Source organism: Camelus bactrianus, chromosome 13 (genome assembly GCF_048773025.1).
Source record: "Camelus bactrianus isolate YW-2024 breed Bactrian camel chromosome 13, ASM4877302v1, whole genome shotgun sequence".
NCBI classification, from domain to species: Eukaryota; Metazoa; Chordata; class Mammalia; order Artiodactyla; family Camelidae; genus Camelus; species Camelus bactrianus.
The window spans coordinates 78,450,397-78,568,128 of record NC_133551.1 but is presented as its reverse complement, the minus strand read 5'-3'; the positions used below and the strand labels follow the sequence as shown (position 1 = coordinate 78,568,128).

The 117,732-nt window shown below is 64.8% G+C and overlaps 3 protein-coding genes and 1 long non-coding RNA gene across 5 annotated transcripts; 1 reads left to right on the top strand and 3 right to left on the bottom strand.

Annotated features, from left to right (window-relative positions):
- The first annotated feature begins 9,369 nt into the window (after positions 1–9,369).
- PLCH2 (phospholipase C eta 2) lies at positions 9,370–80,125 on the top strand. Of its 2 annotated transcripts, XM_074377643.1 has the most exons (23): positions 9,370–9,987; positions 11,478–11,576; positions 55,341–55,487; positions 57,640–57,883; positions 58,051–58,180; positions 61,136–61,306; positions 63,284–63,377; positions 63,548–63,751; positions 64,000–64,120; positions 65,500–65,671; positions 66,025–66,132; positions 67,165–67,323; positions 70,929–71,015; positions 71,413–71,495; positions 71,863–71,960; positions 72,049–72,231; positions 72,433–72,540; positions 73,117–73,241; positions 73,321–73,405; positions 73,765–73,911; positions 74,322–74,401; positions 76,556–77,321; positions 78,388–80,125. In XM_074377643.1, the coding sequence occupies exons 1-23, from the start codon at positions 9,855–9,857 to the stop codon at positions 79,659–79,661; spliced, it is 4,818 nt and encodes a 1,605-aa protein (XP_074233744.1). In that variant the 5' UTR covers positions 9,370–9,854; the 3' UTR covers positions 79,662–80,125. The 2 variants fall into 2 exon arrangements, with proteins under 2 accessions (XP_074233744.1, XP_074233745.1); XM_074377644.1 differs by lacking the exons at positions 9,370–9,987; positions 11,478–11,576 and adding an exon at positions 53,305–53,443 and having other exon boundaries at positions 57,640–57,893; positions 58,052–58,180; positions 67,165–67,314; positions 76,556–76,853.
- On the bottom strand, positions 71,821–77,687 carry LOC141579659 (uncharacterized). Its single transcript, XR_012511499.1, has 3 exons — positions 77,541–77,687; positions 74,901–75,094; positions 71,821–72,101 (listed from the first exon to the last, which is right to left on the bottom strand). It is a non-coding gene; the product is annotated as an uncharacterized LOC141579659 (long non-coding RNA).
- A 2,617-nt stretch (positions 80,126–82,742) lies between the features above and the next one.
- On the bottom strand, positions 82,743–98,285 carry PANK4 (pantothenate kinase 4 (inactive)). Its single transcript, XM_074377645.1, has 19 exons — positions 98,129–98,285; positions 94,773–94,855; positions 94,185–94,399; positions 93,406–93,589; positions 93,013–93,105; positions 92,488–92,641; positions 92,214–92,395; positions 91,628–91,709; positions 90,852–90,952; positions 88,311–88,466; positions 87,500–87,612; positions 87,116–87,203; positions 85,992–86,143; positions 85,390–85,445; positions 85,159–85,208; positions 84,616–84,720; positions 84,163–84,263; positions 83,991–84,059; positions 82,743–83,313 (listed from the first exon to the last, which is right to left on the bottom strand). The coding sequence occupies exons 1-19, from the start codon at positions 98,250–98,252 to the stop codon at positions 83,100–83,102; spliced, it is 2,322 nt and encodes a 773-aa protein (XP_074233746.1). The 5' UTR covers positions 98,253–98,285; the 3' UTR covers positions 82,743–83,099.
- A 1,940-nt stretch (positions 98,286–100,225) lies between these two features.
- Positions 100,226–102,335, bottom strand: HES5 (hes family bHLH transcription factor 5). The gene is made up of 3 exons (XM_074377831.1): positions 101,572–102,335; positions 101,312–101,477; positions 100,226–101,216 (listed from the first exon to the last, which is right to left on the bottom strand). Exons 1-3 carry the CDS (start codon positions 101,623–101,625, stop codon positions 100,945–100,947), a joined length of 492 nt encoding a protein of 163 aa, XP_074233932.1. The 5' UTR covers positions 101,626–102,335; the 3' UTR covers positions 100,226–100,944.
- Between the last annotated feature and the right edge of the window lie 15,397 nt (positions 102,336–117,732).

Sequence of the window (117,732 nt, the reverse complement as noted above, 5' to 3'; positions counted from 1 at the left end):
CCAGGGGCACTAAGGGAGCCATGAGACTAGGCAAGAGAGAAAGAAGCCAGGTGAGCTGGGGGGGGGGGGTGGGCAGCCTCTGAGGCCCCACTGACCCTGGTGGGAGGGCCTGGTTGAGACAGGCTGCAGCTCTTGGCCTCACTTCTGCTCTCACAGCTCTGTGACACGGAGCCAGGCCCTGGGGACAGGCTCCGAGTTCCTCGGGGCTCCACCAGCTGTGGGCAGGCCCCTCTTGGAGGGACAGGGCAGGACCTGGGTGGTCCCCCAGCCCCTCCTGCTGCTGAAGCCCCTGTGCCCCTTTGGAGTGCACCCCTGACTGTGTACCCCGTTTTCTGGATGCAGAGGCCACCCACTGCTTTGGTTTTCGGCCTGGGGTGGACCCTTGGGTGAGGGCAGGTGGAGACAGGCCTTCACCAGCTTCTGGCCAGCTCTCATGTAACAGGCTGAAACGCAGACGCCTTCCTGGCCCGGGAGGTGCCCTGGCCTGTGCCCACCGGCACCAGGTCGGATCTGGAGGCGGTTTGGCCCCTTCCTTGGGGTCGCCGGCTGGCACCTTCAAGAAGCCACTGTCCCCCACTAGCAGGTCCCAGCTCCTTGTCCAGGATTTCATTTTCCGGCCTTTCTTCTCACCAGCACAGCTTCGCAGCGCAGGGCAAGGCCAGAAACAGTGTTAACAAGTTGTTTTGGGGATATGGGGCCTGGGGTCCAGCCGGGTTCAGATCCACCCAGTCTCCTGCCCTCTGCGGTGGGGCTGGTTGTTAGCGGTGGTCACTAGTGCCCCAGATCGTGTGCTAAGATGACTCGAGTTTGGGAGGGGGGGGTCACATTCCAGAACAGCCAGCAGGTGGCCCCATCGGCCCATCCGCTCCACCAGGTTAGCCGTAGAATTTTAGGGGATCAGTGAGTGAGTTTCACCCCAAAGAGAGAATCTGGATCAGAACCAAAGACCGGAGCGCCGGCTCGCTGGGCCTCCGCGTGGAGACGGTGACTCGGCCGAGGTGGGGACAGGGCTGGCTTCCAGAGGGAAGTCCTCGCCTGATGACGAAAGGCAGCTCTCCGTACCCCTGGGCAACCAGGCAGCCCGGAGCCCTGTGAGAGGCTGCGTTCTTGGGCCTGGGACTCTGGGGTGGGCCAGAGGGCCGGGGGCTCTTGCTGGAGGCCTCACTGCATGGCTTCTGACCGCAGTGGCCCCTGAGGCAGGACGGTGGGCGAAGGGCCAGGTGGTCTTCAGGGAAGGCGGCCCCAGTGGGGCAGAGGTATCTGACCAGAGTCCAGCCCCAGGTGAGGCCCTGACATCCAACACTGTGCCTGCAGTGAGGGCTTGCTCTGTTTTTATTTTAATTTTTTAAACAGGGTATTGAATCCAGGACCTTGTGCGTGTTAAGCATGTGCTCTACCTCTTGCCTGCTGCCCCCTCCCTCCAGTAGCAGCTGAGCCCGAGCCCGCTGTGACCGCAGCTGTAAATCCTCTACCTGGTGGAGCTCTCACTCTGTCCGGCAGAACCCCCGGCCTCAGTTCTCTGGTCTGCGCAATGGGGTTGCCAACGTAACGAGCTGGCATTTATTAAGAACCAGTGCACGAATCCACAGAAGCAGGCTTGGAGGGGGGGGATCTGGGTCCGGACGCCGCCTGGCTGGTGCAGATGCCGCCCTGTCAGTGGGAGTGCGGTTCTCAGTCCTGTCCCCACTGAATTCAGTCCTCCAGTTGTCAGATTGTCCCTCCTCCAGGTCACTTGCTCTGGCCCCTCACTGAACCTGGCTAGGTGGAGGGGTGGCTCTGCTGCCCACCTCACTCTCCTGGATTCGCCACTCGTCTCCCACCCTCCCCAGCTCCACCCGGCACCTGGTGGGCAAGCCAGGGGCCAGCTGGTCTGTGTCCCTCGGCCGCGAGGCCTGCTTCACCCGACACAGCCTTCCTGCCTGGGCGGCTGCGGTGCTGTCAAGCCTGGCCCACGTAGGCACTCGGGAACTCCTATCAGGAGAAGGAAGGAAGGAGGAACCGGCCCCGGAGTCTAGCTGAGGTGGTCTCACTCACCCCCCAAATCTCCAGGGCTTGGGGTCCCCCCAGGCTGTCTGGACACTGGGCTGGATGCACCCCTGCCCTGAGACTGGGGGTGGGGTGCTCCCAGGCAGAGCCTTCCCTGGACCCCCTGGATTCCTGGGCCCATCCTAGAAGGAGCGAGTGCTTCTCATTGGCTGAGGGGACAGTGAGGCTGAGATGCCAACCTGGGGGTGGGGGGCGGGGCTGGGGGTGGGGGTGGCTAGAGAGAGCTGCGTGTACACCTTGGTGCCTGGCCAGGATCCCTGACTGGACAGGCGCCTTAGGGGCGTGCAGCAGAGGTGGGCACTGCTGCCCTTTGTGGGGGGAACCACCTTGTCCGAGGTGGGGTGGGGTGTGAACTGAGCAGCCATAGTTCTGGCCCCAGGCGTGGGGCTGGCATGGCCCGTTTCTCCCCTTCCCTGTGGTGGGAGCCTGGGCAGGTGGAAGGACTGGGGAAGAGCCTGCGCCCTGACCACTGACCACTGACTGTTGGGGCGCAGCCCTCACTGGGACAAACCCAGAGAACCTGGTGGCGGTGGCTGGGAAGCCCGGGAGCACCCCTCACCCCACCAGGCAGCGGATCTGGGCCCTGGAGGTGTGTGGGGTCGGGGTGCAGTGGGCACAGGGTGGGCTGGGTGAGGGCTGCCAGGGGTGGGAGGTGAGTCACGGCTGTAGGTGGAAGGCACCCCAGAACCGAGCTGGGACTCCCACCGGCCCCTGGGGCAGAGGCCTCCCAGCCGAGGGGTGGGGGACCTCATGCTGCAGGACTCACAGCAGTGCCCTGCCAGGGGCTTGCCAGGTGAGGTTGGGACGGGGCTGCCTGGGGCTTGGGCTGGTCTGGGAAGTGATGTCAGGATTCCAGGGCTCAGGTGGCTGGCCAGGGACTCTGCCTGTGGCCAGGGCCAGTGTGTCCCTGTGTTGGCCTGGGACAGGAAGGCACGATTCCTCGCCATACAGCGTGTCTGGCAGGAGCAGAGCTGGTCTGGGGCTCCGGGGCTCTGGTCCACTGCCAGGGCTTCCAGGGAGCCAGACAGGAACCTGGAGCCTGGGGGGCTGAGGAGGGAAGAGGGTACCATCCAAGTGGTGGAGCTAGGAATCAAAACTCAGAGAGGCTATGTCTGGTCCAAAGCATGTGCAGGCACAGGGTGAGTCTCACGTCTGTTGGGTCCCACATCTGTATCCTAATGCCTTTGCCTGCTGCTGGAGGTAGGGGAGGGGCCCCACGTGAGTGCAGCCATCATCCAAGTCTGAGCTGGTTGGTGACTAAGGCCTGGACACTATTGGCCCAAGGAAGAGGCAGTCTGGGAGGGCTTCCTGGAGGAGGAAGTTTTGTACTGACAGGAGAGGCAGGGCTCCATCCAGACAAGAGGCCATCCCCCAGCCTCCCTTAGGGCTGGAGGTGGAGGGGTACAAGCCAGGGCCTTGCAGGGTGGGGCATCCAGAAAACTGAGGACCCTTGAGCACCAAGGGGGGCCAGAGATGGAGGTCTGAGCAAGGACACTGGCTGGGCAGGGGTGTTGACAGTGACTGGCACAGGTCAGCCACATGCTCCCGTCACTGCAGCTCAAGGAGTGGCATCCATTCCAGCACCAGTGTGTGGATGGGCACAGGGAGGTCAGGCCCTGACCTGGGGGCTCATTGTGGAAGGAGCTGTGGGGATTGTGGCCAGCGTGGGAGGGGCGTGTGCTGGAGGCTCCTTGGAGAGACCCTCCCACAGTGCCACTGTCCCCATCACAGCATCCTCCTGATGGGGACAAGGAGAGGGACAGGGACTGCCGTCTCTGTGCTGCAGATGTGATCTTGAGTAGGTGCTTCCTTGCCCTGTGCCTCAGTTTCCTCCTGGGCCGTGGCAGCCCCGTGTGTGCAGTGCGCCAGCCTGAGGCTCGCTGTGGCTCCCCTTCAGGGTGGGTCCCTGGGGGCTGAGCGGCTCAGGGTTTGCTGGGAGGAGGGAGCAGCGGTGGTAAAGATCTCAGAGAGCAGTGCAGGGACTTGTAAGCGTTTGGCAGGAAAAGTGCTTTGTTTGTGCACTCAGGTGACGATGATGGGAGCTCCTGGGGGTCTGGGTGGAGCTGAGGGGGTGGCCCTGGCTGGGAGGCACCTCAGGTGAAGGTGGAACTTGGAGTAGGGAGGACTTTGGAAGTCGTCTCCTCTTACTGTCCCTGCTGATCTGGTGCTGCAGGGTGCCCTCCTGTGCCATCTTGGCCCTGGGGACAAAGGCTGGGGGCAATGCCTCCTGGTCAGCACAGCCGTGTCCCTGGGCTGGTCCGCAGGGGTGAGCCGCAGAGGCGAGCGTGTGTGCAGTCCCTCCCAGGACCATCAGACAGGTGGGGGAGCTTCTTCCCCAGCTCCACCGTTGGAAGAGGCACAGGGGGTCGGCAGGCCAGTGGGCTTGTCCTCCTTCACTGGGACCTTGGATTCTGGGAGGGGCCAGGGGTCAGGCATTTGCTGCCCAGGTCTGGAGACTGGGGGAGGGTGGGTGGGGTCCGAGCCTCCAGCCCTGTCCCCGATTGGTCTGGAAGCAGGGTGGGCAGTGCTGGCAGCCGCCGAAGGGTGGGCCGGTCATCCTCGGGGTGGGGAGGTGGATGACCATGGCTGCCCATGGCCTCAGGCGGGGCATGTCCTGCCTGGAGTTGGTGGCCCGCTGATATTTTGGTTTGTTACAACTGCTCCTGTGCACGCAGCCTCATCGGGGCCATCCCCTCCCCTGGCCGGGAGCGCCCTCCCCTCAGGCCGGGAGCGCCCTCCCCTCAGCCCCTAGTCACTCCCAGCTCTGCCTGCCCAGGGCCTGTGCCGGCTCCTTGGGGTCACTGGCTCCCAGCCCAGCCCCCACTCTCCCGCTTCACAGTCGGAGGAGGGCCCCCTCTGCTGGCCCCGGCGCCCCTCACCGTGGCAGTCCCCTCCCTGCCCAGGGCCGCCTGTGTGTGACCTCAATGCCCCCTGCCCTTCACTGGTGGCTCTGAAGACCACGCCCCCCTCCTAGCCCCCCCGCCCGCTGTGCCGCCGCAGACCCACGCCTCTCAAAGGGGCCGCTCCCCCCAGGTGCCCTCCTCCAGCCTCTCCAACCCGCAGGAAGGACTCTCGTTGGGGTCCCAGCTGCCCCTCAGCCTGTGGTCCTCCGGGAAGGGGTCTGCAACGGCCACCCCAGGGTGGGGCTGGTCCTGGGTGTCTGTCCCCTTTGTCTGCTGTTGAGTTTCCCGCTGAGGTTGAAGACAGAGCAAACGTCCAGGAGAAAACAGAGGGCTGCATGGGCACTGGACTCTCTGCATGCGAGTGACCGACGCGGCTGGAGGCTGGCCGGCCCTGGGGCGCAGCTGTTGGCAGACAGAGGGGGGCCTCTGATTGTTGGTGGCTGATGCCCACCCAGCAGTGAGGTGTGGGTGCCACGGTGGTCCCCCACAGGGGGCATGGGGACAGTGAGGGAGAAACAGAGGAACAGAGGAACAGGGTCAGGTGCCAGCCATGGAGGCGACAGAGCTGAGAAGTGCCTTGTCTCAGCTCCCCTGGGGAACCCTTAGAGGTGGGCTGCGAGTTTTGTCTAAGGATGCTGGACTGGGACCTGGGACTCTAAGCCAGCCCTGGGCCCCAGGGACCAGACAGTTCCTTCCAGCCACAGGGCCTTTACACATGCTGCCCCTTCTGCCTGAAGTGCCCCCTCCCACAGACGGCCCCTGCTCACAGCAGCAGCCTGAGCTCAGCTGGGCCCTCTTACCCACCAAAGACTCAGGGTTCCTTTCGGGGCTGCAGGGGGCTGGTGTCCGACAGAGGTGTTCCAGGCAGGGCCTGTGCTGTCCTTCCTCCGGCCCCTTCCTCTGACCCGTCTAACCCCCTGCACTGTGACGTGGAGGCTGAGCTCACCAGATGTTTCTAGTCCCCACCTCCTGTGGGGAGGCAGAGCATGGAGCTGCCAGCTGGACCCCGGTGACGCTCTGGGGTGGAGTGAGTGGGGCTCAGATCTGCCCGGAGAACGTGGGGTGGAACCCTGTGATTGCGGGCCGGCCCCTGTGAGATGTGCTCCTGGTTCGAGGGTGGACAAAGAGCCCCCACGGGCAGGGGTCCCGGGGCATGAAGACACGGAGGGGCCCCCCGCCAGGCCGGGCTCCTCCCGCCCTGGGCGGGCCCTGCGCCTGCGGTCTCTTGCGGGGAGGGCATTCTCTGCCCCTGCTCTTCAGATCAGGACACCGAGGCTCAGAGAGAGAGTTTCTGGGCTACACAGAGGCAGGCTTCCAAGCCAGCTCTGACCCGAGACGCCACTTCCACAGCAGTCCCTTCTGCAGGCCTTAGGCACACTCCCCGCCGCTCCTGACTGGCCGGAGCGCGGCTGACTGACTACGCTCACCCCCTCGGGCCCCCCGGGCCGTCATCTGACATTTACCACAGGAGAGCTTAGAGCTGGTCACTTAAGGGACAGGGGTGCATCTCACCAAAAATAACAAGCGACTCATTACATGTTAATATAAGTAACATTTTATGGAAAACACTATTTTTTCCCAGAATGGAAAATTCGGCAAGAAGTGTTCTACATTGTTGCGAGTCTCTGAAACGACTGGGTGGAGAAGGCAGCTGGGCGCGCCTGCCTGCTGGTGCACCCCGTCTGCGTGGTGGCGGGGAGGATGACGAGCAAGCCTGCCCTTCGGGCAACCGTGGATATGCTTTGATGCTTCATCAAAACTGGACCAATGAGAGCTTCTTTTTTGGGCGGGGGGTAGTTAAGCTTTTATTTATCTTTGGTGGAGGTACTGGGGATTGAACCCCGTACCCTGCGCATTTTAAGTGCACACTCCAACACTGAGCTATGCCCTCCCCCACCGGTAAGAGCTTCTTAAAGGGCATTGAAAAGTAGAACCAAAGCCACATCGATGGCCGTCAGGGACTCTGCTGCGGCAGCACCTTGGGTCTGGTTTTCACTTGGAAAGGTCTTCACCAGTGCGCAATTTTGGACCCACGTGTTTCGGTCATCCGGAGAACGGTGGTTTGCTGAGCTCAGTGGATTTCTCCAAATGTTGGCACATTTCATTATGTCACATTAACATCACCACTGCTCTCATGAGAAAAAGCCTTTCAGTCTTTGGAAGCTGTTGGTACCAAGCCAAACTCAGGTCCGCTGGCCCGCGCGCAGTCAAGCCAGACTCCTGACCCCGGTGCTGGTAAAGTAAAGGGCAGCGTTTACAGTAGGCGCCAAGCAAGGGGTCCCAGCAGCTGCTGCTTAAAAGACCCGAACTCCCCCAAGCCATTCAAGGAAAGGTTTTTAAAGACAGGGCGGGGGGGGGGGGGCGTGGTCAGCCGTGGACGTTCTTCTGATTGGCTGGTGGTGAGGTCATCGGAAGTCAACACCATCAGCCTTCTGGTTCCAACCAGTCTGGGGTCTGCGTGGGCAGCACACAGTTAACTTCTTCCCCCTGGTAGGTGTTTCAGTGTCTGCAAAACAGCTCAAAGGACCTGGCTCAGAATATTATCTGCAGCCCTAGAGGAGGAACTTGGGGTCCGGGACTTCGTTTAATGGCTAAACTGTTATGTTGTCTTGCTAGACTGTGTTCCTTTCTTTCTGCATTTTCTCACTTCTCCAATAAAACGTACTCTTTGGAACTTGGGGAAGTCCCAGGAGATTAAAGTTCTTCTACAGGCAAGAGGCTGGCGGGGGACGTGGGGTGAGGAAGTCTGTTCCAGGAAGGCCCCGGTGGGTCCTGCTCAGTTACACTGACAAACTCTCATGGTGGATACAAGTTCTCCCAGGTGCTAACGCTCATTAAACTACGACTTTTATCGCTGGCGACAGATCCTGTCACTGCATCATTAAGTGGCGGCCTTGCCTCGTCTGTTTCCGAGAGCACAGCCGGCATGCAAACGCACAGCTGTATGGCAGAGCCACGCTTTGTCTACCAGCTGTTCTTTTGGATGAAAAACAGAGTCCGGGGGCTGCACCTAGGGCCAGGGCAGGGCAGCAGCTTTGCCCCCGGAGCAGAGGGGCTGGGTCCCAGGTTGCACACCTGCCCAAGCCAAGTCATCCCCACTCTCGCCCCAGACCTGCCCCTCAACAGAAGCTCTTCTCTCCTGCCCTGGGGCGGGGGCTCTGCTCCCTGAGATGACCCCCTGGCCCGGACGTGTGGCCGAATCACCCGGTCACTCCCGCTCAGCCGCCGGGTCAGGGCTGCTGGGTTCACTGCTGCCGCACGCGGCCTGGCCGGCAGCCTCTGTGACTAGGCTCTGCCAGCAGGACCCGCTCCAGGGTGGGGAGCAGGTATGGCTCGGGGCGTAGGGAGCTCCTGGTGGAGCATCCGGCTCCAGACTCCCTGGCACGGGGTTGCCCTGACCTGCTTCTCCATCCTCGGATTCCTCCACCTTGGACCCCACTCCCAGCCTGCAGACTGTGCTCGGGGGTGGCAAGGGCACAGGGATGGGCCGGCTCTGGGTGAGGATGGTGTCAGCGGAGGCTTTGGGCAGTGAGGGGCCAACCCTCTGAGGACATGCCTCAGCAGCCTAGGGGGAGCAAGGGGGCGGTCGGGCAAGGCTGGGGTGGGGACCCGGCTGCCGGGCCATCCTCAGGGGCTCCTGCTAGCTGGGGTGACACCGGGGGGACTGGGCAGTGGGTCTGGAAAAGAGTGGGTATCAGGGGAGAGCTGGCCGGGTTGGTGGGGGCGTCTTGCCCTCTCTGGGCCAGCTTCTCCCTTCTGAGAGTGGGGTGTCTGTGGTGTAGGTGGCCCGCGGGGGGCTGCCCCACCCCGACACCCACGCCTCTGGAGGCTGGCACCTCCACCTCTGCCCGCTCCCCCAGGGGGTCTTCCCACACCAGGGGTGCCAGCAGAGGGTGTGGCGGCGCCATGTCCTGGGCGCTGACGCAGAAGGTAGGAGGCAGGAGGGGGAGGGCAGGGGGCAAGGGTGGGCGAGGTCCGCAGGGGTCCCTCTGGACCTCATGCTGCAAGCCAGCCACTCTGTCGGGCATGGCGAGGGGGCGCCTCAGGTATCCGGATGGACATAGTAGCCGGTCGTCTGGGCTGGGAAGCCGGCCCCCGCGGGACACCTGGACGCTCCCTGCAGGCCCCACCAGCGGGGGCGGTGGGGCACTACGGAATCCCAACGGCCAGCTGAATGCAGCCACTTCATCCCTGGGGTCTTTGGGGCCTGGGGGAGCTGGCGTTTGGTGGAGGCCGACCTCCTGGTCTGGGTGTGAGCATGGCACCCTGGGCACTCGAGCCTGGGCCGGGCCACCCCTGGCCTGTCTGGCTTTGTGTCAAATGTCCCAATTAAATGGGGCTGGCTTCTGAAGGGCAGAGGTCCAGTGGCTCTTGGCCCTGGCCTGGTCTGGCCTGGCTCTGAACGATGTCATCGGGGGTGCTCGCCAGTGGGCAGCGGCCAGTTCCCAGAGTGTGACACTGGCACCTGGGCTGGGCTCTGAGCAGGGGCTGGAGGCCTGAGGCAGGAGGCACCTCCTTGGCCTGGGGGCCTGGGCTCCTGGGGTCGACCAGTGAGGAGGAGCAGGCCTTTCTGGGGATGGCCCCACAGCTCCCCTGACCCTCAGCCCCCTCCCCAGAGGAGCTGTTGTCCCTGGAAGCTTAGCTTGGTTAGACGTGGGGGCACCATCAGGGCCCAGGCATGGCTTGTGGGGCAGGGCTGGGCGTCGAGGGGCTCACGGGCACCTTTGCCCCCCAGGGACTGAACTCACGGGGACGCCGCGGCCAGGCCCACGCTAACAGCTGACCTCACGGTCCTCTGCAGCCTCGCCTCGGCTTGCAGTGGGAGCTGTTGCCTAATTAGGTTCGGCTGTGCCAGCCCAGCCCAAGCCCCACGCCTGGCCTGCGCTCCGGCAGACGTGTCCGGGCATGGCTCCGGGACTCCCGCTGCAGCAGGAAACCGTGGTGCCTGCTCGGGAACCCAGCTGGAGCCACAGCGGCCTCCCGGGCTGTGTGGCCAGTGGCCTGGGGTGGTCTAGCTGCCTTGAGGAGCCACCCACAGGTAAGCCTGGGGACTGGGCAGCTGGTGGGGCACCCTGGAGGGGGGCGGGCCTGTGAAGGGCCGAGCAGGCCCGCCAGGCTTGGGTGGGTGAGGCCTCTGGGCTGAAGGGAGAGCCCCGGGCCCTGGGCGCCCCAGGGCCTCTGGGCTGCCTGGCGCCCCTCCCCGAGGATCTGGGGGCAGGCAGACCAAGTGGAGGGCGGGGGGCACACCAGGGTGGAGGAGGGCAAGCTGCCGAGGGCCCTCCTTCCTGGGGGTCCTGGGGAGCCTGGGAGGCTGGGCTGGAGAAGAGCACGAGGTAGGGCTGCTCAGGGGGGTCCCTGGGAGGGGGTGCTGCCCTCCCACCCCCAGCTCTTCTCCCTTCCTGGGCAGAGCGCGGCTCTGGGGACATGGACGGCCTGCGTGTCCTGGCATCAGTCCGAGGACTAGGCCCCGGAAGCTCTGTCCTGGGCACGTCAGAGGTTGCTCCAGAACCCAGCGGCCAAGGCCTCCTATCCCCGCCTCTGTGGTCTCCCTGCAGCCCCCAGGGAGGAGGCTCACAGGAGGGAGGAGGCACAGAGGAAGTCTCTGGAAAGAGCTGGCCTGGGTGGGGGTGGTTGGATGGATGGAGAGGAGGTGGAACGGAAGTCTCCAAGCAGGAGAGGGGCCTAAGCAGAGGCTGGGGTGGGACTGAGACTCTGGGAGGCCATCAGGAGGCCAGGCAGGGCCTGGGCCCACTTGTGGGGCAATGGAAGTTAGGGGCCCAGAGCCCAGCCAGACAGCCAAGGGGCAGATGGCAGCCTGGGAGGCCAGCGTGGCCGTGACCCACTGCACAGACCAAGTGGTGGCTGGAAAGGCCTGAGACCCCGGACCTGGGAGTGACAGTGGGAACTGCAGGCTGGAGAAAGGGCTGAGGAGTGCCCTGTGCCTTGGGCTCCCCGTGGGGTCTGTGGGGCCCCCGCGAGGTCCAGGGCTGGCCAGAGTCTCCAGCACCATCGTAACAGAAGGTGCTGGCCGGTTCCTGTAAAAGGATTCTTGTTTTGCCTTTGAACTTTATCAAGCTGAGGAACGAGTCCCAGCACAGAGGAACAACCAGCACTTTGGTGATGGAGCCGTGACGTGGGCACAGCCCTCTGGCTTCACCTGCTCCTCCCCCGAAGCCTCTACGTCCAGGGTGGGATGGTGTTGGTGGCCCTCTACCGCCCTTCGGTCCTTCCTGCCTCCCTGCCCAGCTCCCCCTCCCCCAACAGATGGCTGTTTGTTTCCACGGGGTAGTGAGCTGGGCTGCCATCTCGCACTAACCTGGATGGCTGGGCAGGCCTGACCCACCAGCCCCGCTGCCCCTGCCCTCTCTGGGTGTGACGAGTGGCGGGTCCAGACTCCATCCCAGCAGAGGACCTGGGGGGCCCTGGGGCGGGGGGACCTCAGAGCAGCCTCTTCGTTCTCCTGCAGGTGGCCGGCCCCGCTGGTGAGCCAGGCCCGTCCCACCTCTCACCTGCTGCTCCCCCTGCCAGGAGCCCCCGCCCCCTCCACGATGGCTCCCTCGCCCGAGGACCCATGGCCGGGTCTGGAGAGCGGACGGCCTTTCCTGAGCACCAACAGCCTGCCAGTGGGTGAGTGAGGCCCCCGGGCAGGCGGCGATGCAGTTCTGTGTTCAGTCCCCAGCGAGCGTGACACCCTGGTCCCACCTGGGGAAAGGGGACCCAGCGTGCTCCTCCAGAGCAGGGGGCACCAACATTGGGGGCATGCACCCCTCCTGGTGCTGGGGGAGCACACACGTCCTAGGAAGACAGCTGGGGGCTGCCAGCTCCCCCTCCAGCTCTGCCCAGCTCCATCAGACCCCTGCGGGCCCTGTGCTGGCCCCGGGTCCTTAGCTGGTCTCTCGGCTGCTGGGTGGTGCTTGGTGCCGCTGGCTCTGGCCCTCCACGTGCCACTTCTCCACCTCCTGTGGCCTGTTGGCAGTGACACTGGTGGCCTCTGGAAGCAAGTCGTGCTGGCTTAGGCGCGCGCGCTCTCTCTCTCTCTCGGCTTTAAACAAGACGGGGCTACAGTCTCCAGACTGTGAAGTGCACAGGCCAAGTGCGCAGCTGGGTGAGGCCCTGCAGCGTGACCGCACCTCGCCCCGTACTCCAGATCAAGAAGTGGGCCCCCCCCGCCCGGCTGTACCCTCCCCACCCCAGGGCTCACCGCTCCCTGTAGATGTGTTCCCTGCATGTTGATTTTCAATGTTTGGAATCACAGGGTATGCAGGGGAGCCTGGCCAGGTGTCCGAGCCCCGGCCCGAGGGGAGGGCGGTGCCTGGCAGGGCCCTGCTCCTCCCGTAGGTGCCAACGCCAGCCTCCCCTGACGGGTGGTTTGCTCCAGGTCCAGCCAGACGGACGTGCCCCTGTGGAAGACTGACACGCTGAGCTGGACCTGGGCTGTCCGGGACGGGACGGGGTGGGGGTTCTTCCTTCCCACCCGGAGAGCTGGCGCCTTTCTCTCCAGGAGTCCGGCCTGTTGGGCTGAGCTGAGGCAGGTGTGCTGTGCCATCCTGACCTGGAGCCAGTGCTCCGGGATGAGGGGAGCTCAGCCCACCGGGGAGCGGGGGTGGGGGAGCGCCTGAGGGGCAGCTCCCAGGCGCCCAGTGCTCTGTGGGGGCTCAGGGCCAGCGAGGCTGGGGGGGCTGGAGGGGCTCGGGGAGCCGGGGGTCTGGGGGGCTGGAGGGGCAGATGCGTCCCTTCATCTTGGAGATGTTTTCTTCTCATAAGCGTTGCTGAGCCTGGTGCCAGGGTGCAAACAGAAGGGCTTGGGGGTCTCCCGCTGTGTGGGCTTCTGAGGTCCCAACCATCTAAGGGGGGCGACCCCAGGGAGTGCAGATTTCTGGTTTGTGGGCCCCCTGCTGAATGGCAGGGCTGCCTCTGGCGTCGTGGCTGAGGGGACCGGCTTCCTTGTGGCTCCTCTGCAGCTCATGGGACCCTGACTCAGCTCTCCTGGAAAGTGGGGGAGGAGGGCAAAGAGGGAGGGTCCTGGGGTGAGGGTCTGCTCAGCACCCAGCCAGCACGGGGCCTGTGGGCGTGATGACAGGTCGGCATCTCCGTGAGGTGTGCGTGTGCGTGTGTGTGCACGCGAGTTCGTGCAGCTGAGTACCTACTCTTGCTGGGGTCCCCATGCCCCCAGGAGAGAGCTGTGGTGGAGAGCCTGTCTGCATGTGTGTGCACGAGTGGCAGTGCGAATCTGAGTGCCTGCCCGTGAGGGTCTGCGCACGTGCACGCGTGTGTGCGTGTGTGTAGGCGTTCGTGCCAAGGCCCCCCTGCACCCCCAGAGCCGGCGCTGGCCCTAACTTGCTCCTCCCACCTTTCCCAGATGTGCCCAGGCAGGTCTCTCCTGCCCGAGGGGGATGTCTGCTCAGAGGCGTGCCGTCCCCTGCCTGAGCTCTCAGCCCCCTTTTCAGCGCAGTCTGGAGTGGACACCCAGAGGGAGGGGCGGCTGGGACAGGGGAGGGGAGGGGCCTGCAGCTCTGGGGGTGGGGAGGTGACTAGACCTGGGAACGCTAATGTCTAGGGAAGGGGGCTCCACCCTCAGCCTGCTGACCCCTCCTGGGGCTCCCCACTGCTCCCTGTCCCCCTCCGTCCCCCTCCACGCCTGGTTGGCTGAAGCTGACGGCAGGCTAGGCCCTGTGTGGGGCACCGAGCCGAGGGCAGAGGCGAGGGGTCCTTCCGGCCCTGGAGGCCCTTCCAGAAGGCTCTGGAGGCGACTCCAGTGAGCAATGAGGTTTCTCAGCCATGAGGGCAGGCGACAGGCTCAGAGCCTGTGAAGTAGGTCAGTGTGTCCTGGAGACTATCTGGTCTCCTTGCAGTCAGAAGGCTCCTTCTTGGTCTGGCCTGAAGCATGTCTGGGCTCCTGTGAACGCAGGGCCTGTCCTGGCTGGTGCCAGCTCTGTCCCCAGGCCGCAGGCCCAGTGGGTGTGGGCAGCAGTGAGGGCAGAGCGGTGCCTGGGAGGGCTGGGCCTGGGGTCTGCTCGGGAGCCCTGACACTCAGGCTGTGGAGCCAGGCTCAGGCTGCTCACGTGGGGCCTGGTGACTTACCCAGCGCCCACTCTGTGCCACACGCACTGGGACTTGTGGCCACCATGTCCGTGATGGGGCACAAGCCCTGCTCTCCAGCCCAGGCAGTGAGTGTGACTCTCATCTCGGCCTTGGCCCCTCGGCCCCAAGCAGACCACCCGCACTCCAGAGAGAGAAGCCAGCTGAGCCTGGGTAGGTGGACAGGGTGAGGGCCAGGCCAGAGGCCAGGGCCGTGAGACAGCTGTGGAGGACGGCCGTGCCCCCACAGTGTGGTCTTTGGTATCCCTGGTAATGGGTTTCATTTAGAGCTACTGAGGGGGAGGGAGAATGCAAATGAGCTGCCATAAGGTTGTGGGGTGACCGGGAGGGTGCGATCTGGCCCCCACCACCCTGGGGCTTGCGGCACTGGGGTCTGGCACAGGCCCCACGCCCAGGGCCTGAGGCACAGTGGGGGCACTGCTGGGGATGATGAGGGCCCCAGCTGCCCCAGGCTGGGCCCCTCCCTGGTCCTGGCAGCACCCTCGCCAGGCTCTGTGAGCTGCTGGCCTGAGGTGCTGCCAGGGTCACCATGCCAGCTAGGCCAGGCCTGGGGGATCAGCAAAGGGGCCAGTCATAGTGCTGGACCCGACAGGCCGAGGGACCAGAGACAGGGAGGTCTCAGCAGGGTGGACGGAGCAGGAGTGGCTGCCTGCCTGGGTCTCCTGGCCGCTGAGGGCCGGCAAGTCCTCCCTGGCGCCCCACTGGGTGGACGAGGTGGCCAGCCAGAATGCCACTTGGCCCGAGGTTGCTGAGCCACAGCTGGCTTCGGAGCCGCGGCCCAGGCTGGCTCAGCGTCCCAGCCAGCTGCCTCCTGTCCCCACAAGTGCCCGGAGCAGGAGGCTCTGGTCCTCGTGCTGCTGGCGGAGGGGACGCGCATCCCAGCCCAGGGGACTCTGGGCGCGAGGCGGGGGAGGGGCCTGGGGTGTAGCGTGAGGCCCAGGGGCTTCGAGTCTTCCCCGGGGCCTCCACACCGGCTGTGTTGGCCTCACTCACGTTTCTCTTCTCCGGACCGTGACAGCAACACTTATCCGAGGAGACGCTTCGGGAAGCACAGAAAAAATCGCCTTCCATGAGCCTTTGTGTGCTGGGTTCTGATTCTGCTCCATTACTGCCTGCCCCGGCCCCTCCCGCCACGCTGCCCTGCGCCTACCAGGACGAGCCCAGCCCTGGGGGCTCAGACCCCCTGCTTCCCTTCTGACCTTTGCCCGTCCTTCTGGAGCTTGACTTTTAGCGGCCGCCTGGCTCTGGTGGACGAGGCCCTGCAGCTGTCAGCGCGCCTAGGAAATATCTGAGGGCTGGCTATTACAAACTAGGCTGCGGGAAGACTCCCGTGCACGTGTCTGTCTGTGCCTCCGGCCGGCTCCTGGGAGCTGCAGCAGCCGTGTCTGATGTGCGCGGAGCTCTCGGAAGCTCCCGCCGTCAGCCTCCCGGTGGCCTGAGGCGCCTTTCCAGAATCAGCCCCCGCCTGCTGCAGGGTCAGAGGCTTTTCCAGAGGAGGCAAGGTGTGTGGACTCACCTTCAGGGCGTTCCCGCCGGGGGAAAGCAGGCAAGGCTCCCTGGACAATAGCGCCTTCATTCTCTGGGCTCCCCTGGGGGGCCTCTGTGCCTCTGAGCAGGTGAAGCACCAGTGAACACTGTGAGCCCACCCGCTTCCCTCTGGTGCCCACTCATGGTTTGCTGGCTCTTAGCTTAGGCACGGTTCTAACAGGCGGCCCAGGGCCAGCCAGCCAACTCGACTCTCGTCTTCAACAGCGTGGTAAGGGTCTTTTCTCCAGAAAATGCCCCACCAGCGCCAGCAGAGAAGCATCCAGCTGCTGGGTTTCCTAGCCAGGGGGACAGGAGGATGGAGCCTTTCTGGATGTGGCCCCCTCTGGGATCCAGCGGGCCTGTGTCCCTGGTGCCAAGGGTCCTGAGGCTCCTTGTCATCACGAATCCCAGGCAGGCTGTGTGAGTGGAGCTGCGAGTTGTTTTTGTCCTCAGGCGTCCGCACTGTGTCCGGGGCCTCCAAGTACCGGGATGGGAGACGTCTCCCCTGGAGCTTGCTGCTCAGGGAGATTTATTCTGAGAAGTGTGAGGCTCCAGCTCCCTCCCAACCAGCCATGGGCTCTGAGCCTATCAGGCATTAGAACCGTGCTGGGCCCTGGGGCAGAGGCCTGGCTTTGAGGCTGCTGGAGAGGCAGACAGGCCCCAGGCCATCCTGCCCAGACTGCAGGGGAGAGGGCAGCCCACGGCTCAGCCCGGGGAGGAGAGCCCGACAGCTGGACTCCCGTCAGGGAGAAGGGAACGGGCTACTGTGGTTAGAAGCAAGGGGTGGAACTGCGAGCTGGTACCTCGGTTGTCGAGTGCCAGCAGTCAGGCTGAGGATGCAGCTGGGGCCTGCGGGCTGCTTCCTGCCAGGAGGAAATCTGGTCTTGGGCCTCCACTGAGTGAGGCCACGGGAGCACGGGGCCCGATGCACTGGGCCTGGGACTCCTCTGAGCCGACTGGTGCTGGAGGCTGGCTCCCCAGCACCCTACCCAGCCACCCAGGCCACAGGAAGCCAGCACCAAGCTTAGCAAAAGGGTGGGTGGATGTGTTTGTGAGGTGAGGGGTGGCAGGTGGGAGGGCGCTCTCTGCAGGGACCGGAAGGGGCCCTGAACCTTAACAGGGGTCCCCTGGTGAAGCTCCCTGCTCTGGGCAGCAGGACCTCCTGGTGTACAGAGCGGGGGGGGGGGGGGCGGCGGTGGTAACAGCCAGCCGTCAGTGGGGCTCAAGTACAAGGTGGCTCTGCTGTGATTTGATGGGGAGGCTGCGTTTCCGTGTCTTTTGCAGTCAGCCCTGTGGGCTGGTACGTGGCAGGCATTCTATGCGGGCTCAGGCTCCGTGCCCCAAGCAGGCAAGGGAAGGAGCAGGCAGCCTGGACCTGCCCTGGGACGAAGGGCTTTCTTTCCAGCATCCCGTGATGGATGGACTTGGGCAGCAGCCTGGCGTCACGGCGTCCAGCTCAGGCCCCTGCCTCTCTTAGCCCAGAGACTTGATGTCCACTCTCACCAGGGACCATCCAACTCGCAGTGCCCCGCCCCTACTCCTGGCCAGGTGCACTTTGGACAGCAGGACAAATCTGCCCGAATTTCAAACTCATGGGCACGAAAGTTCTACTTCAGACCCCACCCCAGTTTTCCAGTCTGAGTGGACAGCATCTTTCCTGTGGTCCTGGAGCCTGAATCCTTGTCCTCAGTGTCTCAGGTCTCCACACTTTTCTCCGCCTCTGTGGCCCTGCTTGTCTGAACCAGCTGGGGGTCCTTGTTGCAGAAAGACGTATTACAGCTCAGTGCGACAGCAACCTGGATCTGGGCAGGAGACCGAGCAGCAAGCACTCACGGAATTGGAGAACTCGGCTTTATTACAACAGCACGCCCAGTGAAGTTAAGACTCCAAGCTCTGGACCGTGTCTGCAGGGTTACACAAGCTTTTACAGGCTGCCAGTTTACACTTTGCAACATCATATGCAAATACGGTATAACAAAAGTTGACTAATTAGGAGCAAGCTTTGTAAAAATGGGCCAATCAGGAGGGAGAGAAATAACCAATCAGGAGTGAGGGAAATGGGCCAATCAGGAGTGAGAGAAATAACCAATCAGGAGTGAGCTCCATGCAAATGAAGCACTACAAATGGACCAATCAGGAGTTAGCTCAGGGAACCAATAGAATTTTAGGGCTAAGTTCCACTTTCCTAGAAGTAAGCTGTTTCAGAAGCAAAGAATGAGATAGAGCTGCTGGGCTAGGGAACCCGGATGGTGCTGGCAGGAGAGCAGTGGCCCTGCCTGGGGGTCCTGTGGGTCTTTTTTATGGGGCTTCCCACCTCATCCTGTGTCCTGCTGGGCAGGGGCCTGCAGCCAGACTTCCTGCCTCCCACAGCCCCCCACCTCCCTCACTCCTTTCCCCTCCCCCACAGTCATCTATCTCAATGTTCTTCTGGGCATGACTCAAGAAAACCTCCTTGCTTTTGTCTCTAAGACCCTCTGTGATCTGGCCCCTGTATCTCTTTCCTACCTCGTCCCCCCAACCCCATCCCTCTGCTCAGCTCCCCCTCCTGCTGTGTCCCCTCCAGGAACCCTCCTAGTCTCAGCTGTGACAGTTTTTGTCAATAGTGTGGCAAGTTGGTGTCTCATGCTGGTCAGTAGGCAGAGGCCACCTCCAGGGCAGGGGTCTTGGGATGGGGGCCCACTGAATTCCTAGCCACTCAACCAGGCACCCTGGGGACTTACAGAGAGTCTCAATGGTTACAGAAATGAAGGAGTGAACAAGTGAATGAATGAATGAACTAACGATGAGCACAGCAGACAGGTTGGCTACCGTGAGAGGGCCACAGCTGGTTTATAGCAGAGGTGGGTGTGGCAGGCTAGGGGCTTGGGTGGGGGTGAGAAGAGGGGGCAGGGCCCAGTGCCCCGTGGTCCAGAGACCCCCTGGTGCGGCCCTGGGCTGAGGGTCATGGGAAGGCCTTGCGGAAGGTCTCTCGCTAGGGATGACCCCTTCGTGCCACCCTCTCTCTCTCGCCCCCTCCCCACTTTCCAAGACACGCTCCCCTCCCCCACTTCTCTCCCCGCCTGTTACCCAGGGCCTTCCCTGCTCCCTGCAGGCCGGTGACCCCTAGCCAGGTGAGAAGGCAGTGCTGGGCACTAGGTGTGGGGTGGGAGGATGGGGAGGGGGCAGTGCCTCTTCACCCTGTCCTGCCCCAACCGGGGGCCCAGGGGAGGGCGCCTCCAGCCACCCCTGGCCTGGGGAGGTCAAGGGCCCTGCCCTCCCCTCCCGTGCCCCTCCCACCCCCACAGAACCCTGGGCCCCAGCACCATCGGTCCCTCCTCCCTGGCCCTCTGGCCTCCGCATCCACGTCCACGTCCACGTCGACTGTGAGATGCAGCTGCTCTATTTTCTCCCCGGCGGCCTCGGCTAACCCCCTCCCTGCCCACCAGGCTCCCACCCTTCCCCATCCATGGGCACCTCGCAGGCAGGTCCCAGGGCTCCAGAGCCCCCGGGGCAGGGGGCGCTCACGTGTTCGTGAGCATCGACCTTTGCTACCTCACTCATTGGACGTGGGCTGCGCTGCCCCACCCAGGGCTCCAGGCTGCCTGGGAGAGCTGAGGCTCTGGCCCTGCGGACAGCGGTGTTAGACGCCGCCTTGACCAGGCCCTCCTAGTCCTGAGCCAGCTAAGGAGACCTTCCCTGTCCTGCCAGACCCAGAAGGAACTCCCCATCCCTGCCAATGAAAAGAGGCCCTTTAGGGGCAGGATACCTGGTCTCAGGGGACTTGGAGCAGGTGCCTTCCTCTCTCTGCACCTCAGTTTCCCCCTCAAAGGATAAGTGGTGTCAGGAATCAATGGTTCCTAAGGGCCAGCAGTGCCTGTAAAGACCTCTGGCCCATCAGAGATGGCCTGCCTGGTGTGTCCCCATCCCATCTCTAGTTGGCACCAGCTTGGCACAGCAAAGTGCCCTGGGGTCTTGGGGCAGGTAGGTCAGCCCTGCCCTGGGCTGGGGGCCGGGTCACCCAGACCTCCTCCTGTGCCCACGGAGAAGCCTGGTTACCACCCAGGCGGGCGCTGGCTAGCCTGGCCACCGCTGCCCCGGGCTCCGGGCTCTGTGAGCAGGAGGCAGGAGACGGTGGGGGTGGGGGGTGGGGACTGGGATCTGATCCTGCACGTTGACTTGAGTTCTGATCAAGAACAAGACGTCTTAAGACCAGATGCTGGTGAAAACTGAAACGCATTTTCTATATTTAGCAGGTGAGAATTGCACATTCACCCAATTAAGCTTATTGATCTGGCAAATGTGCACCCGCTCTGCCCACGGTGCTCGCTGCGCCTCTTGCTGCCTCTGTGTGTGTGTGTCTCTGGCCCCCGTGTCCTCACTGGTGACCTCGGGCTGCAGAAGGGTCTCTGAGCTGAGCTCTCGCCGGGGCCACCGGTCATACCCGGAGCCAGACCATGCTGTCCGTAGGGGTGGTCTCAGGGTACACAGGGCAGCGGGTCTGTCTGATGAGCAGACATGCCTGAAGCCACCTGCAGCCCGGCTGGCTGGTGTGTTTGGGAGAGCAGTGTGCACAGGGTGCCCTGCCTGCAGAGACCTCACGATCTTGCTGGGCAGCATAGATCCGAGACGTGGCATAGCCCCTGTGACTTCTCAGGGGAAGTCCTGTCACAGACTTGGAATGGGTGAGTGCTACGGATGAGGCAACCAGGGAAGGCTTCCTGGAGGAGGGGCCTCCCTCCAGGCCTTGGGAACCAAGTGGGAGTGGAGGAAGCCAGTTGGTGGGGCCCCCTGAGTACCAGGCTGAGGGGTCTTATGTCAAGTGGCTGGGGTGGCTCTCAGTGGGGATGACGCTGAGCTGGAGTCCAGGCTGTCGGCCTTGGCTGCTGAAGCTGCCCCCGGAGGACCTGGTGGGTGTGACAGTCACGTCTGTCCACATACCGCATACTATGTGCAGCAGACTCTCCTCCACCCAAAGGCAGGCCTTGTCAGAAGGCCTGGAGCCCTGCCTGCCCAGAGCTCCTGTGGCCTCTTTCTGGTGATTCTTGGCGTCTCTGGCTCACAATGGAGATTTCTTTCAAGGTTTCCTATTTGCATTTTAATTTTGGCTTCATGCAGGAGCAAACCTGTCTCTCTGTCTCAGTCTCTGGGTGTGAGTGTCTCTGTGTCTCTCTGTCCCGGGTCTTGGACTCTCAGCCAGGTCCCCTGGGCACAGAGGGCGCATCCCCATGGGCTGCTGGAATCTCACTGTGCCCAGGCAGCCCCGCTCCCAGGACTGGCATCTCTGTCCCCATGAGAAGAGCCACCCTGCCTCCAAGCAGAGCCCCCTTGCTGCCTGGGAAAGGTGTGCAGGTGTGCAGGTGGGAGCCACTGCCCACTTGGGGCACCCAGGAAGTTTCCCTATCTGCCTGCACCCAGCCCAGTTCCTCTCCACCAGGCAGTGATGAGAGGGGTGCTCAGGGCTGTCACTCAGGAAAGCCTTGGAAGGCTGGGGGTGGGCACAAAATGCAGGAAGGAAGTCCCCAGTCCTGCCTGATGGGCTCCTGCTGTGATGTCTCTGGAGTACCCAGACATGTGACCACAGAACACTGTAGGACTCGGCTGGGTGGGAGTCCCGTCCTGGCCGGGCTTGGCTGCTGCCAGCTCCGGAGGACCTGGTGGGGCTCCTTCACTCTCACCCAGCCTTCCCTCTTGCCCCATTTAGCTGCCCTGCAAATTTCTGGCTGCCTCCATCCTCTGCCCTGTTGTTGCGTATCCACCTTCTCACCCATCTCAGGGTCCTGGGGCATTGCTGTCCAGGGCAGGGCTGGGGAGGAGGGAGAGGAGTGGGCGGCCCCGGCCTGGCCTGGGCACTAGGCCCTGATGTGGGATGTGGGGCAGAGAAGTATTCCTGGAGAGGGAGCCAGGGCAGGGTGCAGCCGAGGGAGCCAGGAGGCAGCCTTCCCTGAATGGGGGGCACCAAGCCCGCACCTGGAGCCCCTGTGGTGGTCCTGGGGGAGGGGGCGCTTCTCTAATCACTGCCTCTGCAGCTCTGACAGCCCCTCACAGAAATGTGGGCAGAGTCTGTGCCACCGGCTTGCAGACCATTTGGAATGCCTGATGCCACCCTGAGCGGAGGCTGCCAGAGCCTGCCTAGCCTCAGCTGGGGGACACAGCCTGCCCAAATGCACACCCGGGTGCAGTTTCCAGGGCAGGTGTGCAGGACTGAGCTGGGGTTGAAGCTCAGCCCTGGTCCAGTGACCTGGAAGGCAGAAGCCGTGGGAGGTTAGCTGGCCCCGGCAGGTGCGCTGCCTGGATGCTGTCTCTTGGATCAGCTTTTGCACCGAGCGGGATCTTGAGGCCCGCCTGGGAGTTTATGGCCCAGCCAAGGATTCTGCTGTGTGGTTTGAGGGAAGCCAGGGACCTCTCTGGGCTGCAGCAATCTGGAAAAAACCTTAGAAAACAGCGGGTCTTGTAACTGGGTCTATGGGGAGCTGGGACATGAGCCTGTATCTTGTCTCCTGTTGCCACTAGACCAGGGCCAACCAGTGGGCTCCTGGCCTCTCTGGACACAGGTGCCTGGCTGGACCTGTTCCCTTGACCTGCCTCTCCCTCTCCTCCTCCACTGCAGCAGAAGCCTGTAGGGTAGGGGTAGGGGTAGGGGTGGGGGTGGGGTGACTCCCAGGAAGCCTGATCTGGAGATCCCATTAAGAAGGGTCCCCAGGGTCCGGCACCTGTCTCTGTCACTGCTTTGGTGGCCCTTCAGCACGTGATGCAGTGAGACGGGACGTGTGCTGGGGCTAGTGGCTGCCTGGGGGCATGGGGCCAGTTTGGGGAGGGCAGGCAGTGGTCCAGCTCCCACTGTTTCTCTGGGTCTTCATGCTCTGTCCAGACACGCAGGTCATAGTTTCCAAGACAGCAGTGCTGAGCGCCCTTCCCCCAGCCCGGGCCGGCTGTGCCCTGCTGTGAGCTAGGGGGTGCCTGGCACACCGCAGAGGAGCCATTCTGGGGCTGGGCTGCACCCCTCCCCCACCAGCTCCAGGCACTTGTGCAGGTTTCTGCACGTGCCACGTTGCATCTTGGGGGAGGGGTGCTTCAACCACCAGGGCGGCGGTGGGAGGGAGTAGGACCGTGCTGTGCCTAAATCTTGTCGCTCTCGGAGCTGAGCCGCCTGGTTCGCAAGTTCCCAGCCTCGGGATGGGAAGCAGTCTCGGCCCTGCCCCCTTCCCGGTCCCGCCGCTGGGGCCAACCGGAGAGGGGGGAGGGGGAAGTGTCTCGAGGGGAGGCTGCGGGCGCATCTTTTGGGGGAAAGTACTTTGGCCCAGCCGGCGCGGGGCCGGGCCGGCTGGCCCCACTGTGCGCCCCGCGCCCCCGCACCGGGCTCTGTGCTCTGCGCCCGCGGCCCCCCGCCCCCTCCCCGCGCGAGGCGGGCAGGGGGTGTGGTGCGGGCTGCACGAGTGACAGCGCTCTCCGCGCGCGGCGCCTCCACGGGGCGCAGTGTCAGCGTGCCGAGTCCGCCGTGCGCACAGCCCGCAGCGGGCGTCCGAGCCGGCCGGGCGATGCCGCCCGAGCCCCAGCCCCAGCCGGAGCCCAGGGCCGGCCGCTGACGCCGACGCCCCTGCCCCGGCCGCCCCCGCCCGCGCCCCCGCCGCCGCCGCCGCCGCCGCGGAGACAATGGACGCGGGAGCCGCCCCGCCGAAGCACAGTAGGTGCCGCGCCGCTCCTGTTGCAGCGCCTGGGGCTCGGTGGACGCGCGGGGGCGCCGCTGCCCTGGGCGGCCCGTCCCAGCCGGCGCGGGGAGGGGGCGCGCGCTGCTCGCCTCGTGCCCGGCGGCCTGGGCCGCCTGATGGGCCGAGCTGCTTCCGAGGTCGGGGCCCCAGAGGGGAGGGGTGTGAGTCTAGGATGGCGCCGGACAGGTGAGGGGTCCTGGGCTCTCTCCGAGGCCGCAGTTGCGGGCTGAGGGACCTGGGGGCCGCCTTCCTGCTAACTTTCCTCCCCTGGTTGAGGACGGATGTCTCGTTGGGGACCCTGAGCTGAGACTGAGGCCAGGCCAGGGCACCCCACCCCCTCGCTGGCGGGCAGTGGTACCGCAGGGACTCACCGTTTAGGTCTGAGGGGAAGTTCTGAGTGGACGTTGCGCAGAAAGGGGAATGGCATATCTGCCTGGGCTGCGGGTGCTGCTTCTGGCTTTGGGCCAGCCTCTCCCAGCGCTGGCAGGCAGAGGTGCGATGGGCGCTGCTGGGGCCAGGAGAGACCTAGCCAGGCTCCGGGGCAGCTCTGCCCAGGCTATCTGCAGGTGCTGGTGGGGAGTGGGGGGAAGCTGTCCTTCCTGGGGCTCTGGGCCTGGGGCAGGCATCCTTTAGGGGATGTGGACACTTCTGGAGCTGGCAAAGATGCGGAGGAAGCAGGAGGTGTCCCCTTCCATCTTCTCCGCCCCAACCCTGCCCGGTGACCCTTGAGGTGGACAGAGTGACCACTGACTTCCTGCTGAGGCTGGCCTTTCTCCCATGGCCTTCTGCTCCCCTCACCCATGAAAATGTACCTGGTCTGTCCCTCTATGCCTGACCTCTGAGAGGTGACACTCAGCTCCCCTGGCGCCTGGTCCACAGGGCCCGAGTGCTGTCACGGGGAGCCCCATTGTGATGTTCCAGGGTCTTCTGAGCCCAAAGCTCATTAAGAGAGGGGAGTTCAGGCAGGTCAGAGGTCATTGTCACCTATCCCGGTTGGTGGGGATGGGAGCCAGCCTGCTTGCCCCCCCAGACCCTGCGATATCGGAAGAAATGGGCTCTAAAGACCCCCAGCAGCCCCCAGCCCTGTCATAGTCCCTCTGTGCTTAACCCATAGTCACATTCTCTGTGTGGCTATACCTGGGGGGGGGGTTCCAGAAAGGGTGGAGAGACAGGTGGAGCGTGTGCTGTTGGCCATGTCTGAAGGGTCCCCACAGCCCCCTTTTCTGGGGCCCAACTGCTTAGTGGCCCTGCCCCAGCCTGCACCCAGGATGTGAGGGGGCTGACCCTTTGTCAGGCCATATAGTGTGTGTGGTGCGCCTGGGGCTTCCCGGAGGGTGGGTCTAGTGGTCTTGATGTCTTGGACCCGGCCCATCCAGGATGTGCAGTGAAACCGAGGCTGGGGTGGGGTCTGCAGGGGTCATGCCTGTCACCCAGCCACTGGCTGAGCTGATGGGACTGCTACTGGGGAGCAGCTGGCGGCCCTGGGAGGATGTCGGGGAGGCTGGCTGAAGCCCCTCCTGGGGGTGACCAGGCAGGGACCCCTTCACCTGGGGCTTGGGCCACGTCTGTGGGGCCCACAGGTGCCAGGGGAGCTTGTGGGTGGGAGAGACCCCTGCAGACCTGCTAGGAGGTTCCCTGAGGCCCTCGCTAAGGGCCGCTGAGAGCTCGCGTTACGTAATCCCCCGCCCGGCACACACACAGACTGCCAAAGCGGCAGCAGCCGGGTTTGACAATACGAGTTGTAACTGGATTTTAATTTTTAATGTCTGCATAGATGAAGAGCTATGGGCCAGTTTGTATATATTCTGTTACTCTGCGCCTCATAGAACTACTTCATTAGCAGGTAACCATCCATCCCGCCCTGCCTCCTGCTCCCTGGAAGGGAGCGAGTCTGGTCTGGAGATGGGCGGCCACCTGCCACCTGCTCCAGTGAGGGGTGGGCTGCCGGCGGGCACTCCTGTCACTGCTGGGCCAGCCGTCCCCTCCCTCGTCTTGCATCCACGTCCACCGTAGCCCCCTGGCCTGGTATGCTGGTGGCTGCTGGGAGGGGATGGACTTCAGAGCTCAGACATCCCACTAGCTGAAATTGAGCTTCTCTGCAGCCACGTGCTCTCGGGCCCTTGCAGGCCCAGCCAGGAGTTTTGACCCCAAGGGCCACTGGGCACAAACGGCCTTAACCTTCTAGGGTTCTGACCGGTCAGGTCAGTCCCTGGGAGGCCTGGCTTCCCAAGGGCTGGGGGCGGGCGTGCCCCCAGACGGCCCCAGGCCCCAGGCAGAAGCAGCACCACGTGCAGCTGGCTCCATCCCCCACCTCAGCGTGCGGGGTCCCAGGAGGCAGGACGGCCGTCTCCCCTGCACTGCCCGCCCTCCGGATTATTCTTAGGTCTGTTGTGTAACAGGCCCGCATCCATGGCACGGGGAGGAAGGGCTCCTGGGAGCCGTCTCCCGCAGCAGCCGCCAGCCAGCCGGGAGCGGGGCTTTTGTCCCTTCACCGCCCAGCACAAAGGGACAAAGGAGGCCGCCTGGCCTCCCAGCCCAGCCCGGGGCAGGCAGGCACTGGCTCCCTGGGGCTGATCCAGGCTGGGGCTCCCTAGCCTCCAGCTCCAGCAGCGCCATGTGTGCGCCCGCGCGAGTGTCAGTCTCTCTGTCTTTCCCAGGGGGCGCAGTGGCCTGGGGACACGCCCACCCCACTCCCAATAGCCCCTCACGACTCTTCATTCTGCCTTCTCCCCCTCCCCCCCACCCCTGCTTCTGTGCTCCTGGCAGCCTCTGGGGTGTTGATTTCGGGGTCTCCACCCCCACGGATCAGAGCCAACTCCCCACAGCTGTTTTCGCAGCTCTTGCTCCGCACCGGACCAGGGTGGGCCAGGGGCTCCAGGAGGCTTGGGCTCGGTGGTGAACACAGTGGGCCTGGGGGGCCCCAGGGTTGGGCCGTCCACTCACAGCCCGGAATTTGTGGGGAAGGCCGGAAGGGTTACCTCACCCGCACCCCCGGGGTCAGGAGCCCCTTTACTGCCACCTCCCTGCCGGGCCGACGAGCCAGGTGTGGACCCTCGGGCTCGTGCCCACGCTCACTCACAGGCCTCCCGGGGACGAGGGTGAGCTGGCGTCGCTGGGGCTCCCACTTCCCATGTGCTCAGATGGGGGCCTTCCCATCAGCTAGGGGACCCAGCAGCGGGCTCAGTGTGGCAAGCGGGGGGACGTGGGCCGGACAGGAGAGGTGTGACGGAGGGGGCCGGGGGGCCGTGACTCAAGGCTTCCTGTCTGACCCACGTGTGACTGAGCTGCTGACCCCAGGAGACAGAGAGGCTGGGAGGTGGGGGGCAGGGAGGGGGACTGCCCCTGAAATGTCCCCTGGCCCTGTCCTGCATGGAGGGCCCAGTGAGGCCTCTGACCTGGGGAGACCCCCGGTCCCCCCACTTCCCCTCTGGGTCCCCTAAGCGGCTGTGGAACCCTGGGCCTGTCAACCAGCTGCCTGCCTTCCCCATCCTCCTCCAGCTGTGGGTTTGACCAAGTCCCCCAAGCAAAGAACAGAGCTCCCTGGCAGCATGGGGAGGCTCCTGGGCCTGAGGCCTCCTGGTCCTTCTCCATGGGGCCTCCTGGGCAGCCAGACCAGGGCAGGGGCGCCCGCCTTGGCAGGAAGGCCTCCTTTGTCCTGAACGCACGTGCCCTGCCTCCTAACTCGGAGACGGCTTGAGTGTCCTGGGGATTCTGGGACAAATGACCACAGACTAGGGGCTGAAGACTGCAGACAGTGTTCTCTCCTGTTCTGGAGGCTGGAAGTCTGAGCTCAGGGTCTCAGAAGGGCCACACTCCCTCTGAACCCTGCAGGGCTGGGGTCCTTCCTGCCTCGTCCAGCTCCTGGGGCCCCGGCTTCCTCAGCTTGCATCACTTCAGCCTCTGCCTCCTCTTCACAGGGCCTAGTCCCCTGTGTGTCCTGTCCCCCATTGTCACTGGATTCAGGGCCACCTGAATAATCCAGGGTGATCTCATCTCTGGATTCTTAAGTGATGACATCTGCAAAGACCTTCTTCCAGATAAGTTCTGGGATGTAGAGGCATCTTTTGGGGGCCGCGGCTCAGCTCCCGATGGGCTGTGTTGTCTGCCCGGCACACCCACTGGTGGAGGAGACCTGTGGGCCAGAGGCAGGGCCGGAGTCCCTGGGCAGCGTGAGCAGAGCCGCCCGGCGGTGGAGCCCCCGCCTTGCTGCCTCCCAGGTCCCCAGCCTCCCAGCCTCTTCCTGGGCCTCCCGGGGGATGTGGAGGCCCAGTGGGTCCTGGAGGCCCAGTGGGTCCTGGACAGGAGTCTCACCCTCCCTTAGTGAATGGCTGCTCCCAGATCCTGCCAGCCACTGGTCACAGTTGGGGGGAAGGCAGACCAGGCCTCCCCAAGGGCCCCTCGTCAAAGTCCTCCCCCTTGCTGGCAGGGGAGGGGTGGGCCACGCTGGGCTGAGCGGCTGGTGGCCTGCAGTCTGGGGGCTCCAGTGCATCTCTGGACCCGGAATGAACCTGGCAGCCCCAGTGCATTGGTCAGCTGCTCCGACCAGGCCCTCCTGGTCCCAGTATGGCCCTGAGCAGCCCTGGAACTGTAGCTGGTATTACCTGGAAGCATGAAAAATGCAGATTCAAGAGAAGTCAGGGCTATTTCTGTAGAAATACGCGTTTTAAACTGAATCTCAGGTGAGGGTGGGTGGAGGGTGGAGTGGCTTGCCAGGGGGCACCCTCTGCTCCAGGCTGGGCCCCCAGGCTGGCGGGGGTGGGAAGGCCGCACCCCAGAGTGGGCAGAAGAGGGTTGGCTCCGCGTTCTGCCACCAGCCTCTGTGTGGCCGGGGGCAGGGGTTCAGCCTCAACGTCTCCACTTGTGAAATGGGCTAATCGTAGTGTGCAGTGCAGTAAATGAGAGACTGTGGCCTGGCCACCAGTGGGGACACTGCTGCCCTTGCTCCTCCCCTTCTCTTGAGCTCCCCTGGCCCTGTCGCTCTCCTGGACTTGGCTGTTCCCTGGAGAACCGCCAGCCTTCAGCCTCTCTGACTCTGAGTGCCCAGTGCTGAGCGCTGGCTCCTGGATCGGGAGGTTGGGCCAGCGCCTGGACCCTGAGAGCCTTGGGATGTGGGTGGCGAGGGCACTTCTCCGCACCGAGAGCTCAGCCCTGACCAGGGACCCCCCCCCCAGGGAGCCGACAGCACTTGCCCAGCGGTGTCCAGCACCCCGAGGCTGGTCAGAGGTGGTCGTCCCCTTCCTGTGGCTGAGCTGCCCGGGAGCCCCTCCCACGAGGGGCCTGGCTGGTCATCTGCTGAGTGATGGTAGAAGACCCCCTCGTCCTGCAGTCTCTCAGGAGACGGTCTTCGCCGCTTCCTTCTTCCTTGGTGGCCTCTCAGCACAGGGTGCGTTCCGGGCCAATGGCCGTACGCCCCCCTTCTCCAAAGGCCTCCCTGAGCAGATGCCCCCTGCAGTCTTCAGGAAGCGGACAAGGAGCGAATTCACAGCCTGGCCCCAGCCAGTGCCTCCCGGCCCGCCCGTTGTGCCCCTGAGCCTTCTGTTTGCTCGGCTTTGCCCTCGGGGGTCCTCGGCCATAGGCCCTGGAGCCACTGCTTCGTCACTTCCTGGGCGTGGGTCCCTGAGCCTCAGCGTCCTCATCTGTCCGCAGGGCCGACGGTGATTGTGGAGCAAATGGGTTATCCTGTAGAGAAGGTGAGGAGCGTGCCGGAAGTGGGTGATCGTGCCCCCAAAGCCGGGGCTTCCTTGCTCGCCCTCAGGGGAAGGGGGTTCCCGGTACTACTCAGTCCCCTGGAAGCAGGACCCAGGGTGCAACTTAGAGCAGAGCCCAGGCAGGGGCAGTGGCTGGGCTGGTGGTCCAGGAGGGAGCCTAGGTCGGCCTCCACATCGCCGAGGGGCCCTGGGGCCTCTCCGGCGTGCACCTTCCTGCCCCACCCCCCACCCACCGTCTCTGAATTGAGGATGGGGCGCGGGGCCTGCCTGGCTCCTAACTATGGGGTCTGGAGCCCAGAGCTGTGTGTGTGCTCAGTGGTGCCTCCCCGTTCCCACCCAATTGTTTTGGGAGTGTCTCCAAGGGTTGCAACCTGCAGTGATGGGCCAGAAATTGTCACCGAGAATGTGGCTAATGAAGATGGATCTCGGGGCAGTGCTGGCCGCTAGGAAGCCCAGTTAACTCCTGGCCCCTCGAGTGGTACCTTCCACGGACTCTGCCTCCCAGGGAGGCCCCCTCCCTGCCGCCTTGTAGCCTTTCCTCCAGCCCTGGGAACTGACCCCATGGGCCACAGCTAACAGGCCACAGCTAACCACCCACAGAGCCGAGACCCCCACTTTCCTCGCTGAGGGGGTGGTGGGCACCCTGCAGATCTGAGGTGTGGGCGGCCAGGGACCCTCTCCTGGTGCCGGGACCCCCGAGAGCGTCTGCTGCTCTAGGGAGCAGTGTTTCCCTGGTAACTGTGGCTTGGACCCTGCCGGTTGGGGTGCTGAGCCAGCATCCCAGGGGCAGGGGTGGGCGGCCCCATGGGCCCTGGACCAAGTTGTGCTCTGGGCCCCCAGCCCTGCCCCCACCTGCACGGGGGCTGCCGGGAGGCAGTGATCCAGGCAGGAGCTGTGGGGGGGCTGCTGGCACCCGGCACATGGTGAGCAAGTGTCTGTTCACACAGAAAACACATTCAGAGCCCGGGATCTTTGTCATCCTTCAGAAATGCCAACCGGTGAAGTGGAGTTTGTGCTCCCCGTGGGCCTGGGGACGCCAGGCTGGGCGGGGCCTCTTGTCTGGGCAGCAGGCCCATCAGCCCCTCTGGCAGCGCAGGGGAGGGCAGCCTCCTGCCGGGAGGGGTGCCCCCAGGGACCCAGAGTGGGGCTGTCACTCTGTCCCATCCACAGGCACAGCGTCCACCCAGGTTTACAAAATGAAAGGTGAGGCCAAGGAAATGGCCAGGCCTGGGTGCTGGACTGTGGACCGGACCCTACAAGGAGCAAACCAGAGGTTCCCAAAGAAATGCCTGGGCCAGGCTCCCCTGGATGCTTGTTGGCACCCCCTTGCCCACAGGAGAGCAGCCTGTGGGAGTGTTTGCTCTCCGCCCAAGGGCAGCTGCTACTGACCTGATGTGAGCCCGGGAGAGGGCCAGCCAGAGGGGGACCAGGGTCTTCAAGGCTGCCGTGGCCCTCCCCTCCTGCCCCGGCCCCTTCTGCCCCAGCCCTCCCCTCCTGCCCTGGCCACAGCGTCACTGGCTTTGGGAGCTGCCACTGCCACCATGAGCAGTGGGAGGCTGGGGCTGGGGCAGGTCCACGCGCCCCTGCAGAGGCAGGGGAGCTTCCTCACAGGCCACTCACTGTCCCTGCCCGCCCGCAGGAGCAGCAGGTGGGCCAGGGGAGACGCCTAGCCTAAGTAACTCCTGGAAGGTGGGGAAGGGCTTGGCCGGGACTCCCCAAGGAGGACCGGCCTCCCTTCCTGGGGCGTTGCCCGTCAGCCTGGGTCTTGGGAGGTCCCCTCAGGCATGTTATTTCCAGTGCTAGTTTCCTGGGCCCTGCATGGCTCCACTGAGAAGATGAGGACATCACAGCCTGGTGGGGTGACTGCCAGGGTCCAGGGCTGGCAGGCAGAGGAACAAGCGAGACCCTTGGCTGTCTGTTAAATAGGACCGCCTGTGCACGCAGTGGGCACTTGCTGGATGCTGGTCCCTCTTTCCTTCATGGAAGGAGCCATGGAGCCCTGGGCAAGCTGATCGTGGTTTAGGGGCAGGGCCACTCCTGGCTGGGGCAGGACCCTCCACCTTTCTGTCCACGTCCCAAGCTGTCCTCCCATAGGAGAGCCGTGCCCAAGTGTCCAAGTCCTGCTGCCTCTCTGGGGTCCTCATGCCTGTGCACACAGCCTCCAGGGGTGCTGCCACCCCACTCCAGTAGATGCCGAAGTGGCCCTATCTGCGTGTGTCCCCCATGTCCCCCCAGCTGAGGTGGGCTGCGGGAGCTCCCAGCGTCCCCAGGACTGTGGCCAACAGTGAGGCAGGGGGTGCTAGGACGGCCCTGCCTGCATTTCTCAAATGGGCAGAGGGTGACGAGGGAAGACCCCAGCCCTGGGGTGGGGAGGCCCTGAGAGCCGAGGTTCTGCATCGTCCTCACCCAGCACCATGCCTGAGCCTTGCTGGGGCCGGGCAGACCTGCTCTCCTGGAGGTGGTGGGGAGAGGACTGTGGGCGAGACCCTCCCCGGGCCCGGTGGGCAGGCGCTTCCTGCGGAAGGGGCTCTGGGCTCAGCCCCGCCTGGGGCCGGGCGCCTCTGCTGTGCGGGGCTCCTTGCCGGGCTGCCTGCCGCAGAGGCAGGTCCCGTGACCACAGGAGCCAGTATCTGAGCAGCCGTTTTCCAGGCCAGGCAGCGGCCCACTTCTCTCAGCTGCCGCGAAATTCCAGAGCAGCAGGTGGCCGCCGGCCAGGCCAGCGGGGCGGGGCTCAGCGGGCCTGCGGCCCTGCGTTTGCCTTGGGCGGCTTCACGGTGAGGGGGTCAGGCGGGGGCTCTGCTCCCCAAGGGCAAGGCCAGCCCGTACCATCTTGGCAGAGCTGCATCCCGGGGGTCCAAGCAGAGCTTCCAAATGCAGGTCCTACAGCCCACCCTGGTCACCGTCACCGCGCAGCCCGGCGTGGCTGCCCCTGGGAGAGGGACTGTAGCGCGGGGGTCCAAGGCCCAGGCGTCTCATTCTTCAGGGGCTGGCCCAGCAGTGCCCTGTGTGGGCCTGGCCAGCTCCAGCCTTCCTGGGGATCCTGGGGTCGCGACCCTGGGGTGCAGAGCCCAGCAGGTCCCTTGGAGCTCCCCTCTCACATGAGGCCCCGAGTTTGGGGAGGAGGAGGATTTGGGCACCGGTGGGCTTCTCCAAGCCATTCACGGCCTGGCTTTTGCAGTACCTGGGGCCTGCTGGGCTCTCGGTGTGCAGGAGGCCGGCCTCTGAAGAGGAGCAGCTGTGGGGTTCAGGGAGCCGGCCTGTCCAGGACCGTCTGGCCTGGGAGCTGAGGTCAGTGGGCACTTGGAACTGGGAACCAGCTGCCCTGGGTCTGGAGACGCCAGAGGCCCGGCAGGGGCCTCATTGACCTGCCCTGGCCCAGACTTGTACCCTGGACGCGGAGAGGCCCCGGCTGGAGGACATGGCTACCGCCACCCTCTCAGTGGAGCCGGTGGACTGGCCGCCCGACAGGCCCACCAGTGCCTCCCTCAGGTGTGGCAGCTCCCCGGCTGCTCCCCAGGTTGGTGCGGGGAGCACAGGAGAGCAGCCTGGGGCTGAGGGCCTAGAAGGGCCCGGCTCGGGTCCGGGGGCAGCCCTGCTTTCCTGCAGAGGTGGGCTTGCCCAGGCCTGCCCGCTGGGGGAGCACCTGTTCTGGGAGGTCTTGGGGCCGGGCTGGGAGGGCTGGAGGGTCAGAGCCCCAGGCACTTGCCGCAGACGTGGGTGGGAGGGCACCCTTCTGCCCACACTGCCATCTGGGGCCTCCTGTCAGCCCTGAGGCGGAGGGCAGGGCCCCCTCCCACCGGTGCCCCCACCGTCACCCCCTACCTGCCGCGGGCGGGGCAGGCATCCTCGTGGGCGGTGTGTGTTTGTGTGTGCATGTTTAGAGTATTTTTAAAGCGACTCTGCAGCTGTGCAGCTACACGCTTCGGCGGGAGCTTGGCACGTGGCGCATCGTGGGCTATTCTGGGCTTGGTGTTATTGGGGGTTGGTGCCTGCGTCTGTAAGGAGGCCGCATCGGCTCCCGGGCTGATCAGCATCAGGCTGAGTCGGGGGCACTTGATGTGTCTTCGGAAGTGGGGCCTGGAGTGAGGCGGGTGCTTGGGGACTGTAAGAGTGGAGGGGTGGGCTTCTTTCTGGGGCTGCCCCCTTCTGCCCCACCCATGGGTTCTGATGGTCCTGTCCAGGGAATCCTCTTCTGGCCTCACTGGCCAGGGGATGCTCTGCAGAGACCTGCCGGCTTGAGCTGGACGGACGAGGAGCTGGGCAAGGGCAGGCACTGGGCAGTGCATGCCCCTGGGAGGCTGTTCCCAGGAGAGCAGGCAGACAGACAGATGGACAGGGACTGATGGAGGCCCTGGGAGAGTACACACTGGTGCGGGAACATCCATCAGCCCACACCCCTTGGGCCTGTAGCTGCAGGTGGGCTCAGCAAAGAGCCAGGACCAGGTTGCACGTCGGACCACATCGCCAACACCTACTGACCTTTGTCCTCCTCCAGCTGCTGCCTGCCCAGGACAGCGGTGGGGTGGGGGGTGCTGCTGGGCCCTCCCTCCTAGGAAGAGCCTGGAAGGGCCCAGCCCCTCTCTGGGACATGACCCCTTTCGTCCCCCGTTGCGCCGGGAGGCCCACCCTGGCCCCCCACGGGGCCAGGAGGCAGAGGCCCGTCACACCCCCGCTGGGTGCTCTGCTCCTGTCCCACTGAGTCCCCCCAGTGCAGCTGCAGCCCCCACCCCTGCAGAATCTGGGGGGTAGCACGTTGAGGGGCACGTGGCTCCGTGCTCCGCCCCGACCTCATATTCTCTGCCATGTGCTCTCCTGTCTCCTCAGAAAGACCTCAGTTGCCCTCTTGCACTCAGCTGTGCCTTAAAAAGCCCAGGGTGGTGACTCAGCTGTCACCACTGGGCCCTGTTCCTGGCGATGACAAGGTCACCGGTGCCGCCTGGCCTCTTTGAAACCCCCTAGGCCGGGCTGGGGACTCAGGCAGCCCCTGACTGGCAGCCTACCGTGGAGCCCAGACTGCTCCCTGCAGGGCGGGAGGGAAGACAGAGGTGGGGTGCTGCTCCACACTGGGGACCTGGGCTCGAAGCCCCCACCACCTGAAGCGCCCTGTCCTGCCCTGGCCTCGGTTCCCTCCTGAGACTGAGGAGCTGGGCCTTCCTCTGACCTTGGATTGTCTGGGTCTGGCCTCTCGGTTCCTTGGGCCCCCACATGTGGCTGCTGTGGCCTCTGGTCCTGCCCTGGTCATCACGCTGGCCAGCACTTGCCCAGGGTGGCCTGGGGTTTGGGGCACACGGGACTCTCTCAGGGTGGGCCAAACCTCGGGTACCACTCTTGGGAGCCAGCCTGGATTGACTGGCTGGTAGCTCCATCCTTGGGGGACAGGCATGCCGTCTGGCCCTGAGTGGCCACTCTGGGCCAGCCTCTCCCTACCTTCCTGGGACTCCCGCCTGCCCTGCCCCTCTGGGGTTGGGGACGTGTCCAGCCACAGGGTGGGGGCTGCAGAGCACCAGGGGTCTGGGTGAGCTGTACACCTCACTGAGCCTGTGGGCCGTGATGCAGGGCCGCTGTCCGTTCTGCCTTCATTTCCAGCCGCCAGCACCTTCTCTCTGGGTTGTCTAAACAGATGACACTCAGATGCTCCAGGGGAGCCGAGATGGGGCAGGCCCCCCCTCCCAGGGGTGTGGGGGGACTGAGCCTGTGGGACGGCCTCCGCCCCGAGGGCCACGGAGGAGCTGCAGGTACTCAGTGAGGACTCCCCGGAGGCAGCTTTCCCCAGAGCCTCCGACCAGAGTCTAACCAGCGTTCGCCCCAGGTCAAGGCAGCACCTGCAGGGGTGAATGGGGTGGGGGGCAGTGCCTGGCCCGCCCATGGGGTGCTGGGGGTGCTCCGCACCCTTTGCTTGAACACCCCCTGTGACTCACCAGCCGGATAGGCCAACCCTCTTGCTTCCTTTCTTTTTTTGCCCTTAAGGAAAAATAAACATTTGCACACGTGGCGCTTGACGGGTGCTGGGGCCCACGCGTCCACGGGTGGGGCTGGGGGCAGAGGGTGAGGGGAGGGCGGGCCCAGGGCATGGCGCCTAGGCTTCCCAGCGCCGTGTCGTCCAGGACCTGGCTCGCCTTGGGCTGTAGGTGAGAGTGTGTGTGAGGGGACACATGTGGTGCTCACCACCCCAATCTGTCCTTGGGAGCCCCGAGAGCCAAGGAGAGGTGACAGCTGGGGACCTCAGAGAGGCTAAGTGGGAGGCTCGTGGAAACCAGGTGCCCAGGCTTGTGGGCAATGCTCCCTGCCCCAGGCAGCTGCTCAGGGACCAGCCCACAGGGTCCACATCCCAGCAGGCCCTGAAGCCCCTCGGCTATCTTGAGGGTAGGCACCCTGGTCAGGTAGGGTCTCAAGGTCTCTCTCTGGTCTTGAAGGAAAATATATTTTCCAGGTGTCCTGGCCTTGAGCTGTGTGTTCACACCCCCCCCTCCCCGGAGCTGTGTTCACACCCCCCTCCCCGAGCTGTGTTCACCCCCCCTCCCCGAGCTGTGTTCACACCCCCCTCCCCGAGCTGTGTTCACACCCCCCCTCCCCGAGCTGTGTTCACCCCCCCTCCCCGAGCTGTGTTCACATCCCCCCCGAGCTGTGATCACACCCCCCCCTCCCCGAGCTGTGTTCACACCCCCCCCTCCCGAATCTGTGTTCACACGCCCCCCCTGAGCTGTGTTCACCCCCCCTGAGCTGTGTTCACACCCCCCCTGAGCTGTGTTCACACCCCCCCCGCGCTGTGTTCACCCCCCCCTCCCCGAGCTGTGTTCACCCCCCCTCCCCGAGCTGTGTTCACCCCCCCTCCCCAAGCTGTGTTCACACCCCCCCTCCCTGAGCTGTGTTCACCCCCCCTCCCCGAGCTGTGTTCACACCCCCTCCCCGAGCTGTGTTCACACCCCCCCTCCCCGAGCTGTGTTCACACCCCCTCCCCGAGCTGTGTTCACACCCTCCCCGAGCTGTGTTCACACCCCCCCTCCCCGAGCTGTGTTCACACCCCCCCTCCCCGAGCTGTGTTCACACCCCCTCCCCGAGCTGTGATCACACCCCCCTCCCCGAGCTGTGTTCACACCCCCTCCCCGAGCTGTGATCACACCCCCCCTCCCCGAGCTGTGTTCACACCCCCTCCCCGAGCTGTGTTCACCCCCCCCTCCCCGAGCTGTGATCACCCCCCCTCCCCGAGCTGTGATCACACCCCCTCCCTGCCAGACGCTGCCTCCCACTTGCTGGCTGCCCAGGGCACTGCCCAAGTCTCAGAAGGAGCCGTGTCAGGATTAGAACCCACTCTGACACCAGTGGCTGCGGGGGGAGGGACAGAGACTCTGAGTCGGACCCTGGCCGAGACGCCCTCGGCAGGCTTGAGCTCTCAGAAGGTGGTACAGGATTACCCCCCGGAGGCCTGTCTCCACGGGATGGTCTCGAGGCTGAGTCGAATCCCCTTCATCAGCCTCTTGGGTCCCAGAGTCTCGCTGGCTTTTATATCCTCTGTGCTGACGCAGCCCTTGTTCCTCTGGTGCCAAGGAAGTCAGATCTGGGGGTGCTGGGGTGTGCGGTAACGGGGGCCGGCCGGCTCCTTGCACTGGGGCCGCCCCTCCCGGTGACCCGGGCAGCACTTGGCCATTTGGCAGGGTCACGGACACCCAGGATGTTCTGGCCCGCTTGCTGACCATGGCCATGACAGGCCCCTCTTGGCAGAGCCAGCCCTGGAGCCCGCCCCGGTCCGCATCGGGGGTGGGGCTCAGGACGCGCTGCCGGGACGGTTTGCGGACCTTGCAGGTGCAGTGGGTTAGTGACGCTCTGTCCTTGCGCCAGGAGCCCACTGGGGCTAAACCATCAGCTGTACCCTCCGTGGCCTCATCCCAGGTGGCCATGCCTTCCCCCGAACGGGCCCTCATGACAAGGTCTACACTGGTGAGCCCTTTCTGACTTGTGTGTGCAGTTTGGTGTGGAGATGCATATGCTGTCACCCAAGATTTTTAAATGGTTTCCGTTCTACCAATGAGCGCTACGTAAGCAGTTATCTGAATGGAGTGATGGAGTAAATTTAGAAATAATTTGTACACAAAATTGCACCATCGGGAAGACCTGGGGCAGGCAACATTTGGAGGCTGGTTTCAGGCCGGCACCCTGTGACAGGGCCGTTTGTCCTTGGCCCAGGGAGCGGGCGGAGGCTGACGCCCAAGGTGGGGGTCCAGCAGACTGTCTCCCACTCCACTCACTCTCCTCTGGCTTCTGGGCCAAGAGCTCTTCTTGCCGCGGTGAGCATGGTCCCGCTGGCAGACTGCTGCTGCCCTGGCCCCTGCCCGCCCTCAGCCCCCTCACTTTCTGCTCTGGGCCCAACCCCATGATCCCAGAGATCCCCGCTTTCCAGTGGAGTGGCCTGTTCTCTCCAGGGCTTTGCAAGTGCTGTGAGGCTCCAGGGGTCCTCAACTTCTGCTCACCCCTGCCCAGGGCTCCCCCAGGGAGCTGGGACCATTGGCTGCTACTCTGACTTCCTTAGACTAGATGCTCCCTGACGGTGGGGACTGCTTCTGATCGGCTCATCACTCCCGCTCCAGCCCCAGGCGCAGTGCCTGCCACGCAGCCGGTGCTGAATAATGTTGGCTGTTGGGGTGGGGGGTGGGGAGTTGAAGGGGTGCGAGGTGGCAGTGGGACAGGTGGGAGGGAGAAGGGCAGGGAAAGGCGGCCGGGGCGCGCACGTGTGGCTGAGCCTGGCCCTGCTGTGGGCGTGCATGCTGCCCGCGCCCCCTCTGGCCCAGGAGTCTGTCCAGGGCCTGCAGGCTTGGTGGCAACAGGCAGGCGTCTGACCCACGTGCACGCGCTTCTCATTTCAAGGATGTTTGTATTTGTAGTCGGTCTAAGTGGCCTGCCATCCCCGGGCCCAGGCGGCACTCGGGGGCCAAGGTGGGCGTGTGGTGCGGTACGGACTGGCAAGACTAAAGGGGTCACCTGGCTCCTGGAGGGCTGGCCCGGCCTGAGGTGGAGCAGGGGGTGGACAGACCCTGCTGGGGGATCGCAGCCGGGGTGGTCCTGGGTGGGCTGGGCTGGTGGCTGTGTGGCTGCGTTTGGCTTGGATCCTGGCCCGCTGTCTTGGTGCCAGGCCGGCCGGGGCTCTGCCTGGCCGCTGCACGCGGGCACAGTATCTAGGTCAGGCTGGTGCCATGAGGCAGGGCTGGGCAGGAAGGGCAGCGCCTGCTCCCGCGGGCTCTGTCCACTGGGGCCTCGGTAGCCTGGGGCTGGGCCCTGACCCAGTGACCTCCGCCAGGCCTCTCTGGCCTGGTCAGGGCTCGGGGCTGTCCTGGGGCCGCGGGGGTGTGTCGTGGCTGCAAGTGCCACGGGCGGGGGTGAGTGTGGTCTGTGGTCTGTTCCAGTGGGGACCCAGCCCATGGGCACCTGGGGGCCTGGGCATGTGGGCCTGGCCTTGACCATTCAGGCAGAGCCTTCTGGAAGCTCCCTCTCACCCCCTGCTGTCTGTGGCCACCTCTCCCGGCCAGCTCGCCATCACCCCGAATCACCCGTTCTCCCAGCCTCCTCCTGCAGGTTCCTCTGCGGCCCCAGGGCTCTGGCCAGATTGTTGGGGCCTCAGCTCCTCTCCTGCCCCAGCAGTCCTTGGGGACACTGTGGGACAAGGGCCTCCCCAGCCAGTGGGATTCCACCTCCCCTGTTGCCCCTTGACTCCAGCCATTCCTTGCTGTTGTGTGGACTTTGTTTGTTCCGTTCTTCTGCCTGGGCATTTAGCGATGCTCTTTTGAAGCTGTCTGTTGGCTCCGCTGGGCTTGGGGGGGACCAGGAAGCAGGGTCCTGCCCTTTTTCGGGACTGGATGGGGACGCTGGGGCTGGCGGGAACATCAGGCCCGGAGCAGCACCCTTCCTACCCGGGGCCTCCGCGCTGGGGTCTCCTGGGCCACTCACCCAGCCCCGCGTTTCTGTCCAGTTCTGGGTTTGCTCACATCCGCTTTCTCCCTCTTCCCCCTGGGCTCCTCTGTAGCTGGGCCTGCACCGGCCGCTCCCTGACAGCTACCTTACACTCTACTTGGCCCCACTCTGTCTCTCCCGGGCATCTGTGGTCAGCCTGGCTTCCCTTGGTCTGTCCTCCTTTCCAGCTGGGCTGAGCACTGCTCCATGACCTTGATCTCAAGCCCGAGCACTGGGTTCAGCTCATCACAGTGGTGACTTCATGCAGGGACCAGAGCCTAGCAGGGCAGGGGACCTTTGCATGGGGGACATGTGCGACCCAGCCTGGAGGAGTGTCCCCTGGCTGGTCCTCCATGCCACTTGCCTCTCCCTCCCCGGCTACTTCCCAAGGCAGGACGTTGCTCAGCCCGTACTGGCATGTTGAATGTGCGTCTCAGGCCGTGGGATGGGTCCAGCCACCCACGAGGACCTCCCGAGCGGCTCGATCTCTTAACAGAAGCTGTAACATTTATAGAACTCTTAAACCAACTAAGAAAGCAATGCTAAATTGGCTTCAGTGTTGAATTATTAATAAAACTTCCCCGGTGCGGCTGCTGGGCGGTGTGTCTCTCCCAGGGGCGGGGCTGTCAGCAGCGTCTCCTCACCCAAGGGGCTGCCTTTCCATCTTTCAACCTGCGCTTGGCTCTTTGGAGAGGTGAGTAAGGCGGGCCGAGCTGGCGGGTTGGGCCGTGGTGCTCACAGCCGCGGCGGCCACAGGGGCCAGTGTGACTGCTGGGGTGACCCGTCTGGAGGGGGAGCTGCAGGGGCTGTGGCCTGGGGCCTGCTCTCGGCTCTGCCTCTGCCTGGCTGTGAATCCCTTGCAAGACCTCTTTGCTCAGTTTTCCTATCGGAAAAGCAGACCTGGTGACATCCGGGGTCCCTCCTAACTCAGGCACTGGGAGGCAGCCTCGGAGAGGCAGAATCGGGGACCCCCAGAGCCCTACGCTGTGCGGCAGGTCCTGCAGCGACGGCGGGCCCTTGGCAGAGCCCCGCCAGTAACTGGGCTGCAGCCGCGAATCAGTTTCTTGCAGCGGGTCATGGGGAAGCGTTTCCTTGGAGATTTATGTAGGACAGAATCCGGAAGCCAAAATCCAAGGTGCCCCGTGGAGGTTTCTGAGGGCGTAAGTCTGCTTCTGCTCCCCCGGTGGGATGGGGATTTCTCACAGCCTCCCGCTCCTGGAGGTGGTCAGACACCCCGGCTGTGGCCACTCAGGCACCGATCAGGGCTTGCGGCCCTGAGGACAGCAAGGCAGTGCGCTTGGGGCTTGGGCCCCGTCCTCTTTGCCTGGTGGCCACCAAGAGGGCATCGCACTTGAACCTTTGGTGCGAATGGCCTGGCCCCAGCTGGGACCCCCACCTAGTGCCCACTGCTCCTCACTGCCCTGCAGACCTACCTCCACGGCCTCAGCTGGAGGCTCCGGGCCAGCCAGGACCTCAGGACAGCTGGGCCTCCCTTGGTTACACGTAGGGACGCTGAGGCCAATGGGCGGTGAGTTCCCAAGGGTCACACGGAGGCAGGTGGTTTGTTCATCCTGACACAGGCTGTGCACAGTGGTGCTGCCACTGGGCACACACACGTGCATACATACAGGCCCTCGGGGGTCCCCCTGAGACAGGAGAGGCCCTGGCCTGGTTGTGGCCCAGGTCTTGGTACCCCACCCCAGGACAGGGGCTGCCTAAATGGGTTTTTTTTGGAGATCAGAGGTGTAAGCGTTCCCTGCAGGACTGTGGAAAAAGGGGCTGCATCATATCCTTTAAGTAAATCATGAAACTGAGTGAAAGCAGGTTTCAGGGTGTGGCAGGGCGTGGAGGTCGGGGACCCATGTTCTGCCCACTGGGACGCTGGGCAGCCCCGGCCCCTCTTGGGGTCCCTGTCCAGTCTGTAGAGCAGAGCAGGGAAGCCCCCCCAGCTGAGACAGAACTAGAAGGAGACGCTGTGGGGTCTGGGGTGACAGCAGGAGACTTGGGCTGCACCTAGCATGGTGCCAGCATGAGGCGACCCACAGAGCACATGCTGGGCATTGGGGTGGCTCTGGGTGGGGAAGCCCTGCCCCTCGAGGAGGGAAGAGCTTGGCAGGGTCCTGTTGTGGTCCGGTTGTCGGGAACGGGTGGTGAGTGGCTGCCCTCCTGTGCAGAGCCAGGTCCCGGGAACACGTGTGCAGTGACCCACTGTACAGGCAAGGAACTTACAGGCCTGGCCTGGAGCTCAGGGCTTGGGGCCCAAGGTCCAGGTCAGCCCCATGTCTTAGGGCGTAGTGTCCCCTGGCCTCCTCCTGCCAATGCTTGGAAATCGAAGGACAGACCCAGCTGGAGCTCACAGCCAGATCCAGCCTCAGACTGGCCCCTGCTGGACACAGTGGTTTAGACCTGGTCCCAGAGACAGGGGTACGTGGGGTGACAGCTCCGGGCTTAGTCCCCCTCAGCTGTTTTGACCTGCAGGAACACATCCACCACTCCTGCCCTGGGCATCCAAGTCCGGGCTCTGTCCCCCGGGGTGGGGAAGCCCCTCCCTGGTAACCCCAGGACTAAGCGGGGCCCTCTGCCACCCCCCACCCCCAGGTCAGCTCCGAGGCAGGTTAGTGTAGCTGGGCCTCATCCTGGTGCAGGGCCAGGCCTGCAGGAGGGAGGGAAGGAGGCAGCTCAGGCCACAGAAGGACAGTGTGCCCCGTGGGAGGAGCAGGGCCTGGGAGGCTGGAACTGAGGCTTGAGGGCACAGGGCACCCACCCCAGAGAGAGGGGCCCACTCCCCTGTCACCTGACAGTATCTGTTTATCCCAGGCCCTCTTCAAACAAGAAGGGAGTGAAGCTCCGGGGGGCTGGGTGGCCCCTCGTCCGCGTGCAGCCCCACCCACCGCTAGCCAGGCCAAATGCTTGCAAAGGCGCAATTTTGCTTAAATGCCCAGAAAGGAGATTTAGGAGATCAGAATCTTAAGCAAATTAACATGTGCAGCGGGCAGCTTTTAATCACCACCTTTAATCGCAGACGAACAGAAACCGTCTTGCTGGGCTGTGAGCGGTGGGTGGGGCTGGCGGCACCGTTGGATTATTCATTAGAACCTGAACTTGAGTTTCATCCGGGTTCTCCGCAGGGGAGGGCTGGGGGGCGCTTTCGTGGAACCCTGCGGTCTGAACGCCCTCGCCCCATCCTCACTCTCTGGGGCCTGTCTTGGGTTTTGCCTCTCACCTCCTCTTCTGGGACTTTGGGGCTGCTGGCCCTTTCCCAGAGGGGATTGGACTTACGAAGCCCGGGGTGGGCTGCCGGGCCGCCCCTGCTCGTCTGCTCCCTGGCCCTGGTCATCTCTTGCACGTTTGCACTTCGTGCGTCTGCTTGGACTGACCCCTGCGCCTGGCCTGGTAGACCCCACCTCAGCCTTCCCAGCTCAGCTGTAGGACCCCTCCTGCCTGCGGTCTCTGCCAGCCCCTCGGACAGGCCAGGACCCTGACTGCGCTGCACATAGTAGGGCCAGTGTGGACACACGAGGGCTGCAGTGTTGGCTCAAGAGGGCAGGTCTCCAGAGCCCAGCTGGTGGCCGCTCTGACCCGGGGCCAGGGCTCCGGGAGCTGCAGCCGAGGGAGGGTGGCTCTCCCTTTAAGGGAGCTGGGCAGCGGGCCCTGGGGCCTTCTCTGAATGGGATCCAGGTGGCAGTGGTGACAGCTGACACGGCTCTCTTTCCCGTCCACACCTGGGGGCCTTGCTGGCAAGAAGCAGTCACGTCTTGGGGAGACAGCAGCTCAGAGAGCTCTGAGGAGCCCTGGGTCCTCCTGTTCAGGCCTGTCGCCTGCCTGCCCATCACCAAACTGGGCTCCCTCATCCCCGTACACCTCCTTGGGCCACCCTCTGGGCTGTGGGTCAGCCCTGCCAGACGGGGCTTCCGGCAGAAGCGGCAGCTTTTAGAACAGCACCCCAGGGACCGAGATCTCTTGTTGATCTGGGAAATGTTGCTTCCCTCAGATTCTGGACACAGCAGGTCAAACCCAAACACAGCCAGAGAGAGGCAGGCTTTGCTGGGGGTCAGGACCAGGTGGGGGCTGCCAGGCACTCTGCCCCCTGCTTGGCTCTGGGCAGGACCCAGCAGTGTGCTGGGGTGGGGGGCTATTCTCCCAGACCCCACAGGCTTCTGCAGGACCCTCACTGAAGGCCATGTGGGAGGCAGGGAGGGAACACAAGAGGGAGTTGGATGCCAAGGGGCTGGGCTGTCACCAGGAGCTCCTGGACACCCACTGTCACCTCCCACCCCTGCCCCAACAGGACAGCCACCTTGGGAGTGCTGAGCCTTCTTGGGGATTGGGTGATGTCCTGGATCCAGCCCATGTGCTGGGGGGAGGCTTTGTGCAATGCTCAGAGGGACCCTGTGGTTGTGGGGGGACGCCAGTCTGGGGGGACATTTGTCTCCTGGTAGAAAGGCCAACCTGGAGGATGGGAGAGAGGTCAGGGATGGCCGGGGTTGGTGGCCAGAGCCCCTGCTGGAGGAGTGCACAGCACTGCGCCCTCCTATGCCCCTGCCCCTGCACCCCAACCCCACCACCCTTCCCCACCCCTGCCCGGCATGCACCACCCTCACCCTCCGTGGGCCCCAGCCCTGCAGCGGCAGAGGCAGCAGCAGTGGCAGCGAAGGGTTAAGGCAGGCGGGGCTCCCACGGGAGGGGCGGTCCAGGCAGCAGCAGCAGCAGCGGCTAGGCTCAGCAGCGTGTTGATCGGGCATGGGCACCGTGCGAGGGGCACCTGGCTCAGACACGGGGACACGCGGGGCCAGCACGCCGCCCGGGGACCCCTCAGGCTGTGCAGGTAGTGGCGGGGGTGGCGCCCAAGGGCCATGGAAGCGCCTGGGGACCCCGGCGGGCTAAGCCGGGACCAAGGTAAGGGAAACAGGAGGGGCTCGAGGAAGAGGCTGTGACTGCCTCTGCGGGGAGCCCAGGGCCAGGTGCTGAGCTGCCCATCCGTGACCCACTGACCCCACGTGGGCAGTGCTTGACCCCCTCCCCCAGGGGTCTCCAGGACAACCCCGTTCCCATCAACACCTGCATAGCTCCCCCCCACATCACCCCTACCTGTGCTGGCATCTCCTTCAGAAGGGTGGAGACAATCCTGATGGGCGGCGGGAGGAGGTGCCCCGGCAGAGCCGACAGTTCCCTGACCACCAGCCTGCCCCCAGCGGACATCAGCCTCAGTGGGTGGGTCAGATCTGGGGGTGTCCTCACCTGTGGGGCCCTGGGAGCTTGCCTGTCCACCTCATCCCCATCCAGGGCGGGTGGAGCTTTTGTCAGCACCATGGACAGGGCAGCATCCACTCTCCCTGAGGGACCTGCCCTTGTTTGCTGAACACTGGCACCGGGGTGTGGACCATTTCTTGCTCAAATCTGTCACGCTATCCTGACCTGGGGGCCTGGGCACTGCCCTGGGTGGGCTCACAGGTCAGCAGGGGCCTGAGCAAAACCAAGGGGCTTGGGTGCGAGAAGGCCCCATTCTGCAGGGATGGAATGGGGCAGAGCGTCTCTGGGGCAGCCTCTGTCTGCCCCCAGCGCAGCACTTGCTCTGAACCAGGGCTGGGAGGGGAGGCCAGCGGCGTGGCTGCAGCAGGAGGAACTTGGGCCAGACAACAGAAGAACTTCCTGATTAAGGGCTGGGATTCCAAGGACAGTAGAAGCTGCTTCTGGTAATTTGTCTGAGTCCTGGTTGTCTAGGACCTGATTTGTTCTGCTCTCTGACTGACGTGGACACAAGGGAGGGACTGGGGAGCCTTGGAGAGCATGTGTAGGGAGCAGGGAAATCATTGCTAGGTGGATGGACTGAGAATGGGTCCCTGCCAGTGTCTCTGATGAGCGGTGTGACCTCAAGCAAGGCACTGGCCCTCTCTGAGCTTCTGGTGGAAGAGAGGGATTGCATGAGTTTGCCTTCATATGGTGGCTGTGAGAAGAGTGTGCCGGGCCCGTGTGTCTGCTCCAGAAATGCCTGTCCCCTCCCGGGCCACCCCTCCCGGCTGAGATGTCCTTTATGACTGGAGGACAGCGTGGCAGGTGTAGACAGGACTGGTGGTGCAGACACTCCTGGCTTGGCTGCGTGCTCAGGCCCCCACGGGGGCACCCACTCCTCGACTGCAGTCCCTAGTACGGGGCAGCGTTCACATGGGTGGGTCGTCCCTGGGCAGAGCCTGGCCCAGCCCGTTCCTGCCAATCTGGCCTGTAGAGAGCCCCGTGGACTCGGCATTCCGGGGCCAGCCCAGCCTCGGCCAGGACCACTGGGTTCAGGATGCCTCAAAGCCGCAAGGTCCGGGGAGTGTCGACACAGCCAGGGTCCACAGCCAGCGAGCGAAGAGTCTGGTCTTGGGAGGGGAGTGGGTGGCAGCAGCAGGAGTAGCTGGGAGCCCACCCTCCACGCCCCATCCTCTGGGCGGGGGGCTCGGCCAGTCTCCAGGGAGGAGGCACGCGGCATGGCCCTCCTGTGCTGGCACGAGCGTGCTGGCGGCCCCTCCCAGGGAGAGAGCAGTCTCAAATGTGCAGCTGAGGACGGAGCAGACAGTGGAGTCTTGGGTCTGGCCTCCATCTGCACAGCTAATGAGCTGATGGTGATGGTTTCGCCGCTTCTGTCACCTCTCTCCTGGAAAGACAGTGGCTGGGCCCCCGCCAGGAAGTGCCCCTGTCCTGGGGCAGGGGGTGGACGGGGGGCTGCGAGGGGCCCTCTCCTGCGCTGTGCCAAGGCCGGCCCCCCGTGCACAGAGAGCTGTCGGTGGGAGGGGCACTGAGGAAGGGGATGAGTAATCCAAAATGCCTGTTTCTTTCTGGGACTTCGCTGCCGGCCCGGCATACGTGGGCTCCCTCCGGCTGGATGGACTTCCTGTGCGGGAAAGGCCAGTGGGCGTGGGCCTCCAGGTGGGGCAGCTGACCCCTCCCCAGGATGGCCTGTTTCCCTGGCTCCTGGGGACCTGTGGAGAGAGAAAGTCACCTGCCTGGGCAGCCCTTGACCAGGGCCCCCTCCCCCACCAGGGCCGTGTGAGTGGAGGACCCCAGAATGGGGCTTTGCGTGCTGGCCAGTCGGCCAAGGGAGGAGTCAGCCCCCAGAGCCCACCTGCTTGAGCAGCACCAGGGGCCTGTGGACCCCCTCAAGCTTGGTGTCCTGGGGCGGTGCCTAGGGGAGGCTCCGTCAGCAGGCAGGTCCTTGGGAGCCGTGAGGAAGCCCCCGCCCTGACCTGGGGTCCCCCCAGGCTGCTCAGATCCAGGGACCCACAGACAGGCCTCTAGGTGACTTAGGGTGGCCCCACCTTCACACTGAGCACGAGCTGGCCCGGCCCAGGCCCTAGTCTCCATCAGCTAAGCCACTGCTTCCTTCGGAAACTCTCCCTGGTGGTCAGGCCCCTGTGGTAGAGGTGACCTGGGCTGGTTCAGGCAGCTCCTCTGGAGGGGACTCAGTGGTGGGCGTGGGGGGTCGTCACAAAGGGGAGACCCAGGGAGGGCCCACTGGCCCCACAGGGCAGGTGGCAGGGCTGGGCAGCTGGCCCAGGGCCCAGGTTGGGTGGGAGTGGGGGTCCTGCACGAGGTGTGGGAAACCTCAGGAGGCCCAACTTTCCATAACATCCTTTCTGCGCTGAGGCTCCAGGGCTCCGGGGAGCTGCCTCGAGGTGGCCGGCTGCCCTGGCTGGGAGGAGGGGCCGGGCCAGGGGACTCGGCCTTCTTCTGTTTCTCATCTCCTTGTGGCTCTGTGCCTGCTCTGCCCAGCAGCCGTCCAGCCCCACCAGCTGCTGCCGGGCCTCCCACGCTGGCCTGGGTGGGTGTGGGGTGGAGCCAGGGCCTACGTGCCAGTACCTCGAGGACCCCTCCGTCGGAGCTGCCCTGCCCGCCCTGCAGGAATCTCCGCTGCTCCCAACAGGCAGGCCAGGCTCCAACTGGTGCCTTTTCAGGAAAGCATCCCCACTCTGTGGCACCGCTGTGAGCCTCTCTCCCTCCGCAGTGCTCACCGGTGCTCCCTGGGGCCCGTCCCCAGCACAGGCAAGGCACCTGCCTCCAAAGCGGGGACATCGGCCCTCAGGCACGCCTCCCCAGCCCCCACCCGTGAGTGCACAGACGTGAGCACGGGAGCCGGGACGGAGCCCCGGGAACATGTGGACCGGGCATCTTGGAGGGCAGGAGGCCGCGGACAGCAGCTTGCAGAGAACTCCCCACAAGGACTGTAGGGCGTGACTGAGGAGTAGGGGCTGCTAGGGCTGGTGCGAGGAGGCCCCGGGCTCTGCTGGGAGGGCAGAGGAATGTTGACTATTGGGACCCTGCTGTCCTGAGGACCCCAGGCCCCCCGCGGTGCTCAGAAGGCTCTGTAATGGCATGGGGGCTCACTGCACGGGAAGGGGCTTCTCCAGGGGGCCATGCAGGACACTGGACCCCCCTACCTTAGAGAACCTCCTGTCCACCCATGCCCCCTGGGACAGCTGTGGATGGCTGCAACCAGCACAGGTGCTTCTGTCCCATCTCGCTCTGCTGGGTGGTGGACAGGGAGGCCCCGCTGGCCCTGCCTCCAGCTGATCCTGCCAGGGGCTCCTGCCACCAGCTGGGGATGGGCCAGGCAGCTGCCATCCCTGCCCAGAGCAGGAGCGGCTGGGGGCTCCTGAGAGCTGGTGGACGGTGCCGGCCCAGCCAGCTGGCCTGTTGGTGGTGGATGGAGAGTCGGCTCCCACCTTTAGGACACTCAGTCCCTGACTCCCTGAGGTCTGGGGCACAGGCCAGGAGAAGGGGTGGCGCAGAACCTGGTCTGCTGGCCCCCAGGTCCCCCTCTGGCCCTCCTCACTGCGGAGCTGGGCAATACGGGGGGGGGGGCCAGGCCCCCTGCCCACCAAATGCTGATCTCTCCCGCTGCAGGACGAGCTGCCTGCCCCGTGGAGAGGGCTCGCGGGAGGAAAAGGGCACATCCTGGCGAGGGGTGTCTCCCTCCCCGGCTGCTTCCTTGCCCCCACATTGGCCCTCAGCCCTCCCCCAGGCTTGTCTGGGACCCGGCCACACCCTGCTCTGGCTCTGCTGCCCTGCCCTCGGGCTGGCCTGGGCCCCTGTGCCCCACCCGCTCCCTGGCCCCAGGCACAGCCACCCTGGGGTCTTGCCCAGGGGGTGGGCTTGAGGGAGCCAACTCAGACTCCCTGATAAAATAAAAATAGTTGGGGAGGAGGCACCCAGACGTGCGGGGGGGACGAGCAGCTTCCCAGACGTTTAAATAATCTCCACCATATGTGAGTGGGCCTGCTCCTCCCTCCTGGAGGCGCTGCCAGGGCCGGGCCGAGGCCTGGGGGTGCTGGAGCTGGCGCAGGGGCTGGGGCAGGGCGTCTATCCCCCCCCCTCCTGTTTGCCGGAGCACAGTCTGAGCGCCCACTGTGTGCCGAGCTGGTCCTGCAGCAGAGAGCCGAGATGCAGAGCAGGGAGGAGGCTGACAGGGGCTGAGGTCCCCATGAGGGGCTGTGGCCAGGACAGAGTTGGGGGACAGGGCCAGAGAGCCTCGGGCCCCAGATGTCCCACTGTTGCTGACCGGTCTAAGTGAAGTGAACCCCGAAGGGCCCGTTTGAAGTTTCTTCGAGAAGGCAAAGAGGTATCAGAGGAGGGAGGGGCTGGAGGCAGACATGCAGGGAGAGGAGAAGGCTGGTTTGTCCCATTTGTCCCATGAAGGGCGAGGGAACAAGGCGTGTGCACCTGCTGGGGAGGGGCCCGCAGCACCTAGAAAGTCCGCGCACGTGTGTGTGTGTGTGTGTGTGTGTGTGTGTGTGTGCGTGTGTGTGTGTGTGCGCTCGCACTGGGAAGCCTGTGGGTGTAATTTGTGGGTTTTGTTGGAAGATTAAATTGATTTTCCAGCCTTCCTTGGGGGCGAGGCGGAGATGCTGGCTGCCGCTGTCCCTCGCTGCCTGCTGCGTTAGGACAAGATCAATCTCTACCGTAAAAACAAAATTAAGCTGGTGCTGCCCGGCTTCCGACTGCAAGGGCTCTTCCTCCTAGGAGCAGCGGTCACCCGTGTCCTGTGGCTGCCTGTGTCCTGTGGCCACCATCCTCTGCAGAGCTTGGGGAAGGAAGGAGTGAGGGGGCTGGGGTCACCTGCTGACAGACGGGGAACTGAGGCACGGGGCTAGACGAGGCCAGGCTGTCCGGGTCAGTGGTTCTGCCACGGTGCGGGGGCCGATGCCAGGAGGGTCCCAGGCGCCTCTTCTGTGGGTGTCCCTGTGGGGTCAGAGCACCACGGGCCTCCCTGTGCCCTCTCCCCGCCTCGGGAGGTGGCGCTCCCTGTCTGCTGGGCACCTCTGTACACCAGGCTCCCCGGGGCTGCAGCTGGAGGTGTTGGCGCTGCCTGGACAGCTGAGCCCCGGAGAACTGGCCTGCTGTGGCAGTGCTGGTGACAACCACGCCAGACACTGGCTTCGGGCCGCCTCCAGGGGCTAGCTTGGCGACCTGGCCCTGTGCTCGCTCACCCTCAAGTGTCTGCTGCGGGGGCCGGTCCCAGCAGTGCAGGGGCAGAGCCGGATGGGACGGGACATCCCCACCCAGGAGTGCCCCGGGGGTGACACAGCGTGCAGACGTGTACATGTGGTCCCGTCAAGCGGCAGCGAGGAGCCTTGAGGGAATAATTCAGGGTCACCAGACAGAGGACCAGGAGAGGGCAGTGCTGCAGAGAGGCTTGCAGGTGGTGCCCCTGGTGTGTGCCGGGCGCGCGTGAGGAGGAAGAGGCCTGGGGAGCTGCAGATGGGGGCCTGGGGACCCCCTACTCCTTCCTGACCAGGGCTGCTGGCTCCCTGTCCTGGTCTGGGGGCCCGCGGTGGTTCCAGTGCAGGGCGAGCCTCCTGTCTGGGCCTGTCGGTCAGGGTGGGACTTGTGGGGGCCCAGAGGCCAGAGGCGGCTGCTCCATTTCCACCTGAGCACCCTCACACCCAAGGGCCAGTGCAGTGCACCAGGCGTCTGGGCTCCAGCAGAGAGGCTCCCTACCCGAGGGTATGGACCACAGCTGGGGTCTGGGACCTTCTGAGACAGGGCAGCCTCCCCTGGGCAGTGTGCTGGGACCCCAGCAGTAGGGAGCGCGTTGGGTAGGGGTTGGTTGGCTCTCCTGCCGGCGTAGGGGTCGGGTGAGCCTGGCCCAGGTGTGAAAGGTGTCCCCAGGCCGCATCTGTGACCCCATTATGGGGCAGGGGTGGGGCTAAGCCCTTCTCCTTCCAGGCGTCAGAGGGTCTGCTTTCAGGCAGCCCCAGGGTGAGGGGTTTCTCAGGTCCTGGGACCTGGGCCCCCAGTGTGACTCTGAAGGGGTGGAGGGTGGGGCTGGCTCCTGCGACCACGTGTAGCTGTGGGGGTGCTAGCTGGTATGGCTGGCCTGGTGCCTTTGGGGAGCTGGTGGGGGATGGGAGGCTGGGGTGCGCCCTGCCCCCCACCTCACCATGTTCCCCCCACCTCCCTGCCCTCCCCCCACCTCCCCGTGCTCCCCCACCTCCCCATGCTCCCCCCCACCTCCCCACGCTCCCTCCCACCTCCCCTGCCCCCCACCTCCCCTCGCTCTGTGCTTCTGGTGCTGCTGCCCCTGCACCTGCTCCTGCACCTGCTCCAGGCCCGGGACTGTCAGCAGCTGTCCTGGAAGAGGGGGTGGGAGCTCGGGAGAGCAGGCAGGCAGGGTGCAGTTGCCTCCTGCTCTGAGGGCTGAGCCCTGCAGGCTTGGGGCCTGTCATGGGTTCAAGCCCAGCTTGGCGATTACCTGGGGTGTGGTCTCTGACCCAGTGTGCTCAGCTGCACCAGGGGGTGGCACAGATCACCCCCCACACCAAGTGTCCCCTCCCAGTGTCCCCAGGTCCTGGGGCCGGCTTTGTACAGTGGCTACAGTTCTCTGCCCACTTGTCTCATGGGGAGTCAGAGGGGGCTGTGGGTCACCTGGGTCCCCTGGGCAGTGGAGGGGCCCCACCAGCAGAGCCCTGGGTCAGGCCGGATTAGCTGGAACCTCATCTGCCTGGTCAGCAGAGGATTACAGCCTGGGCATCTTTGGAGCACTCAGGGAGTCTGGGGTACCGGGGCCCGGCCCCCTCAATCTGTGTCCCCTCCCAGAGCCCCTGCCCTGGCAGATGGGGGCACTCAAGGCTCCCTGTCTGATGGCTGAGAGCCCAAGGGTGTGACCTGAGGAGGGGGCTTTGGGGGTGGGAGGTAAGCATACCCCGAGTGGAGCCAGCTATGGGTGGAGGGTGCAGGGGAGAAGAACGGTGTGACCAGCTGGGAGCTGGTTTGGAGGAGCTGCAGGCTTTGGTGCAGGAGGGAATGGCCCAGGGCCGCCTAGAGGATGGGGGCAGTGACCACAGGAGGATCAGCCGCTCAGGAGGGGTGGAGTCACGCCCGGCCCAGGGCACTGAGAGTGTGCGCCATCGGGCCTCAGCCAGGCCTGTCCCTGGACCTGCCTCCTGGCTCTGGGCTGGTCCTGTTGCTCCCCTGGGGTGTCTGGGTCTCCCTCCCTCCAGAACCCCCAAGGCAAGGGGTGCCGGCAGGCCCCATCTTCCTGAGGACACCTGGGACTCCTTCCCCTTTCCCGTTCCAGAGGCGAGAAGCTCCCAAGTAGGACTGCCTCTGCGAGGGGCCGACCAGTGCCTCTTGGGCAGAGGCTCTTAACTGGGTTCTGGCGCTTGGCTTTGAGTCCGTCACAGCGGGCCTGGCCGCTGGGGCCTGGTCCTCGTGGTCAGCCCAGGCGGCCTATCGCTGTCCCCTGAGAGCCTGCTGCCACCTCCCTCCCTGACCTGGGACCTCAGCCAGTGTCCCAGGCTGCCGGCCTCTGGTGCCTCCCGTCCCTGGCTCTGTGGCCTGGGCCCCCGCCCCTCCCCTCTGCACTGGGGAGGGCAAGGTGACTGCCCCTGTCTCAGCACAGCCCGGGAGCAGTGGGATTCATGGCATGAGGATGAGGGCTTGCAAGCCCAGCACCGCTACGGGCTGCTGGGGACACAGGGACCTGTGCTGTGCCTGCGGTGCTTGGGAGGGGGCTCCGGGGGGCTGGGGGCTCGTGGGCTCAGTGGCAGGAGGACCCTGAGTTTCTGGGGACAAGGTCCCCGTCCTTGCTGCTGCCAGTTGCTGTGGCTGGGGTGGGGTCCTGCCCCTCCGGCCTTGGGTCACTGTATGCCAGGCAGGCCTTCCCTGGGAGCCTGGGATACCCAGCGGCCCCTGGCCCACGGGAGGAGGGTGTTATCACCCTCTCTGTCTCTCCTGCTTGCCCCAGAGCTGCCCATGGGGCAGACGGCTCCTTCTGGGCTCTGCTGCCCTCAGCTGCCCTTGTGTGGGCCTTAGCTGGTGTGGCCTTGACTGGACCTTGTGTCTGGTTTGCTGGAAGCGGGCACATCCACCCTGGGTCCGGTCCTCTTCCTCCAGGCCCGGTCAGTCATGAGGAGGGCAGTGGGCCCAGGCCAGCCCAGCCCCTGGGGGCAGCATTCTGCGATGAACAGCAGAGTCTGGGGGCTGCAGCTACCTGTCCGGGTCCTGGGGCTGGATGAGGGAGGCAGGCATGGCTACCCCCAGGCTTGGGGGACCCGCACACTTCAGCCAGTGCCGGGAGTCACAGCCGAAAGGGGCGCAGCGTGGCCTGGGTCCTCCCTGGGTCAGACAGGCCTGGCCAGGCAGCCCCACCCCAACTCGGCTCCAGGTCTCCAGCCCACGGGGAGCGGGGGCGGGAGGGCAGGATACTGCTGCTCTGTCTCAACTCCTGGCCCACAGGGTCTTCAGGAGACCACTCAGAGCTCCCCGTGAGTACTGCAGAGGTGGGGTGAGAGCAGAGGCTTCTTCTGGGGCTTGGGCGGCGATGGTGCAGGGCATCAGTGTGGAGAGGATGGTGGGGAGGCCGCCCCCAATGGGGTCCCATGAGAACCGTCTCTCCAGGCCTCACAGATGTGCTCTTTGGGTCCTCAGGGAGGCCACCCATCTGTCCAGCCTGTCGTTACTCAGCCGGGGTGTGGGGGCTGGTGGCCTGGGGCCTTGGACGACACTGCCACCTGCCCAGTGCCCTCCTGGTCCCCAGCTGGGAGTTCCCTTGGCCTAAATCCTCTGGCCAGCTGGGCTGGGTCCAGGCTGGATTAATGCAGGGGGTTGGGCAAAGGATGGGCGGGGCTGGCTGCGGCACTGCGGCTCCCCCGCCTCCAGACCCTGGGATGCTGCTTCTGCTGGGACCCCCCTGCGGCCCGGCTGCGTGGGCGGGTGGACTGGCCTGGGGGCCGTTTGGGACAGCAGGTGACAGTTGGGCCAATGCCAGAGGGGCCTGGGAGCAGCCCTTCGGGGGCCTCAGAGGGAAGTGAAGGGGAGGAAGAAGCAGAGGAGAGAAGGGGACTGCCCTCCCCTGGCTGATCTGCTGCTGAGGTGGGGTGGGGGGTGCTGGCCCTCTCTGGCCTCCGGGAGCACACCCTTGGCCATCATCGAGGCATGTCCGTCCTCTGGCCGTTTATCCCCAGCCGGACCAAGGGAACAGTGGCCTGCCTGGCAGAGGCCTTCCTCTGGGTCAGCGGGAGCGTGGCTGTGTCCCCGCGGTGGCAGCTTGGCCCACTAGGTAAGGGGGCTGGCCTGCCCGGTCATCTGGGACAGGGACTGGCCTGATCCTCCCTGGCCAGAGCCCCACCCAGCCCCAGGGTCACAGGACCAGGTGGGTGGGGGCTGCTCCTGGGGGTGTGCAGGTCCCAGGGGCTTTCACCCAACCCCCCACTCAAACCTGTAACCTCCTGACCCCTCAGGTTTCCCTGTGGGGTCATGGGGTCCCAGCAGCATCCCCATGCCTGCGTCTCTGACCCTGACTCGGCCTGGAGGCAGAACCCCAGCCGGGCAGTGGGGAAGGAGGGGGTGAAGGAGTCGAGGGGAAGGGGGGTGCGGGTGGGGCCCCGGTGGATGTGCTGGGGGCCGTCAGGCAGCTCCAGAGCTTTCTCTGAGGGGGGTTTCTGGTTCTTTGGGGGCAGTGGCACCTTCAGCCCAGGTGGGGTGAGGCCAGCACGTGATGGCCCTTCGAGGCAGGCAGACTGCCCTTGGCTGCTGTGAGACTCCGGCAGGTGATGGGAGGGTGGCATGTCTGTCTTGGGGGGCGGGGGCGGCCCACAGAAGGCCCGTTCGGGTCTATCCTCCTGCCCCGCCGGGCCTCTGTTCCAGCTGGCAGATGGGGCCTGGTCCAGGTGCCACCTTCCGGAATCTTGTTCCAGGCCTCTGGGGCCTGGCTCTGCCCTGTCTCCTGCCTCACCCCTCCCTCCTGCTGCCTGCGTCCCATGGTGCTGGGTCCTTACCTCCCGAAGTCTCCCGTGGAGCCCAGCCTCCCTGGGTACCACTCCCTGCGCTGCCCCCACCCTCCGCAGTGTCTGCAGTTCAAGGTCAGGGATTGGCTTCCTCCGAGAAGTCCTCACTGACTGATCCCCGAGGCTGGCGCTGCCCGTGGGCGGCGAGCACTGCCTGAGGGTCCCTCACTGGGGGACCTCGTGGGTTTTATTACTGTTCACTACGTGTGCCCTGCGCTTTCTGCGGCAGTTGTGAAGGGTCCGATGGGGCCAGGATGGAAATGTGCCTGGGCCCAGTCCGCTGACCCTGGCCTGGACTTCCAGACCCCGCAGCCTCTCCAGCCCCGGGTGCTGCTGTCCTGGTGGGCACCCCCCTCCACTGGGACCTGGGAGCAAGCTGCAGGGAGGCTGGATGCACAGAAGGGTTGGGGGGAAAGGCAGGTGGGCGCATGAAGGGGAAGGGTTTGGGCTTGGAGCACATTTGAGGTGCCGCACCTTCCCAGACCCACGCCTTTGCACGGGGCCATGGCCTCCGGGGTGGACGTGTGTGGGGTCCCCCTATGGCACATGGGAGGAAGGCGGCTATCCTGAGGACGCCACAGGAAGCAGGTGCGGGCTCCCAGGAGCAGCCTATGGCTGGGCCAGCAAGCCAGGCTGGGCGCCGTGGGGGCCGCCTGCCTGCTACCCCCCTCGAGCCCATGCTGTGCCTGGCACGGAGGCCTCGTTAGGCAGCGGCTCCTGAGAGCCGGCTCTGCACCCTGTCCATGTGTCCTCCCGTGTGTCATAGCCTTTGGGCAGGTCATGCTGGTGGAAGGTGGGTGGGACGGCCTCTGAAAGCAGGCAGAGCCAGGGAGGAGCAGGGGCCCGGCTGGCACCTCTCCTGGCCCTCAGGCCCCAGACTGTTGGGAAGGCGGTAGGAGCCCAACTGGGCAGAATCAGCCTGACCCTCTGTGTGGACTCGCCCTCGAGCGGGGTCCCAGATTGACGTGTGACCTGAGCCGGCACCTGGGGGTCTGAGTTTGGTTCCCTGGTGGGGGGTGGGTGGATGGGTGGTCTCTGCACCCCCCTGAGCATGCGGGGTGGGGGCATGAGGCTGCGGTGAGTCAGGGGAGCGGCTGCAGTGCTCACGGGTGCCCCGTCTGTCTGTCCCTGTGCTGGTCTGTCCCTGTGCTGGGGTCCTCGGGCCCGCAGTGGAGCGGTGCATGAGCGCCATGCAGGCGGGGACGCAGATGGTGAAGCTCCGGGGCAGCTCCAAGGGCCTGGTCCGCTTCTATTTCCTGGACGAGCATCGCTCCTGCATCCGCTGGCGGCCCTCCCGCAAGAACGAGAAGGCCAAGAGTGAGTGGGGAGCTCGGGGGCGGGGTGAGGCGGGGGGGCCAGGCCAGCACCAGGGGGCAGGGGTCCCTCCCAGAGCAGCCACTGCGCAGCTGAAGGGGAGTCTCCAGCTGGCTCCGGGCCTGGCACTTGGGCTCAGCTGGCTTCGGAGCTCCAGGGTGACCCTGGACAAAGGGGTAGGGGAGGGCCCTGGCCCTGCTGCCCACCTAGCAGGGCCCTCTGGTGCTTGGTGGAGACTGAGCAGCTCCTGCGCCCTGTGATGGGCTGAGAGGCCGAAGGACCTTCATCATGCTGGGGAGGTGAGACCACTCTTGAACAGAGAGAGGGACCCCGCCAGGCACCCTGCGGGGGGGACCTCGGGGCCCAACGCTGGCCCAGGCCGCCTGGGGTGCGAGCAGCTGGCAGGGTTGTGGAGGCTGCAGGGCGCGCCTGGAGGGGCATGGCAGGGGTGTCCTGAGCTGTGAGGATTTGTGCAAGGACCAGGCGGTGGGGCCTGCGGGTCAGGAGGAGACACAGAGCAGTCCTCATAGGTGGGAGAAGGGACCCTACCTCCCTTCCTCTGGCTTTGGCGACTGAAGAGACTCAGGCGTGCCCGGGCAGGGCCTCAGCCCCGTGGTTGCTAGGGGTACTGCCGCCACAGGCCCAGGAGAGAGCCACGCCCTGGAGCACCCTGGGAGGGTGTCTTGGAGGAGGGGCCTGGGGCTGCCCTGGGGCCCCGGGGAGGTGGAGCCGCCGTGTGCTGTGCAGGCAGGAAGGAGGAGCCCCTGTGCCCCCGGCCAGAGCGCCTGCTCCATGCTGAGCACTGCTCCTGGCTTGGACATCCTGAGGGAACTTGGCCGACATGAAGCTGGTCTCTGAGTGTGAGGTGGGCGACACCACCTAACGTGGGATAACTTCACATCGTGTTGAGTGATGAGGAAAACAGGATGGCGCATAGAGGGGACGGGTGGGTGGAGGTCATGGAGGCTCCTCTGGGGGTGGGGTGATAGGGCAGAAACCAGCAGGAGGGACTGAGGGAGACAGCTGGGAATTTAGAGCTGATTGGCCCAGGGGTCCCTGAGAGGGAGGAACACGGTGTAGGGGCAGCTGTTTCCTGACTGTCAGCTCCCCCTAATCTGGAGCCCAAAACCCCTGCCTCCCTGCTATGAACACACGGTGCACCCAGGGAGGTGGAGAGGGCAGCTCCAGGAAGGGGGCTTTGCATGGCTGGGGGAGCAGGGGAGGCAGGAGCTCCCGGAGAGGGGGTCGTGGGGGCCGAGGACAGAGGGGGAGGCCACCCCCCACTGCACGGGTGGGGAAGCCCCACTGTCGTTGCACTGGACACGGTAACGCCCAGAATGGTGCCAAGCTTGCCCCAGTGAGGCGTGGGAGACGCGCACGGGGTGTGGGCGGGGGTCCGGGCTGTACTGAGCCCAGGCTGCCTGCCTCCCAGGGAGGATGCTGGCCACGCGTGCCCGCACATCTGCGAGGGGCCCTGCCATGTGCACGAGCGCAGACCCTAGAAGCATCCTTTTGAGCTCATCTACTCGTGGAAATTCAGCTTCTGAACGGAGGCTCTGCGCGCCCCAGGCGCTGTGGCCTCTAATGAAAATCTTGATGGAGCCTGAGCTGGTGCACACAAAAGCTGGACTCTGCGGCACCCTGGCCCCCCACCCACTGGTGCCAGAGTTCATTACTGAGGTGGCCACTGGATCTCGGCCGTGCCGGCCCGTGATTGTCTTCTCGGAACGGATAGACACGCTGGCCGAGCTTGACGGATGGAATTAGCTTGTCTGGGCCGCCTCACTCCGCAGGCCTGGCTGGATGCAGAAGCTGGACCTGGGGGGCTCTCGGGGGGAGGCAGCTCCTCTCCGTCTTACATTCCCGAAGGGCGGGCGAGCAGACCTGATGGTCAGGGTGGAGCGGGGAGAGGCGGCTCACCAGCAGGTTTGCATCTCTTCCTCCTCCTGCCTGGTGGGCCCCTTGAGCCGCCCCTCCCCAGCACCCCAGCCTCCCACGGGAAGGGAGACCCCGGGGGCACCAGCCTTGCTGCCCATGGGCTGAGCGGGGCAGAGGGCGTTTGTGCTGAGCTGCTGCTGTGACAGCGCGGGGCCGCGGCTGGGGGACGCCTGGCCCCGGGGAGGCTGTGACTGTGCCGCCCCCGCCCCGCCCGCAGTCTCCATCGACTCCATCCAGGAGGTGAGCGAGGGGCGGCAGTCGGAGATCTTCCAGCGCCACCCCGACGGCAGCTTCGACCCCAACTGCTGCTTCAGCATCTACCACGGCAGCCACCGGGAGTCGCTGGACCTGGTCTCGCCCAGCAGGGACGAGGCGCGCACCTGGGTCACCGGCCTACGCTACCTCATGGCCGGCATCCGGGACGAGGACAGCCTGGCGCGCCGCCAGCGCACCAGGGACCAATATCCTTGGGTGCAGGGCAGGCCCCAGGACGGGCACCCCCGTCCAGCGCGGGTGGGGCTCCCGGCCCTGGCTGGCCCACGGATCTGGGGGAGGGGCTCTTTCCTGCCCAGGGAGAGGTGGGTGGCGGCCCTGCTGGACCCTCTTTGGCCCCTAACTTGGCCCCAAAGTGGCTGAAGCAGACGTTTGACGAGGCTGACAAGAACGGGGATGGCAGTCTGAGCATCGGCGAGGTCCTGCAGCTGCTGCACAAGCTGAATGTGAACCTGCCCCGGCAGAGGGTGAAGCAGATGTTCAAGGTGAGGCTGGTGGGGCTGCCCGGGGCCCAGGCCCAGGGACGCTGCGCAAGCGTGGGCTCCCGGGGCGCAGGTGTGTGCGTCCAGGAGCGGCTGGCCCGGTCCCAGCTGCAGGAGGGGCGGGGGAGGCAGCTCGGCCAGCCGTCCTGGGCCTCTGGGGGGCGGCGGTCGGATGCCCCAGGTTGCCACCTCTTGCAGCTGTGCAGGCACCACTGTAGCGGCTCCCAGGGCCTCCCCAGGCCAGTGGCCGTCTGGGCAGGCGCGGGGTCAGTGAGGGAAGCCACCCACAGGAGGCTGCACCCCTCTCCCGCCCCTCCTACAGCTGCCCAGCCTTCATGGGGTGCACCGGCCCTGCCCTGTGGGCCGCAGCTCCAGTTACCCATCCCTGGAGCCTCTGGCCCCCAGCTACCCTGGTGTGAGCACCTAGGAAAATGCATCCGCAAGCTGAGCAGCAGCCCTTACTGTCTGTGATCAGCTTGTCTCGTTCTGGAACCCTTGCTGGGACGGGGGTGGGGGATGCGCGATGCTGTGTCAGCGGGTCCCCGTTCATGGGACTGGGCCAGCAGACCCTGCCCTCCGTCCTCGCTTGTCTTGCTGCTGCCTGGAAAGAGTGTTCCGTGAGCATGACCCAGGCCCCACACCCCGACACACACACACGCACACACACATGCACGCGCACACATGCACACACGCACGCTCGCTTGCACACACAGCCAACTGCTCCACCGGGCGTGGCCCCTGGAGGCTCCCTCCTGTGCTCTCACGACGGGCAGGAGGTCATGCTCAGCTGCTCTGAGCCTCGGGTCTGTGTGCGCACGGTGGGCTGTGCGGAGGAGCAGGATGCTCTCAGACTGCTGCAGCAGGACTGGGCTGGGGGCTCGCAGGGCCCCTCCTGGAGGCCCCAGGGGGCAGAGCCTGTCTGGGCAGTGAGGATCAGGCAGACGGCTCAGGCTCACAGAGCAGCCCACCAGTTGCCTGCCTCCCCTGCCTCCAAGGGCAGCTGTGGGGTCAGCAGCCCCTTCCAGGCCCGTGAGGCTGTGCCGGGCAATAGGCTGGCTTAGGACCCGGGGCTCAGATGACCCTCGGAGGCAGGACGAGAGATGAGGGCCCCTCACAGAGAGGGTGTGAGTGCTTGCTGCCTCCTGGGGCCTGAAGGTCCGCTGTGAAGTCCTGGCTTGAACATGCCCCCTTGGGGTGGGTGTAGCTCAGCGGTAGCACGCACGAGGTCCTGGGCTCAATCCCCAGCACTGCCATCTAGAAAAGAGGGGAAAATGAATAACCCTAGTTACCTCCCTCCTGCCCCCTCCCCAAAAGTGGTGTAAGTGTTAGTGATGGAGTCTTGACCGTGCTGGTGGTTTCACTGGTGCAGACGTCTATCGAGACGCATCAAGTTGTACATCTGAATTACGTGCAGTTTACTCTGCAGGAATCATGCCACAGTAAAGGTATTAGAAAATACATAGCGTGGAAAAAAAAAAAGAAAGAAAATGCCCCCGGCCGGGAGCCCTGGGAAGCCCCTGCCCCTCCTGTAAGGAGGCTGGACTTCTTTCTCGTGCGCCGTCTAGGCTCGGGGGGCTCCCCCAAAGCCCTCTGACCAGCTCCGGGCCTGGCTGCGTCTGGGCTGCATCCAGGCCACCTGGAGGAGGCCTCTGGGTCCTGCAGGCGGGCCGGCTCAGAGCCGGCCCCCGAGAGGCGCGAGCAAGGGCCTGTTGGCCAGGAGCTCCTGACCCCAGACCCCAGGCAGCCGTTGTCCCCGGTGGCCCCAGGTGCCTAGGCCTCCCTGCCCGTGGGCATGGCTGCCCCCTGCAGACACTCTGGAGCCCAGGGACGCAGGGCAGACCTCCAGCCGGCCGAGTGGCTCTGATAATTTGCATCAGTTTTATTGTCGAGAGATCTCAGTATCGTTCCCCCTGCCTTGAGCTGCCTAATCAAAGGAGAGGTCACTGTGGTGGGCAAAAGGGCGTAATTTCGTTAAGTCTAAAACCCCAGTGCGGGGGAGGCGTGGCCCGGCCTGGCCCTGGCCCTCACCCTAGTGGGTGCCCTGGGCCGGCTCTGAGCCCAGCTCAGCGGAGCGGCTCCGGCCGGTGGGTGCTTTCAGCCGTGGCGGTCTCCCTTGTGGGGAGAAGAGCGCAGAGCCTGTGGAGGGTGTTTCTGGGGCTGAGGGGCCAGGTCCGTCCTCTTGGGCTCCTGGGGGCCTCTCATCACAGAGCATTTTGAGTCGCCGCCTCGGACGTGCCGCCCGCAGAGCCCAGTGGGAGGTCGGGGCGGCCTGCGGGCATCTCTGCCCAGCTCCAGCCACGGCCTCTGGGGAGGGCTACCAGCCCGGTTCTGTCCCAAAGAGCCCTTGACCCTCAGTGAGGGCCCTGCCCTGTCCATCCTGCCAGCTCTTGGACACAGGGCTGCCCTCAAACCTGGAATGGACACTGGGGTCCTCGTCTGGCCTCTGCTGGGCCCTGGAGCAGGTGGCTGTGGGCTAGCCCCTCCTACCACCTGACCCTGTCCCAGCCTCAGCACGGGCACCTGGAGAGGGCACTCTGGCCCTGGAGTGAGACGCTGGGGTCCTGCTGGGTGCCCACCTCAGTGCCAGGCCACAATGCGGGGCAAAGATGGCGGCCAGGAGCACCAGCCAGGGCCAGCCTTCCGGGGAGCCTCTCTGGGGTCGGGGACATGGGGCTGGCTGTGGCCTTCCGGCTTCAGATGCAGGTTGCCCTTGGGAGGCTTGGAGGCAGGCAGGTGGGGTCTGTGTTAGCAGGTCACTCAGTGGCTTCTTGGTGGGAGAGTCGGAGGGGAGCCCAGTGAAGACGGCACTGCGGGGCTTGGCGAGTACCCATGAACCCACAACATGGGTAGTGACATTGGCAAGGGGCGGGGGCAACGTGACTCAGGGTGGACCGGAGGCCCCCTCGTGGTCGGGGCCCAAGGTGGGACACTTGGGGACCCAGAGGCCTCCCCTTACAGGAAGCGGACACGGACGACCAGCAGGGGGCGCTGGGCTTCGAGGAGTTCTGCGCCTTCTACAAGGCGATGTCCACCCGCCGGGACCTCTACCTGCTCATGCTGGCCCACAGCGGCCACAAGGACCACCTGGATGCCGCCGACCTGCAGCGCTTCCTGGAGGTGGAGCAGAAGGTGCGGGCTCCCCAGCAGGAGCGGTGGTCCTGGGGGACGTGGCCTCACCTCATTTGGGCACTTGCATCCGTCTGTGGTGTGGCTGAGGGCTGGGGGAAGGGTGGACACCAGCCTGGCACTCGAGGTCCCCTTACCGGACCTGCCTTGCTGCCCGTTGCGGCCCCGCCAGCCCGTTCCAGGGTGTGTCCCACAGGAGCCACAAGCAGGTGGGGAAGGTGGGTGGCCCAGCCTGACCGTGGCCCCCTGGAGCTTCCAGAGGGGAGCCCATGGTCCTGTTTTAGTGTTGAGCATCTCCTGGGACCAGGGTTCCATGGCCCAGCCTTTCCACCAGGTCCTGCCACGGGGGCCCAGCTCACACCCAGAGCCCTGGGCCCACTCCCCTCAAACGCTTGTCCAGCAGACACACAGAGGGCTCTGGGGGCTGGCAGGGTGTCCTGTCTATTTCCCTCGACTCCGAGCTGCTCCCTGGGCTCTGCCTCTCTTGGCCTGGGCCTGGGCAGTGACCAGGTCCTGCCCATTCCGGTGGACGGAGGCTGGCAGTCTGTGGTGGGGGAGGGGAGGCATGCTCAGACCTCAGACAGCGTGCGGCCCCACCCCCAGGCTGAGAGGGAGTAACTCCTGGGACCCTGACTGACCCACTTTTGGGTGAGAGTGGAATTTGGGGGCAACCTTCAGGCCCCCCGCTGTCTCTGGGACCAGACAGCCTCAGGGGACTGCTCAGGGCCCTCCACCGCTCCTTTCGCCTCCACGGCTGCTCCTGGGCCCCTGGGCAGGGCTGGGTGCTGGGCATTGGGAGCAGCGGCTGGAAGCTGCGGGACCCAGGCTGGTCTGGGTGCTGTCTGTCCGGGACCTGCCCTCACCAGGGCCCCACGAGGCCGCACCAAACCCAGGGCATGACTCAGGGGCTGTCTCCCCAGAATGTGCTTTCAAGGTCCCTCAGTCTTCTGGGACTCTGTTCCTGTGGCAGCCCACCTGCCTCCCCCCAGTCGTGCTGGTGGGAGCACTGGGGGCTTGCCCAGGTGGGAGATGCTCAGGGCAACTCGCTCCCAGCCTGGCCACTGGAGTGCGGCTGGGGCCCTCTGTCCCAACAGCTGGTGTGCCCAGGGTGGGGAGAAGGAATGTGGCTTGGTTTGGGACGGGCAGAACTGACCCACCCGTTGCTCCCTGACCTTCGCCCTAAGCTTTGCAGAACTACCCCCACAGTCTGGGGCCAAAGCTGTCCACCAGCTGGGTGGCTGGAGCTCTGACCCCTGGACTCTGGACCTCTGGGGGCCACAGCTGCTCCGAGCTCTGGCCTCATTTGCCCTTCTGCCTCCACTGCCCATACCCACCCCCTCATTCCTGGGGTTGGCCAGGAGGCCCCGTTGGTGGGCCTGCCTCCGGGAGCTGGGGGGTCCCGGCCTGGGCTGCACTCGGGGCCCTGGGAGGTCGCTCAGCCTCTGGCGCGCAGATGGGCACAGCCGCTGCGGCCTTGGCTGCCACACGCAGCCTTCTCGCCAGGGACTTGGGCAGGCAGCAGGGGGCCAGGAGAGCCCCCCGGGCTCTTCCAAGGTGGGACGTGGGGCCGGGCTCTCCTGCGCCTTCTCCCACCAGGCCTGCTCCCTGCCGGCCCACCCTGGTCCACGGTTCTCAGGACCCCTCACACAGCGGGGTGGGGGGTGGCCCAGCCGAGGAGGCCAAAGACCCCTCCCCTGCCGAGGACCGCAGTAGCGCCAGCTCTTCCAAAGCCATGTGACCCACTGGTAGTCTGCTGGCCCCTGAGTCTCCGGTGACAATGAGGGTGGCCAGTGAGCCCCCAGAGCGGGTAGCACGCTGCAGCGACCAGAGCCTCAGCCTTCTGTGGTCAGCCCCATGCGGTACAGTGGTCAGAGAGCAGGCGGAAGGCGGTGGCCGTTCTGGAGCGGAGCGAGGGGCTACCTGGGGCTGGCCCCGGCCAGAGATGGGCCAGCCTGGGCTCAGGCCCCTGCTCTGGCCTAGATGACGGGTGTGACTCTTGAGAGCTGCCGCGACATCATTGAGCAGTTTGAGCCCTGCCCAGAGAACAAGAGGAAGGGGGCGATGGGCATTGATGGTGAGTGGGCGCGCGCTGGGCCAGCCTTCCTGCCGGGCCCGCGGGGCGCTGATGGGCGGCCTGTGTGCCAATCCACGTGGCGTGGGGGCGGGGGTCCTGGGATGAGCCCGGCGGTAGGACCGACATACAGGGGCTGAGCCCTTTTGCGTCCCGCTATGTTCCCTCGGCAGGCTTCACCAACTACACGCGGAGCCCCGCCGGCGACATCTTCAACCCAGAGCATCACCACGTGCACCAGGACATGACGCGGCCACTGAGCCACTACTTCATCACCTCCTCTCACAACACCTACCTCGTGGGCGACCAGCTCATGTCCCAGTCGAGGGTAGACATGTATGCCTGGGTCCTGCAGGCCGGCTGCCGCTGCGTGGAGGGTGAGTGCTGGGGACTCTGGGATCCTGCGCCCCCTGTCAGCCCAGGGGGCTGGACCTGGGCCGTGGGCCGGCATCTCCTGTGGGAGGTGGGGCGGCCCTGAAGAGCCCTCTGGAGTCTCTGGGCAGGGGCTGGGATAGGCTTCTCCTGCCGAAACAAGGGGCTGCCTCCCACTAGAGTCCACAGGCTGGGAGTCTCTGGGGGTTGGCGGTCAGGCCCCTGGAGCTGACCGAGGTCTGCCTGCTGACAGTGGACTGCTGGGATGGGCCTGATGGGGAGCCCATTGTGCACCACGGCTACACCCTGACCTCCAAGATCCTATTCAAAGACGTCATTGAAACCATCAACAAATATGCCTTCGTCAAGAACGAGTGAGTGGTGGGGCCTGGGGGGCGGGCCCAGGGGGTTGTGGGGAGGGGCGCCAGGGGCTCTTCCCACCCCTCCCCCATGTCCTTTGGGGCAAGCAGTGGCTGTAGTGGCCGAGGGGCTGGTTACTGGGTTTCTTGTTGAGGATGAAGGGCAGGGAAAGGTAGGTGATGGGTGCTGGGGTAACAGCATGACAAGCTGGGGCCATACAGAGTGTGTGTCAGCAGCCCCCGTCCACACCCACGTCGGGGCAACCCCTGGGGTCTGATGCCTGCAACATGGTGGCTCTGGCACGAGCTGCCCTTAAGAAGCTATATCCAGACTCAGTTTGCTGTGGCTATAGACCCTGTGGGACAGAACCCAGTTTCATTTCTGGAAATAGAAGATGGGCTTCCCTCACTGTTAGTTACCTCCAAGTCTGCTCAGCGAGGCCAAGAATGAAGAAGGGAGGAGAAGCAAGGCTGAATTAAGAAACAGAAACAGAGAGGCCCCTCTAGGAGGATCCGGCCCAGGCTCTGGGAGTGGGAGAGAGCCTGGCCTCTGGAATTGCTGGTGAGGGGGGGCGTCTCAGGGCAGGGGGCTGGGACACACAGGTCTCCTGTAGCTGTCGAGGAGCCAGGGGCCTGCTGGGGTCTCAGGGTGGGGCTTGTGCCTTACCTGCCAGCACAATCTTCGCAGGCACAGGGTTCCCCCGGACCTCAGTCCCTTGCCTGAGAAATGGGGAGACGAGCACCTTTGCCCCATGCCCTGCCTCTCTGCATCACGGGGCTCGCCCATCTCTTGCTCTAGTTTATGACTTGTAGGTTGGAGTCACTTACCTTTTCTAAAAGGATCACATTGCTTTTTGGCAAAACCCCAAGTAAATGTATACATGGCTGAAAAAATAATTGAAGAAGTTATCATGAAAATCCCCATGCTGCACTGCATTCCTCATCCTGTACCATGCAGGCAGTAGTGATGTTCCCCCCAGATCGTGTGTGCCAGGCTATGGGGGGCCGATGTTGGGACCCCAGGGCCATGCACAGGACAGTGTCTCCAGTAAATAGGTGAATGGGATTATCTTTCTCACAGTTGATCCATTGTTCCACGTTGCGCCTCATTTTAGTTCACATCATTTTTAAACCATGACTTGCTTGAATGTTTCCTTTTGTTTTTCCCGGAGTTTCTATTGCCTTTGTTTTTCTTACTGGGAGAAGTGCATGTCTTCTTCACCCATCCCTAAGATCTCCCAGCTTCTTTCCCACACACTCAGTTGCTTTTGAAAGCCATGATAGCCCCCTCCCAGAGTGGCTGGCAGCCCCTTCTATCTCGGGCTCCTGGTGAAGATCCCTCCTCATTCAGTGGTGCAGGTGGCCTCACCCTGCTCCTTCCACCTTGGGGCCAGGTATCCAGTGATCCTGTCCATTGAGAACCACTGCAGTGTCATCCAGCAGAAGAAGATGGCCCAGTATCTGACCGACATCCTTGGGGACAAGCTGGACTTGTCATCAGTGAGCAGTGAGGATGCCACCATGCTACCGTCTCCACAGATGCTCAAGGGCAAGATCTTGGTGAAGGTGAGCCCCTGCCTGCCCCTCCTGGGGCTGAGCCTCTGACCTCTGACTGGGGACCTGGGGTCAGGTCAGGCGCAGGACCTTGCTCCAGCCAGGCTAGGGTTCCACACGACCTGTGGTAGATTTGAGGGATCAGGGCAAGCCCTGCCCCTGGCCTGTCTTCAGTCTCCCACGGTGACCACTCAGTCTGGGGCCCTCCTCCGCACTCCTGGCGTTTCCCTTCCTGCCGTAGGGAGGTGTGGGCTCGCCCTGCCCCGGCCTGAGATCCACAGGGAAGCTTGGCAAAGGCTCCTACCCTTTGCCGCTGCTCCCGCACTTCCTGTAGGGCCCCTCCCACGGCCCACCTCCTCCCCCAGGGCAAGAAGCTGCCCTCCAACATCAGCGAGGATGCTGAGGAGGGCGAGGTGTCTGACGAGGACAGCGCAGATGAGATTGACGATGACTGCAAGCTCCTCGATGGGGATGTGAGTGGGGGCGGGGCCTCCTTGAGGGCAGGGGAGCTGTGGCAAGGCCAGGCGAGGGCCACTGGGCAGATTCTGAGGGTGATTTGCTAGCTGCCAGACTGCTGGGCATGCACTGGGCCTGGGCCTGGGGCCCCTGCCTGCGTCCCCCGCTCTGTCAGGAGCTCCGAGCTGCTGGGCCGGGGCTGGGAACTGCGCTCCGGGCTGTGGAGTCAGCAGCAAAGAGCTGGAGGGGCTCTCTAGTTAGCATCTTCCCTCCTCTGGGCGCTGTAAAGGCATTATTTCTCCCTGAGGGGCCATCGGGTGGGAAAATCGCTGTGCAGGAGCGTTCCCGGCCAGACGGGCTGATTGTTTTAGAAAGCCCTGAGGCAGCAGACCCGTCCTGCTTTGGGTGTGCCTGCCTGGTCTCTGCTGGGCCGCAGGCGAGGTAAACCCCCTCTCTGTGATGCGCACCTCGCACCCACTCTGGCCTGGGCGTACCCTGGGCCCTGCCTGGAGGAGTCCAGGTTTGTCAAGGCCACACTGGGGGCTGTCTCAGACAGTGAGGGCGCCCGGAGGCTCCCCAGGCCAGCCCCTGGCACCGGCCCACCAGGCGGGCTGCGCCCACCCCCATCCATCTCCTCGAGGCACATAGTGGCTGGTGGCGGGGGGGGTTCCCAGATCCTGAGCTCCTAAGCGGCTCTCAGAGCCCAGAGTGGCTGCCGGGCGCCGATGAGTGGTCTGCTGGGCCCTATGGGCAGCACTGTGCAGCCTGGGGAGGCAGGTGTCAGGGTGGACAGGCCTGGGCCCAGGACCTGCTCAGCACTGTCTGTGGTCCTGGGGGCAAACCGCATCCTGAGAGGCAGATGGCGTGAGGACCAGCAGCGGGACACAGGTAGGAGTCGGTGGCCAGCGCGGGTGTCAGTCTAGGTGGGGTGGCGCTGGCCCCACTCCCAGCAGGCCCCTGCGGCCCTGCCCGAGACCCCAGGGGCTGTCGCCACTGCTGCCCGCATGGCTGAGCACCGAGGCTGAGGCCTGGCTGGCTGGCTTCTGCAGGGCTCCACCAATCGGAAGCGCGTGGAAAACATTGCCAAGAGGAAACTGGATTCCCTACTGAAGGAGTCGAAGATTCGGGACTGTGAGGACCCGAGCGACTTCACCGTGTCCACATTGCCCCAGCCTGGGAAACTCGGACACAGGGCAGAAGCCAAAAAGGTGAGACCTCTGAGGCCAGCGGGGTCAGCCCGTGGCTGGGCCGGGCCCTGGGGCACGTGGCCTGTGCACAGCTGCGCCCACACCCGTACTGGAACCCGTATGGAACCCGCACACACGCACCTGCACAGGTGCACCTGCACACGTGCACCTGCACACACACACCTGCCCACTGCTGCTCTTTCTGCCCCAGGGCCCCCTGAACACCTGGCTGTTCTGACTCTCATCGTGAGGGACCCACAGACGCCACTGTGTCACAAGGCAGGTGGCCGGGCAGGGGCTGGCCGTCTGTGTGGCTGACGATCTGACCTCTGGAGGCCCGCACCCTCCCCCAGCCATGGGCAGGAGAGGCGGCCACAGGGTCCTGCCCCTCCTTGCAGAAGAGCCTAGAGCACGGCTTGGGGCCAGAGGCCAGGCCCCACCCACCCAGGAGCCGGGGCAGTCCTGGGCCGCTGTCCTGATGCTCCTGCACGGAGGCCCCCAGGGAAGCTCCGGGAAGGACCCCCATGGAGAGAGTGCTGTGGGGCTGTCATGGCAGGTGCGAAGCGTGGGGGGCCTTGGGCTGTGTCAGTGACACTGAGCGGTTGGGGTGCAGCTGGAGGGGGCCCAGCAAACACTGAAGGGCGGTCAGGTTAGCTGAGTGGCCGCAGGGGTGGTGGTGGGTGCTGGTTGGCCCTGCAGACCCCATTTTGCAGGTGAGCAGCGCTGGGGAGTGTTGCCCTGTTCTTGGGGGGCCCGGTTGTACCTCTAGTGCGACCCCGCCATTGTCCAAGTTCTGGGGGGCCTGGGAAGGTGGCTTCTCCCTGGCTGGGTGAGTGGGGTGCTGGGTGCCTCCAGGACAGTATTTTTGGATGTGGGTGTTTGTGTCCCACCCATGGGGGCACAAGGGGTAGCTGGAACCCCCGGAAATGTGAGGGTGGCTCTCTGTGTGGTGGGTCCCGCTGGCCCCGTGCCGACAGGTGGTCAGTTATTTTCAGTTCTAAGCTGGCTAGGCAGGTGAACGCAGGGTGCCTGTGGCCCTGGCGGGCGGGCGGGCAGCGTGTGCGGCGTGGTGCGGCCGGCCGGGGGTGCGACGTGAGGTCTCTGCTTTCCCCCGGCTTGGGGCGTGGGCGCCCAGGAGGGCAGTCTGGACCCAGGACCTCGTGTCTGTGTGGCCTCCTGTGTGCGGGACAACAGGCGCTCAGGGAAGCCACCAGGTGTGGGAGCTGACTGGGCAGCAGGGAACCCCACCCCATCCCTAACCCCCACAGCATCACCAGCCACCCCTCCACCCTGCTGGGACAGGGGCAGAGGGGCAAGGGGGCTGGAGCCACGGGGTTCTCTGAGGGGAGCATCTGGGCAGCAGGTTTGTGGACACATCCTGAGGCCATGGCCCCCTGTCCCTGGGCCCTAGTGAGGGTCCCTGTGGGAGGGGGCAGGAGGCCCGGGGTGCAGCTGGAGTGGCTATCTGGAGGCAAAGAAGCGATGGACGGGCAAGGGATGGATGCCCGTCCACAGTGCCACGCACAACTCCAGGGGACTTCGGTGCTGTCCCAGGAAAAGCCCGCTCCTCTTTGGGGGACCCAGCCCCCAAGTGCGGTCAGGACTAGACCGTCTCAGTCAGAACGCGCCTGCCGGGCCCGGCCCCGCAGGCTGCCCTCTGTCTGAGGCGCAGACACTCCTCGGCGAGCAGAGGTGCCCTGGGCGCTGTGTCCTGTGTGGGAGGGCCCTGCTGCCACACCCCCCGAGGGAGGGCGAGGTGGGGCCCGCCTCCCCTGCCAGCTCGTGCGGGGGTGACAGCGGATTCCAGCCATGGGCCCAGCACTTCCTCAGGATGGTGGTGGTGCCCAGACTGATGGGTGCTTGTGTGCATTGTGACCGCGATGCTTCGGGTGATGGTTAAAGGGCTGAGAAGCACGTCCACCTCTTCTGGTGCCAAACACACCGTGAACAGGGCCGCCAGCACCTCTGCCAGCAGCGGCGTTCCCCTCTAGGCATGAGGAGGGAAGCCGGGGGCCCTGGGAGAGAGACAGCTCTAAAAGCAGGTGGAAACACATGCATGCGGTCCTGGGTTCAAGACCCAGTGCCTCCATTAAGAAAGAGTAATCATAGAAGGAGAAAAATAAAAGGAGAGAAAAAGAAGCAGGTGGGACCGGACAGTCCTGAGCACGTCGGTTCCGGCACCTGTGCCTCGGGCTCCGGACCAGCGCCTGTCTTTGCAGCCCCAAGCCCGAGGGGCACGGCGGGGCAGCCCGGGTCCGAGGTAGGAGCCAGAGAGGCGCCCGTCCTGACCCCGCAGAGGGCAAAGGATGGGGGTGAGCAGCGTGGGCTGAGCTGCTCCCCAGAGCAGGAGTGGACAGGGGTCCGTGGAGTGGTGGGAGCTCGGGGTTGGCAGATGCTGCCAGGCAGTGTCTCGAGCCAGGTCCTCCCTTTCCCAGCGTGTGAGCCGAGGAGATGTCCAGGTAATGGGCCCTGTGGCTGCCCCGCCCTCTGCCCTCGGGACAGATGCTGACCGCCTCTGCTGGGCACAGGGCTGGGGGGAGGCGGGGCTGGCATCCCCAGCCCAAGCTCCAGGCTCTTCTGCCAGGCGACTCGAACCCAAACCTGAGGGGCTCTGCTCCTCTGCTGGGTGGGAGGCCGGCCAGGAGGGGCTGTGGTCAGGGGTGTGCAGGAGCGTCCACGGGGGCAAGTGCAGAAGCTCGCAGAGGTGCGGGTGGAGTGTGTGTGCAGATGCATGTGCCCCTGGCTAATGGAGAACTTTGGCCGCAGGTGCCCGGCTCCCGGGAGCCTGAGGGAAGCCAGCTCCTGCCCTGGTGGGCACATCATGAGCAAAGTTGGGAGAGTTTGGGGGGCATCTGGGGAAGGTGGAGGGGTGGCTAGTGGCGGTGGCAGTGGCCTCGGGGACCCTGGCACAGGCTCCCAGCTGCTCCAGGGGTGTGACGAGCTTCAGGATGGACGAGGGGTTTGTGCCTTGGCCCCAGAGGGGGACAGGCTGCGGTGTTGCCAGGCCCGGGGGCCCCTCGGGCAGGGGCAGGGGCGTCAGGAGGGGAGCCCCTGATGCGCGAGTTCTCTAAACGGCAGCGAGGAAGGCGCAGCCCTGAGACTTCAGGAGATCTGCCGCAGCCCTGAGTGTGGACAGCAAGCGGCCGCCACTCTGTGGGGAGCAGAGCCAAGTTACTTGTCTAATTAGGTGAAGAAGCAGGCCAGGACTCCGGGGCTGCAGGGCCCTTGTGTGAGGGTTATATAAGCAGGCAAGCTGAGGAATGTTCCAGATGCACAGACAACATTCATTATGCAGTCACCATGCACGGGAAAAGTAGTCAGGACTGGGAACTTAATGAGTTTAAAACAACACATCGCGGGGAGCTGATGCGGGCACGTGAGTGAGCGTTTCCGCTGGTCCTCGCCTTGGCTCTCAGGCCCCTGCTCCCGGCAGCTGCCTGTGCGCACCCAGGGTGGGCTGGAGACGGTGCCACCAGGGCCTGGGGCAGCAGCCAGCCCAGGGCCCGGCTCCCCCTTCCTCCCGCTCTTGGTTCTCCCTCTTCCAGGAAGGCTGCCTGGAGCTGCTGGGAGGAGCTGCCTGGTCTGAGGCTGGGCTCACCCCGTCCCTCTGTCTCCTCTCCTCCCAGGCCGAGGAGGACGTGGAGTCCGGGGACGATGCTGGAACCAGCAGGCGGAACAGCCGGCTTCTCATGGGCAGCTTCTCCAAGCGCAAGGTCTGGGGGCCTCTGGGTGGGGCCCTGCCAGAGTGCAGCATGCTTCTTGCCCCCGTGTGCACCAGCTGCCCCTGTGCCAGCCAGAGGTGGGGGTTTTCCTCCAGCCTCGAGGGCCCCTGGGATTCCTGGCTGCATCTCCTGACTGCAGGTGCTAGGTTTGGAGTCCTGGTCAGGGCTGGATGGAGTAAGTGGCCTCACACTGGCCAGTGCCCAGAGCTCAGGTCACCCAGTGCCCAGGCCAAGCAGGGCAAGGCAGAGGACGGGGCAGGCAGGCCTGCAAGGTGGGCGCCCGGACCCACGGACGGCAGGCCCACCTCCAGCACCCTCCTGGGCTCTGCCGATGGCCCGGCCGAGCCTGGAGCTCCACAGATCCTGACTCTGCCCTCGTTCTGCACAGAAAAAGAGCAGCAAGCTAAAGAAGGCAGCCAGCGTGGAGGAGGGGGACGAGGACTTGGACCCCCAAGGCAGCCAGAGCCGAGGGTCAGCACCCTGCCCCCACCCCGGCCCCTGGAGGAAACAGCAGTGGGGGAGGTGCTGTCCTGGCAACAGCAGGAGTCAGCCGCGCAGGCTCAGGGACCGCACAGCGGGGAGGGGGCGTGGGGGCCTGGGGCATGGACCCTGGAGCGCAGGGGCTGGACTGGCCAGTGGGTCCTGTGCTCGTTTCGTAGCCCGTCACGGTCAGCGCCCTTTGGTGGGCTCAGCACCTGCCCCTCCCCACCGTGTCAGCTCTCAGCGTGACCACTGCGTGTCCCGACACCTGGAACACGGGGGCGCAGTGGACGCCTGATGGACATTCAGCATGAATCAGGGCCCGGCCTGCCTGACCCCGTCCCCGCCCTCCCCGCAGGGCTGCCCGGCAGAAGAAGACCATGAAGCTGTCCCGGGCCCTCTCGGACCTGGTGAAGTACACCAAGTCCGTGGGCACCCCTGACGTGGAGACGGAGGGTGAGGGGCCAGCAGGGCACGGGGCCGGCCGGGGGGGGGGGGCGGGGCCCAACGCGCTGCCCCTGACGCCGCCCGTCGGCACCCGCAGTGGCGTCCAGCTGGCAGGTGTCGTCCTTCAGCGAGACCAGGGCCCAGCAGATCCTGCAGCAGAAACCGGCGCGGTACCTGCGCTTCAACCAGCACCAGCTGTCCCGCATCTACCCCTCCTCCTACCGCGTGGACTCCAGCAACTACAACCCGCAGCCCTTCTGGAACGCCGGCTGCCAGATGGGTGCGTGCCGGCGTGGAGCCAAGGCTGCTGGGCATGGTTCCCCCGCCTGGGCACCCAGCCCTTAGGACCCCAGGGCGAGGGAGCGGTGACGCCTGAGCCGGGGGGGCAGGGTCCTGCCAGGATGCCCCGGCACACATAGGCGGATGAGGGCTCGTAGGCAGTGCGCAGGCTGACCTGGCCGCCCCACCTCCCTCCCCGCAGTCGCCCTGAACTACCAGTCGGAGGGGCGGATGCTGCAGCTGAACCGGGCCAAGTTCAGTGCCAACGGCAGCTGTGGCTACGTGCTCAAGCCCCAGTGCATGTGCCAGGGTGAGGACACAGGCCGGGATGCGGGGCGGCTGCATGAAGACTGCAGGGGGCACAGGGAGGGCCCCCCACTCTGCTGGGAATCTGGAGTCCCTGGCCACCCCTGCCCTGCCCGCTTCAGTGTTCCCTCTGATGTGCTGAAGACCACTTGTGGATTTCTTCCCATTCTACCCCTAGCCCGCCCACACCCCTCTTCTGTCTGCACTCACCTCTTCCAACTGTGAACGTGAACAGCCCCTGCCCCCCACCCCCTGCCCTGCCCTTGGGCACCAGCTTCTCACCCACCGGGCTCCAGAGTACTCGGCTCCCCGCCCACAGGCAGCGTGGCCTCACACATGTGCTGAGACCCGTGCCTCACTGGTGGGAGGGGACGACCTGGGCCCACGTCATAGGGTGGTCGCAGAGGTGACCGGTGCACAGCCACCCGGCACCCCCCACATTGCAACGCTGCCTCCCTCTTCCTCCTGGGCCCGGGCCCCCGTCCAGTGGACGGGGTAGAGGCAGGGGAGGGATCTCCACCCTGGAGAGTCAGTGGGGGGCTCACCCCTCCCTGCTCAGCCTCACACCCTGGCCCTCTAGGTGTCTTCAACCCCAACTCTGAGGACCCCCTGCCAGGGCAGCTCAAAAAGCAGCTGGTGCTTCGCATCATCAGTGGGCAGCAGCTCCCCAAGCCACGGGACTCCATGCTGGGGGACCGAGGGGAGGTAGGGGGGCCTGGGCGCACACGGGGAGGGGGCTGGGGAAACCGCCCGGCCCTGGTGCTACCCTCGCTCTCTGTGGCAGATCATCGACCCCTTTGTGGAGGTGGAGGTCATCGGGCTCCCCGTGGACTGCAGCAAGGAGCAGACCCGCGTGGTGGACGACAATGGTGAGGGTCCTGGCCCAGGTGGGCTGCAGGGGGCTGTGGGCACCCAGGTGCCAGCCTGTGCCCCCAGCCCCATCATAGCTCCTTTGCTGGTGCTGCTAGTCAGCTGGGAAGGGAAGGGCGAGGGCCCCCTCCTGTGACCCAGGTAACCAGCCAGCCTGCCCCTCGCCCCGACTGGGAGCCCAGTGATGGCTGCCCGGCCTTTAGGTGTTGCTTCTCTCTGCCGGGTGGCCAGCCCAGGAGGAGGCTCTGGGAGAGGGCATGGGCTCAGCTGGCCTCCAGGCTGGAGCTGTGGTGGGGACAGGCCCATCTGTGAGGTGGCACTGGGGCAAGAGGTGACACTTCCTCCTGGTGATCTCCAGGATTCAACCCCATGTGGGAAGAGACCCTGGTGTTCACGGTGCACATGCCCGAGATAGCGCTGGTGCGCTTCCTTGTCTGGGACCACGACCCCATTGGGCGTGACTTCATCGGCCAAAGGACGCTGGCTTTCAGCAGCATGATGCCAGGTGGGCAGGGGGCCACCGCGGGAGCGGATGGGGAGGGCAGAGCCCTGGGTCAGCATCCCCTGCAGGCCAGCAGAGGGCTCCAGCACAGGGCAGGGCTCAACCTCCTCCAGCGAGTTGACTCCTGCCACGGGTGGGCGTGGGGACACGGAGGGAGCAGAGGAGGAGGGTGCAAGGCCACAGCACTCCATAGACAGGGTGGGGGAGGGGAGCCCCAGCTGCGGAGTCCCCCGGTCTCCAGGAAGAGGAAGAGATCCCTGCAGGCCAGAGCAGTACCGGCAGGCTTCCTGGAGGAGGCAGAGGCCCCAGGACTGGACTCACAGGTTGTATTCAGGGCCTTAGGACCTTTAAGTAGAGCGTGGGGGACATGGGCAGGTAGGTGCTGGGGTGAGCTGTGACCCAGACTATTTCAGGCTATCGGCATGTGTACCTGGAGGGGATGGAAGAGGCCTCCATCTTTGTTCACGTGGCCGTCAGTGACATCAGTGGTAAGGTGAGTGCCACCTGCAGGGCCAATTGCTGCCCAGAAGAGGCGCACCAGCGCCAGCCCCAGCCCCAGCCCCACCCGATCCATGCCCCCAGGGCCATGAGGTCTAGCGGTCACCTCGCTGGGACTGTGTCTCCACCTGCGAAATGAGTGGCTGGGCCCCTGGCACGCCTCTGCCAGCCCTGACCTCCACGTCCTGGGGCCACTGTGGCCATCAGGAGATGGACACCACAGCCCTTCCTGGGCACCCCCTGCCCACCTTCCATCTCTCCTGGGCCTTCCCCTTCTACTTCTCAGGGTCCCCAGGTTCTCCATCCCTCCTTGAAGGCGTCTGGCTTTGCCCCAGATCCCCACCAGTCCCTAGTTTACCCAGGATGGGGGTCTCGCTCCAACTTCCCCAGTCTGCAGAGCCCATGGGTCCTGGGTTCTGTGCTCAGGGCCTAGCAGGGCCATACACGGTGGTCTGTCAGGCACACGCTGGGGTCCTCGCAGGTCCAGCACTAACCGTCTCTCTCCTGCCTCGCTTCTCGGCCCCGAGGCTGGCTGGACGTGGGCCCCCAGGCCTCCCAGCTCCGCCGTGCATCTGTCGTCCGTCCTGTCTGTCCTGTCTCCGTCTCTGCAGCTCCGTGCCCGCTGTCGGTGTCTCACGGCCTCACTCTGTCTCTTTGGTCTTGCAGTGGGCTTCTCTATGTCCAAAGTCTACTTTTAGAAGCACAGCCCTGTTAGGAGCTCGAAGGTACCCCAGCGCGCGGGGTGCGCGGCCTGCCGTCCCCACTGCATGCTCAGGCCGCCCCCTTAGCATCTGTGACTCCTGGTAGCACCTTGGAGACTGTCAGCTCATGTGACATGGGTTGGGACGTGATTCTGGGTCCCCTGGGCCATCCTCAGGCACAGAGCAGCATTTACGAGGCAGGTCCAGGACTTCAGCCAGGCATCCTGCGTGTCCTGCCCAAGGTCTGGCCCGTCTCCTCCGGCCCCTTGGTCTTTCCAACTCCCGTACCTCCTCCCTGCCCTGTCCTTCCCTATGTCGGGGCCCCTAGCTGCCGGCATCCCGTTCCCTCTCCCCTCCCTTCTCTCTGTGCACCCCACCTGTGTGCCCCTCTGACTCTGTCTGTGCCAAGGGGTGAGGGGGAGGTCCCAGGGACCAGGAGCTCCGAGCTTGAATTCTGGACCTTCTTGTAAATGACTTTCCAGCCAACTTTTACCAAATTGCTCTGGATTTGGGATCTTGAATCGCGCAGCTGATTCAAGTGCTGACCACTGCCGCCTCTGCCCAGAGGCGCCTCTGCGTCCCTGGGGGGCCATGGCTGTTTTCAGGGTCTCTGCATGTGAGGCCCCTGCCGGCCTCTCTGGGGTTGACCCAGGCCGGTCATGGGGGCCCCTGGCTACCCTCTTCGGGCAGGGAGGCCGCAGGGAGAGGCCTTGTGCGGACCTCCTGGGCCTGGCTGTCCGGGAAGGCCCTGGGCCAGCAGTGGTTTGGGGGCACCAAGCCAGTGGGGGCCCTGCTCTTGAGGCCCCCTGACCAGAGAGCAGGGTGAGGCTGGGAAAAACTGCCTGACAGGAATCCAGAAGGGCTTCCTGGAAGAGGCAGCCTCTCCAGGGGAACGGGCCGGGCAGGAGCATGGGCGAGCCGACCGCGGTCTGCACCTGGCTGTGCTTGCTTCCTCGGCCGCGGTGCCTGAGGCCGGGTGAACCTGACCGGTGCTTGCTCTGTCCGGTCCTCGGCCGTCCTTCTCTCCACACCAGTGCCACCCTGGGGGCCTGGGCCAGCCTGCTCTGCCAGAGCTGGCCGCTGAGGGCTAGGGTCGAGGTCCCTGCTTGGGCCTGCCCCATCCAGCCCTCCCTGGCACACCTGCTCCGAGACCTGCAGCCCTCCCGCCAGCGCCCGCTGGCTCCCTGCCAGTGTGGGCAGACGCGGTCCTCTGTGCTGAGGCCGCAGCAGCCGCTGTCCCTGGTAGAGCTGCCATGGGGACCCTCTCCCTTCTGCACAGCCCTGAGTGGCCCCAGCCTGACGCAGCCGCCGGTGCCCTCAGCAAGCTGGCCCCTCGGGCTGCAGCAGGCCCAACCCAGGCCGCTCCCTGCTGGAGCTTGGCTGGACTGGGCTGGGTGGTCCCCGGCCCCGCTGCCCGGCCGTCTGCTATGTGTCTCCTTCTCTTGCAGGTCAAGCAGGCTCTGGGCCTAAAAGGCCTGTTCCTCCGAGGCCCAAAGCCCGGCTCCCTGGACAGTCATGCTGCTGGGCGGCCCCCGCCCCGGCCCTCCGTTAGCCAGAGGCTCCTGCGGCGCACAGCCAGCGCCCCAACCAAGAGTCAGAAGCCAGGCCGCAGGGCCTTCCCAGAGCTGGTCCTGGGCATGCGGGACGTGGGCTCCGAGGGGGAGGCCGGCGACACGGCACCCTCCAGCCCCGGCCCTGCTCCCGAGGCCCCGGCCCGGGAGGAGCCTGGCCGCCGCAGCCCCCGAGGTAAGGCGCCGGCGGAGAGGAGCCCGGTGCAGGGGCGGCCCCCACGTGCGCCCGAGGGCCCTGGGCCTGCGGGGATGGCCGCCACCTGCATGAAATGTGTGGTGGGCTCCTGCGCTGGTGAGGACGCCGAGGGCCTGCGGAGGGGGCAGCTGCCCAGCCCGGGGCCTGAGGGCGGGCAGGTGGCTATCAGCCAGCAGCCCCGTGCCGCCTGGGCGGACTTGCTGGGGGCCCCCTGTGCCGCCCCTGGGAGAAGCAAAGGTGCCCCCAAAGGCCCCGGGGCCCAGCAGCGGGGCCTGGGCAGCAGCGACTCCGTGTCCTCGGACTCCAGCAGCCCGGGCAGTCCCGAGGGAGCCCCCCGCAGGCCTGAGGGCGCCCGCAGGCAGGCGGGGGCCCTGCAGAGGGAGATGAATGCCCTGTTCGTTCAAAGGCTGGAGGAGATTAGGAGTAAATCCCCCGTGTTCCCCACCGGTAAGCCCAGACGCTCCTCTGCAGCGCCCCGTGCTGGCCCCACCGCCCTTGCATGGCCTGGGCCAGGAGTCCCTGCTGCGCTTTGTGTCCCGACCCTCGCCTCCATGTGCTCTCTGTGCCTTCGTTCCCTTTGCTCCACTGGCTGGTCCCGTGGGCCCCTCATCTGACCTCCAGAGGGGGTGGGGAAGTGAGAGCAGGTCTGGCCGCAGGCGTACTCACCCTGGAGCTTCCCGCTCGGCTTGGGGACTGCGCAGTCTGAGGGCCAGGCTGTGCTTGCTGAGGCCCACAGCCCAGAGCTGGGCTTCTGGACAAGGGCCCCGGTACCTGGGCCGAGCCTCCTTCCCCGGCCTGACCGCTAGGACCTGGGGGCAGCTTCCAGGCCCTCCTCCCGCCTCCTCCAGGGCCAAGCCGCAGGTGTCCCAGCTCCCGGCCAGCACCACAGTCCTCTGGGAAGTCTGGTGTGGGTTCTTGGACAGGGCTCAGAGCCCCAGTGGGGCCTCAGCTCGCAAAGTGCTGAGGGGAGCAGATCGCATGTGCACTTGGCCCTGCGGACTCAGGCCTGCAGGCCCGGAGCATCTCTGTTCTGGAAGCCCCACCCCCTCCCAGCTGGGCGTGACAGAGAACTTGGGGGCCCCCAGCACAGGGAGCGGATCCAGCCTGGGGAGGGCAGGCTGGAAGCTGAGCCCCCTCCCGCTCCCTCCCTGCACCCGCCCAGCCTTGCCTCTGCCTGTCCCCTGGCCAGCCCCACCCCCACGCTGACCACGCTGTTCTCCTTTCTGTCCCCACGCTGCCTCCCTAGTTAGGAACTGAGCGCAGCCGAGTGCCAGGTAACAGGGCCCGGCCCCACCGTGTGTCCTGAGCTGCCCCAGCCCCCTTGTCGGCCGGCCCGGTAGACCCTGCCTGTGGGCACAGGGCCCGTCTCCCTCCTGCAACCCCAGCAGCTGTGGAGCTGGAGGGCAGGGCGGGGGAAAGCTGTGTGGACATAGAGGGTCCTGATGGCTGGGGGGTCCTGTGGGCATAGGAGCCACAGGGATGCCCCCGACACACTCCTCTCTCTCCCCTACAGACACCTGCCCCTTCTCCGTGCAGAGGTCGGTCTCCTCCCTGTGCAGCCTGGAAACCATTGCCGAGGAGCCAGCCCTGAGTCCCGGCCCACCACCGCTGGTGGCTGCCGCCCCTAGCCACTCCTCTGGAGGGCCTCAGTGCTCCGCAGGTCCCAGCACCAACTCGGCGAGCCCTCCAGGGCTGGCTCTGGAAACTTCTGGGCCCCTCCAGCTCAGGACCTGGGGCCACAGGAACCCCGAGCCAGCCCCTGAAAGCAGGCAGTGGGCGTGCAGCGGCGGGGGCACTGGTAGGGCAGGCCAGGGGTTCCCCAGCAGCAAGACAGACAGCAGGGGCCACCCCCGGACCCATCTGCCCAGAAGGGCCAAGAGCGAGGCGCAGGTGCCCTCGGAGTCCCCGGGTGGGCGGTGGCCCCTGGCCGGGCCCTGTCCCGCCGTGTACTCAGATGCCACAGGCAATGACCGGCTGTGGCAGCGGCTGGAGCCAGGCAGCCACCGTGGCAGCGTGTCTTCATCCTCTAGCGTGTCATCCAGTGACACGGTCATTGATCTCTCTCTGCCGGGCCTGGGCCCAGGCCGTGAGAGCCTCACAGGGGCCCCGGCAGGACGTCTCCCCCTGCGGACCTGCTCAGCCTCAGCCGCCCACTTGGACCTGCCCACTGTGACCAAGAGCAAATCCAACCCCAACCTGCGGGCTGCGGGCCAGCTGCCTGTGGCGCCTGGAGAGCTACAGCCCCGCCCCCTAGCTCCTAGGCTGCCCTGGGGCCGCCTCCCCTTGGTGGGCCTCTGGGACTGCACTGTGGCTGCCAAGTCCAAGAGCCTCGGGGACCTGACCGCCGATGACTTTGCCCCCCGTGTGGAGAGCCTGGGCTGCAGCCTGGGCCTGGCCAGGGAGAGGCCAGCAGGGCCGGGTGCACGGCCGGACACCCTGACGGAGCAGCTACGCTGGCTCACAGGGTTCCAGCAGGCCGGTGACATCACGTCACCCACCAGCCTGGGTCCAGCTGGGGAGGGGGTGGCAGGAGGCCAAGGCTTCTTGCGACGCTCCTCTTCCCGCAGCCAGAGCCGCGTCCGTGCCATTGCCAGCCGGGCCCGCCAGGCCCAGGAGCGGCAGCAGCGGCTGCAGGGCCCGAGGGGACCCCCGGAGGAGGAGCGGGGCACCCCTGAGGGTGCCTGCTCCGTGGGCCAAGAGGGCTGCGGGGACGTGCTGACCCCCACCAAGGGTGCTGCTGACCGGCCATCAGGTGCTGCCGTCCCCAGCCTCCTGCTCAGACTCTGAGCAGACCCGGGGAACTTGTGCGCCCTCCCTGCAGCCCGGCGCCTGGGCAGGCCGGTGTTTGCTCAGGACACAGCTGCTCGCTCCCAAAGCCACCGCCTGTCCTGGTGTGGCTGTGCCCCTGGGCCCCCAGCCCCGCCTCCTGAGGAGGAAGGGAGCCCGCCCTGGGCTTTGAGATCTGTGTATACAGAGAGAGATATTTAACTTTTAGAGACAAAACTTCTACAACACAAAAATGGTGCCGTGTTCTTCTCCACTTCCACCTGGTTTTAGCTGCGTGGGCGTGTGCCGGCGCGCGTCTGCTGGCCCTGCCACGCGAGGCCCCTGGGGATGCTTGTCATGTGCCCAGGGTGATCCAGAATGTTGCCTGTGCCCCCACCCGGACTGCAGCTTGTTCTGCACAAACCCTGCTCTGTACGGGATGTTTCAGACTCTTCGTAAACTCCAATAAACACGTTGACACTTGCTCCGCGGGCGCTACTGGCCCACTCCCTCCGTGGCCGTGTACCCAGTGTTCCTGGGCCACAGCCTGTGCCGCGCCGAGGACCACTGACCTCTGCCCACAGAGGGCTTAGCTGGACTGGCACCCCGGAGCTGGAGCCATGAGCCCCAGCATACACCCTTGTTCCTTCCCTCCCTCCCAGTCCCACTTTTTGGGGACAGACCATGGCCCTGGGCAGGGACTCCAGGCCAGAGGACCACCAGCTGTGGGGCTGACCCCCCCTGAAGTCTCACTGCACATGGTTCCTGGACTGTCCCTCCCTAGAGAAACTGGGGGCTTGGCTGGGCCATAAGGGGGGGCTTGGCTGCTACCCCTGGGCATCCGGCCTCTACAGGAGCCACCTGATGCGTCAGGACAGCCCAAGCACCTCTGCAAGGGACTGCGCTCTGGGTGCCACTGGCAGGGAGCTCGGGGCAGCCCCCCCCATGGCTCAGCTCGGGGAGGCCTCGGGCCTCTGCACCAGGATAAGCCCTGTCTTCGGATCACCATGTCTGAAAGGCTGGGTTGGTGGGTATGGGTGCTGAGTTGGGGGGCTCTCCCTGCTGTGTCCCTCATAGGCCCCAGGGACCTGTGCTGACTGCCTGCCCAAATTCACAAAGGGGCCTGGGGGGGGGCTCTGCCGGGGACCCACCCCACCCCTTGGAACCTAGGAAGCCCCCCTCCTTCCTCCACTGGGGGGCACTCAGCCTGGGGGAGCTATGGCCCCGTCCTGACAGGGAGCACCGAGGCGGGGTGTTTGGGCCCCTGCAACCTCAGGTGCTCTGAAGGGGTGGACTGCCTGCCAGTGGCGGGGCCGGGGCAGGGAGGGACTCAGCCGAGGGGTCTGAGCCCAGGAGGAGGGTGAGGGCTGGCTGCCATGGCTCAGAAGAAATGCGGGGACGGGAAACCTCGCCCAGCCCTGGGTGGGCGCCATCTCCTGGTGCCCAGTTACCGTCCGGCGGCTGCCCTCAGCTCCCAAGAGGCCCAGAGCCTTCCTGCCGCAGCTGGGAAAGGGGTGGGGGGACACAGGAGGGGGACCAGGGGGCAGGGGAGGTTTCAGGAGCCTGTGCTCAGAGCCCTGGTGCCCTGCTCACAGTGTGGCCGCCGCAGGCTCCCAGCCTCTGCCCAGGACCCCCAGGGAGGGGTGCTGAAGCCCCCTCCTGAGGGCCGGGGCCCGACAGGTGAGAGCACCCACCGAACGTCACAACACAGGCTGAGCTGGACTCTGGCCGGGACTCTGGAGCTCCCCTGGGTGTCAGGGCTGGGCGGCCTGTGCACCGAGAGCCCCAGACCAGCCAGGCCAGTGCTGATCCACCACCAGGGACAGAGGACAGAGAAGAGCCTTGGCTGAGGGGGGGCCAGGCCAGGCCTCACGAAGGTGGCCGCAGGGAGCTGAGCCGTGTTGGGGTGCGGGCTGATGGCAGCACAAGGCCACACCGTGCTGGGGTCAGAGTCAGGGCATGCTCACAGAGAAGGGGCCGCAGGGACTACCTGCCAGACAAGTCCGGCCCGGCCTGGCACATGGCCGCGCCCCCGGCTCCCCCTGGCGGCCGCCCACAGGAGGACCAGGCCTCTGCCAGCGAGCAGGTGCTTTGGGGCTGGTCTGGGAGCCACTTGCAGGCAGGACTTGGGGTGCAGCACAGGGGTCCCCCGGGGGCTGGCGGGGTGCAGGGCCTGTCACACACTCTCCGAGGTTCAGTGCAGGCCCCAGACTGCTGAGCACAGGCTCCTAGAAGGGGGCCCAGCAGGACAGCAGGTGCAGGGCGGGTCTGGGTGACAAGGACGGTAGAAAGACCAGTGGGGAAAGAGGGCCGGATCAGGCCCCGCAGGCCACAGGCCTGCTAGCCTCCCCTTATGCAGCCTGCCCCCGCGTTCCTGGGCTCTCCAGAGGTGAGGAGGGCCTGGGCGCTGGGCTGTGGGGTCTCCTCAGTGCTCAGGGTTGGTCCCCAAGGCCTGGGGGCCACAACAGCAGGTCCCCTGCGTAGCTTTGTTCCTGAGACGGATGGCGCACAGCTCACCCCAAGGCCAGCTCTCCTGTAGTGATGGGCGTCTGGGGCTCAGGCCCACACCCTGAGGGGCACACCCAGCTTGGGGGGAGCCCTGCCCTCTCCCCGCACCCCCAGGCCGGGCCCGGTGAGCTCCCCCACCCGCTTGTCATGGCTGTGGTGACCAAACCCCCGTGGTCTGACGCGCTCTGAGCAGGAGAGGGTACCAGCCACCAAGCCCGAGAGCCCTCAAGGGCCCTCCGAGTGAGCCGAGTCAGGAGTGCTGCTCAGAGCCTTGTTCTGTCCTCCTGTGTGCGGCGGGGCCCGGGAGGGTGGGGGACGCAGCAGGAGCCTCCCCAGACAGACGCACTGGGGCCGGAGCCCGAGGGAGCAGGGGCAAGGGGGTGGGACAGATGACGGAGGCCACGTGATGGGGCAGCAGTCACGGCCCACAGGCAAGGTGGGCCTAAGAGTTCCAGAGGCAACTGAAGGGAGGGAACCCCCTCTCAGGTTCCCGGACAGGGGTGGGCAGGGCCTGCCTGCAAGCGCCCAGACTGAGCAAGGCTTCCCGGGCGCGCTGCCTGCTCTCACACCGAACAGCAAAGGCAGAGACAGCTCTGTTCTCACTCTGGAAACTCTATTTGGTGCGTGCCCGAGCCTCCCGTGTCCTCCGTCAGAGGCATATATGTATATATTTATATTTATATATATATATATATAAAAGACTATTTAACAGTTAAATATATTCCAATACGAACGTCTCACGGGACAAGAGTCGTGTCTCCCCACCACGAACACGGCAGCGTTAAAGGAACACGGAGCCCGAGCCACGAGCGCCCAGCCCACGCCCGGGCGCGCCCAGCTCTGAGTCACGGAAGCACGATATAAATACTCCGATCCGAACGCGGACGCCCTGTCCAGTCGCGATCTGTCCCTGACAAGCGACGAGCAGAGCGGTCTGGCGTGGCAGGTGCCTCACTCGGCCGGGACCTCGTACTTGAAGATGACGCTGAAGAGCCGGCCGCCCAGCCGCTCGGCCAGCCACGAGTTCTTGAGGACCGCCAGCTTGAGGCTCTCGCAGCGCAGGGCCGCGTGGTAGTTGGTGTGGACGGCGCGGCCCATGCCCTCGATGACCACCAGGTCGGCGCCGCGCTCCCGCACCAGCACGGCCAGCCCCTTGTCCAGGCGGCTTCAGGGAGAAGGGGGCAGTGAGGCCGGGGTGGGCAGCGCCCAGCAAGGGGACCCCGACCCTCGGCCCCTGCACCCCACACGCCCTAAGCCCAGCCTGCACGGGGGCCGTCCCCCCGCGGCCCGGCTCCCGTCACTACAAGGCGCCTGTTCTGGAAACTGGGCCTCGACGCTCCCCTATTCTGAGTTTCAAGACACCTCACTCCTTTTCAGAGGTCTTTATCATTCTTCTCCATTTGTTATATTAATAAGGGCCCTGGAGGGGGGGATTAAGTCAGCACTGGAGAACCTCCCACAAAACAGACTCAAAGGCTAGGGTCCCAGAGTCCAGACATGCCGTCCTGCACTGGGCTGGCTCCCAGGGCTTCACTTCCCAGAACCCCCAGGGCAGAAAACACTAAAGCGACGAACTAATCACCTAAGGCCAGATTCAAGGGGAAGAGCCCCCGCCACCTACATACAGGGACAGGGGTGCCTGCTCCCTCCTCCTGGCTCCCTGAGCCCGCCTGCCCAGGTCCCTGAGGAAGGGCTGCCCAGACCCCATCACAGGGCTGCTGCTGGCACTGCTGACTTCTGCCCCCCCCCACCCATGGTGCACAGGGGACCGGGGAGGACCTGGGGGGACTGGGGAGGACTTGGGGGGACTGGGGAGGACCAGGGCGGAGGGGCCACGGGTACCTGAGGTCCAGGCATGGGGAGCTGGATCCCGTCTGCACCAGCAACAGCCTCTCTTCTCTGAGCGCCGAGCTGCCGAGCACAAGGGGCCAGGCAGAGTGAGCCGGCGCCCCCGGGGAACTGCCCCTACACACCCCCCTCCCCGTGCCAGGGCCACCGAACCCGGCCAGCTTACCGCACGACGGCGTCCATGGCCGCGACGCGCTCCGCCACAAGGAGGGCCTCGCTGTGGGTCACGTCGTTCAGGGCGGGACCTGAGTTGCACGCCAGGATGACCTGTGGCAGGACGCCCGGGCGCTTTAGGGACCTCTGCCGCCGGCACCCAGCCGGCCTGGGCTCGCCCACCCACCTGCCCGCCCGGGGCTGCCAGCAGAAGGGTGCGGCCACGCGCAGCCCGGGGGCTCCGAGAGGGCCAGCTCTCAGGGCTGGACGAAGACGGCCTCCAACACTGGGGGCAGGCTGACCTGAGCCCCGAGGTGTGACCAGCTGGGCCTCTCCTCCTCCCGCCACCTCCCCGGCACCTACCTGCGCTCACGGAGGAGCCCGGGCCGCCGCCCAGGGCCCACGGCGACACCAACCCCACCGAGCGCAGGAGCAAGGGTCCTGCCACGCAGCCCTCCACACTCACCTCCGTCCCTCTAGAGAGAAGCTCCCTGACAAAGGGGAAGACTCCCAAAATGACGTCTACTCCACTGTTATCTGCGAAAATTAAGGCACATTTGTGAGGGGGCCCCTGTAAGACAAAACCAGGACGTTCAGTTGGGAACAGGCGCGTCCAAGCGTTCCAGACACCTCCACACTCCACCCTCCCCGCGGCCCGCCGGGTCCTGCGGGCACTGGGTGCACTGGGGGTGGGGCCAGCCCCTGCTTCTTCCAGAACTGCTGGCCCAAAGGACCTCTGAACTGAAGCCAGCTGACCTAAGCACCGGCCCCACAGGACTCAAGACTCGGGGCAGGGAGTGGTCAACTTGCACTCGCAGCTCGGGGCTGCGCGGGTGAGACGCGGGGGCCCTTGGTGCCCTGTGTGGGCCTGGACGGACGCCCTGGTCCCCACCCCCGGCAGCTCCATGCCGGCCCCCGCACTGTCTCCTGTGAACCCTGCCTGGGGCCCTGCCTCCCAGCCTCGAGGCAGTCCTGGCCCCGGGACAGAGGTGGGGACAACTCTGTGTACCTTCAGTCTCTGAAGCCACCTGCTGTAGGAGTCCACAAGCCAGGGCCGCTCTGCGGGACACAGGGTACGCGGTCAGGCCTGCCTTCCCAGCAGCCGTCACCCTCACCCCACCACTGGCTTTTCCAGGGAGCCAGTCCTCACCTCCCCCAACTCGCTGGGGATGCGCGCAGCCCCCTCGCTACTTCCTCCCCGCCAGCCGAGTCCCAGCCTGAGAGGGCTCCCGCGGCCTACCTTGCAGCTTCTTCTTTGCCTCCTCGAACCCGAACTGGGGGTCCGATTCCAGAACTCTGCACAGAAGAGGAGAGAACCAAGTCACCAGAAGCCCAGGCCTCAGCCCCCCGCGTGCCAGCATGCCACCCTAGGGCAGCAGTGACCGGGGGGGGGGGGGGGCGGAGGCCAGGGGCTCCTCTAGGGATCCGTGCCCGAGGGCATCGTGGGGGGACGCAGCAAGACCCCCACACAAGAGCACTGCTTCAGTGAGACTAAGGTGGACTCCGGGACAGGACACGTGGGGAGCCCAGAAGGCGCGTGCCCCACGGGCAGGGGACCCACTGAACTCTCCACTTAACCACAACTCTGTGCGGTAACCGTGAACGTGGGTTCTGCCAATAAAAACACCCACACCTGCAGCCTTCCACACACCTGCTCTCCTGCCAGGGAAGGGAGGCTGGGTCCCAGGGCCTGTCCCGAGTAACAGGTGCCCAGCAAGCCCTGAGCTGCATTGAGTCCCCCCGAGACCCCTGGTGCCCCCACTGCTACCTCCTCTCGGGCCAAGCTGGAACAAGGCAGGGTAGGGATGAGGCCCAGGGGCTGTGAGGACAGTAGGCACCTACTCAGAGACAGCTTTGGCTCCCCAGTCGAAGACGTTGCCTGCCAGCAGCCCCTTCACCAGGGCCAGCTGCCTCTCCTCCCAGCCCAGCGCGTCCAGCGAGTGGACCACCCTCTGGAAACACTTCAGCGCCACGCCGTTGTCTTTCTGCTTCACCTGTGGGGAGATGTGGGTGAAGTCGTGGTCTGGGCAGCCCGGCCCTCAGCACAGAGAGGGGAGGAGGGGCACCTGGCCGGGGACACTGCAGAGGACACCCCCAACCGTGAGCCTGCTCTAAGGGGACAGAACACTTGACGTGACATCACTGCGAGAGTTTAAAGAAACCAAGGCTGCATCAGGTGAAAACTGCCCGACTCGGAACAGCACGGGCTGAGAGCGAGAGGTGGGCGATGCTGATGGCCACACAGATGTAAACCGTACGCAAGAGGGCTGAGGCTCAGGAGGGCGCCGGCCAGGGTGTGACGGAGCTGTGGCCAAGGGCAGGGTGGAGGGCCAGGGCAGAGGGCGCAGACCCGCACGGGTGCCTGCTGCCCTGGCTGTGAAACCCTCAGCACCCAGACCGCCGTCCTCACTCCTGCACGAGGGGACCGGGGGGGGGGGGGATGGGAGGGAGGGATGGGTGTGCTGTGCCGCTCCTGGATCCCGCCCGCTGCTCTGGGGCACGTGGCCTCCTGGTCAGAGCCCAAGGAGACACCTCCATGCCACCCGCCAGGCCACCCCTCAGGCCCTGAGTGGCCTGTCACACCCTCGAGACCAGGACTAACTTCCTCAGGTACCAACTGAGTTTCCAAGCTGACCTCAGGAGGCCAGGAAGACGGGAGGGGGGCCTCAGCGCTGAACGCCCACCACCCTAACTGGCTGCTGACCAGAGCCCCCCCGACACGTCTCTGCTGAGGGAGTCGCCGCGGTGCCCGTGCCCACAGCTGCTCAGCCGACGCTGCCGGCAGAGGGGCCGCACAGCGCTCTCGGGAGATGGCCCCTCTGCAGGGGAGACCCGGATGCGGCCTGCCACTAGCACTGGGGGTCAGGGCTGCTACCAAAGCTGCTTGCTGGTCAGGACAGGGCCGACGCCCCCGCTCCCCGCATCCCCCGCAAGCACACAGCCACCCACGAGAAGAGGGCACTCACTTTGGAGTAGGGATCCGGGAAGTTAAACTCGTTCAAACAATGCTCCCTGGTGTCCAGGAGGCTGCGCACGGTCAGGGTCCCGTAAGCGCTGGGGACAGAGTCAGGTGAGGGAGGCCAAGCGGGCTGGATGGCCGAATATACTGACCATCACACCCCCTGTCCCCAGAGGCACCCTTGCGGGGTCCAGGCACCAACAGGAGCAGCCAGGCAGCCTGCAGAGCAACGGTGCCGAGTGGGCGCACTCGAGCCTCCCCGCAGACGCGGGCAAAGCGGATGGGCGCAGAGCCCCCAGAGAACTGGAGAAACAGCCCCAAGGGCGCCGCAGCCCTGGGGGTGAGCGTCCGGCCCCTGGGGGGGGCCGGCACTGCCGCAGCGGACACTCACAAGGGCTGGTGCCGCAGCGTCTGCAGCTTGTTCCAGTACTTCTGGCGGAACTTCTCGGCCCTCTCAGCTGCGTCCACGGAGCCAGGCTGGCTCGCCACGGCGCGCTTCACAACCTGCCAAGGACGAGATGGTCACTGGGGCTCAGAGCAGCCCCCGCCTGCGGACAGCAGGTATCACTGACAGCTACCCACTGGGGGCCTCCCTGGCCTGGCGGAAACGAGGTCACCGCTGGCCCCAATCCGAAGCTCAGATCCACACCCTCTGATCCCAGCCCCACGGCCCCCTTGCCACCGGCTCCTGCCCTGCAGAGGGGCAGGCGGTTCTGGAGCGCCCTCAGAGTTCGCAGGGATTGGGCAGGGCGACCCCCCTCACCCTGGGGACAGACCCCACGGGCCTCTCCGAGGGGCTTCATGGAGGGGTAGGTGTTCCCACAGGGCTCCAGTGGCCTTGAGACATGACCCACTGGAGCCTGGAGGGGCTACCGCCATCGCCACCCCCAGGCAAGTCGTTTGCTTTCTGAAGAAACACAGCAGACTGCAAAGCTGCCTGGCGAGCTCACGAGGACGCGCTCACTGACACCACCTCCCAACAGACCGCTCTAGGGTCGCAGTTTCACCTGCGAACTACGACTCAACCTCCAACACATGGGTGGAAGGGCTCCTGGAAAAGCCCCCTCCTCCTTCCTCGTGCCTCTCACTGCCCCTGGGGAACCTGAGATGGTGAGACGGGGCCAGGACCTCAAATGCCCACAGCCAGTCTCCCCAGACGTCAGGGCCTCCTCGGGGGCATCCGGCCCCGCCTGAGCTCTCACCCCGTCCAGGGCCTCCTCAAAGCAGGTGAGCCAGTACTTGCGGGCCAGGGCGTCATCCGTGAGGTCGACCGTGTCGGGCACGTAGGAAGGCGGGTCCAGGAGGAGCGGCAGGCTGACCAGCGGCCTCTCCAGCCGGTCCATCTCCAGCAAGTCAAACTGGGAGAACGAGAAGCAGGTGGGCACATCAGCTGTGTTCTTCCTGAAAGACCAAAACATCCTCCTACAAGTTTTAGCAGCAGCTTCTCTGCACGAAGGGCAGAGATCGAGTACAATCTGCCTGCAGGTAAACGGACCGCCCCGTTCTTCCCCATCTCTGGATCCCATCACCCTGTCATGTCCTCTCTCAGCAGCAGAGCCCCCTCCACTTTTCTGCTCACACCTGCCTCTTCCCCGCTACCCCAAGGTGCAGAGCCCTGGGCTCTCGGAGCTCCCAGGTGGCCTCTCCAGCCACCGCCGCACCCTCGTGCCCCTCCCTCTGCACTCATGACCCCACTCACACCGGACGCCTTCCTGGTCCTCGCTTCTGCTCAGAGCCCCCGCGGCTGCCGTCCTCACTCCCTGCCTGGCAGGCCCTCATCCTGTGGCTCTGGCCCAGGGCTGTTCCCTGGGCCAGGCCATGGAGACCTGACTGGACACACGGCCCCTTCCTCTGCAGCACGTGTGCTGCTCACACCCCCACAACCAGAACCACCGCCCAGCCGTGCTCTGCGACGGCCGAAACACTCTGCAGGCACGAGCATCTCTTGAACGAATGGTCCTGTGGGCCTGGCCCTGAACTCGGACGAGAACTGTTCAGGCAGCCGTTCTGAGGCCACAACAAGCGAGTGAGCTCGGGGCTGGCCCGTCAGGCCTCGCCCCTGCCCTCCATGGAGCCGCACAGCTGGGAGCTGGCCCTGCTCTGCCAGGAGGGCTTCTGATGGGCCAACTCGCGGGGATGGAGAGGCAGGCGTGCTCTGAGCCAGGGGCGGTCTGGACAAACTGATCCACCACGAGGGGGAACCCAGCTTTTAGGACACAGGGAAAGAGCTGGTGTGTCTCCACAGGAAAGGTGGAGGTCAAAGAAAGGTGGCGTGGCTGCCTCCCGCCTCGCTGGTCTGCAAGGTCTCCCTGCCTCCCCAACAAACAGAGTTCAGATCTGAGCTCAGCCTCGTCTTGGCTGTGAACAACACAGAAACAGGCCTGGTCCGCTGCCCCGGGTCTCCCCACCGCAGTAATGCGGGGATCCCACACCCACTGGAGGGCCACGCGAGAGCCCAGCCTGACAGGCGCGCAAAGCCCCCAAGCTGTCGTGGAGGGCGACCATGTGGCACTTCAGTGCTGGTTTAAGGGTTTCTTGCCCACTCATCCGATTAAGTTCAGTCTGTGGGGCAGGGATCCGAGCTGCCCTTTGATGGATCAGAAACGGGGCTGGGAAGATGTCAGACCTTTCTCTGCACACCAGCCACAGCTCTGACCAGGCCTGGCCTTGCCCCGCCACCGCCCACGGCACCCGCCCTCAGGAGGGCCCAGCTACAGCCGCACGGCTGGGCGCGAAGGACGCGGTGCAGTGCAGGGGCCTTGCTACGCGAATGGGGGATGCCACAGAGGGGGGCTCTCCTGGGAGTGAGATCAGATGGGACATGTTCCTGCCACGTTTACACTGACTTACGAGAGAACCTGTGTCTACAGCTGAAAAGCACCTTTTCCTCAACACAGCCGCTCAGCGAGGGGAGGTGTAGCTCAAGTGGCAGAGCGCATGCTTAGCAAGCACGAGGTTCTGGGTTCATCCTCAGTACCTCTTCTAAATAAACAAACAAACCTAATTACCTCCTTCTCCCCCATCAAAAATAATAAAATAAATTAAAAAACAACAAAACAAAAACAACAGCCCTCTGGCTAGTCCTGAAGGTGGCATCTGACCTGTGTGCCCAGACCAGCACCTGAGCGCACACCCCTCGCCCTCCAGCACAGAGCGCGGGTTCTGAGAACGTTTGGGATACAAGGTTAACGAGCCGGCAACAGCCCACACAACAGCGCCCCGCGCCTCCGTGGGCCATGGCAGTACCACCCTGTCTGGCTGACACTGGCCCCAGCTGAGAGACCCTCTAGACACTGGCTCAGCAGGCCCGGGAGGCCCCACAACAGGCCTCACCCAAGCAGGGGGCACTGAGGAACAGGCGGGACCCTTCCACGGAGAGCAGACTTTGCATGCTCACTGCCACCTTGAAACCACCACGCAGAGGACGCAGTCTAAAAGACAGGGCCTGGGCTAGTTCCTATGACCCAGGGTTTTAACCCGACTCTGCTGAGAACGGCCCCAGAGCCCTGAGTAAAGACCCTTGTCCTCCTCAGTTTAACTCTATATTCTCTCTGCAGACACGGGGGGTGGCCCGCATGGCTTCCAGGGCTCCGGCTGAACACAATGTCTTACTGCTGCCCCAGAGCCTCTGGTTCAAGACTGGTCTGCAATGGAAAGTGCGGGGACACTCCTGGTGACCACTAAGGAGACATGTGCAGCGAGCAGCCCCCGAGGGGCCCAGCACCGCCCTGTCCTATACTCACCGTGCCGCTCCTGGCCCGCTGCGTCGGGCAGAGCTCGGGCGACGAGCTCATGAGCCCGGAGCTGCCAGCGTAGTTCTCTCCCCAGCTGTACTGGTTCGGGTCTGTGGGACAAGAGACCGGGTCAACCTAGGGTCAAGCGGCTGGGCAAACCTCGGGATGGCCTGACCACATCTGGGAGAGGACCAGCCGCCGACGGTCTCCCTGATGCTGGGTGAGCCGGGGTTTTGTTCTGTTGTATTATTTCCCAATGGCAATGAGGCCTCGTAAAATGATCACTTAGACCTTTCAAAGCTTCTTAAAGATCTCCCTGAGTTACTTCCATAAGAAATTGCATTTAAGGACATGAAGGTCAGCCTGAGCTGTTTTGATCGGTGCCGACCCGCAAGCAGCCGGCCTGACTCCTGCTGGGGTAGAATCGGGCCTGCAATTCCTACATGTGTTCTCCAAAAAGGACAGACCGGATGTGCATCTGCAGAGACAGCCAAGCTGATGGTGATGAGGACCTGGGCACGGGAGGGCCGAGGCCGTCCCCTGCATGGAGCCCTGTCACTCTCAAACACCCTGTGGTTGATTACATGGCAAGTTTCCACAGGCCCTTCAGCAGAATCACAAGCAGAGCTCCTGCCACTGCCAGGGCAGGGCCCTCCCTTGATCATCACGTAGCACGCGCACCCACTCCAGCAGCTCCCTCACCCTCCCCACCTCCCCTAGCCGCATGCCCAAGGCAGCCCAGACCCCAAGCACGGGCCACGCCCCCATGGCCACGCTCTACTCACTGTCTTGTTCAGCTCCTTTGAGAAATGCTCCGATGGCTCCCAGGTAGCCTTCGTGCCTCAAGAACAGCGCCTGGACCTCACCCTGCCGTGGAAAAACCCCACCTAAAGGGCCTCACCTTGCACACGGCTAAGGCCCTGGCTGCAAATCCACCTACGTGGGCAGGCCTCCCCGGACACGGCGAGGCTGCCCACAACGCACTTGTCCGTGCAACTACATGCAAACACAGATGTAAAAGCCTGCCGTTTGGAGAGCGAACAATACCTTCCAGGAAGTTAACGCCCACCCAATTCACCCCGCCTGCTAGGCGCTGTGCACCCTCCTGCAGCGCACCCCCCGCAGCGCTCCTTCCAGCAGTGCTCCCAAGGCCTGAAAGCTCACCTGGAGCTCTTGGGCAGTGACACAGTCCCCAGACCTCACCAGGTGACATGCCCAAACAGCACGGCCACGACACCCAGAGCTAGCGGGCAGGGATGGGCAGGACAGGGCAGCTGGGCAGGGGCGCTGGCTTCTCGGCACCTGCCTCCCTCCCCTCCTGCGGTGGGCGGGCGGCGCCAGGCAGAGCAGGAGGAAGCAGCATCCCGCTACCTTGGAGAAGAAGTTAATGCTGTAGGTGATGGTGCGCATGGTGACGGGGTGGCCCCGGATGAAGAAGCCGCCGAAGTACACCCTGTCCAGGCAGTGCAGCCGCGCGTACAGGCAGGCCAGCTGCCCGATGTCGTTGCTGATCATGTGCAGCAGGCTCTTGGCCATGTCCTCCTTGGAGAACTCTGGGAGGGGATGGAAGCAGAGCGGCTGGGCAGCGGCCCAGGCAGACACATGGGCACCCCGGCGAGCGCAGTGGGCAACAGAGGGCGGGTACCTTTGTCAGCGGTGGCTGACTTCCCAAAGCTGCTCGCGATGAGGTTGCCACTCAGCCCCAGGGTCTGGTGGGCGCCCCCGTAGATGTCCTGCACCAGCATGTCCACGTTTGTGTGCTGGCCTTTGGAGGCCAGGTGCAGCAGCTCATCGAACTTCTGTGGGGACAGGGCCGACAGAAGCATATGGGGCACTGGGAGCTGGTGGAATCCCCACGGCCCCGGAGACCTAGCCCCTGAAAAGAAGCAAGCGGTGGGCTGGGTGTGGAAGCCCTGCTGGCTGTGGGACCGAAGGTGGGGAGAGACAGGCAGGCCCTGGAGACCACCCAACCCAGGCGATGCTCTGGCCTCCTGGATGTCCGTCCTCCCAAGACTCAGGAAACAGGATGAGGCCCAGGAAGGAGCCACTTTCACAGCACACCCAGCCAACCACAAGCCTCAAACCCAACAGCCACCAATCCTCTCCTGAGGGACCGGGAACCAGAACATTCTGTGGAGCCAGGAACATCCTCCCACAGCTGCCAAAATACCTTAGTTTTGGTGAGCAGAGCCCCGAGCCCCCAGAAGGTGCCGCCTCCAATGGAGCTGCCACCGATCCACTCGAACCTGTCCTCGGTCTCTACCTGGGAGCAGACCGGGCAGGTGTGTTAGCGGGTGGGGACCCCCCACCCCCACCCAGCAGGTCCCGGGATGTGCTGGCTCAGCGCATCCCTAGACATGGGTGATGACGCTCCTGATGGTCAAATCTGGGTGGGCTCGGCAGGTGCTAATGCTGGACGGAGGGCCTGTCCCACTGATGGCTCGTGAACGCGGGAGCCAGGCCTGAGGTTGCCCACGTCCCTGGACCCGGCTCGGCTCTGACACAACCAGCGCCCGACAAAATACTGCCGAAGTGCCGCCCTTGTCCAGGAGCCAGGCCTCACCTTCACGATGGAGACCCCGGAACCGATGTTGACAAGTAGGTATGGGAAGATGTTGGGGTGGTTGGTCTGAAACCGGAACTCGGGGTCAGCGTCCTTCTGGTACACGAAGGCCTCATGCGGGATGTTCTTCAGCACGAAGTTGCAGCCCTTTATCAGGCAGGTCATCACGTCCTCCTTGTCAACCCTGCGAGGGAGGAGCCCGGCCACTGAACCCGGCGCAGGCCACGGCACGATCTTTTGCTGCAGCGCAGCACCAGGCGGAGCTGTCCAGGGACCCACCCGGAGACGGTGCTGCCTGCCTGGCTGGACTCAGTTTCTGACCCTGACAGGCACACACAGGGCAGCTCACAAATCACCACCCCTCACGTGGAGAATCTCTGGGGTGGGCCAGCTGAACGTACCCGAGGAACCGGCACTTGGCTGTGGCACAAAGGGCCCCTGCTACCGCACCCACGGCAGGGCCACGGAGCCAGGAACCTCTGCCAGGTGCACAGGGAGCATCGCCATGGGAAGGGGACAGGCCGTGTCCGGGCTCCACCTCCTTCCTTTCAGCACTCGCCTCTCCCCAGGGCCCATCCACTGTCCGCAGCCCCCAGAACCCCGCTGCAGCCGGTCCAGAGCCTGGCCTCAGGCTCATGGCCCCCACCAGCCGCCCACGGCCTCACTGTGGTCGTGGGGCCTCAGAACTCCCCAGAGCAGGCTGAAGGGGGCGGTGTAGGAGCAGGGTCGCTGTGGCCATGACTTCAGAGGCCAGCCCTGCAACCTGTGTCTCCACTTACTTCAGCTGCAGCTTCTCTTCGATGAGGTCTTTGAACTTGTACGCCCCACCCCCCGTCGCCTGGATGACCTTGGTCTCGGTGTTGACGAGGTGGTCTTTGATGAAGTCCAGGCAGGCTTCTATGTAGGTGTTCTCGAACTTGACAAAGTGCAGCCGGGCGGTAACCTCCTCCTGGACAGAGATCTCGTAGGGCGGCTCATGGTCCTGCTCTGTGTCCTGGGGAGGAAGTTGGGGGACCCATGTGTGCTGGCCTGGGGAGGGGACAGCACTGAGACGCAGCCCCCAAGCACCTGCCCAGCAGCACCAGTGATTTCTGTCTGCCCCTAAGTATGGGGACTCTTTATGGCAATGCAGGTGGGAGACAGGGAGGGTGGGAGACGGGCAGGGTGGTAGACGGAGAGGGTGGGGCCCCAGGGCTGAGGCTGGAGCACGAGCAGGTGGGGGCGCTCCTGTCGGGTCTGGTATGGAAGGAGAACTGAGCCAGGAGGCAGGGAGGAGTATCAGCACTACAAACTTCCCGGACCTGCACCAGGCCCGGGACCACAGGGCTCACCCCAGAGCCCCTGCCCTGGCCCCCCAGGAGGCTCACTTTGCCTGAGTGGTCGAAGGACCTGACTTTGGCGACTTTGTGCTGCACGGTGGAGTAGTAGGCCAGCTTGGTCAGTGACCCGCCTATGGGGAGACACAAATGAACAGATTCAGAAGCGGGCCGGAGGGGACCTGCAAGTGCTCGCCTCCGTGGGACCTGGGTCCCGCCCACAGGGCCGTGGTGCTGCTTGCGCTTGAAGCCCTGCGGGGGGCCAGACAGAGGAAGGGACTGAACAGTGAGACCCACACTCTGCTTTCTCTGAGAGTCTGTTTCTCCTCAGGTCCCAGGTGGAAAAGGAGGCTGTCCGATTCTCCACTCCCCGGCTTGGGGAGGCAGCCCGAGGCCCAGAGTCACCAGGGAGGCCCCGCAGACGGAAGGACAGATGCCCCTGTAGTGTCACCAGATACCAAATACCAGAAGGCAGAGTAGGACTTTATTTGCCTGAAACACATTTCAGGACAAGTTAAAAAGACCCCAGAGCAGTCCTCTCCAAGGAAGAGCTCTGGTGAGCCCCTCTTTCAGGTCAGGATGTGCTTCTGTGGCTCCAGGTAACCCACAGCTGGGAAGGCCCTCGAGTGGCAGGGCAGGGAGAAGCAGAAGGCTTAGCGCTGCAGTGGCCTTGGAACAAACGGCCCTTCCCAGGAAGCTCGACAAATCACGGCGGAAAACCCTGGGTATGAGGAGGAGGCTCAGGTTACCAGCAACCGCTGCTGTGTGACAAGATACTAGGGGAACATACGAGAAACGCTCAAGTCAGAGAACATTTGGAAACACTGAGGTGTCCGAGGGCCAGGGCTCTTCCAGGTTAACAGGAATCAAACCTCCGTCCCCGAGATCAGTCACACTTGTCCTGTCAGAGATGCCTGCCTGGCAGCGGACAGGCCTCTGGGGATGTTCTGCAGCCCACTCCATCGGGCCGCAGAGGGGCCCATGACGTCACGGGCTTGTGCTCAGCCCTGGACCACGAGCTCAAGATGCAGGACCTGGTCTTAAGCCTCCTTCTCCCCCCTCCCCGCCCCCGGTCCTGGCCTGGTCCAGAGTGCCTTTCGCTGAAGCGCTCGTTGCCCGACTCACCTCTGTGAATGAATAGTTTCCTAAAAAGACAGGTGACACAAAGGGATGAAGATACATCTTAAGAAGCTCATCAAAAGTTCCCATAAACAAAGTCCTGGGTCACAGAAATCCAATTCCAGAGGATGTGTTCTTTAAGTCAGCTATAAATCACAACCGAAGCACAAAGCACTGGGGTTTATGGGGGGCCATGGGCGGTGAGCTAGTTTCTCTGCACCGCATATCACATATCCCAAGTGGGGCACTGCCCAGCGCTGCCCAGACGCCTCTCCCTATGTCCACCAGGAAGTAACAGACGGAGGTCTGGGGTGCAGGTGGAGCAGGGTGGTCAGCTGGGACCGGAATGAACTCAGAGAACAGACAGCAGGAGTCTGCAGGGGCAGGAGAGCTCTTCTGTTCTCAGGATCCCTTGGAATTAGAGCAAATGCCAGCCGGGCCCCAGCCCCTGCACGTCACACCAGACCAGGGCAGTGACCAGGCGAACAGGCACAGCCCCATCCTCTCTGGTGGACACCACAGGCTCTCCTGTCCTGCCCACGCTCCACCCCAGGACCAAAAGCATCCCTGACTGACAGGAGGAACCTGGGCCAAGACCCTCCAGGTCATCCAGACCCACGGGGGCCTGGCACGGGGCTGTCCTTCCAAGCCGGACACCAGTGGGGAAACGACCCCTCAGCGCACATCACCGCCCTGTGGCCCCTTCGGCTTCACCTGAGGGATCCTCCCCTCCGCCCAGGAGAAACCTGGAGTCAAGTCAGCTTCAAGTCTCTTGAGACACAAAACATCCCCAAGGCTTCAGAGGAGGGAACTCCCCTAGCAGACGTGAGTGCCCCATCCGAGAGGGAGAACAGCTTAGCTGAGCTCTCCTGGATTGAGAGGCTTGGGGAGGGAAGAGGAAACTGGGGAGCCTGCTTTTAAACCACTCTGCTGACAAGCTTTGCGGATTCCTGGGTTGAGGACTCCTGCCCTAAGCTGTGACTTCCCACCAGCTGCACCAACAAAAGTGTAACGAACATGTCCTTTGAAGAACGGGAGACAAGAGGACCCAGACCCAGGGTGAAGTTTCAAAGGAGGTAAATATCGAGGCTGAAAATATCCCTTTGGGTGCCCGTCTGCCAAGGAACCCGGACAAGGCTTGGCCCAGAGGACAGGCAGGCCCTCCTTCCTGCACAGCTGCAAGCCGGCCTCTGGGGACCACTCAGAACACGGAGCTGAGTAAGCCCTGTGGCCGCAGGTTTTCTGCACACTTCAGACTGGTTGGAGCAGCACCCCCAAGGGTTAGGGAGGCAGAGCACACACCTGTCGACTGCGTCACATCGGGGTGTCGGCAGAGCTGCGGACGGGGGGCAGGGGCTGACTTGAGCCCCCAACCTGGGCCTCCACGCTCACCATCTCCGGCCCGACGCCCAGCCAGGGGCCACTCCAGCAGGCTCCCTCACGGAGGGACGAGCTGGACGCTTCCAGAGCTGCCCATGCCCACCCTCTGCCTGGCTCTGCCGGGCCTCCAGGCCAGTCCCCTCGGAGCACCCGCCCTCTGAGCCGTTTGCACGTGTTCCCTCTCCACTCCCCACTTCCCTGCAGACCACCCTCTCCCAAGCCCTTGACTCGAGTGACCCCAAGAACAGGGGAGCGGGGCGGCCCAACCCCTCTGGGGATTCCTGCGTGTGCTGAGCGGCCACGACGGGGTGCAAGGCCGTCTCGCCGGTGAGCTGCCCTCGGGAAGCCCGCCGCCCCGGCCCGAGGGCAAAGCGGCAGCGACCGACGGCTGACCGCTGACCAGCCGGGTCCCCGCGCCTCAGCGTCCACATCTGAGGAAGGGAGGGAGGCGTCAGCGGGTTGGGGTGGGACACTGGGGGCTTTCGACCTGAGGTCCGCGCCCAGGTCGTCCAAACTCCCTGCCCCAGACATCGGGCCCCGGATCTCCCGCGGGCGGGACGAGGCCCAGCGCAGCGGCTCTCCTGAGGCAGGATGCCTGAGCGGCCGCCGGGCCGCCTCTCCTGCGGGACTACGAGGCCCGGCATACCACGCTCTGGCCGCGCGGCGCCTGCCGGGAGCTGTAGTCCGGCCGCCGCAGCGAGCCTACACGTCGGCGGCCCGCGGACTACAGAGCCCGATAGGCTGTGCGTGCCGGCGGCCGCGGACTACAAGGCCCGACAGGCTGTGCGGGTCAGCGGCCCGCGCCCCGCCCTTCGTCCTTGCCACCGCCCCGGCCTGCCGCCCCGCTGCCCTCGCCCGCGCCCTCTCCCTCTCCCGCCGCCCCGCTCTCCGCGCCCGCCCGCGGCGACCTATGTCTATGGCGAAGCGCTTGGCGTTCTCCAGGTTGCGGAAGATCTCGTCGGGGGGCAGCGTGATGCTCTTGTCCAGGCTGTCCCCGCTGCTCCCGCTGCCGCTCGCTCCACACTCCGCCATTTTGAATGTGCCCGGCTAGCCTCATCAACCATGGAGATATATGCGCATATATTTGACTGCTAAACGCCTCCCGTGCATATATTATGCTAATAAGCTCTCGGCGCGGCCCCGCCCCTCCGTGGCGGGAGGGCCGACTCGGTAGGGCCCGGGCACCGGTCTCAGAGGCCCTACAGGGAGGCAGCTCAACACAAAACATCTGGGCTGTCGTCGTCTCTGTTCTTTCACTGAGCTGGCCCGATGATGCTGACCTTAGATGATCTGAGCTAGTGCAGAGCGGGCACCTGGGGCTTTGCAGACCACCAGAGAACTGCTCCTTCAGTGAATGTGGCTGTAAGCCTGGCACCTGCGCGGGAGGGTCCAGCCTGGTTCTCCAGGAGCGCAGGACTGTCGGTGCTAAAAGTCCCATGCAAACAGGGACAGTCGGGGACCCCGCCCTCTAGGAGTCCAACCCCCGCCAGAGGTAGGAGATGCCCCTGCAGCTGGGGACGATGTGTACTTTGATGGTGAGATCCTCAGAAAGTGCAGTGGAAAGCAGGGGAGCCTGCCTGGAGGAGGCCACTTTCTGGCAAAACAAGGAGTCTATGGGAATTTGCGGGGAAAGAGCTGAGAAAGCTCCTGAATGGTGTTGGGGAGTGATTTCCAGGACAAGTCGCTAGAAAACCCTGGAAGGTGTGGAGACTCTTAAGGGATGTGTACCCATCAGAGGCACTTGGCACTTTGAGAAAGAGCTCAGTGCTGGAGGCTGACAGAGGGTCCCTAAGGTGGCCTTGGCATCTGCCTCCTAGGTGACCCTGGGCCAGTTACTTTGAGTCTCTGGATCTCAGCTTCCATCTGAGCATGCCACTAGCTGCCTGGCAGGGCCCCTGGGGGCACAGGCCTGTGAGCAGCACAAATTCAGAGCTCTAGGGGTGATTCAGGGGAGGAGAAGGTGCTTCAGCACACCAGGCAAGGCTCGGGATGGGGGAGGCGGCCTTGCAGGTCAGCCTGGCCAGAGGGACACCCGTGAGGGCAGGACCTGCCTGCCACACAAGCAGTAAATGTGTGGGATGGGGGAGGGGCTTCCCTGTCCCTCGCTCACCATTCTCAGGGCTCAGCAGGGACCCCAAAGGCCCCTAGCAGCACCGTGCTGGCCTGGAAGGGGTGCTGTGGACAGAGTGATGGGAGGCCGAGGGAAGAGAGGTGCCGAGCGGGAAGGGGGGAGGGCCAGCCGGCGTGCATCCAGTTTCCTGCAGACTCAACCAACACCCAGTGGCCTGTCTAAAAATAGATACCCTTTCTGAGGCATGGGCCTGGCCTTGACAGGTTCATCGCCAGCGCTGCCTGTTTCAGCCGTGGTGAGTGGTCAACCTGCAGGGCAGGGCAGCCACTTGTGGGCCAGCCAAGAAGGTGCCCCAGGAGCTTGTCCAAGGACAGGGGCTCTGGCTGTGTGGGGAGGGCCCTGGTGGGGCAAACATCTGTGTTTGACCCAGTTAAAACTATTTTGCTGCAGCGAGAGTTCCACTGCAGGCTATGGCTTTCAGGTCTCTCTCAGTTGGACAGTGCTGGAAGGTCCTGTAGCATCATTTACCCCTCTCCCCACTGCAGGAGCTAGCCAGAGGTTTAGGGCGGTAACCCAGGTCTCTCATCCCCTCCTACTGCACTGGGGAAGCTAATGTGTCCACAAGGCCCTCTCCTCTTCCAGCCTGCCTCTCCCCTGCTTCTCTGCCTCTCACTCCAATTTCCACACTTCGTCCTTCCCCCCTGCCTCCTGACTTGTCCCTTCACTTCTCATTTCTAGCTTCTCTCTTTCTTCCCTCCCTCTGTCCCTGAGCCGGTGCCTGGCTATTCTTCCTGTGTCTAGAGGGTCCCTGGTAAGGACACCTGTGTCCTTGATACCACGATAGTGCCCACTCCCCTTCATCCCTGCAGCCCCGCCTGCCTGATGCCAAGGACATGAGTGAGGCACAAGAGACGGACTATGGAGGGGCTGAATAGTCAGATTTTATTAGAAGCCTGCAGAGCAGTCCCGTGGCTCCCACGTGACGGAGAGTTCACATTCTGAGTACCAATTCGTGCCCGTGTGCACCCACCCACACAGAAATCCTTTCTGTGGGGGGTGGAGACCCCCACCCTCCCCACACAGCCCACTATGAGACCCCACCAGACAACCAGGCACGTGCAAGGGCTCTCTGCCTCAGCTCTGCCTGGCCCTTCCTCACCCATCCAGGCTGACACTTTCTTTCCTATGAGGATACACCTTGAGTTTCGCCTTCACAAAAGGCAAATGTGCCCACGGCACGGCCTGCGCCAGGCCCGCTGGCCGGGCAGCACCGGACCTGAAGAAAGCCCTCTACGCGTGGGGTGCCGGCTGGCTGAGCCCCGCCGCCTACAAATATCATAGAACCCGGCAGTGGGGACTTCCTAGAAGTCACTTGCTGAAATGCAAACACAGAGCAACCCCATGGGGTCAGACATTTGGCAGAAGATGGGCCTTGATTGTTCTAAACAAGGACGCTGCGCGCACATTCTCTGAGAATGTTCCTCCTGCTGGCCCGCCAGCTTGGAGAGAGAGCCTTCCGGAGAAGGGGCCCGTCCAAGCCAGGGGGGGGGGGGGCGGGGCGGGACAGACTACGGGAAGGCCCTTCCCCAGGCCAGGGGATCGCGCTGGCCCTCTGGTCCTTCCGGCAGGCAGCCTGTCCGCAGCTCCCGCGGGTCACCAAGGCCGCCAGAGGCCGCAGGCGGGCTGGCGCACAGCAGCGGCGGCCGCCTTGGCGGGGGTGGGCGCGGGCGCGGGGCCCGGCGCCTTGGGCTCCTTGGCTGGCGCGGCCGGCGCGGCCGCGGGTCGCTGGAAGTGGTAGAGGAGTTTCATCTGCGTGTCGCTGGCCGCGTGCAGCGTCAGGAACTGCACGGCCTCCTGCAGGCACCACGAGTAGCCCTCGCTGTAGTCCTGGTGCAGGCTCTTCGGGCCGGCGGCGGCGGCGAAGGCTGCGGGGAGCGGAGGGGAGGCGGTGAGCGGGGCCGGGGCGCGGGGCGCGCGGCGGGGCCGGGGCCGGGGCCGGGGCCGCCCGAGCCGGGCTCACCTTTGCTGTGTTTCAGGTAGCTGACGGCCATCTCCAGGATGTCGGCCTTCTCCAGCTTGGAGTTGGGCTGGTGGCGCGCGAACTCCTGCTCCAGCAGCAACTTCAGCTGCTCGATGCTGCTGTTGATGCGGTCGCGGCGCATCTTCTCCACCACCGGCTTCCGCAGCTGCGGGAGGAGGGGCGTCAGCGCGGCCGCGGCGGCGCGGGGTCGCGGGGGCCGCGGGGCCGCAGCGCGCCGGGCAGGCTGCGCGCGCACTTACTCGGTTTTTCTCTTTGGGGCTCAGCAGCTCCACGGCCACGGTGCTGGGGGCCATGCCTGGCGCGGGCGAGGCGAGTCGGCGCGGAAGGAGGGAGCGGAGCGGGCGCGTCCCGGGCTGGTGCCGACCCCGGCCCCTATATAGGCGCGGGCGGCGGGCTGGCGCCTGGGGCCCGGGCGCCGCGGCCGTTCCCACACTCGGCGGCCAATGACGGCGCGAGCCGCACAAAGGCGCCGGCCCATTAGCGCACGCTAAATTGCCTGTGAATTGGCGCGGGCACAATGGGCGCTCCCCGAGGAGCAGGTGGGCCGCGCGGCACAATGTCCGGGCTGTGGGAACGCGCTCGCCCTCATTAGCATCCCGGGGCCTGATGCTGGGAGCCCCGCGCCTCAATATGCTGCCTTTTCCCAGGCCGCGGGGACGCGGGTGGGGGCAGGAAGGAGCGGCGCCCCTCCCCTCCCCTTTTCTCTCCCTTCTCCCCCCTCCCCAGCGACTCCCCGCTGCTGGCTGGCAGAGGCCACGAGCGAGCAGATAAGGGGAAAGCTTTAGAATGCACAAGAGCAGCAGCTTCCAGGGGGCCACGCACCCTCCCTGTTGGACCTGCGGCTCCCCTCCTCTCTGGGGCGGAGGGGGAGGGGACAGGGGAGGCCACACTTCACCTGAGCAGGCATAGCCAGCTCCCTCTGCACAAGTGGAAGAGGGGCCCAGGCTCTTAGGCTCAGACCTGCTGGCATATGTATTAAGTCCCCAAGCTGTCACCTGGGACACGTGGCTTCAGAGCTAGAAAATGGACTGCCTGCTGTGTCTCCCTGGCTGGGCTTTGGGCAGTTTTAGGGAGCCAGGGTGCCTGAAATGCCCAGCATGGAGCCTGGCACCTAGGCAGTCCCCCCAGGAGCCACTGCACCCCACCCCCCAGGAGCAGTTTATCAGACTGTAGCATCTGGGGAGCTCTGAACCTTCCAGGGCCCCACCCCACCCCGATCTGGGTGGGAGTCCAACCATGGCCGTCTATGGAGCATGCAAGAGCGTGTGGCTTCGGACGTGCTGGATACAGGTGTGTGGTCACTGCTCCTGCATGACTGGGGGGAAGCCTCGGCTGCATGCTGCCCTCTGCACAGCCCTGTGGGCACTTACAGGGTTTCCTGTCCTAGGGCAGTTTGCTGGTGGTGAAGGGAGTACCACGGGGGCAGACATGAGGCTTCTGCCAGGAGCCCATACAAATACAGTACCAGCTCAGACAACCCCCTAGGGACCCACTGGAAGAACTGATGGTCCTGGTACCTAGACAGCCCAGCTGAGGCCAGTGGATGCTTGGGGGCCATGAGCGCCACCCTGGGTCCCTAGGGGAGGGCCTGCTGGGAGCCCCCCACCGCCACCCGGAACACTTTCCTTTGATTCTCTGCAGCCAGGAATCCAGTTCTGCCAGGACAGAGGTGGGGGGGGGTGGAGATGGGGCAAATTCTAGGAGCAGGGCGGAACACAGCCAGGTTCATGGGGCAGGCAGGGCTTCAGCCAGGGGACCCAGCAGCTGGCATCAGGGTTCTTTAACCAGAGGTAAAATCCAGGAGTGCAGTACCCCGGCCGACAGCCACATCTGAGCATGGCTGGGAATTGAAGGGCCTTAACAAGAGGCTTGGCAGTGACTCATGGTGATAAGCGGCCTGTTTGGTGGGCCTGCTCAAGAAGTCTGAAGCACAGGGAACCTTGGGTCACCCAGAGAGGGGTCCGTCGGGAAGCAGGAGGAAGGTGCCAGGGCAAGCGTGGCTTGGAGCCAGTGCAAGGCAGCCCCCGAACCAGCCGGCCACCCGCTGGGGTGGGTGAGGCCTGGGGGGGCTCCTGAGGTGGAACTTTCAGGTGACTCTGGAAGGGGATGGAAGGCAGCCCCTGTTCACCCTTTGGTACCTGCTCTCCCCCCAAGCATCTCTCTTGAAGGGGACACAGGCCCCAGGCTGGCTGTGGGACGCAAGTGACACTGAGGTCTTGAGTAGGCTCCCCCTGAGCCTGGGATTCTCTCTGAGCAGATGGGACCCCACGACAGATATCTAGCCCTCATTTGGTGCAAAAGAGCAGAGGGCACCTGGGCAAACTGGGGAGGGGCCTGCCCCGCCCTCTGCTCTACAGCCCCAGGTGTTGACAGTGGCTGGCAGGTCCCACAGGTAGCAAGGGGGACCCAGTGATGCTCAGTGGAGCCATTTTTGCAGCCAGAGTGGGGCTGGTGCTGGGCAGCCAGCACATTTTGGTGGGTCCCTTGCCTGCGTGTGGGTGGGCTCTGGAGGGGAGGGCAGGATGACTTAGGTGCCGGTTTCCCTGGCGCCCACACCCTGCCAGCCCCGCACCTGCACTAAGGAGGTGCTCTGGCCGAGGCAGAGGGAAGGCAGGACAAGGGGCAGGCCCCACTGGCAGGAAACGAACCTGAGCCCGCGTGTGCCTGCCCGTCTGGCGCTGGCAGTGGCGGTGGGGTGGGGGGGGCAGGTGTCTGCCCAGAACCAAGGGCAGCAGGCAGACCAGGCCCGTCCCCCTGCCCCCAGCTGCGGAGGGGGCAGTTGGCTGGGGCGTGTGTCCTGCCCTGGCCGCTTCCCCCAAGCCAGCTCTCAGCCCAAGTAAGACACGTGCCAGGAGACGTGGTCCAGCCCCCACCCCACCCCAGCTGCCCGCGTGCCCACCCGCGGCGGGATGGCGTGGAGGTGAGGGTTGGGGGGAGGGGACCGGGGGGGCTGCTCCTCCCCACTTCTTCCCCGTCCCCTTTGGCGGGGAGCAGCTTTGATCCAATTTTGAGTTGTGGGAAATATGAAATGAATGCTGTTAAGTCCCAGCCTGGCCGGATGAAAGGCGCGTTCCCTCCCCAAGTGCGGGCCAGATGGCAGCGCGGCCTCCAAGGCACACGCCTGGCCTTTGTGGGCCGTTTAACACTGTGAATGGGGCCAAAGTGTGGGAAAGTCGCTGGGCTCCCGGCTCACACGTCCGAGGTGAGTGGCCCAGCAGCCTGGGGGGGCTGCGGAGGAGGGAGGGGAGGGGAGAGCTGCAGGCTGCTCCTGGCTGGCAAGCTTTGCGCAGAAGGATCCTAGAATGTAGAGGGGGGTCAGATCCTCCGCCTTGTCTGTCCCCAGAAGCTGGGGAGGGCGTCTTTCCTCCAGCTGAGGCTATAAGGAGGAGGGAGCATCTGTCCTACCCCCGTCCTGAAGAGCTTGGTAAGTCTGAGAGGCAGAAGGTTCAGGTGGGGTGTCTGGAGGTGGTGATGCCCCCCCGCCAGAAATACCCTTTGAAGCGAGGTGCCTTCCTGTGGACATGGGAGCAAAACCACTCATGGGTACAGGGATGCTAGAATTCAGGAACCTGGGATCATAACCCACACCCCTGACTCCACCCTTCCCAGACTGGCTGCAAAGCAAAGGGCACCTTGGTCAGGATGGGGGTGTCCAGGGACATTTGCTCCCAGTGTCAGATGAAGACTTCTGGTTGGGAATGACGCCGTGGAAGCGTGTGGTGGTTCCTCAGCATCAGAGTTACTGTGCGATCCAGCAACTCCACCTGTGCTAAGAACCCAACAGAATTGAAAGCAGGGTCAGAAGACACCCTTGTTCACTCACGTTCACAGCAGCATGGCTGGCAATCACCCAGAGGGGGAAACAGCCCAAGGGTCCATCAACAGATGAGTGGATGAGCAAAGCGTGTTATATCCATTGGATGGAATATGATTCAGCCTTAAAAAGGGAGGAGGTTCTGACACCTGCTACATGAGTGGCCCTTGGGAACCACCCACTGAGCACAGTAAGCCAGTCGCAGAAGGACCAGTCCTTCCCCGTCCCACCTCTGTGAGGTTCCCGGAGGAGTCAGAGTCACAGACAGGAAGCAGGAGGGTGGGGGCCGGGGGCTGGGGAGGGGCGGGGAGTGAGTGTTTCGTGGGGACAGAGTTTGAGTTTGGGAAGGTGAGAAGGTTCTGGAGGTGACAGTGGGGGTGGTTGCACAAAACAGGTGAATGTGCTTAACGCTGCTGAGCTGTGCCCTTGAAAATGGTTGAGGTGGTAACTTTTATGTTATGTGTTTTTACCATGATTTTAAAAAATAAAAGAAAAGAGGACTCCTTGGAGAACAGTCACACACTTCCTCCCACCAGCACTCCCCCGTCCAGCCCCAGGCCACCCTGCTCCAGACCTCCCAGTGCCCTGCAGGCAGGACTGGGCTGGAGGGACACTGCCTTACCCACCCTGCCTCCACCCCCACCCAGACAAGAGAGTCCCCAGAGCAGGCTGTGCCATCCCCGAGGTCTCATGGAGTACCAGGCTGTCCCCTGCCTGGGCGTTTCTGGTCCCAAGAGGGTTTTTTTCTTGGAGTGTGGGGAGTGGGCAGGCTGGGGAGGGTCAGGTGCGAGGCTGGCCTTCTAGTGGCCAGGTGGGACCCCTGGAGGCACCAGAGGGGTGGCATCTAGGCTGCCGAGTCTGGCTGGGGGTTGGGAGGGGGTTAGGGTCTCTCCTTGGGGGTCCAGGCACGAGTCGGATGGAGGGGAGGTAAGAGTCTCAGTTTTCGAGCACCCACTACGCACCAGGCAGGGAACACGGAGTCCTCCTCGGAACTGTCCTGCAGGGAGTGCCCCTGCCCCACTTCACAGGCAGGAGTCAGAGGGTCGCAGGGGTCCTACGTCCTCAGGGTCAGCTGGCACGGGGATGATGATAAGCTGACGTTTCTGAGGATGAGGATGACACACTGGGCAGGGCACAGGGCTCTGGTCTGTTCACCAGTGTAGGCAGGGTAGACCTGAGGACAGTAGCATTTCCCCAAGAGCCCACTGGCACAGAGAGGTTGCTGAGGCCACACGCTGAGGGGGAGGGCGGGAGCTGGGACTTGAACCTGCGGAGGCGGGGGTGGGGTGGGGGGGGAAGGAGTGTGCAGGGCCCAGGCTGGGGGCCCTGGGCGCTGATGGGAGTGGAGCCTGCCCGGAGACTGGACCCAGGAGGGGTGATGCGAACTCCGGGTGTTGGGGGCCGGCTGCATCGATCGTCGGGCCGGAGCCGAGCTCCAGATGGCGGGTGGCCAGGACAGTGGACAAAGGGCGGCCGCAGCTCCCAGGCGGCCTGTGAGGCATGTGGCCTGCCTTTGTCCCTGCGAAGGCAGAGAGCCCAGGGTGTGGGAACCTCCGGCCCCCGGAGGAAGTGGGGAGCACCGTGGTGGGGGCCCTGGAGGAAGGGTGCTCTGGGGGGCAGCAGGGAGGAAACCCTGGCCCTCGCCCTCCACTCCCAGGCCCCTCCACCTTAGCTCCCGAACCCAGACCAAAGAACTGGATACAGAGGGGTTCTTTCCTCCCCCGCCCCCCACTGTAGGACACTTCCCTTCCCTGGGACAGCAGACACCTGGGGACATCTGGGCTGAGAGGGGACTGAAGTCTGGCCCCTGCCCTGGGGGGTTGAGGCGGCTGGAGGAAGGCTGAAGTTGGGGCTGGGGAGACCCTTACACGGAGGAGGTAGCTTTGGGGATACAGTTTGGTCCACGGTGGAGGTACACTGAGAACAGGCCAACTCATGGCCAGAACGCCCACCTGACATGGCAGGGAGATGGAGGGACACCTCCCCACTGCCAACAGTTCTGGGGCAAAAATTCGATTCATTTTTCTTGTGTCTGTATTCTCCAGGTTTTCTTGAAGGAGCACCTCCTACTTGTGTAATTTCTCAAAGGGAATCTATCCGTTTTGGCTCCTGCAGGGGCCTGGGGAGCACGTGGGCATTTTGGGGAAGGCTGAGACGCTGCTGCTTTTCAGAAGAACTGCATTTAGGGGGTGAGGGGAAAGGCAGGGGCGCTAAGGGAGGGCTTCCTGGAGAAGGCGATGCTTGAGGAAGTCCTTGAAGGGAGACTGGGGGTGTCTCAGGTGAGGAATTCTGGGACGCTTTATCCAGGCAAAGAGAATGGTGGGATATGGACTTGGGGGTGAGCTGAAGCAGGGACCGGAAGTCTCCAAGTCTGGTTGGAAGAGGCTACCCTGCGTATGTGCCAGTATGTGTGCCCGGGTGTGAGATCTGGGCTCTGGAGATGAAGGGCCTGGCACTGTGCCCCAGACCCTCAGCCTGGCACTGTGCCCCAGACCCTCTTTTCTTGGCGGGTCAGTGTGTGGACACATCTTAGGCACCCTTTCCAGCCCTGCCCCACTGCCCTGCCCTGCTGCCCGGCCGTTAGTGACCCCGGCTGGAGGAGCCCCTGGGCTGGGGCCATGCCACCCCTCCTGGAACAAGTGGGCCCCAGGCCCCAGGGGGAGTGTGGGGACCCCCTCCGCTGACCCCCTGCACCATCTGGGGTCAGCGCCCTGCCCAGTGCAACACCATGGCTCTTCTGGGCCTCCAGCCATGTTCAGAGGCAGGAGAGATTATCCCCATTTCATAGGGAAAACCCAGGAAAGCTGAGGTGACAAGAGTGCAGCAACTTGCTAACAGGACGGTGCCGCTGCCGGCCACCTCCTTCCCTGGGAGGGGGCCTTGGCCCAGGGCCACCTGGCTGGTCAGTCAACAGCAGAACCAAGAAGGGGGCTGGGGGCTCAGGATGGCCGGGGAGGGGCCTTTCCCCCAGCATGGCCCTCAGTGCTCAGCCCCAGTCCCTCCTCCCCAGGGTCATGCTAGACCCGGGAGACGGACTTGGGGTGCCTGGAATCTGGTGACTGGGGGGGGGTGGTGTTACACAGAGCAGGGAGCCCAGGCCCTGAGGAAAGGCGGGCAGGGGCTGGTGGCAATAGTGGGGTCGGATGACTTCTCCTGCCCCCTCAGCCTGGGGCCCTCATAACGGGGCCGCCTCTGCCCAGGGCAGCTGGGGTTCCACAGATGGCTCCTCAGCTGAGTCTGGGTGCTGCTGGCGGGGGTTCCTGGGCGCAGACTCCCTCTTGCCCCAGGACGGAACGCTGGCTACAGTAGGTGACTTGGGAGGAGGCCTGCGCTCCTGTCTCCACACCCCCAACATTGAGTGATCGCCTCTGTCGGGGGCTGGGCATCTTGTCACCCCAGGCAGACACCAGTCAGTCCCAGAGGCCAGGCTGCCCGTCGCGCACACTGCCTAGAGGAAAGCTGGCCTTCCGTGAGCACCTAGCGCCACCGAGCCCCGAAGGAGGGGCCTCGGCGCCCTGGGGCTTAAGGGCAATTGTTATCAGGTCCATCGCACAAACATGGAAACTGAGGCTTCCAAAGGGGAAGGGACTGGGCCCGAGGCTGCACAGTGAGCCAGCCGGCGGGGGCCTGCAGCTCCTCCTGCCCACAGGGCAGAGGAGGTGCAGGCTGGAGGGACAGGGCCGGGGCGGGCAGCCTTGTCTTCTGCGCTCGCTTGCCTCCTTTCCACCCACCCATGAGCCCCGGCCTCTGTTTCTCCTCCTGTGCCCTGAGGCCCAGATCCCCCCGCCCAGGTCCGGCCCTGGGGTCAGACTCCCAGCTGCTGTCTTGCAGAGGCTCCCCAAGGTCCGAGTTCTCCAGGCTGGGCGCCCTCCCTGGAGACCTCACTTCCCCATCCAAAAGGGGTGATTGCTGAGGGTGTCGCTGGGGGCACAAGCAGCTCCGCTGATGGCACTTGGCCCTGTGTGCTGAGCAGGCCGAGGCGGCCTCCAGCAATGAGCCTCTCTGCAGCCGCTGCTGGTTTCCGGGGTCTGCACCGCGCCCACCCGTGCAGGTATGGACCGTCCTCCTGGAAGGAGGCCTCCCTCGGGCCTTTCGGCAGTGCGCCGGGATCTGGGTCCTGGGGGAGCAGGGACTGCAGGGATGGGTGCAGGGTGTGGAGTCCAGGCTGAGTCTGTGCTCTGCCCTTGGCTTTCTGGGCCTCAGTTTACCTGGATAAGATTGGGCTTTCCCTGCCAAGACCACCTGATGGAGGGACTGGCTCCAGGTTGCTAGAGGTGACTGAGGGCGGCCAAGGAGGGGCTGCGGTGTGGTCACTAGGCCCCACCACCTAGAAGGAGCCCCCACTGCTGGGGGTCACTGCCAGGGGCCGTCTGTGATTCTCACCTGAAATTCGACCAGTGCACTGAGTCAGAGCCACCGAGTCAGGGGACAGGGCCCTCCATGCCACCCTCCACTGGCTATGCACCAACCTCACCCTCTGCAGTGGGGAGCCAGCGGGAGCTCTGAGCAGAGAAGAGAGGCTCAGGAAGGGCCGTGTGCGGTGCCCAGGAGGCAGACCTGGGCTGGGCTGCGGCGGCAGATGTCTGTTTCCTGGGCCTGCCGGGCTGGGGCCTGGCCACTGGGGTCAGGTCACAAACATGGAACTCAGTCAGACTCTGTGATTCTAGGGTGCTTGGACCCTTCCCCTTAAGCTGTTCTCAGCTGGCCCTCAGCTTCCCCCAGCCTCCCTTCCCTCGTCTGGTCAAGGCCAGACTCTACCCTGGGACCTGACTGGGGTTGGGGCAAGGTGTGGGTAGATATGAGGGACTCCTGTCCTCCACGGAGCGACGGGGAGTCAGCCAGAAACTGCAGGCCTGCCAATCCCCCCTCGGACTTGGGGAGCCCAGCTTTTGTGGAACGGGCCAGGCCCGACGTTCCAAAAAGGGCCTAGCCGCGGACTCCGAGCTGCCTGGGCAGAGGCCCCAGGCCCCGCCGGCCCCAGGTGCGAAGCGAGGCCAGGGCGGCGGCGGCCGGGATGCGCGGAGGTGGGCGGTGGGAAAGCGCGGGGTCCGCGCGTCTCACGGGCGCCTCCGGATTAGGGGCCACACGCCCACGTGGCCGCGCCCCGCCCCCGCCCCTCGAGGCCGGGGCAGGGCCGGGTCGCTGTCCCCAGCTGGTTAAAAACCCCGCGGTGTCAGAGAGCAGCTCGTTCCCAACCTCTGAAAGGCAGACGAGCCCTTTATTGCTCTATTATAACGCGGAGCCAGATGGTCTTTTGGGAGTTGCCCCCCCCCGCCCCCCGCGGCCGCCCTCATTCATTCGGAGGCAGACCCCGGCACTAATGCCGCGGGGCGCAGGCACGCTTCCGTGGCCGCCGCCGCCGCCGCAGTGTGGGAACCGCCGGGCCGCGCGGACCCGCAGCCCGCGCCCGCCGGGGAGGGGCGCGCCGGGGCTGGGGCGGCGGCCTCCGGCAGACCCTCCCGGGGGGTCTCTGCACGGTGACCCAGGGCAAGGCACTAACCCTATCCGCGCCTCGGTCTCCTTATCTGTAAAGCGGGCAGATGCCAGTGCCCGCCTCCTACGCTTTGGGGAATCAACGTGTGAACGTAAAGCGCTTAGAAACAGGGTGGGCGCCGCGCCCTCCGCCGTTTCTGCGCCTTCCGACAGGGACGTTGTTCCATTTTTAAATCCTTGAAAACACATCAGAAGAAGAAAAATATTTTGAGACACGTGAAGAGGAGATGAAATTCAAATTTCAGCATCCATAAATAAAATTGTTTTGGAACGCAGCCAGGCCATTCCCTCACTCTAAGGAAGGCTGCTTTCCTGATGCAAGGCGGGGTGGAGTAGGTGGGACACAGTCACCTCAAGCCCTAACACACTTACTAAGGGGGCACCTTTCGGAGGACGTTCGCCCCACCTGCCCTGTAGAGCAGCACCTCCAACCGTGGAAGCTCTACACCGTCCCTGTGTTACCTGCTGTCCTTCCCACCCCCGGGGCGGCCCCGCCCATCCTTCTAGCTTCCAGGGGGCTGGTGTGGGAGCTCCGCTCAGGAGTGGCCTCCTTGTCGGGGCTGGGCACCTTCGTGCCCAGTGTCCAGGTAAGCAAACTGAGGCTCAGTTGGTACCTCAGGCCAAGCAACTAGTTGGTGGCTTAGGCCAACTGGACGCTGGGTCAGGGCAGATGGGGCACCAGGGTGTGTTCCTGGATCCGTTCCTACTTTGTTACTCAGCCCCCAGGCCCCAAGCTGTGCTTCCTCCTGGCCTGGCGGGGCCCTTCCCCCTGAGTCACCCCCATCAGGTGGGCCCGTGCCCCGGAGCAAGTGTGCAGCTGTGCGCGTGGGCAAGATCGATTCTGTCCTAGCTGCTCCCTCTGGCTCAGGTCACCGTCCTGCCACCTGCCCCTACTTGCTCACTGGGAGCCCCTTCCTCCGCAGTGCTCCAGCTCCCGGCCTGCTGGAGATGCAGCAGCTCGCCCTGGGCCTCATTTTCGCCATCTGATTGTCAGGGGGTTGGCCTGGCTGATCTTTAAGGAGCTCCCCTGCCACCTGGTCAGGTCACTCGGGCTTGTGAAACAAGTATGGGGGTGGGGGGCACCCTGCTCTCTTAAGGGGTAGGAAATATAGGAGAGCAGCAGCTCAGAGGAAGAGGGCTTTGGGGGGATGGCAAAAGAGGACAAAGGGCCCCGTGGGGGGACTGCCCACTGGTGGGTCAGTTACAAGGGGTGGGGGCGGCCGGGCGCAGCTCTGGGGTGCTGAGTTTGGAAGTCCTTTCTCTTTGCTTCACTGGACTGACACAGAGCCCACTCCTCACCTAGGACGGCAGAGAGGAGAGGGGAAGCCCTGCTCTGTAGGAACCATCCCAGCCGGGACCCTCTGCTCCCTGAAATTATGGGGACCTGAGGGGTCACAGATGTGAGGTTCAGGCTCCAGGCTCCTCATGGTCATTTCTCTCTGATCCTGGGACTCTCCAGCTCCTCTCCAACCCCCTAGAGGACCCTTGCCCTGACTCCAAGCAACAGACTTCATCAACATCCTCTTTGGGTACCTGCTGGGGCTCCCACCTCCTGCAGACCCCTTATTATAACTGGTAGTGAGAGCCAGGTGTCAGGGGCTCAGGGTTTCCAGCCCATTCTGGCGACCCCTCTGTGAGACTCACCACGGCCAGTGAGCTTCCCTGAGCCCCAACCCCACCCGTGGCCCAGGGCACACCTGATGCTCCCCACAGCCACTGGGCTGGGGGGTGTCCTTGGACCCACTCCGTGGGGCAGGGGACCTGACACCCTGGCTCACAGGTGAAGGCAAGGCAGGCCAGAGCAGCCCTGGGACCCCGGCTGGCCACAGGCTTAGGGCAGGAGGCAAGAAGGAGCTTGCTCAGCCCTAGTCAGACAGTACTCACCCGCTTTTAGTGGTTGCTGTGTGCCAGGCTGAGTGCCCAGAGCCTGGCCGTGGGGTGGGACTCAGGGAGGTGGCAGGTAGACAGGCGAGGGTACTGGGTAGAGGAGAGGGCTCTGAAATTTGGCCCTTCCTACTCTGGTTGCCCCCCAAGTCTGGCAGTGACCTCACCTTCAGTCTCCTGCCCCTATCCTCCAGGACTCAGAGGGCGCCTAGTCTCAACCAGGGGGTCCAGCAGGCGACCACCTGGGCTTGCCCAACAGGCTCTGGACCCCAAGGGGAAGCCGTCACCTCCCCTGGAGCCCGCTCTCCGCAGGGAGTGACGACAGCCCCAGTCAGCCCCCCAGGGGTCCGGCTCTCTCGTGCTGGGTGGCGGGGTGGGAACCTCTGAGGTCTCGGGGCCCTGCGGACCCCGTCTGTCCGATGCCACTTGAGAAGGCCCGGGAGTGTGGGGCACAGAGGGTGTGCGCTACCATGGCTCCTGGCTCCCCGGATTCTTTCCAGGCAGCGGCCGCACAGCCCTGCCCGCCCCACCATCCGGCGGGAATTTGGGCGGGAGGCCCCGCTCCGGGTGGCTTCCCACACCCTGCCCCCCCGCCGAGGACATTCATCGAGCACAAAAGGCGCGTGCCCGGCGACAAACTCATTCACAAGTGCCGCCTGGCTTTGTGTGCGGAGTTGCCGGCCCAGAGGCCATCTGGGGAGCAGTCGTCCCAGCAGGGCGGGGCCCCGGGCTGCCTTTGAAAGCTGGGAAAGCCGCAGCAGCCCCGAGCGAGGAGCTGAGGGCCACACATCTGGCCTGGCATTGCCTTCCTGTCCCCCAGCCCCTGGGTGTCCCGTGCCACCCTGGCCTGGAACAGCCAGGCATGATGAGGGGGGCAAGGGGCCTGCCTCCCGCCCCCACCCTTTCAGATTGCTGCTACCCCTTGGGTGCGCCTGCGGGGCCCTTCTGGAGGCAGCATGGCCTGGGGACAGGGCTCAGGATTCAGATCCAGACACTGGCACTTAGTAGCTAGGCTCTCTGGACCTCAGTTTCTTCATCTGTAAAATGGGGCTACTAACAGCTCCCCACAGGCATGGGCTGAGGAGGAAGGGAGTGAGTAAAGGCAGAGTATGCAGGCGGCCTCACAGCCTTTGCCTCCACCCACCCCACTGCCTCCCAGTTCCTGGGTGGGCAGTCCCTGCCCACGTCTGGGCTGCCTGGAAGCCGGCTGATGCAACAGGAGAAGGCCGGGCGTTGGGGCCAAAGGCGCCCGGGATGGTGCGACTTCAGCAGGAAGCTCAGCCCAGGTCTGTCCGCCGTTCAGTGGAGTAGGAGCGGTCCTGCCTCCTTCTTGGGATTCCGGGCAATGCCAGGGAGAAGGTGCACACCCCACTCAGCCTGCATGCAGAAGGTGCTAAATAAGTATGCCCGCCTTCCCCATCCAGGCCCCCTGAGCACCCTCGAGTCTGGCCTCAGCCCCGGGCCTGCCTTGAGTGAACCTAGCTGTGGGCCTGGCCTCGTGAGCAGGGTTGGGTAGGGGGCTGTCAGCCCCAAGCATCCCCTTGTGCTGACCAATCGCCCAAAGGGCCAGGGGCCCGGACAGTCAGAAGGGAGACCCCCGCGGGGCAAGGTGGAGGAGGGCTCTGGAAACCCTAGACTGCTGGGGGCAGGGAGCAGGGTGTCAGGGTTTCCACTCAGGGGACCCTTCCTGGCCAAGGGACTTGTGGGGCCAGGGCTTGGCAGACAGGACCGCTGTGGCGGTGCCCTGCCCCCACCCCTGCTGGGAGGGATGTCCTTGAGAGGGTGTCCTGCAGGCCCCGAGATAATCCCTGCCTTTGAGAGGCTGTGAGAGGCTGGCCCGGGGACTTTCCCACAGCCCCACATAAAGGCCGGGCCGCCAGCTGCTCTCCCACAAAAGGCTCCCAGCCTTTCAGGGCCTGGAGACGGGCGGGCGGGGTGATCAGAGGCACGGCCACAGCCTACCTGGCCACCCCCAAGCACCGCCCGCGGCCACAGGGGCAGCGCCTGCCCGCTGACCGCTGAGGGCCCTGGAGGTCCCTAGGGCTGGGCGCTTGGGAGAGTCTTGCACAGCCACCCAGCCCGGCCACCCGCCCCTCCCCGCCACTTGCCCAGGGCTGGCACAGCTCCTGGGCCTCCCGTCTCCCGGCACACGGCACACGCCCGCCAGCCCCTCCCCTGCAGCCCTGGCCTTGCCTCACTTCTCAGCCCCCAAGCCCGCCTGGGCCGCTCCTACCTCCCACTTACATCTACCCCTCACCGCCCCCACCCCAGCCCAGTCTGCCGCACGGTGCAGACCGCAGGACGGGGACATGGGGAGGGCGGAGGGCTGGGCAAAGCCTCCTTCCCGGGGACCTCAGCTTCCTCATCTGAGATGTGGGACAGCACTGCCACTTTCCTGGGCCAGTCGAAGAGCTCCCTAAGGTTAGCTGTCTAAAAATACTAGGTCCTGGAGAAGCGGGAGGCCGGCAGGACCCCTGCCCCCAGGAATCAACTGCCCAGAACGCATCTGATGATGACCTTGTAATACGGGGACCAGCCTGGGGGAGGGAGGGGAAAGTCAGGGGAGCTTCCTGGAGGAGATGGCAGCTGGGGTCTGGCTTCTCAAAAGCAGGGGGGAGGGTGGGAACGCTCAGGGGCAAAGGCTCTGGCTGACCCCTCTGCGCAGCCCTGCTGGTCAGGACCCTGCTCTGATTCAGCTTGTGTCTCCACGCTGCCCTCACATCTTGGATGGCCCCTGCAGACACTTTTGTCACCCACTGAGAATGGCCAGGCCCAGCAGGTCCCCTGGCTGGGAGAGCTCTTGGTCATGTGTGAGGAGCTGGGGACGTTCATAGGCGGGACCAAGTGTGTCACCGGTGGACAGGCCGGTGGTGATCAGAGTGGCCGGTGGGGACACCTGTCTGGAGGACAGGAAGGTGGTATCAGGGAAGGAGCTGCCCTGGATTCTGACCCCCCAGGGAGGACACCACCCCTGGCCCTGCATTCTGGGCAGGTGGCTGGACCATGTGGCGGCGGGGGTGGGTGGGTGCGTATGGTGCAGGGGGCTGCTCTGTGGCAGTTTGAGGGCTGGACTCCCCCACAACCCCGCCCACAACCCCCGCTGAGGGCGGAGGCAAGTCGTTACCCAAGCCCACAGCCTCTGCCATCAGGAGATTTGTCCAGCTCTAGCTGCCGACTGGCTGCTGGATCAGGGAGGCACACTTGCCCTGCACCCCACTGCCGCCTCCTTCACTCTCGTGGCATAAAGACACTGTCACCGCCGCCTTCCTGCCACCCTCCTACACCAGGTGCTCCAGCCCCTCGTGCCCGGCAGCAGGTGTGGCCCCCTGAGTAGCCCCAAAGTGAACCTCGATCAGGGTCTGTGAGACAGAGGTGCAGGTGCGGTCTGGCAGGGTCCAGCGGACGCCCCGCCACCGCTCCCCTCTCCCTCCTGTTTGAGAAGTTTGCGCGGTGCCAACCCAGCTCCAAGCTGGGGAAGGGAGTTCGGGGAGATGGAGGTGGGGCCATCTTGGGTGAGCACGGCGCTGGCCTGGGGGGGGGGTCGGGGGCCCTATGGCCCGTGCTACCCCCCCAGCTCCCCTGGCGCCGCCTCACCATCCCCGCTCTCTCCTCACAGCCCCTCTCCCCGCAGCCCCTCTCCCCCGCCCCCACTGCGAGTGCCAGGTATGGCTTCAGGGAAGGTGTGGTGCCTGGGAGAAGCCTTCCCGACCTCTCCCTTCACCAAGTGAGGATGGAGACCCAGGCAGAACTGAAGCTTGCAGAACGCCCCACCCTGCCCCCACCACCCCAGGTCAGCGTGCTCGCGCAGCCCCCTCCCACAAGGGTCCAGCTGAGGGCCCCGGTGGGGAGTTTGCCAGGCCCCTTGGTCCTAAAGGAGAGGGCCTGGGCTGGCCAGCCACTCCCCTTGAAGAAGGGAAAGTGGTTTCCCCTCCTTTTCCTGAACAGGTGGGGCCGTCAGTGTGGGCCATGCCAGGTCTTCACCTTGAAGGAGGGGTCCTGGGACAAGAACTTTGTATGTTACAAAGGCCGTAAGTGGCCGAGATTGTCTGTGGTGGGGGTTGGGTGGGGCAGCGCCTCTGCGGGGCTGGTGTGTCGGGAGGGCACCTTGCAGCTGGACCTCTGCTTCTCCCGGGCTGGGATGGATGGATGCTTTATGTTAGAGCCAGAGCCGGGTGGGGGGGGGGTGCAGTGCTTCTGAAGGGCGTGGCCGCCTGCTGGACACCGGTGGGGGTGTGGTACAGGGGAGCTCTCCGTGGGATTGGTCATGGTCAGTGACGGACGTGCGGGGCACATACGGCGTCTGCCTCAGGAATGGACTATGTGGGGCTTGAATAAAGGTGCTGGTCTGCAGACTTCCCCTGGGTCTCTGCCTGGCCCCCAGCGGAGCACCACCCCTGAGATTCAGGGTCCCTGCCCAGTGCATGGGAGGGATCTGGGCCTCCTTGGGTGGGGCACCATGCCAGGGTATCGTGGGCTGGACCCCTGCCCTGGATACCTCTTCCCTGGAACCGTGGTCAGTGCTCCCAGAGGGTCCCCTGGCCCCCAGTGACAAGGAAGACCCTCAGGACGCTCTGAGCCAGGGATAGCTAATTCCCGCCAAGGCCCTCCTGGGAGGGGTCTCCCGTTTATGTGTGCCCCCCAGGGGCCAGGCAGTGTGCTAGATGCCCAAGTCATGGGTTCGGAGGCGGAAACGCCATTGTCCCCAGTTCACAGAAAAGCAGAATGGGACCCTGATGACTCAGGCACCCTGCCAAGGACACACCAGGAGTTGGGGGTGGGCTGGAGCCCCTCAGCAGTGAGGCTGGCCTCCTCTGCCCCCACCGTGCCCGCCCAGCCTGGCTGCCCAGCAGAGCAAGGAGTGGGGCTCCCCAGCGTAGCTCTTCCTGGTCCCCCAAGTCTTGCCCCCCCATTTATTCCCTAAGATAAGAGTCATCTCCTCCCAGGTTGGCTGCAGGACTGAGAAGTCACTTGGTCCTGGGCACAGTCAGGGTCCCACACTGAACCGGGGTGTGGGGTGGGAGGGGGAGCAGCGGCCTGCATTTGCCTGAGGCGGGGTATGGTCACAATCCCAAAGGGAGTGTGGCCCCAAACCCCACCCACCACCCACCGGCTCCCAGACGCTGAGGTGGAGGCCGAAGACCACCCAGGAGGGACCAGGACCCAGGGCTGGGGTTTGCTGCCCCCTGGTGTCATGCGGCAGGTCCGCGGG

Coding starts and splice junctions, on each gene's coding strand:
- PLCH2 (XM_074377643.1), top strand. CDS start 9,855: ATGGCTCCGGGACTCCCGCTGCAGCAGGAAACCGTGGTGCCTGCTCGG. Junction 66,133..67,164: donor GCAAGCTCCTCGATGGGGAT/GTGAGTGGGGGC, acceptor TGGCTTCTGCAG/GGCTCCACCAATCGGAAGCG. Junction 74,402..76,555: donor TCAGTGACATCAGTGGTAAG/GTGAGTGCCACC, acceptor CTTCTCTTGCAG/GTCAAGCAGGCTCTGGGCCT.
- HES5 (XM_074377831.1), bottom strand. CDS start 101,625: ATGGCCCCCAGCACCGTGGCCGTGGAGCTGCTGAGCCCCAAAGAGAAA. Junction 101,478..101,571: donor GCCCCAAAGAGAAAAACCGA/GTAAGTGCGCGC, acceptor CTCCTCCCGCAG/CTGCGGAAGCCGGTGGTGGA. Junction 101,217..101,311: donor CTACCTGAAACACAGCAAAG/GTGAGCCCGGCT, acceptor CGCTCCCCGCAG/CCTTCGCCGCCGCCGCCGGC.
- PANK4 (XM_074377645.1), bottom strand. CDS start 98,252: ATGGCGGAGTGTGGAGCGAGCGGCAGCGGGAGCAGCGGGGACAGCCTG. Junction 91,710..92,213: donor GCATTAACTTCTTCTCCAAG/GTAGCGGGATGC, acceptor TTTCCACGGCAG/GGTGAGGTCCAGGCGCTGTT. Junction 85,209..85,389: donor GGCAAAGAAGAAGCTGCAAG/GTAGGCCGCGGG, acceptor TGTGTCCCGCAG/AGCGGCCCTGGCTTGTGGAC.